Raw genomic sequence first — 144,179 nt, 5'->3', positions numbered from 1 at the left:
TTAAGGGGGTTAAAAGGCATATTATGGGGCAGAGTGGCATATATGGAGGTGTAAGGCATTTCAGAGTGGCATATAGAGGGTTAAAAAGGCATTTCTGGAGGCAGAGTGGCATTAAGGGGGTTAAAAGGCATTCCATAGAACACTCTGCCTCCAGAAATGCCTTATGCCCCACATTTAACACTCCCCCCCCACACACACCTTACCGGTGCCTCTGACTCACCTGTCATGCAGCGTGTAGATGTCTATGCGATTCGCGTCATCTTTGCCCAAAACAGCCTTTCTGTGCCATATCTGCCTCAAACAGCTTACCTGTGTCATCTTTGACCTAACCTGGGTGTGCCTTCTTTGCCCCAAACAGTCTGCCTGTGGCATATTTGCCTCAACAGCCTCTTTGTGTCATCTTTACCCCAACAGCCTGCCTGTGCTAGCTTTGTCCCGAAAAGCATACCTGTGCCATTTTTGCCATAAACAACCTACCGGTGCCATATTTACCCCAAACAGCCTGCCTCTGCTATATTTGCCTCAAACAGCCTACCTGTACTATCATTGCCCCCAAACCAGCCTCCCTGTGCCATCTTTGTCCCCAAACAGCCTGCCTGTGCCATTTTTCCCAACAGCCTACCCGTGCCACGCTTGCCCCAAACAGCCTACCTGTTCCATGCTTGCCCCAAACAGCCCACCTGTTCCATGCTTGCCCCAAACAGTCTGTCTGTTCCATCTTTGCCCCAAACATGCTGAATGTGCCATCCTTGCCCCACTCATTCACAGATACTCATTCACAGATACTCATTTACTTCCCCTCACTCCCTTACCTAAACTGCAGATTTGTCTATGGCGCTCGCACACTTACATTCCTGCTGCTCACCTCTGTGTTGCTCGCTCACTGTGCAAACAACTTCTATTTTACTGCCCAGGGAAAGCAGGAACACAGTAGGGTCATGTGACTTTAGGTTATGTGACTTTGCTGGGTTGCTGCATCCACTGGGTGATACAAAAGACGTTGCTTACCTGAAAGAGTTATCACCCTACAGCCCAACTCGCCCCCTTTGATCTACATACTTTGAGTCTGCACAAAATCAGGCTCCAATACATTCTGCAAGGTGCTCCTACACTCTGGAATTCTCTGCCACATAAAGTCAGGGAGGCCCCATATTTAGAGACTAAAAGAGACCTAAAACTATTTTGTCCCAAGCATTCAGCTTAATCACATCTATTGCTCCACATTAATGCCCCTTTTGCCCCGCGTTAAATACAGCCCTGAGCAAACTGGATAATGACAATGAAAGAACTGCTTTTACTGTTAAAATTCACAGAAATTATCTTATTACAAAGCCCGTTATTCTTTAGCCAGAAATGTGCAGAACATTAATCTCTAGAAAATTGCTCAAGCTATATTTAATCAAGAAAACAGTACCTGTCTCTTGAATCTAGCTATATACATATAATCTTATAGGATCCTGCTGAACTGCTAGGAATAGGCTGCTCCTCTCCTCCACCTGGCTCCTCTCATCCTGCTGGCACCTCTCATCTGCTAGCTGCTGGTTGCTGGCTGTCTCCCTCCAACTAACGTGCTGCATATTTGGGCTCAGCTGCTGGTGATGTCAGATGCAGCATGAGAAGAGAGCGCAAAACTCTTGCTCACACTACATCTAAGCGCCCACGCGTCTATTCATTTGGAGAGCCACTTTCCACAACAAATACAAAGTTGGGGACCCAGGCAGAGATCAAAACTAAAAAAAAAAATCAATGAGTGAGTCTCTGACTCACTGCACGGATTTCATTTCTCACTGCACGAATGTGTCGATAGACACGTTAAAATAGCCCCTGCTGCTGTGTTTCTTTTTCTGCTTGCCCCCAGTGAAATATGCAGTGTGGGAGGGTGTGTGAATGAGTATGTGTGAATGAGTATGTGTTTATGTATAGGTGTGTGATAGCATGGGTGTGTAAGTGGGGCAAAGATGGCGCAGGCTGGCTGTTTTGGGACAAAGATGGCATAGTGAGTCTGTTCTGGGGCGAAGATGGTGCAGGAAGGCTGATGGCACCGGGTGGCTCTTTTGGGCAAATATGGCACAGGGAGGCTGTTTGGGGACAAAGATGACACAGCAAGGCTGTTTCAGGGAATTGACAACCTGTTTGGGGCAAAGATGTCCCAGACTCACTGTTTGGGGACAAATATGACCGAGACATGCTGTTGGGGGATAAATATGGCAGAGGCATGCTATTTGGGGACAAAGATGGCAAGTCCTATGCCTCCAATTAGGGTACTGGCAGGTCCTGTGAATGCAATCTGGGTGTGGGACAAGTCCTGTGTGTGTGGAAAATGGGTATCAAGGCTGGCCTTTGGTGTGTGCTACCTGTGATGTATGTCTGCAATTTATGGTTTTGCATCCATCATTTATTTGATCTATACCTTCAGTGTTGAGTTTGCTTACAATTGTTCAGTTGCTCTATACCTGCAATGCCACGTTTCCATGTGTTATTTATTAATACCTGCAAATACAGGGTTTATATGTTTTATTCAGTTGATCTATGCTTGCAATGCTGTTTTTCCATGTGTTTATTTGATCTATACCTAAACTACATGAGGGAGGAAAAGTGAGGTGTGGTACAGTGAAGGAGGGGACAAAGAAACTCTTGGGTGATGACAGGGAGAGGGGGCACCATGGGGTGGCCCACACAGGGCACCTGGACACCCTAACGCTGGCCCTAATCACGTCTCGTAAGTCCGTTTTGGGTTACTCATGGACCCGCACCATTCATTTGCTATACAATCAGCATAGTATTGTGCTCCTCCCCTGCCCTGTAAGTGTGGTCACGTTAGGGTCATACGGAGTGAAGACCGCACACAATGTTTTGTACTAATGTCAATGAGTGATTTTACACTTTGCATGTAACCTACAATTTTCTTCACAGAGCAGCACTCCACCTCTCCAAGTTACTGTACAAAATGTGATACTGGTCGTTTGTCTTCTGCTTCTTCTTTTTCTTCTATCAGCTCCTAGACCACAAAGGCTTGCATTGTTAATATGTAGGGTAAGGAAGAGAGGACCCAGGGAGTATCTGCAAATATCCATCCCTTTAAAATATATTTAATGGATTGTATTTGTGTTTTTCTTATTCCAGGATAGTGGTTACATAGAAGTTGACATTTATATATAATATTAGGTTGTAGTATTTCAGATTGCAAATGATTGTTAAAGTGTCTTGTAAAATATTAACTAATTTTGCTCAACTCATTTCTTTTTAAAGTACATTAATCAACACTTTTAATTGGTGTAGGCTCTGATGACACACAAGAGGAATGTGGCTCATTTAGCTTACCAGTTTTTTATGTCTCATAAAGACCTCATTGCTTGGTCCTTGGCTTTGTCATCACTTTATTAATCCAGATATGCATGACTGTCCCTAAATAAGGCACACTGCATCTACCAGTGTGAAGGCCTGGCTTGCAATCTCTGTTCCAGTTCATCCCAAAGTTGTTCAATGAAGTTGAGGTCAAGGCTCTGTGCAGGCCAGTCAAGATCTTCCACACTCAAACCCATCCAACCATGCCTTTATGGACCTTGCTTTGTGCACTGGGGCACACACATGCTGGAATAAAATAGAAATGTGTTCCCAAAAAGTTGAAAGCATAGTATTGAATTGTCCAAAATGTCTTAGTGTGTCCCCTTCAGCATACCATGACATTGTCCAAGACATTTTAGACAATGCTATGCTCATTGACATAATGATAGGATTTGACTGGCATGTAATGAGTATAACTGTAGTACGGGCATGACATATATCTTAAATCTAGTTGTAAGTAGAAGCTCTGATCCCTCTGACAGTCAGTGTAGCAAGCGTTGTAAGAAATCCAGTTTTTAGTATAGCACAGGCAGGCAATATTATAAAGTCTGGCAGATCGGTACTGAATATTTTATTATGCTTCGACAATTTTATTAATTTTCCAAATTCAATTATGCAGCAATAGTTACAGTGTGGCAATCTATGACATCTCATATGACATGCTTATCCTACACAGTTTATTTAATGAGATTCCACCTACCTTGCACATATGACATCACACATGGCAGTTGTAGTCATATAAGACTAACCATAACTCACAACCATCACTGAGATCTACCCGGCATCCTCATTTCAGGGAATAAAGTAAAATTAATTGTTTAAATGTTATCTAAGAAAACCAAAAATTATATTAATCCTAAAAAGGTTGTTGTTGTCTGATGTCCCATGCGGTGCAACATATGTATTTGTTCTTTCTCTCCCTGTTCCCTTGGGCCTGCATTCACCCCTAGGCCTCTACAGGAGATTTCCCTTGTTCGGTTTGCATGCTATAACATTCTGTGTACTGAAAAGCTTGTAAAATTTGGTTGCAATTTTGTCCGTCTAATGTATTAATAAAATTTTTCCAAGTGCTAGCGTAAACGTTTAACTGGTATCTCTTTCTGAGTCATTGCATTTATCCAATCCATCTGAAATAAAAAGTGCAACTTGTTTCTGAAGAGCGACAATGTAGGACTCTTTTGTTGCATCTATAACTGTAGAATATTTTTGCTTACTGCTGCTGTTACAATATGTTTATTTCTGCTACCCCCAGTTGTATGACATTGTCACCTTGTTCCCAAAATCGACATCTCAGATGTTAACTGTGCAGCTGCTAGAAATCACTTAATACTCTTCCAGAAGGACTAAACCCCTGAACACAACCACAGTCCATGCATAATGTCCACCCCCCGGTTGCCTACATCTGGGACATTTACTACCACCCTGTAGCCTCTTTTTGTAAAATGTGTCCATTGTAATATAAGCATTGTGTGCAACCTTATGCACCATTTTACCGTATTAGGCCATAGGAAGTATCTACTTTGTTCATAAAAATTCTTTGAAGATGTCATCTTGGGGCATATATGGGGAAACTGGGAAGCCCATTATTTGTGGGCAGGGGAGCAGGCGCATAAAGAAATTGATATAAACTGTTAAGGATTGGATATTTATCGGATTATCTAAAATTTATTAAAGAGGTCTGCCATTACAAGGCTACGTGGGGCAACAAAATGATATGGTACTCAGCTAGGAGTCCATCTGGGCCTGTGGTTTTCCTGTTGGGTTAATGTTTTAATAGGGTCTTGTATTTCCCTGACTGATATTAGTTTATTCAAGATTTATCTTTGTTCATTGGTGAGCCTAGGGCCTTTGTTCATTGTCTGGGTCTTTCGTTGTCCCTGTGCATTTGTGATGTGTTTGATATTATGTTTTCCCAGTCGTGGCCGTGTCATACTCATTAATGATTTGCTTGGCTTGCTGTAATATCGGAAAAAATATTTCTATTATGGTCCAGTGTCTTTTGAGCCTTTTCCTGTATTAATGTTTCTAATAATTGCTTAGTTTGCAGATATATATTATATTATGTATCTGTCTGATGTGTCTTGAAATCTTCAAAAGACTGAGTCAATTGGGTATTTAATGAGTGGAATTTTTTTCTACCACTCTTTTCTATTTTTTGCTTTGTACGAGATAATGTGACCTCAACACAACCTTTGAGGCCTCCCACAATATAAGATGTTGGTCAGTGTGTTGTCGTCTGTATAGTTTGCCATGCTGTCACCAGGCTCTGCCTAAAACTGTCCTTTTGTACTATGGAGTATTCTCTCTGTCAGGAGTTTAATTAATATCCATATCGGGACATGATCAGAGGTGAGCATGGTTTTTAATTTTGGCTTAGTGTACCCTTTCCAATAGATGTGAGGCAACTTGTATCTGGTCTATGCATGAGAGGGAAGAGTGTGCTCTTGAGAAGTGCGTATAATCTTACCTGGGTAAAACATCCCCCAGTGGTCAACTAACTGCAGTTTATGGATCAGTTTATAAAGTAACCTCAAAATACTTAAATTCAAGCGTGTATCGGTCGGTCAGCGGTATTCAATCGATGCACTGGCTGAGGAAGTCATAGACTGACGAAACGCATCCCAGTGAACGTATTGAGCACTTTTTATCACAATTTATCTTATTTATTTTACGTGTTTATTATTTTAAAAAAAATTCTTTAAGTATCAATAAATTGTTTAAAAACTTTAAAATGAATACAAAATTAAGTGATTAAGTGATTATTCTCAGAAAGGGGCTAGGACACCGCCTTAAGAGTGTCCATATGTGTCTTTTATGAGCCTAAATTTTTAATTTGGCTCTTAATATGGTGAGCAGACTGTGTATAGGTTTTAACATTTTCATTTTATACAGTGATGTTTTTTGCACTATGATGTCTCTCTTTGCCTCTTATATTTCATACGATATCTGCACTTGAGAGACATCGATTAAAACCGCTGACCGACCTATGCACGTTTGAATTTAAGTACCGTATTTGCTCGATTATAAGACGAGGTTTTTTCCAGAGCAAATGCTCTGGAAAATACCCCTCGTCTTATAATCGAGGTCGTCTTCTAATCAGACCTCATTCTGCTTCGGCCGTGCTGCTTACCGGGCTTTGATCGCGAACAGCGTCTCTGCTATTAGCAGCAGGAAACAGGAAGCTAGCACAGTCCTCACATAACTCTACCTCCCCCCTCCTTCCTCTGGGGGCGGGGCTAGAGAAGTTGCTCGCACAGCCGGGCCCCTGCAGAAGTCTGCAAGTGGGAGATCTGCAGTTCAGGTAAGGGGGTGGGGTGGGGGGGGTTTGAGCGTGTGTGTGTGTATGTGTGATTAATGGAATGAATGAGTATTTAAATGTTTGTGAATGAGTGTGTGTCATAGCATGGATGTGTAAGGGGGTGGGGGTGGTAGCATGGCATAGGGAGGCTGTAATCACACTTCTAACATCCCCAGGTTCCAGCATGTACTGGCTGCCTTGGCTTGATAGGAGTGTGATTGCTGTTAGCAGTATATATATATATATATATATATATATATCTCCAGAAATGCATTTTAACCCCCTATATGCCACTCAACCCCATGATATACCTTTTAACCCCCTATATGCCAGAGTGGCATATAGGGGTATAAGGCATATCATGGGGCAGAGGGGCATATAGGGGGTTAAAAGGCATATCATGGGGCACAGTGGCATATAGGAGGGTATAAGACATTTCTGGAGGCAGAGTGGCATATAGAGGGTTAAAAGGCACATCATGGGGCAGAGTGGCAAATAGGGGGGTATAAGGCATTTCTGGGGGCAGAGTGGTAAGCCTGGGGGCAGATGTGCATAACTGGGGGGCAGGTTGGCACATAAAAGGAAATAAATATATTTTTCTCAATCATAGCTTTTATTAAATATGAAAATTAGTTTACATGAATTAATATTTACTAGTAAAACTTTTTCCTATAGGGTAGTCTTATATTCAGGCTTTTTGTTTTTTCCCTAAATTAATATTTTGATTTTGGGGGGGTGTCTTATAATCGAGCAAATACGGTATTTTAAGGTTACTTTATAATCTATAGATTTAATATTTTATAAGCGCTTGGTTAGAGAAATACTCTTTTTTATTGTTTTCCATTTGTACTAAGATTTGGATCAAGTGTAGTAAAGTGAATAGAAAAGTCTAGTGCCTTATGCAGTAAAATAGTTACCCCCTTGCCTTTCTGCCACAGGAGGCAGGGATTTAGGAAGTATGTATCCAGTAATCCCTTAATGAGGCATCTGATCCCACTTTTCAGTGGGTTTCCTGCAATAAAACAAGGGTTTCATATTTGTGTTAAATACATTAGGATTTTATTCTGCTTAATGGGTATACTGAGTCCCGCTACATTCCAGGATACAATCTTAAGTTTATTGCCTACTCTTATGAGGGCAGAAGAATCTATTGTTATGTGGGCACACATGTTTTAAACCTGAATTTGTTGCCTACATTGCGACACTTCCTGTTATCATCTGTTACCAGGTGAGGATCCCTGCCCACACGGACATCCACCACTATTGTTGCACTCAAGCCAACTCTGTATTAAACCTCGAAAACAAAATATTATGTCAATGAAATAAAACTCACTGAACTCACTAACTTTACATTTAAGGATCATCCTATTGTGATACATGTATTAGCACGTTCACTCAAGTCCCCACATTCAAAATTGGGGAGGGGCTCTTCTCCGCCATTGAGTGTTGTGGTAGGGGATGTTGGTGGCTGTCAAAGAAGCTTTGTACTTTCTGCAGTTGTTTAAAGCCTCGATGGTTACGTAGACTACACCTATGTCGGACCTCTCCACTGATGATGTTTTTTGGGGAGAAGCAACTTCCCAGGGGAATTCACAGCCGATGGAACTGGAACTGGGATTTTGGTCAAAGACAACAATTTCAGATGGCTATAGAAGGAGTGCTGTTGCAGATATCAACCAATAAGACACAACTGGCGACCTTAGAACATAGTGAACATGATCAGGTAGAGATAAAAAAAATATCTAGCCATGCAAAAAAGTTACAGATCCTCATAGACAAATTGAATGATCTAGAAAACAGGATTAGGAGGAATAACTGGGATAATTGGGATTCCTGAAAAAGTACCTATGCTACAAAAATGGCTACTGGAGGCCCTGCAACTACATTTGGAGGCACCCATCCAGATTGAAAAGCTTTATCACCAGGGACTGGAAAGGTGAAATGACAACGCAGAACCAAGACCAATAATACTGAAACTAGTGGACTATCGAGACATACTGAGGTGGTCTATTAGTCCCCCAGGTTTGCATTGTTGGGGCTACTAGGGTCAAAGTATCCAAGAACATGTAGATTTCCTCATGTGGGGATCTCTGGGTAATGTCAAGTTCAGTCAGCATCTTATAGGATTAATTTCTGTAGGCAAACAGCCGTGTTAATGGTAACAACGAGGTTTGAGGGCAATGTCATTTGTTGTTTCTACCACCTCAATATGACTTGAGATCAATGTTCCATCTAATTTTTCTTAGTTGGCGTGCGCAGAATATTTCTCTTGTGCAAAAATTTTCACAGAGCAAAAACATTGTGCGCACAATATCCGCGCCGCATAAAGTTTCAAAAAAAATTATTATTTTTTTCCTTTTGGGGGAAAAACTGTTGTGCGCACAATTTTTGGACATGTGCGCTCTCTTAAAAAGCTATGTGCGCGGCCCAAGCGCACAGTTTAGAGGGAACACTGCTTGAGATGGCATTGTTTCGTAGTTTGCACCCAGAATCTGGCCACCGTGCCTCACTATCCCAAATATCTGGGGGTTCAGTCCATGTTACAAGTCTCCCCTCACCATGTTTTTTGTTTCTCCATTGATGTGAGTAATTATCAATGATATGTGGGTGGCGTAATGGTGTGCTTCAGTTATAATCAGAATTCATAAGATGTCTTTAGTGTTCTATTAAGTTGTGATGCCACCACTTGTTCAGCACATTGAGAGTGTGTTCATACATGGGCATATGTCTCTCTAAAAATCCAGCCAGATCCAAATTAGCATGGCCGACCTGGTGGGCCCGTGTGAGTCTATTATGATGTGAGTGTAAAGGTCTCTTTCATCTACCCCAGATTGCACAGGCTTCCTGCGTGACATCAACCACCCCGCCATTCTATTGTTTTATCGCAGGCAGTATGATGGATGAAGCTGCCTGAATGGACATTTGTGAATCAATAAATTGACTCATTGCTTGTTGTACCAAGAGAGATTAGTTGTACCTTTATTTTGTAGAGATGATATTGTCACGGACTGGGTCCAAGCAGATGACTGAAAGGACCCAGTGCGCCCGATGTTTGTATGCAGGAGTCACAGTGCAGTAGTGGAGTTTGGACAGGGCCTGGTTGCAGGGTGACCACACTCACCCAGGTGTTGAGCGCCTAGGGTTGTGCAGCCAAACACCAGCGCCCTGATATGGCAGCGGATGTAGTCCAGAACAAAGTGAAATCCTGCAGGCACCCTGGAACAGGCATGAGACATCACACAAGAATCACGTGCAGGATGCTGCAGGCTGGGAGTATGGAAGCTAAGCAAAGGGTATAGCAGAAACATAACAAGCAAGAGACGGGAGACCAGGCACGAAACATAACCAAACAAGACATACATGTTACAGGGCACTACGGTGAACCAGACAAGGAATAAACATTACTAGACAAGATATACACGATACAGGGCACAACAAAGGACAGGGAAGAAGGCAAGGAACACAGGGGAAGGAGTGAGGAGCCGGAATCCTCGGACGCTTCTCCTTTAAGCAAGGATAGGCCATATAAACTAGGACATAGGGAGAGGAGAGAGGAACCAGAATCCTCAGATGATACAAGGAAGAATGGCAAAGGTACATAAGAGACAGACAAACATGAATACAGAAACTAGCCTAAGACTGATTGATAACAATTGGAGATTCCGTCACATGATATGGCCATAGTATGCTTAGCCCACCACTACGCCAAAGTACTCCAATGACGGTGGGTCCTAATGCTAATCCTTGCTGACAGTGGTACGAAACAAAACAAACATGTAAACCAAACACATAGCACTGAGACATACCTTTAGACTGGAGACTGAGACAAACAGAACACATAGGTGGGGCACACCTTATAAAGGAAACAGAGCAGAAGCAAAGAGCTGAAGCAGAAGCAAGGAATGGAAGATCAGAACAGGGCAAAAGGAAATCCAGGAATGGATCAAAGCAAAACAGAAAAACTAAAGCAAGACAGATATGCAGCTCCGCAGCCTGGGCAGAACGTGACAGTATCCCCCTCCGAAAGAGCGGCCTCCAGACGCGAACAGAAACATCAATAGAAGGAAGGCCCGCCCTCTGACGGGAGAACGGAGGAAACAAGTCAACCCAGGAACCAGCATACGGAGTCTGAAAAACGTAGGAGTCCTTCGATGACCAGCACTGCCGCTATAAGACCAATCTCCTCCAAAAACAAGAATCAGAATGTCTGAACAGGAATGAGGAAGTTGTCTCTAGCTGACTTTTAGGTCCAGACGAAGGCAAGGCAGATAAGCCACTTGACAGGGCAGACACGACAGGTAACCCACTTGCTGGGCAGACGACAGGTAACCCACATGCTGGGCAGACGACAGGTAACCCACTTGCTGGGCAGACGACAGGTTGCCCACTTGCAGGGCACACGGCAGGTTGCCCACTTGGAGAACACTCAACCAGGGTAGCCCGGATGCAGGCACTCATGCTGGGAGTCCACAGTGGGGCGCTGGCCGCAACTCAGCAAACCCTCTTTCAGGGTACGCGGCAGGTTGCCCACTTGGAGAATACTCAACCAGGGTAGCCTGGATGCAGGCATTCATACTGGGAGTCCACAGTGGGGCGCTGGCCGCACCTCAGGAACATGGCAGGTTGCCCACTGGAAAGGGCAAGCTTAGCAGGAAGCCCACCGGAAAGGGCAAGCTTGGCAGGAAGCCCTCTGGAAAGGGCACGCTCGGTAGGAAGCCCTACGGAAAGGGCTCACACATCAGGAAGCTCACCGGAAGGGGCAAGCTTGGCAGGAAGCCCGCCGGAAAGGGCAAGCTTAGCAGGAAACCCCTTTTGATGGGGTGCACACGACAGGAAACCCCTTTTGGTGGGGTGCATGATAGGAAACCCCTTTTGATGGGGTGCACGATAGATAGCCCTCTGGCCGGGCTGGAATGCTGCAGGCTCCACTCCGCAAACTCCTGGCCTTTTACCTGCGGCCATTGTCACGGACTGGGTCCAAGCAGATGACTGAAAGGACCCAGCGCGCCCGATGATTGTATGCAGGAGTCACCGTGCAGTAGTGGAGTTTGGACAGGGCCTGGTTGCAGGGTGACCACACTCACCCAGGTGTTGAGCGCCTAGGGTTGTGCAGCCAAACACCAGCGCCCTGATATGGCAGCGGATGTAGTCCAGAACAAAGTGAAATCCTGCAGGCACCCTGGAACAGGCATGAGACATCACACAAGAATCACGTGCAGGATGCTGCAGGCTGGGAGTATGGAAGCTAAGCAAAGGGTATAGCAGAAACATAACAAGCAAGAGACAGGGAGACCAGGCACGAAACATAACCAAACAAGACATACATGTTACAGGGCACTACAGTGAACCAGGCAAGGAATAAACATTACTAGACAAGATATACATGATACAGGGCACAACAAAGGACAGGGAAGAAGGCAAGGAACACAGGGGAAGGAGTGAGGAGCCGGAATCCTCGGACGCTTCTCCTTTAAGCAAGGATAGGCCATATAAACTAGGACATAGGGAGAGGAGAGAGGAACCAGAATCCTCAGATGATACAAGGAAGAAGGGCAAAGGTACATAAGAGACAGACAAACATGAATACAGAAACTAGCCTAAGATTGATTGATAACAATTGGAGATTCCGTCACATGATATGGCCATAGTATGCTTAGCCCACCACTACGCCAAAGTACTCCAATGACGGTGGGTCCTAACGCTAATCCCTGCTGACAGTGGTACGAAACAAAACAAACATGTAAACCAAACACATAGCACTGAGACATACCTTTAGACTGAAGACTGAGACAAACAGAACACATAGGTGGGGCACACCTTATAAAGGAAACAGAGCTGAAGCAAAGAGCTGAAGCAGAAGCAAGGAATGGAAGATCAGAACAGAGCAAAAGGAAATCCAGGAATGGATCAAAGCAAAACAGAAAAACTAAAGCAAGACAGATATGCAGCTCCGCAGCCTGGGCAGAACGTGACAGATATTTCTTTGTTACAGTGAAGAATTTCAAGGATAAGGAGGATGCAACAATTTTGCAATTTAAGAAACCCAAAAACTTTTAAGGGCATGTCATTTAGACTAGTGGTCTCTAACAAATGGTGCCGCATTCTCTTCTTGTTTTTATAAATGTTGAATGATACTCCTTTTGTCATTACTTGTCCTCTTCCCTGAATCATTTGTGCGGCACACACGTCAAATACACATATCATAGGTGAACAGTTGGAAGCATTACGCCCTTAATCTGATCCACTCTTATCTTTCGTCAAGCTACTCAATGAACTTTATGGCAGCTCAAACTGCATGTCTATGCATCTTCCACACATGTAGGATGAGCAACAACCCCACTTCAAAGACATATAGCAAATGCCTATAACTTGGCCCTCCTTTCCAATTCTTTATACTTGGTAGCATTTACACATTAGAGTAAAACTACTCAACCAACTTTTTTTCTGATTTAGGGCCATTTTAACATATTACAAATAATATCCATAAATAGATTTGGAAAGCTAAATCCCAGTGCCTTCAAAATATTAACTTGTTTGCAACATCCTCTTTGGCTGTCTGTTCACTTTTTGCCCCTATCTTTTCTAAAGAAGCTCTAGCTACCATCAAACTATAGTAAGTGTAGCATTCCCATAACGCTCACTGGATATTTACAACCAACACAAAAAATAACATAGTTTACTCTAGTCAAAATGTAGCGTTAAGCCAAGTCTACTAACAGTTTTCCTACAGAACCCTTGTTACATATTCCTGTCAATCCCCTTGCTCAAACTAAATTATTCTACACTGTAACCCTTTTCATTCACAGCACGAGCCCAAATGCCATACTGATATTCTAAGACAAGACTGCACAACTCCAGTCCTTAAGGGCCAATCAGGAATTTTTTCTACCGTTTTCTAAAAAAAAAGTGGTTTTATGAATATGAAGCAGGATAGTTGTATGATATGTATAGTTGCAAACGTCTGTGAACCATTATTAGCCACAGCACCCAAAAGCCTTCTACCTCCAAACAGATGACACAGGCAACACCATTAAGACAATACTTCACTTCTCCGCCAGTTGCACCATCACGTATTGTGGACCCCAAGATGGTGCTGAGCCACTAGCAGCAAGAAAGTAATGGAGAGGGCTTCGCCAGCTCATTGAGTTCATTCCCCACTTCCCTTGCACTCGATTTGCAAATGCTCAGGACTAACGAGGAACCCCTCCTCCCTGCTTGCTCAGATTAAGCAAACAATCTGGAATGAGAAACAAGGCCTTTGTACAAATCTCTGCCTGGGAATTTACATCCCGCCGCTAACTCCCCAAACTAAGTGCTGTTAAATTCCTTGCACTCCTCACTAGGAATTTTTAGTTAGAGAAACGCTGAAATTACGCTTAAATGAAAACTCATTTGGGGGCATGGCCCCCTCTGTTATCTGAGAGGTCCATAAATATGTGACATACAGGCATTTAGTCAAACATGCCACAAGTGGGAAGAGAAAACATGAGGCTGAAATTGCCTCCTAAGTCAGTCAGGTGCACTCGTTGGATACAGTACTTAAAAGCTTTCTCTCTGAAGAGGATTTTACCCTCCTCACTGGCCTTCATGTAAATATTAACAATAACAAGCGCTCAAACTTACCAGTACATACAAAAAAGATGTACCATGTGCTTGGCAACAAATGTGGTAAAGTTTTGGCACAGAATTACCAACTACATCCCCAAAATGACACATAAAAAGGATAGGACGCAAATGAAATTTGATCACATTGCAACACTGGCCTTTACAATATTTTACCTCCAACAGACTCACATAGACAGCTCATGGGAGAGCCTTATTAAGACATATCTGAACACACATTTGCGTAAAACGCTTATCTAAATTTGGATAAAACACTTACAAGCCGAGTCAACTGACAACCCAATCTCTCAAGAGGAGGTCTCCAAGATGATTAAAAACCTCCCTAGCGGAAAGTGCCCGGGGCCTGATGGGCTTGGATTCTTAAATTACAAAACTTTTCAAGACAGCTTGACCCTGTATATGACTGCACCTCTCAGTTTCCTAAGGTAGGCCACAACTTGCCTTCCCAGAGCTGGAAGAAATTATTTTTGTCATCCCGAAGGATCCGTGTACTCGCTACAGACCCATCTCTTTCCTAAACCTTTATTTAAAAATATTCACCAAGATCCTGGCCAACAGACTAAGATGTATTTTTGCCACCCTTTATCCACCCAGGTCAGGTGGGTTTCATCCTTAGCCACGAGGCAAGCAATAATACTACCAAATAATAAACCTGATCCACCTGGAAAACAAACAGAATATTGATCATTCCGCTTTCTTGTTAGTGGTCCACTCTTAAAAGGAAGTGCAGGGCCGTTCTGCTTGTAAGGGTAGTATTAAAATAGCCACCTACAGGGATGATGTTGTTTGTTATCACCAATCCTCATGTGGCCTTTCAAGTCATCTCGAATAGGTTTGCCGAATATGGACACCTGTCAAACTTAAAAATTATTTTCATAAAACCTGAGATTTTAAGCATAAATTCATCAGAGGTCTATAGGGAACTGCTGCAAAACAATTTCGCTTTACGCTGGTGCCCCTCCCACCTAAAATACTTCAACCTTAATTTTCCACCTCTGCTCAAACTCGCCCAACGGTCCCTACCTCATTTCACATGGACAAGATTAATGTAATAGATTAATGTAATAATTAATGTCTTCTCAAGAACTCTATATTCCCTTCAAACATTGGCAATAAAAATTTCGAAAGAGTTCTTCACTACGTTGAAGACTATAATTACGGGGTTATGTGTGAAACCAGTCCCCAGCTAGGTGGAAATACTCCATATTGCAAAGACGCAACATATTGAGATATCGCAAAGCATACCACACTGCCTATAAACAATAGATTAAACTAGAACAGAACGCCTGAGGCTTCTCCCCCGGATCACCCTATGGTTTCATCTACGTTTAAAATATTACCAAAAGCAAATAGCCAAAGCTACGTTATCTTAACAACTACCCTTCTCCACTTATCCCTTTGCTCTTTAATGCAGATTAAACAGGCATAACAACTCTACCCCCAATCATTTATTTACTAGACCACCATGATGCCTCAACTCTCTTTTAACTCAGGAGTAAAAAAGTGGACAGAATTAGAGGCTATAACTCTCCCCTTTTTTTTACAACTTAAACATTTCATTTACTCTCTCAGTCAGACAACTCCTACTTATTATATAGATAATATTCAATTTATTCTGCTGCAGAATAAATATCTGCTGTAGTGGACCCACACCGCTCAGAAAGATACCCTTGCAATATAGGATGTTGAATGAAACTCATGTTGACTCTATACCATTATTTGCAAGGGCTCGGAACAGAGGATTACTTACACCGCTTATAGATGTGCAGCGGTCCAAAATATATAATATAACCTCACATTGTTCCATCAGCAATCAGATTCAGGAGTCAGCATACAAATTAATGACAAGATGGTATTTTACGACAATGATTCTACACATTTTTTTTCCATTTGCTTCTGAGGTATGCTGGAGATGTGGTAAAGAGACTGACTCCTTATTCACATCAGATGGAACTACAAAAAATGAACGTAATTTTGGTGCGGGAATCCTTTACATTACTAAAGAACTGAGGGGCTCTAACCTTTCCTTTATACCTTTGGTACCTTTGGCAAAATTTTAAAAAAAAGTCTAACCATGATTATGCAGAATCTCTCATATGCATTTGCCCCATTCCCTGCTATTGCGTGATACACTCACCCTGAGTCAGCTTCGCGCTGGCTCTTTTAGCGTTCTGAGGCAGGTCTAATAAAATCCTCATGCATATGCACAGAAAGCACTAACAATGATTTCAATGCAGTCAATCAGTGGGGCAAAACATTGGACCATTTGACCATGGAAGAGGCGTTGCAGCCTATTTTATTTATTTATTTTGTATATTTAATGAATGCACATCAAAGTACTTATAACTATGCATTGCTTACTGAGAGTTCCTGCCTAAGATGCTTGAGTGCCCTTTAAGGTGCTTTACTAGAAAATAGAGGGTGTTAAGGAATAGTCACAATAAATAAATAATAATACTCCTTTCTCAGGAAATTATGTTTTTGCTTAATCTCTTTACTGAACATGAAATGAACGCCACAAAATAACAATTGCCCTGCATTCATGTCGACAGGTTGTTATGGGTTCACTCCTTTGTTAATCATGACACACTGTTCAACCTGTTTTTTCCCAGTTGTTCTTGCTAGTGAAGTCAGCCAGGCATTGTGTTGTTAACAGGAAAGGGATTGTACCATTTTTACAATAGACTTCTTACTAATACAGAGTGAGTGTAGACCAGAAGTGTATTTATATCTTAATAGGCCAAAAGCAGCCGGAATGTTCTGATCTGAGGTTGCACATGATAATTTATGACTTCCTAAAGAAAATACCGTATTTGCTCGATTATAAGACGACCCTGATTATAAGACGACCCCCCAAAATCTGAATATTAACTTAGGAAAAAAAGAAAAAGCCTGAATATAAGACGACCCTAAAGGAAAAAAGTTTTACCAGTAAATGTTAATTCATGTAAACTATTTTTTTTAATAAAAGCTATGATTGAGAAAAATATTTTTTTTTTGTTTTTATTTCTTGTATTTTCCAACCTGTCCCCCAGTTACGCACATCTGCCCCCAGGCTTGCCACACCAATATGGCACTGTGGCCCATGATATGCCTTTTAACCCTCTATATGCCACTGTGCCCCATGGTATGCCTTTTGACCCCCTATGTGCCACTCTGCCTCCAGAAATGCCTTATACCCCTATATCCCATTCTGGCATTTAGGGGGTTAAAATGCATATTATGGGGCAGAGTGGCATATAGGGAGGTATAAGGCATTCCAGGAGGCAGAGTGGCATTAAGGGAGTTAAAAGGCATTGTATAGAGCACTCTGCCTCCAGAAATGCCTTATACCCCTATATGCCACTCTGCCATATAGGGGGTTAAAAGGCATATTATGGGGCAGAGTGGCATATAGGGAAGTATAAGGCATTTCAGGAGGCAGAGTGCACTATTAAATGCCCCCTTAACGCCACTCTACCTCCTGAAATGCCTTATACCTTCCTATATGCCACTCTGTCCCATAATATGCCTTTTAACCCCCTAAGTGCCAGAGTGGCATATAGGGGTATAAGGCATTCCAGAAATGCCCTACACACACACACACACACACACACACACACACACTTACTTACCGGTGCTTCCAATTTCCTGCTGTATTGCCGGGGCAGCGGGTTGACGTCTCATTCCGCGGCAGCCGGAAGGAGGTGGAGTTGGCAGCGGGGGTTTGTATGCGTCCGTCGCAAGTACCTTCCCCGGCCGGTGCGGGGAACTCTGATCCCTGACAGTCAGGGAAGGTATTTGCGACGGACGCATACAAACCCCCGCTGCCAACTTCACCTCCGGAAGCACCGGTAAGTGTGTGTGTGGGGGGGGCGTTAAATTGGGGGGGGGCGACGACAGGAGGATCCAGGTCCCCTGCAGCGGTGCGGGGGATCTGGATCTTAGTCTCATAATCAGACCTCTATTTGAGGTCTGATTAGAAGACGACCCCGATTATAAGACGAGGGGTATTTTTCAGAGCATTTGCTCTGAAAAAAACCTCGTCTTATAATCGAGCAAATACGGTAATTTAAACTACCTTAAAAACAAAATCCTTTCTACTGGTTATGGTTATGGATGCATGGAGTTCAGCAGTATACAGTATACAGTGAAGGAAATAGATCAACTAAATAAGATATACAAAACCTGTATTTGCAGAAAAGCACATGCACAGGCCCCTGTGAAGTTTGCCAATGAACGTCTGAATGATTCAGAGGAGAACTGGGTGAAAGTGTTGTGGTCAGATGAGACCAAAATCGAGCTATTTGGCATCAACTCAACTGGCTGTGTTTGGAGGAGGAGAAATGCTGCCTATGACCCCAAGAACGCCATCCCCACCGTCAAACACGGAGGTGGAAACATTATGCTTTGGGGGTATTTTTCTGCTAAGGGGACAGGACAACTTTACCACATCAAAGGGACGATCGATGGGGCCATGTACCATAAAATCTTGGGTGAGAACCTCCTTCCCTCAGCCAGGGCATTGAAAATGGGTGGTAGATGGGTATTCCAGCATGACAATGACCCAAAACACACGGCCAAGGCAACAAAGAAGTTGCTCAATAATAAGCACATTAGGGTCCTGGAGTGGCCTAGCCAGTTTCTAGACCCTAATCCCATAGAAAATCTGTGGAGGGAGCTGAAGGTTCGAGTTGCCAAACGTCAGCCTCGAAACCTCAAATTTATTTGAAATGCGTTATTGTGGATTTTTTGTTGTTATTCTGTCTCTCACTGTTCAAATAAACCTACCATTAAAATTACACACTGATCATGTCTTTGTCAGTGGGCAAATGTACAAAATAAGGAGGGGATCAAATATTTTTTTCCTTCACTGTTCCTTTGGCTAATCCAAAGCATGATGTTTGTTCACTTAATAACACTGTAAATCCCAGGGATATAGTTTGTTTGTGCACAGGTGCTGGAAAAATCATGTGTATGGGTGCCTGGGGTAGAGTAATTGAAGGGTGAGGTGGGTCAGTGTTCCATTCTTCTTCACAGTGAAAGTCCAGATTTTTATCAGGTCTAGGACTTTCATGAAGTGTGCAGCAGTTTCAGAACATGGACATTTGAACTTAATACAGCCTTGCAATCACAGACTGTTGAGTGGAGAAGTTCCCCTGTGCTCCCAGGCAGAGCCAGGCTTAATTGTTCAGGCGTCCTGTGCGGACTACTTCTCTGGCACTCACTTCGACAAAAAAGAAAGGAAAAAATCTTGTAACAAACAACTAGTTTTAATTAGAGATTATTTATGTGCAAGTGCAAACAAGTACAATAATATATACCTGGAAACACTGGTAACAATAATGTACGTTACATACATTAAACATATGAAATAAACTGCTAAGAGTGTAATCTTTGTAACAAAAACATTTTTTTTTCTTTAAATATTGAAAAAATTGGACCCTAGGCAATTATTATTATTTCCTTGGCACCCCTCCACGCTCTCTAGAATGCAATCACTTCCTTCGCTCCCACACCACAAAAAGACTATGAGAGTCAGTGCAGTCTTCCCTTCTTCCGTGATTACTGTGACTTTGAGAGGTCCTCTCCCCCGTACTCTTCCCCAGAGTCCCTTTGTCCCCTCATTCACTACGCCATACCTCTATTTCCCTTCCTCTCTGTAGTTCAGGTATAGATCAAATAAACAACACGTAAACAGCACTTGCGTGTATGGATCACTTGAATAGGACATGCAAACCCTATATTTGCAGGTATATATAAATAATGTTATCAAACATACATAGCAGGTATAGTCCAACAGAATAACACACAAACCCAGCTTTGCAGGTATAGCTCAACTGTGAATCACATGTAAACTCAACACTGAAGGTATAGATCAAATAAACAACACATTGAAACAGCACTGCAGGTATAGATCAACTAAATAAGATATACAACCCCTGTATTTGCAGGTATACACAAATAATGTATGGAAACATAGCATAGCAGATATAGATCAACAAAATAACACACAAACCCGACTTTGCAGGTATAGAGCAACTGGAAATAACATATAAACTCAGCATTAAAGGGATAGATAAAACCCCCTAAATTACAGGCATAGATCACAGGTTGCACACCCCAAAGGCCAGCCCTGGTGTCCACATAGAATTGACCAGCGCACATTACACACAGATTACAGCCCAGTCTGAGCCATCTTTGTCCCCAAACTGCTCAGCGTGAGCTATCCTTGTCCCCAAACAGCCCAGCATAAGACTTCTTCCCTCTAAGACTTCTTAGAGGGAACACTGCTTGAGATGGCATTGTTTCGTAGTTTGCACCCAGAATCTGGCCACAGTGCCTCACTATCCCAAATATCTGGGGGTTCAGTCCATGTTACAAGTCTCCCCTCGCCATGTTTTTTGTTTCTCCATTGATGTGAGTAATTATCAATGATATGTGGGTGGCGTAATGGTGTGCTTCAGTTATAATCAGAATTCATAAGATGTCTTTAGTGTTCTATTAAGTTGTGATGCCACCACTTGTTCAGCGCATTGAGAGTGTGTTCATACATGGGCATATGTCTCTCTAAAAATCCAGCCAGATCCAAATTAGCATGGCCGACCTGGTGGGCCCGTGTGAGTCTATTATGATGTGAGTGTAAAGGTCTCTTTCATCTACCCCAGATTGCACAGGCTTCCTGCGTGACATCAACCACCCCGCCATTCTATTGTTTTATCGCAGGCAGTATGATGGATGAAGCTGCCTGAATGGACATTTGTGAATCAATAAATTGACTCATTGCTTGTTGTACCAAGAGAGATTAGTTGTACCTTTATTTTGTAGAGATGATATTTCTTTGTTACAGTGAAGAATTTCAAGGATAAGGAGGATGCAACAATTTTGCAATTTAAGAAACCCAAAAACTTTTAAGGGCATGTCATTTAGACTAGTGGTTTCTAACAAATGGTGCCGCATTCTCTTCTTGTTTTTATAAATGTTGAATGATACCCCTTTTGTCATTACTTGTCCTCTTCCCTGAATCATTTGTGCGGCACACACGTCAAATACACATATCATAGATGAACAGTTGGAAGCATTACGCCCTTAATCTGATCCACTCTTATCTTTCGTCAAGCTACTCAATGATCTTTATGGCAGCTCAAACTGCATGTCTATGCATCTATCACACATGTAGGATGAGCAACAACCCCACTTCAAAGACATATAGCAAATGCCTATAACTTGGCCCTCCTTTCCAATTCTTTATACTTGGTAGCATTTACAAATTAGAGTAAAACTACTCAACCAACTTTTTTTCTGATTTAGGGCCATTTTAACATATTACAAGTAATATCCATAAATAGATTTGGAAAGCTAAATCCCAGTGCCTTCAAAATATTAACTTGTTTGCAACATCCTCTTTGGCTGTCTGTTCACTTTTTGCCCCTATCTTTTCTAAAGAAGCTCTAGCTACCATCAAACTATAGTAAGTGTAGCATTCCCATAACGCTCACTGGATATTTACAACCAACACAAAAAATAACATAGTTTACTCTAGTCAAAATGTAGCGTTAAGCCAAGTCTACTAACAGTTTTCCTACAGAACCCTTGTTACATATTCCTGTCAATCCCCTTGCTCAAACTAAATTATTCTACACTGTAACCCTTTTCATTCACAGCACGAGCCCAAATGCCATACTGATATTCTAAGACAAGACTGCACAACTCCAGTCCTTAAGGGCCAATCAGGAATTTTTTCAACCGTTTTCTAAAAAAAAAGTGGTTTTATGAATATGAAGCAGGATAGTTGTATGATATGTATAGTTGCAAACGTCTGTGAACCATTATTAGCCACAGCACCCAAAAGCCTTCTACCTCCAAACAGATGACACAGGCAACACCATTAAGACAATACTTCACTTCTCCGCCAGTTGCACCATCACGTATTGTGGACCCCAAGATGGTGCTGAGCCACTAGCAGCAAGAAAGTAATGGAGAGGGCTTCGCCAGCTCATTGAGTTCATTCCCCACTTCCCTTGCACTCGATTTGCAAATGCTCAGGACTAACGAGGAACCCCTCCTCCCTGCTTGCTCAGATTAAGCAAACAATCTGGAATGAGAAACAAGGCCTTTGTACAAATCTCTGCCTGGGAATTTACATCCCGCCGCTAACTCCCCAAACTAAGTGCTGTTAAATTCCTTGCACTTCTCGCTAGGAATTTTTAGTTAGAGAAACGCTGAAATTACGCTTAAATGAAAACTCATTTGGGGACATGGCCCCCTCTGTTATCTGAGAGGTCCATAAATATGTGACATACAGGCATTTAGTCAAACATGCCACAAGTGGGAAGAGAAAACATGAGGCTGAAATTGCCTCCTAAGTCAGTCAGGTGCACTCGTTGGATACAGTACTTAAAAGCTTTCTCTCTGAAGAGGATTTTACCCTCCTCACTGGGCTTCATGTAAATATTAACAATAACAAGCGCTCAAACTTACCAGTACATACAAAAAAGATGTACCATGTGCTTGGCAACAAATGTGGTAAAGTTTTGGCACAGAATTACCAACTACATCCCCAAAATGACACATAAAAAGGATAGGACGCAAATGAAATTTGATCACATTGCAACACTGGCCTTTACAATATTTTACCTCCAACAGACTCACATAGACAGCTCATGGGAGAGCCTTATTAAGACATATCTGAACACACATTTGCGTAAAACGCGTATCTAACTTTGGATAAAACACTTACAAGCCGAGTCAACTGACAACCCAATCTCTCAAGAGGAGGTCTCCAAGATGATTAAAAACCTCCCTAGCGGAAAGTGCCCGGGCCCTGATGGGCTTGGATTCTTAAATTACAAAACTTTTCAAGACAGCTTGACCCTGTATATGACTGCACCTCTCAGTTTCCTAAGGTAGGCCACAACTTGCCTTCCCAGAGCTGGAAGAAATTATTTTTGTCATCCCGAAGGAGGTTAATCCCTCGGATCCGTGTGCTCGCTACAGACCCATCTCTTTCCTAAACCTTTATTTAAAAATATTCACCAAGATCCTGGCCAACAGACTAAGATGTATTTTTGCCACCCTTTATCCACCCAGGTCAGGTGGGTTTCATCCTTAGCCACGAGGCAAGCAATAATACTACCAAATAATAAACCTGATCCACCTGGAAAACAAACAGAATATTGATCATTCCGCTTTCTTGTTAGTGGTCCACTCTCAAAAAGGAAGTGCAGGGCCGTTCTGCTTGTAAGGGTAGTATTAAAATAGCCACCTACAGGGATGATGTTGTTTGTTATCACCAATCCTCATGTGGCCTTTCAAGTCATCTCGAATAGCTTTGCCGAATATGGACACCTGTCAAACTTAAAAATTATTTTCATAAAACCTGAGATTTTAAGCATAAATTCATCAGAGGTCTATAGGGAACTGCTGCAAAACAATTTCGCTTTACGCTGGTGCCCCTCCCACCTAAAATACTTCAATCTTAATTTTCCACCTCTGCTCAAACTCGCCCAACGGTCCCTACCTCATTTCACATGGACAAGATTAATGTAATAAATTAATGTAATAATTAATGTCTTCTCAAGAACTCTATATTCCCTTCAAACATTGGCAATAAAAATTTCGAAAGAGTTCTTCACTACGTTGAAGACTATAATTACGGGGTTATGTGTGAAACCAGTCCCCAGCTAGGTGGAAATACTCCATATTGCAAAGACGCAACATATTGAGACATATCACAAAGCATACCACACTGCCTATAAACAGTAGATTAAACTAGAACAGAACGCCTGAGACTTCTCCCCCGGATCACCCTATGGTTTCATCTACGTTTAAAATATTACCAAAAGCAAATAGCTAAAGCTACGTTATCTTAACAGCTGCCCTTCCCCACTTATCCCTTTGCTCTTTAATGCAGATTAAACAGGCATAACAACACTACCCCCAATCATTTATTTACTAGACCACCATGATGCCTCAACTCTCTTTTAACTCAGGAGTAAAACAGTTTACAACTTAAACATTTCATTTACTCTCTCAGTCAGACAACTCCTACTTATTATATAGATAATATTCAATTTATTCTGCTGCAGAATAAATATCTGCTGTAGTGGACCCACACCGCTCAGAAAGATACCCTTGCTGAATGTTGAATGAAACTCATGTTGACTCTATACCATTATTTGCAAGGGCTCGGAACAGAGGATTACTTACACCGCTTACAGATGTGCAGCGGTCCAAAATATATAACATAACCTCACATTGTTCCATCAGCAATCAGATTCAGGAGTCAGCATACAAATTAATGACAAGATGGTATTTTACGACAATGATTCTACACATTTTTTTCCATTTGCTTCTGAGGTATGCTGGAGATGTGGTAAAGAGACTGACTCCTTATTCACATCAGGTGGAACTACAAAAAATGAACGTAATTTTGGTGCGGGAATCCTTTACATTACTAAAGAACTGAGGGGCTCTAACCTTTCCTTTATACCTTTGGTACCTTTGGCAAAAATTTTAAAAAAAGTCTAATCATGATTATGCAGAATCTCTCATATGCATTTGCCCCATTCCCTGCTATTGCGTGATACACTCACCCTGAGTCAGCTTCGCGCTGGCTCTTTTTTTTTTCCAAAATCAAATTTTATTGAATTTTTGGAAAAACGGTAGAAGGGAGGGGTGACGGGGTACGGGATACAGAAGGAAAGAAGGGAAGGGGGAAGGATGGGGTGGGTAAGTCCATACATGTCCCGAACAGAGTAAGGCACATAACATACAAGAACCCACGCAGGGGTTGTAGCAGAAGAAAGCACCGTCAGCGTTCGAAGAGGACATAGCAGGCATCGTGGCGACGAACGGAAAAAGTATCAAAAGCACAGCGCCAACCATGACCCCAAAGCGAGGAAAATGCATAAGAGAGAAACTTAATTCACAAATCAAATGGAGACACATACGAAAGCCAATGAAACCAAGTGGCTGTGTACCTCTCTCTTTGCTTGACAGAAACTGCGGAAAGATCCTCAATCCTCCTAATGTCCTCAACCCTTGACATCCATTCCCTGACAGGCGGAGCGCATTTTTGCTTCCAGTATAGGGGAATGAGGCCCTTAGCCGCATCCAGTAAATGTCGCACAATCGAGCGCTTATAATGGGAGAGGGAAAGGTGTGTGTGGTGTAAAAGCATAGGCAGTGCTTGAAAAGGGGGAGGGGAATCAGATAGCCCCGAGATCACACGGTGGACCTCTGTCCAGAACTGTCGGATCAGGGGACATTCCCACCATATATGCAGCATCGTGCCCTCAGCCCCGTCGCACCGCCAGCATCTATCGGAGGAGTCTGGGAACATGCGGTGTAGCCTCTGAGGCGTACGGTACCAGTGGGTCAAAATCTTATAGTTCGTTTCCTGTACCTTAGTGGCCCTGGAACTTTTGTGCGTGAGGATAAAAATCTTATCCCAGTCCCCGTCCGCAAGGTCCGCTATGCCGAGTGAGTCCCAGCGGGAACAGAAAGAGGGCCGTTCAGTATGCGCAGAGGACAGAATGAGAAAGTAAAGTAGGGAAACACCCCCCCTCGGAGGACCCGCCCCCGCGCACCAGGACTCAAAACACGTCAGCTCTCTGGTCAAGCACTGGCGATTGGGAAGGGTGTCAAGGTAGTGCGCAACCTGGAGATGCGCGAAGCGGTCAGACCAGGAAAAGTCAGCGTCCGGACGTAAAGTTTCCAGCGTCACAACCACACCCCCCGGCAATAACCCACGGGCACGGACGGGAAGGGGGAGACCCATGTACCCCTCAGGCCCCCAACAACGACTCGGGGCAAAGTCCGGGTTGTCCCAGAGAGGCAACAAAGGCGACGGTGACGTAGAGAGCCCGGCCTTACACCCCACAGCCCTCCACACCGACAGAATCGCCGACACAAAGGGGTGCGACCCCACTCGACGCGCTGGCTCTTTTAACGTTCTGAGGCAGGTCTAATAAAATCCCCATGCAGATGCACAGAAAGCACTCCCAATGATTTCAATCAGTGGGGCAAAACATTGGACCATTTGACCATGGAAGAGGCGTTGCAGCCTATTTTATTTATTTATTTTGTATATTTAATGAATGCACATCAAAGTACTTATAAGTATGCATTGCTTACTGAGAGTTCCTGCCTAAGATGCTTGAGAGCCCTTTAAGGTGCTTTACTAGAAAACAGAGGGTGTTAAGGAATAGTCACAATAAATAAATAATAATACTCCTTTCTCAGGAAATTATGTTTTTGCTTAATCTCTTTACTGAACATGAAATGAACGCCACAAAATAACAATTGCCCTGCATTCATGTCGACAGTTTGTTATGGGTTCACTCCTTTGTTAATCATGACACACTGTTCAACCTGTTTTTTCCCAGTTGTTCTTGCTAGTGAAGTCAGCCAGGCATTGTGTTGTTAACAGGAAAGGGATTGTACCATTTTTACAATAGACTTCTTACTAATACAGAGTGAGTGCAGACCAGAAGTGTATTTATATCTTAATAGGCCAAAAGCAGCCAGAATGTTCTGATCTGAGGAGGAAATAGATCAACTAAATAAGATATACAAAACCTGTATTTGCAGAAAAGCACATGCACAGGCCCCTGTGAAGTTTGCCAATGAACGTCTGAATGATTCAGAGGAGAACTGGGTGAAAGTGTTGTGGTCAGATGAGACCAAAATCGAGCTATTTGGCATCAACTCAACTGGCTGTGTTTGGAGGAGGAGAAATGCTGCCTATGACCCCAAGAACGCCATCCCCACCGTCAAGCACGGAGGTGGAAACATTATGCTTTGGGGGTGTTTTTCTGCTAAGGGGACAGGACAACTTTACCACATCAAAGGGACGATGGATGGGGCCATGTACCATAAAATCTTGGGTGAGAACCTCCTTCCCTCAACCAGGGCATTGAAAATGGGTGGTAGATGGGTATTCCAGCATGACAATGACCCAAAACACACGACCAAGGCAACAAAGAAGTGGCTCAATAATAAGCACATTAGGGTCCTGGAGTGGCCTAGCCAGTTTCTAGACCTTAATCCCATAGAAAATCTGTGGAGGGAGCTGAAGGTTCGAGTTGCCAAACGTCAGCCTCGAAACCTCAAATTTATTTGAAATGCGTTATTCTGGATTTTTTGTTGTTATTCTGTCTCTCACTGTTCAAATAAACCTACCATTAAAATTATACACTGATCGTGTCTTTGTCAGTGGGCAAATGTACAAAATAAGCAGGGGATCAAATATTTTTTTCCTTCACTGTTCCTTTGGCTAATCCAAAGCATGAGGTTTGTTCACTTTATAACACTGTAAATCCCAGGGATATAGTTTGTTTGTGCACAGGTGCTGGAAAAATCATGTGTATGGGTGCCTGGGGTAGAGTAATTGAAGGGTGAGGTGGGTCAGTGTTCCATTCTTCTTCACAGTGAAAGTCCAGATTTGTATCAGGTCTAGGACTTTCATGAAGTGTGCAGCAGTTTCAGAACATGGACATTTGAACTTAATACAGCCTTGCAATCACAGACTGTTGAGTGGAGAAGTTCCCCTGTGCTCCCAGGCAGGGTCAGGCTTAGATGTTCAGGCGTCCTGTGCGGACTACTTCTCTGGCACTCACTTCGACAAAAAAGAAAGGAAAAAATCTTGTAACAAACAACTAGTTTTAATTAGAGATTATTTATGTGCAAGTGCAAACAAGTACAATAATATATACCTGGAAACACTGGTAACAATAATGTACGTTACATACATTAAACATAGGAAATAAACTGCTAAGAGTGTAATCTTTGTAACAAAAACATTTTTTTTTCTTTAAATATTGAAAAAATTGGACCCTAGGCAATTATTATTATTTCCTTGGCACCCCTCCACGCTCTCTAGAATGCAATCACTTCCTTCGCTCCCACACCACAAAAAGACTATGAGAGTCAGTGCAGTCTTCCCTTCTTCCGTGACTACTGTGACTTTGAGAGGTCCTCTCCCCCGTACTCTTCTCCAGAGTCCCTTTGTCCCCTCATTCACTACGCCATACCTCTATTTTCCTTCCTCTCTGTAGTTCAGGTATAGATCAAATAAACAACACGTAAACAGCACTTGCGTGTATGGATCACTTGAATAGGACATGCAAACCCTATATTTGCAGGTATATATAAATAATGTTATCAAACATACATAGCAGGTATAGTCCAACAGAATAACACACAGACCCAGCTTTGCAGGTATAGCTCAACTGTGAATCACATGTAAACTCAACACTGAAGGTATAGATCAAATAAACAACACATTGAAACAGCACTGCAGGTATAGATCAACTAAATAAGATATACAACCCCTGTATTTGCAGGTATACACAAATAATGTATGGAAACATAGCATAGCAGATATAGATCAACAAAATAACACCCGACTTTGCAGGTATAGAGAAACTGGAAATAACATATAAACTCAGCATTAAAGGGATAGATAAAACCCCCTAAATTACAGGCATAGATCACAGGTTGCACACCCCAAAGGCCAGCCCTGGTGTCCACATAGAATTGACCAGCGCACATTACACACAGATTACAGCCCAGCCTGAGCCATCTTTGTCCCCAAACTGCTCAGCGTGAGCCATCCTTGTCCCCAAACAGCCCAGCAGAAGACTTCTTTGTCCCCAAACAGCCCAGCAGAAGACATCTTTATCCCATAAACACCATGCCTGTGCCATTTTGGTTCCCAAATCTCATGCTTGCTTCATCTTTACCTTTCCCCAAATGACTTATACATCTATGATACACACAAAACACTTATACAGTCACTCACTCATTCACTCACACTTTCATTTCCACAATTAATTCACACAATTATTCATTCTCTCTCACTCATTCACACAAATCATGTATCACTTACTTTGATTTACACAATTCATTCACACAATTATTCATTCTCTCTCACGCATTCACACAAATAATTTACACATTAATTCATTAATTCTTTCACTCATTCACACAATTTATCCACACATTAATTCATTATCTCACTCATTCACACAATTCATAAAGGCATTAATTCATTTATTATCTCACTCATTCACACAATTCATTCACACAATTCATTCATTCTTTCACTCATTCACACAATTCATGCACACACCAATTAATTTCATTAATGCATTCTCACAATTCATTCAAGCAACTCATCCACACATTAATTCATTAATTGTCTCCTTCGTTCATGCAATTCATCCCCACATTAATTAATTCTCTCACTCATTCACACAATTTATCCACACATTAATTCATTATCTCACTCATTCACACAATTCATTCACACATTAATTCATTCATTTTCTTACTCATTCCCACAATTCACCCACACATTCATTTATTCATTCTCTCACCCATTCACACGATTCATCCACACATTACTTAATTCATTAGCTTACTCATTCTCACTCTTTATTTATTTCAATATTCTTACTACCCCCCTTTCTCACAATCTTTTCCCCCTTCTCACTATCTATTTTTTCATGTGCGACCACTCTGCACCCCTCACTCTCCTCTGCTCCCTGCTGCTTGGGTTCTGTGTACCTGCCTCAGCGCAGCCCTTGCTATGGTGATGGGATGGCCACATGGCGCCACTGCTGCCAAGGTGCCCTGTGCAGCTGCACAGCTCGCGCACCCCAAGGGCTGGCCCTGCTCCCAGGACAAGATGAAATAAAAATCCCTGAGCCAATGTGTCATCTGAACAGTGGCGGAACTACCGGGGTCGCAGGGGTCGCGACTGTGACCGGGCCCTGGAGTTCTGCCAGTCAGAGGGGGCCCAAGGGCCCAACTCTTGGGCCCCCCTGACTGACAGAAATCCAGGATGCCTCTGCTCCCCGCCGCCGCCGCTGCTGCCGCCGCCGCTGCTGCTGCCGTCGCCGCGCTGCCCAGAGTGCAGTGTTGGGAGCGTGAGGCGTTTGTCTCGGGTGCCGGCGCTTCACGCTGAACGCTGGCATATGATGTCATATGCCGGCGCTCAGCAGTGAAGCGCCGGCACCCGAGACAAACGCCTCACGCTCCCAACACAGGAGTTGACGGTAAGTGACCTACAAAGGGGGGGTAGGGAGGGAGTGGGTAGATCGTGAGAAGGGGGAGGGAGAGGGTAGATCATGGGGGGGTAGGGAGGGAGAGGGTAGATCATGCGAAGGGGGGTAGGGAGGGAGAGGGGAGATCGTGAGAAAGGGATAGATGGGTTGGGGGGGCCCTTAACAGATTCTCGCACCGGGGCCCTGAGGTTTCTAGTTATGCCCCTGCATCTGAACCTGTGTGCACCGTGTTCCCTGAGCTTTTTTGCTCTGGATGACTGTGTTTAAAGTGCTTAAAAGTTACATTTATGGCCCTCAGCTACACACTTTGTCAAATATGTTAGTTACCTAAACTTAGGTATGCTCTACCTTTCTAGCAAACAGCTCTGACTTAGTTGAATTCTGATCAATCACCTTATGTCTCATTCCCCTCAACCCTATAACACATTGTAAACTCTCAAGTGGTAGGGACCTTTTGTATATAGTCAATTTTAATGTTAATTTTCATTCCCCCATATTGTAACACTGCTGCATAATTTGCTGGTGCTCTTTAAATAAATGTAATCTAATGTAAATTACAAAGGTGTCTTGGCTCCAAGCCACAGAAATGTCAGAGGAGTCAGTGGCAACTTTTCCCCAAATTACAGTTCACATAGACTAGGACCTATTTGTTAAACCTAAAAATAAGTCTCAAGTAAAACCTGGGTCCAAATCCTAATGAGGCAGTTCTTACCTGAAGGGCCATGCCGAGGCAGGTGCACAGGGTGTACAGCGCCCAGGCGGCAGGGAGTGTAAGAGAGTGAAGGGCGACGGTCACTGACACAAGCTGCTTGTTCGTGAGAAAGTTTTCAGTGACCACTCGGCAGCCCCTCTCTCTCCTCCGCCTTTGTCTTACTGCTCCGTTGCAGTGCCAGCACTTGAAACTTTGAGCCAGAATACAAAGTCATATCCTGGCACTCACCGGTGAAGTTGTGCGCACTGTGATGGAGTAGTGAGATAAAGGCCTCTTGCTCCTACCACAGGTCTACAGCAAGGTGAGTGAATAAGAAAAAGGGGGTAGATAGCAAGATAGAGGAGAGATCGATAATGAGGGGGCAGATAGCGAGGAAGGGGAGAGATAGACAGAGAGAAAGGAGAGAGATAACCTGGGTGCTGGGCAAGTCATGTGGATGCAATCTGGGTGCTGGGCAAGTCCTATTTGTGAAATCTAGGTTATGGGCAATCTAGGTGCCAGGGCTGGCCTTTGGGGTGTGTGACCTGTGATCTATGCCTGCTATACGGATCAATGAATACTAATGTGCATTTTTCACTTGATCACATAGTGATGTTGATGAGATTTATGTTTTACCTCCCTCAGTGTCAAAATGTAAATAAATCACTGGGTTCAGTGAAATATAAAGAGTTTCTTTGTTATTCATGTATCTACTTTCCTCAATATAATTCTGTAAAAATATAGTGAGGGTACAGTGTTATGTTCTTGTCTCAGGTGCAAAAGGTGCTAGTTATGGCTTTGCCCCTCCTGCTCAGCAGCTCTTTAAAGAGCACCGGATGTCACTGAGACATTAAGTGTAATGCTGTTTGTGTAGCAAAGATGTCACTGACAAACTGGGGAGGAAGGTGGAACTGAGAAAGATGATGGGTGTGATGATGGCACTGTGGGAAGTGAGTGAAATGTTACATAGTTATGTTATGGGGCGCAAAGAGGTGGAGTGGTCGCAGTGGGGTCGCTACAGGGGGGCAATTGCCCCCCTAGTTTCTTCCTTGCCCCCACTGTTGCCCCCCCCCGCCGAATTTGGAACCATCCAGCGGATTGCCCAGGACAGTCCCGCAATGGGACTTTAAGTTCTGGCCAGCCTGAAACGCCTCTACCTCCGCCTCGGTGGCGACGTTTCATACTGAGCGCCGGTATATGACATCATATCCGGCGCTCAGCAGTGAAGCAGCGCGCGCCGCGGCAGAGAAGGAAGACAGAAGCCTCGTTCTCCTGCCGCAGGACTTTAAAGGTGAATGAAATACAAAGGGGGTGAGTAGGGAAAGAGGAGGGAGAGGAGTAGAAAGTGATAAGGGAGGGAGAAGGGGTAGAAAGTGATAAGGGAGGGAGAAGGGGTAGAATGTGATAAGGGAGGGAGAAGGGGTAGAAAGTGACAAGGGAGGGAGAAGGGGTAGAAAGAGATAAGGGAGGCAGAAGGGGTAGAATGTGATAAGGGAGGGAGAAGGGGTAGAATGTGATAAGGGAGGGAGAAGGGGTAGAAAGTGATAAGGGAGGGAGAAGGGGTAAAAAGAGATAAGGAAGGGAGAGGGGGTAAAAAGTGATAAGGGAGGGAGGGGGGTACATGTTAATGCGTGAGTATGAATTATGTGGATGAATTTTCTGAATAAGGGAGAGCATGAGTTAATATGTGGATGAATTGTCTGAATGAGGGAGAGCATGAGTTAATGTGTGGATGCATTGTTTGAATGAGTGAGACTATGCATTAATGTGTGAATGAATTGTCTGAATGAGGGAGAGCATGAGTTAATATGTGGATGAATTTTCTGAATAAGGGAGAGCATGAGTTAATATGCGGATGAATTGTCTGAATGAGGGAGAGCATGAGGTAATATGTGGATGAATTGTCTGAATGAGGGAGAGCATGAGTTAATATGTGAATGAATTGTCTGAATGAGGGAGAGCATGCGTTAATGTGCGGATGAATTGTCTGAATGAGGGAGAGCATGAGTTAATGAGTATGTGTGTATCATAGATGTATAATTGTGGAAGGGCAAAGATGGCACTCACCGGGGAATTCTCTCTGACAGCAGGGGAAGGTCTGTGCAATGGACGCAGACAACCCCCGCTGCTAGCCGCACCTCCATCCGGCTGCAGCGGAAGTCTACATGCTGCCCGGACAACACACCAGGAGTCAGAAGCACGGGTAAGTTTTTTTTTTTGTTGGGGGGGTGTTAAATGGGGGGCATAAGGCATTTCTGTAGGCAGAGTGCTCTATGAAATGCCTTTTAACCCCCTTAACGCCACTCTGCCTCCAGAAATGCCTTTTAACCCTCTATACGCCACTCTTCCTCCTGAAATGCCTAATACCTCCCTATATGCCACTCTGCCCCATAATATGCCTTTTAACCCCCTAAATGCCAGAGTGGCATATAGGGGTATAAGGCATGTCTGGAGGCAAAGTGGCATATAGGGGGTCAAAAGGCATATAATGGGGCACAGTGGCATATAGAGGGTTAAAAGGCATATCATGGGGCCCAGTGGCATTTAGAGGGTTAAAAGGCATATCATGGGGCCCAGTGGCATATAGGGGTTTAAGGCATTTATGGGGCAGAGTGGCAAGACTGGGGACAGATGTGCATAACTGGGGGCAGATTGGAAAAAAAAAGGAATTAAAACCAAAATATTTTTCACAATCATAGCTTTTATTTAAAAAAAATTGTTTACATGAATTAACATTTACTGGTAAAACTTTTTTCCTATTGGGTCGTCTTATATTCAGGCTTTTTCTTTTTTTCCTAAATTAATATTCAGATTTTGGGGGGTCGTCTTATAATCAGGGTCGTCTTATAATCGAGCAAATACGGTAATACCTGCAATGCTGTTTCAATGTATTTATTTGATCTATGCCTGCAATGCTACGTTTTATATATTGTTATTGTATACCTGCAAATACAGGATTTGTATGTCTGATTCTGTTGATTTGATATATATATATACCTTCAGTGCTGAGATTTCAATTGATCTATGCATGCAAAGCTGGGTTTGTGTGTTAATGTGTTGATCTATACCTGCTATCGCCAGCAAGGTCTAATATTTATATACCGTATTGGCTCGGATATAGGCCGCCCCCGTATATAGGCCGCCCCCGTATATAGGCCGCACCCTAAAAGTTTGGTGCTTTTTTAAAGGAAAAGTTTTTTTCTTTAAAAAAGCACCAAAAAAACATGCTGCCACTCTGTCCCCCCCGAGATATGCTGCCACTGTCCTCCCTCCCCGAGATATGCTACCACTGTCCTCCCTCCCCGAGATATGCTACCACTGTCCTCCCTCCCCGAGATATGCTACCACTGTCCCCCCCCGAGGTACGCTACCACTGTCCTCCCCCCCCGAGATATGCTACCACTGTCCTCCTCCCCCCCGAGATATGCTGCCACTGCCCCCCCCCACGAGATATGATGTCCTCTGCCCCCCCTCCGACTTACCAGAGCAGACTCCCGGGTGTCTTGCGGGGCCGGTGGGGGACATCTACGCAATACAACTTCCGGTGGATGTGCCGGCACCGGAAGTTATATACGCGTATTGCGTAGATGTCTCCCGCCGGCCCCGCAAGACACCCGGGAGTCTGCTCCGGTAAGTCCGGGGGGGGGCAGAGGTCCGGGGGTCCGCACGATGCGCTTAGACAACCTCCCGTGCCGACACCCCCCCGTGGGAAGTGCTGGCAGGGGAGACTGTCTGAGCGTATCGGGGAGTAGGATGCAGGTCCCCTGCACCGCTGCGGGGGATCTGTATCCTAACCCCGCTGCCTGCCCGGCGCCCGGGACTGCATGTCCCGGGCGTCGGGCGCTAGACCCCAAATATAGGCCACACCCCCACTTTAAAGACTTAAAGTGGGGGGAAAAAGTGCGGCCTATATTCGAGCCAATACGGTATATTTATATATATATATATATATAGGCAGCAGGGACTAATATTAATATATATCGGCAACTGCCGCTAATATTTATATATATATCAGCAGCAGGATCCAAAATTTTTATATATATATATATATATATATATACCGTATTGGCTCGAATATAGGCCGCACTTTTTTCCCCCACTTTAAGTCTTTAAAGTGGGGGTGCGGCCTATATTTGGGGTCTAGCGCCCGACGCCCAGGACATGCAGTCCCGGGCGCCGGGCAGGCAGCAGGGTTAGGATACAGATCCCCGCAGCGGTGCAGGGGACCTGCATCCTACTCTCGGATGTGCTCAGACAGCCTCCCCTGCCAGCACTTTCCACTGGGGGGGGTGCCGGCACGGGAGGTTGTCTAAGCGCTTTTTACTTCTGCCCCCAAGACTTACCAGAGAAGACTCTCGAGTGTCCTGCGGGTCGGCGGGGGACATCTACGCAATACGCGTATACAACTTCCGGTGCCGGAAAGAGAGGACAGTGGCAGCATATCTCGGGGGGAGGAGGAGGGCAGTGGCAGCATATCTCAGGGTGGGGGGAGGAGGACAGTGGCAGCATATCTCGGGGTGGGGGGAGGAGGACAGTGGCAGCATATCTCGGGGTGGGGGGGAGGAGGACAGTGGCAGCATATGTCGAGGTGGGGGGAGGAGGACAGTGGCAGCATATCTGGGGGGGGGAGACAGAGTGGCGGCATGTTTTTTTGGTGCTTTTTTAAAGAAAAAAACTTTTTCTTTAAAAAAGCACCAAACTTTTAGGGTGCGGCCTATATACTGGGACGGCCTATATCCGAGCCAATATGGTATATATCAGCAGCAGGGTCTAATATTAACGAAACTGCCAGTTCAGCTGTATTTTTAAATCATGTTTCAATCATAGTCTTTACTTCAAAGAGATAAGTACTCATTAGGTAGATAAAAATGCATGTCTAACGCGTATATGTGATGGGGCCATCACGTAAATCAATAATAAAGGGAGGGGCTTGCTGGGGGCATTAATACAAATAGTGGTGGCTGGAGGCGATTATACAAGGGTGTGGGGGCACCACATTAATCTATACTAAAAGGGTGCTGGCTGGGGCATCAATACACAAGGGTCAAAAACACTAAGGGGGTATAAACAACAATGCAGTGTGAAAAATCCATCCTGATGTAGATGTCAGTGATGTCAATTGTGTCCTTCTGTTTGTGTGTTTTTGGTTATCAGTGTACCAGAGCCTGTCCTGGGGTGTGTGTGTATAGGTGTTGGTGTGGCAGAGCCTATCCTGGGGTGTGTGTTTGGGTGTCCATATGGCAGAGCCTGTCCTGTGTGTGTGTTTGGGTGTCGGTGTGGCAGAGCCTGTCCTGTGTGTGTGTTTGGGTGTCGGAGCCTGTCCTGGTGTGTGTTTGGGTATTGGTGTGGCAGAGCCTGTCCTGGTGTGAGCCTCTCCTGGTGTGTGTGTTTGTGTGTCAGTGTGGCAGAGCCTGTCCTGGTGTGTGTCTGGGTGTCGGTGTGACAGAGCCTGTCCTGGTGTGTGTGTCTGGGTGTCGCTGTGACAGAGCCTATGTTGGTGTGTGTGTTTGGTTATCTGTTTCCTGGCACTTAACTTACAGTTGGAATTATTTAATTTATACTTATCCAGAGATAAAATGCCCTCCTGAAGTTGTAGTGACTTCAGGAGACAAAACATTCAAGGCCCTGAAATCATTTAGTAGAAAAGTTAGGGTATTGTGTTATTTATGCTATAATATTTATTTCAAGGATTAGTCGTACTAAATTGTGGCTTCAGGCTTCCCATGTTGAATGATCAAGTATTATGTTAGTCCAATAACAAAAGTATCATTCCATAGCACATTACTTTTGGCAGTATATATATATATTCTCAGTGGTATGATTTAATGGTGGAAATTATGAATGCCCCCCCAGTTTGACTGTGGCATCTTGTGTGCCCCCCCCCCCTATATATTGTTTCTAGAGTCACCACTGAGTGGTTGCCATAAAAAACGGGTGTGGTTAGAGGGGTTATGTTTGCTAAGGGAAGGCGATAGCAATATAGCGACACCCACTTGGGAACATCAGGCATCAGTGACCCTAGGCTTGGTCCTGCTTACCTGTAGGCATTCTGCCAATATCTTATAGTACACTATTTGGGTAATAACATTTCCAGATTAACCTTGTCACCTAAAAATGCCAGAGGAAAAAAAATGCAAAGCTACACTGCCCTGGTATATGGTCCACTGCCAGTGACTTCCTTTATTGCATTTATGTAGTTTCCTTCTGCTTTCTATTTTAGGTTATCATGTGTTTTATCTTTGCCACATCCTCCCAAACATGGCTATAAAGATTGCTTTATTGTATTTGATCAAAGCAATGTTAAAGCAGATCTGTTACTTTTCCCAAATCCTACATTTTACAGTTCTATACACTAAATAACTCCTGTTATACTTCTTACAGAATAAAATATGTGTATGTGTATTAAAAAAAATATACCCGGTAAAAGAAATGGTGTATACTGTGGCAGCAGTGATCTTACTTTCCTGTTCTTGGGATATGTGTAAATATTTCATTCCATAACTTTATCTCTGAATGGTTCAGGTAGCTTTTTCAAAGAGTAGGAGAAAGAAAAGAAGTTCAGGACAGGAAATTGCTGAGATAATCCTGGCTCTGCCACAAACTGCTGCTGAAGTCAGCATCCAAGTTTCTAAAACTGTCCAACATAAAAAAGTTACAGGTAGTCTAAACAAAATGTGGCCGATGTGGCCGCATGACCGCCAGGGCCGTCTTTAATCCGGGGCAAAAGCCTGCAGCAACCCTGATCCCTTCCGCAGAGGCCCTGTTGCTTACCTGTGCGTTGCTCGCAAGCAACATCTCTTGGTCCCCTCAGGGGAAGCAGGAACTCAGCGAAGTCACGTGACTTTATGTCATATCACATGACCCTGCTCAGTTCCTGCTTCCCCTGGGAAAAGAGAAGTTGTGGGCTAGCTGGGGGAAATACACAAGGGTTAGGGTGACCACATCAGCCATGTTTTCCAGGACACACATAAATGTTACATATTGCAGACCAGCCCAGATAAAATGCTACCCTGCAATATGGGGGATGTATAGACTGTAGGAAGAACCAACTAGGCAGATATATTTCTCCCATACTGCAGCATTTTTTCTGAGCTGGCAGCATCAATACACAATACAGTACTAGAGAGGGGCAGGCTGAGGGCATAAATACACATAGTGCAAATGGGGGAGGGGTCAACAACAAAGCAGTGTGGAATATATATTTTTTTTTATTGTTGTAGCTTAGCCAGCCCGGATGTGGGTGTCAGTATGGCAGAGCCTGTCCTGGTGTGTGTGTTTAGGTGTTCGTGTGGCAGAGCCTATCCTGGTGTGTGTGTGTTTGGGTGTTCGTGTGGCAGAGCCTGTCCTGGTGTGTGTGTGTTTGTCGGTGTGACAGAGCCTGTCCTGGTTTGTGTGTGTTTGGGTGTCAGTGTTGCAGAGCCTGTCCTGGTGTGTGTTTGGGTGTCAGTGTGCCAGAGCCTGTTTGTGTATTTGATCTTCTGTTTCCTGGCACTTTACTTACTGTAGAAATAAATTGAACTATTTAATTTCTACTTATCCAAAGATAAAATGCCCTCCTGAATTTGTAGTCACTTTAGAGGACAAATTATTCTAGGGCCAGAAATCAATGAGTGGAAAAGTAAAGGTTTTGTGTTATTTACTCTATTTCTATATGCACCTCTTATTTAAAAGAATTAGTATCAGTAACGTATGATGACTTCTTTTAGTACTTCTTTAGTACTGATGTACATTGCATCAATACGTGTTAGAAAATCAGGAAAAGGCGGGTAGGGATGGTGGGCTGATTTGGTGATGCAATGGGCCACTTGACTTGACTTGACCCCCAGGCCTTAGGCTGCCAGCCCTCCCCTGCTCCAAGGGATAAATATTTTTCTAATTTTGAGGGAAATTCAGTGTCCTGTACAGTGGAGCTGGATACGTGCCACTGTGTACCCACTCCCAGAGTCCTGCTACTAGCATATCACCGTCCTTACTCTGAGATCAATTAATCAAACTGGTCCAATTTTTGGAGTAATTGAGTCTCATATCATGCTACTGGATGTGTGTATCCATTGGTGCAGTGCTGCTGGCGGTCCTGTAATGCAAAGCAGAGTGCGGATCTCTTCCCTTAACCTTGAGATGGTGCTGCTGTAGGTGTCAGGACCAACCCCCTTTGGAACCCCCCCCCCCGAAAGCAATTTCCAAATCAAAAAATACCCCCAAATTTTGAATGAGCCAGACAGCTGAGAAACTAAATTTGTTTCCCAAAAAACGAATGAGGCAAAACCAAAACAAAAATTCCTTCCAAATATATTTTACATGCTGTGTACAAGTCTAATATTGGGACTGACTTGGAGTGCTCTTATCACATGGGTGCAGGGAGCAAATGTGTTCAGCAAGCAAATACAGAAAGGTTTGGCTACAAGAAATGTTTGGAGGTTTTGATTCTTGCCAAAGGTGTTACTAAATGCTTAACGATAGCCAGCCCAAACTTTGCAAGTACTTTTCTGTAATTGTGTTAAATTCAGCAACTAAATAGGAACTATTTGTTCATATTTGCAGAAATACGTCAAGTTTAACTATGTTTAGTGCAGGAGCTGTATTAGCTTTTTCAATTTGTCAACAAAACGTGATTTACGGTCGCAAAAATTGTGCACAATTGTATGTAAACCCTAAATAGTTTAGATGGCATAATAAAATATAAAAACTGGAGCTTGCATGAGAGTTGAGCACTTCACCTTCGGCTGCAATAAGCTGAACTGGCCATGTATAATTCATAATTAAAAAGTTGCACTATACAGGCATAAGGCATAGTAAATCTAGGTTTAATGGATGGATACAAATGGGATCAATGGCAGAAAACAGAATACCATATACTTTATTGTATACACATATTTACATATTATGGCAACTTCTGTTTTATGTTTGGTCAATAAAAAACCCCTTTCGTTACACACTTACGTTGGTTGTGTTAAAATAATCAAGCTAGCAAAAAAAACATGTTAGCGATAGGTCCTCATTGCCTTCTCCCGGTATTATTCACCTGTCTGCATTTAATGCTTTTTTTACTTACTTCCACGAAAATAGGCCATGGGCAAGTAATGTCATATTGTTAAATGTAGCATGTGCGCTAGTATTTTGAGATATTATAGAGCATAGAATTTTTTTTCTTTAACAAACGCATATATAGTAGCATCCCTATGGTAAGTTTTAGTAAAATTTGTTAAAGAAAAAAAAACATGCATTTTAAGGTACTTTATAACCAGCATTATGACTTTGAATTACCAAACATTATTTTGAAAATGGCCCAAACCATTTCAGAACAAAACATATGACTCATTAATTGTCATTAGATATTATGACTTTGCAACAGTTTGAAATTAAGATTTAACCCTACACAAAAAGTTAAGGAAAGAACTCCCATTATGCTCTAAGAGGACGGTAACTAGACTAAATTATTTTTTTTTCTTGTTTCTTTTTGATCCATTCGTTGGCGGGTTGTCCTTGTGGTGCCCACCAAGGCTCTGTCCTGATGTGGTTGTGCTCCAGGAGGCCACGGTAAGGAAGCGCATCACCAAAGAAAGAGGAAGACATGGAGAACACAAAGAAAAAGGCAGAGAAGGTAGGGAGGCATTGTGAGGAAGTGTGATGAAGAACGATTGAGCGCGGAGAACTAAATTCAAATGAAAAATTTTGCTTTTAGCTTTTTTTTGCTTTTTCTCATTTTCAAACAGTTCATTAAAATTTGTTGAAATCCGAATGCACAAGTCTAATGGTAACGTTATTTGTGTGAAGTGTTTTAGCAGGGAGGTTAGTTACACTGAGCATTTCATCATATGCAACCTGATGTGATGCCATATATCACAGTAATCTGTGATATAGGCATTGTATGTTAGAAACATCAGTACTTGTAAGCTCAATAGAGCAGGACCCTCTCTTCTTTCTGCACCAGTAAGTCTTATGTGTGTTAATGTTATCAATATACTGTAGAGAATACTTTACTAGAAGTAAAGCAAGGCATTTACATTTATTTTCTTTCTACCGCTTTATACATTTTTCCAGGAAAGACTTGTGGGTGTCTTCTGTAAAATAACATAAGGGATTTGCAGATGATAATGCTGCATAAGTTATGATTTTTTTTCTTGTATATTGTTCCAGTAGAGCAACATTTAGAATGTCATAGAATGCAGTTGCTTATACTGACTGAAGTCACTGAGAGGCCTCTTGCAGAAATTAACTACATAAGGAGAGATGTGTTGGAGGCTGCAGAGTTCAATGTCTGTGTGATAATCACTCCTCCAGCTTATGCAGAAGAGGGTTCAATCAATAGCCATCTCACTGAACAGGAAGGGGCGTTCCAGGGTCCCCATGCTCCAGATTCCAGAGGCGGTAGAATTCAGTGAAATCCACATAGGGTTCCACACGACCATCTTCATCCGGTTGCAGTGAAGGGGATGGACGGGAGCGGAAAAGACCACCATCTGAGCTGGAGCTGCTGCTCTGCGTATGGGTATTGGTGGACTGGAGAGTAGCACTTGGTGATTGTCTAAAGATAAGAAATTGAAACCCAAAACAAAAAAAAAAAGTCAAAAAACTAAACCTAAAAAATCATATATATAGAAAGATAGAAGAGGTGCTGTTCCTCGTACACAAAACATTAACATCTAGAATGTTAGTAATTAACTAATAGAATCAAGTAAACCTTAGCAGATCTGTCAATCCAATCTTTCATTTGAAGGTTTACTCAAAGAAAAATAACATGAAAAACTTCTCAGAAACATAACAGTATACCTAACTAGGTAAGACAAGATTTTAAAGGATTATAGGAAACAATCAGGTATTCAGTAGTAATAGAAATTGTTTTTTCAGAGTTGTATTCAGTAATAAATGAGTTAAAAACTGCTAAATCATGTATTTCTTATAATCAATTTATTAGGTTAAAAACAAAACAAAAATTAAGAAACAACCACTATCACATCACTTGTAAATGACAAAAGGGAACATGGCTAGGAGTCAAAATTTAGGTATATATGGAAATGGGCTAAATGAATAAGCCTTTCTACAGAAGGAATAAGTGGGCATAAAATATGGGTCAAATAGTTCCTTTCTGCTGTTGTCCTTTCAAACAGTCATACTAGCTAATGTTTGTGCAAACAGACAAGATACTAGTGAAGATATTAAACTACTAAAATATATAATAGCTAGGTCTTTTCTGTCTCCATCAATATTGTAAATTTTGCTTGAAATATTAAATACAATTAATCTTTAAAAACCTGCTGGGGTGATCTATGAAGAATTGTTTCAAAGGAGACCGATGGTAAGTGCATCTGTAGAGAGAATGTACTGTTCCTTTTAGTAAAGAGGTGCCTGGTGTAAGTCCCCTGAATAGAATCCCTATTTCTCAGACTGCAAATAATATGCAATACTTACAGCGTAGGGGTGGTCCCATCCAGAGTTGAACTGCTGTGAGTTCCATTCACCATTGTTCCTTGTGACGGCATCACCAAAGACAGTGTGACACTTGTCTTACTGGTATTCTGAGCACTAGAATACGGCACAGAAACAGGATATATGCGGCCACCTTTTAATACAAATCAAACAAGTTAAATTACTGATGTCCTCATCCACATTCAGTGAACACCAATGGTACTCAGTAACAGGTGCCTACATACCCTGAGTGGGAGTTAGGGTGGGCTGGACCTCCTCCTCCAAAGGGTAGCCAAGGTTACGCACAAGCAGCGTCATATCTTCATGCTTGGAGCAGAACTTTGCACGTTCCCCTCCACTGGCAAACGTGTCATGGTGAATTCGCTTCACCCTCTCCACGACTGCTTGAGCAACATCATCAAGAGACACTTGCTTGGCAAACTCTGTGGCAATCATTGCTGCTATCTCCTAGTGGAGATGGAGATACAATTAGGGAAGGAAAAGAGGGCTCCATCCACTCTAAACAACATGTATGCATTTTATCTTCTACACCAATTAGTGCCTTATAAAGGGTTTTTTGAATTCTCCTGTCACATTTCTTAACCAACGTAACAGTTTTACATAGGGAATATCAGATGTTCTTGCTTAAGAATCTTGCTGGGGGTTCATCATGCATAGTCAAAGTCAAAGAGAAGAAATGTTTCATTCCACTGCAATTTACCTATACCTCTAAAGTAAAATCAGATAAATACAGAGAAATAAAGCTTTATATGAAGAGATATATAAAGGGAAATAGAAAAAAAGGTTTCTGCACCTGGTTCGCCTGTCCTGGTCCATGTGCAGCTTCTAGAGCCTTATAAAGTCCTTCAGACATTAGCACCAGAAAACCTGTTACGCCGTCTAGCGTGTGGCAGCCATGGATCTCTGGTTCTGCGGTAACTGGCTTAGATTTGGCAGTGCTATGAAAGGTAAACAAAACCATTTTTTTTAAAAAGGAACATATCGTGTGATCATAAGGTTAACACTTTGGCTTAAAGTGCTGCAAAAAATAATAAGTGTATTGTACTGTACTTAGCACCAACAAGTTTCATTATTTCATGAACTCATATCATGGACGTGAACAAAAGTAGCAATCCATCTTGCTTGCCCAAATGTTACCATATTATGGCAGTGGAACAACAGTATGAAAAAAGCAATATCCATAGATGTACTCAAATGAAAACCGTTATGCACCCTGTCAGAACACATTAAATAGAGATAAGGCAGGCATGTGAATAAGCAGGCATGGCCAATAAATCTGCATCTAGGGAGTATCACATAAATAGGCTTGGTTAACAGACTTGTCAATAACGCGTTGCCGCCAGCTTTCTTGGTTATATACATATTGAAATTTGTAGTTTCTATTTCACGCGCTTTACATTTTTCAGTTTATTTCAGTTCCATTTGGCTAGTCATTTCTAGATACTGCGTATCTTACTATTTAGCTGATATGTCCTCTGGAGGCCTACTCGCATTAACCACTACCATTTTGCTGCTTTGGTAGCTTCATGCATTTGATATTATGGACAAATGAGACATATATACTTAAGTAAATATTTATTTTTTGTTTTTTAAAGCACTATATCACTTTTTGTTTGTTATATAATAAAATAGTGTATTTGAACGTTTATCAGTATGTCAATGTCTTGTTCAACTGTTGCATCCTGATCATGTATTAAGTAGAAATATTGCTTTCTGATAAAGAAGGATTTTCTGTATAACACGAATGTAACACTTCCCAAAAGAAAACAGCTTTGGTCACCCAATCACCAAGATTTTTTCTCTTTGGAAAGGTACCCTGATACATACAAAGCAAAAATGTCTTGTTTATTTCCCATGTTTGCATTCACAATAGGGATAAGGGCATGTGGATGAAAGAAATGTATCCCAAATCTATGGTAGATATATTTACGAATAAAAATTTAGTTTATTGGCATCACTAGCACGTCAATAAACATAAAATTATGAAGTATTGTGTATTGGATGAAAACACCATCAGAAGAACTAAAAGGTGGGAAAAATAATTAAACATCATTTATACAACTGACTCCCACTCTTACCTCAGCAACTCCATGTCAGTGAAGTTGTACTTGATCTTGTAATCTCCAATGCGTCGTGTGCTGTGCTGGCCTCCAACTATGCCCACCTGTTTAATCTTGGCTGCATCCAACCCTGAAAGAAAGAACAAAATGTATGTCAGTACAAAACTTCACGGAATAAATAACCTACGCTAAATCTATCCCTCCACAACTCAAAAAACAATCTTTATAGGAATGAAAATAGTGTTTTCTTAAAATCCGCAATGCTGTTGGGTGCAGAAGTAGACTCAAAATAAACATTGATAATAAAGCTTCAAAAAGTACATTTACATGTTAAGCATTGTCATATAAACTTCACTGCTATTATGTTTCCAGAAATTAGTTTCTGAGTTAGTTCTCCTTTCAGAATAACATGTTGGTTAAGTTAATTTGTACTTATCTCAAAGTTAATTTCTAACAAAGGAAAGCTGCTGTGGATTCCTAATATAAGCCTCAGCCCAAGGCAGCTGGCTCTTTTGCCCCATGTTAAAGACTGCCCTGAATCAACTTTTTGGGTGTATCTACATTAAAACATAGAAAATGATGGCAGATTCATTTGCCCAATCTAATCAAGAAAGGGTAAGAGCTCTTAAAACTCTTTCTCCTAGAGTGATAAGCCTATTGAACAAGAGTGCACTGCTCATCCCATTCATGTAAGTACAAATGTCGTATTATAAAATGTGATACTAAATATATATATATATATACACACGAGGGGCGTTCAAAAAGTTTCGGCACTTTTATATTTTCAATGGAAAGTGAAGGTGCGAGTAGTAGTAATTGATGGTGTCTTAGCGGGTCATGTGACTAGTTCTGTCTGGCAAGCCGGCTGCCCTTGCAGATTACAATAAGAGCTTTCACTCTGGGGTGAAGATGGCTGCGAAACTCTTTGCACCAAAGAGGAACAGTTTTCTGTGAGCAGAAGGTGTGCCGGGAGCACAAATTCATCTTCGCATGCGTGCTCAGTATGATAAAGTTCTCTCTCGTAGAGTCGTCTATGAGTGGATTGAAAAGTTTGAAAGTGGGCGTACTGGTGTGACGGATACTGGAACTGATTTGTGAAAACAGAAGAATAACAGTTGAAGAGGTTGCAGGAAAGCTGAATGTGAGTGTTGGATCTGCCTATGCCCTCATACATGACAGCATTAAGTCCAGTAAAGTGGGTGCCAGGTGGGTGCCCAAGCAGCTGACCGAGTAGCATAAGCACAAGCACTTAGACGTTTGTTCCCGACCCATGGCCCGTTATCGCGAAGAAGGTGATGATTTTTTGCATCCATCGTCTCTTGTAGCAAAGAAATTCAAGATGCAACCGTACTTGGTACGACATTGGGAAAATTGCATCGCAAAGGAAGGCGACTATATGATGTAATTTGTTTTGAAATAGAGTTAAAATTAAAAGTGCAGAACATTTTCAAACGTCCCTTTATATCATATTGTATGTATGCCTCACATCGTGTGTCTGAATTTTGTGAGTTGCTCTCCTGTCTGTTGTGACTGATTAAACACAACTCTTCAGGAAGAACGTTAACATAAAAAATGTACATGTTGGTATGCAACACAATACCAAACAACTTCTAATTATAGAATTCAAAGAAAACAGACCACTAGAGAAAAATCAAACAACAAACAATGAAAGAGCATCACACCAATCAGGCCCGGACTGGGACAAAAAATAGGCCCGGGCATTTAAGCCTGAGCAGCCCATATTTATTTATTTATTTATTGTTAAAGCCCACTCGTACCATCTTTGCATTAAATCATTCACACAAATCATTAACACATTCATTAATGCAGTCTCACAAATCATTCAAGCAATTCATCCTCACATGAATTCATTGTCATACGCATTCACACAATTCATCCACACATTTATTCATTCATTCTCATACGCATTCACACTAGCCCCTCTCTTCATCTTATCTGCCCCTTCTCACTATGTTCCCCCTTTTCACTATGTAACCTCCTTCCCCACTTCTCAATATGTACCGCCTCTATCTATCCCCTCTCCCCCTTTCTCACTATCTAACCCCCCTCTGCCCCTTCTCACTGCACCCCCCTCCCTCACCCTACTTACCTTGTTGCCGGAGCAAGCAGCAACAGCGACCGCGCCTGTGCCAGGGCAGGATCGACTTAGGGGCTGATGGAGCTGCAGCTCCAGGCCCCCACCTTAAAATAGGTCCAGTCAGGACTGGACTGACTGGTCCTATATGGCCGCATTAACGCAGAGCCCCTTAAGCTTGCCGCAACTACCCCCTCCTAACTATCTACCCTCTCCCTCTTTAAAGTTCACTTACCTTTCAGGAGTCCTGTGGTGGGGGTGCAAGGACTCTGCCTCCCAGCTCTGCCACTGTATGGAACAGTATAGAGTGATGGGAGTTATGATGTACTTTTAGAGCATAATTAGATCATGAAAAAGACATTGGAAATGGTACAGCATAACACCCATCACTCTCACGCACTTACCAATCCACACATATATACCAATCCACACATATATACCAATCCACACGTATACACCAATCCACTAATCCACACACATACCAATCCACACCTATACCAATCCACACATATATACCAATCCACACGTATACCAATCCACACGTATACAAATCCACACACATATACCAATCCTCACACATATACCAATCCACACGTATACCAATCCACACGTATACCAATCCACACATATATACCAATCCACACATATATACACTAATCCACACATATATACACTAATCCACACATATATACTAATCCACACATATATACTAATCCACACATATATACCAAACCACACATATATACCAATCCACACATATATACACCAATCCACACATATATACACCAATCCACTCTCACTGAATGTTTTCCTACCTTTCCTCTTTTCTCCTTACAGCTCCTTTTCCTCCTCTTCGCTCCTCTTCTTCAGTTCTTCTGTCTTCTCTGTCTTCTTCCGGGTCACCGGGTCGGTGGGCGCGGCTTCAGTGTTGTGCGCCGGGATCTGACAGCAAACCCCGGCGCACAACAGCTGTTGTCGCGCAGATCACAAGGGACCGGTATCGGAGGTCTTTAACAGACCTCCGGCTCCCTTGAGTGATTTTAAGCCGGGTTGAACCCGGCTTAAAATCACTCAAGGGAACCGGAGGTCTGTTAAAGACCTCCGATACCGCTCGCTTGCGAGCCTGCTCCTCCAGCGGCGGACATTACTGTCCGTCTCTGGAGGAGTGCCGGGTGCCGCAAGTTGGCACCCCCTGATGAGCGGCACCCGGTGCGGACCGCCCCCCGTCGCGCCCCCTGGAGTGTGGCGCCCTGCTCTAAGAGGCCGGGAAGCCCCCACCAGGGCCGGCCTTAGGGGTCTGCGGCCGCACAGGGTTTAAATTAAAAGATCGGGGGGGTTTTTTCAACTTTATTTAACATCCTCCATGTTAAATAAAGTTAAAAAAAACTTTATTTAACATGGAGGATGTTAAATAAAGTTAAAAAAAAAACCCGATGTTTTAATTTAAACCCTGTGCGGCCGCAGACCCGTAAGGCCGGCCTTGGTGGGGACTTCCCGGCCCCTTAGAGTGGCGGACCCGGTCGCAGTTGCGGCGGGCTTAAGGGGCAGGTGCCCCTTATGCCCTGCGTTACTGCGGCCGTAGGTAGGTTAGGGGCCTGGAGCTGCAGCTCCATCAGCCCCTAAAGTCAATGCGGCCCTGCCGTGGCCCGGCCCACCGGGCAAATGCCCGGTGTGCCCGATGGCCAGTCCGGGCCTGACACCAATGGATTATCCATATAAATGAAAAAGTTCTTAAATTCTACAATGAACAAAAAAACATGATTACAAAATTCAACCTGCTTTGTGACAACAGACCATGCTAATGACACATGCTCGTATGGGAATAATTATTAACATCTCAAGGTTTATTCACAAAAGAGAGAGGGGTATGGTTTCAGCGACCTCATTTCACAATTTATTATGAAGGGCCAACACTGACAGGTTTCTTCACCAAGAAGGGCTGAGCTGGCCCCATATAATGTATAATTCAGTGGGCGAGGAACACATATACAGTGTCAAGAAAAAAGCAAATGAACCCTTCGGAATTACTTGGTTTTCTGCATTTATTGTTCATTAAATGTGATGTCACAATCATAGACAAACACAGTGTGCTTTAGTTAATAATACACAACGATAATGCTTCATGCCTTTATTGAACAAACCCATTAAACAATCACACCGCTGGTGGAAAAAATAAGTCAATCCTTGTTTTAATAACTGTTCCTACCTCTTTTGGCAGTTCTAACCTCAAACAAGCGCTTCCAGTAGCTGCAAATCAGACCTGCGCAACATTTAGGAGGAATTGTAGACCATTCTTGCTTACAGAACTGCTTAAGCTCACCTGTATTTTTAGGATGTCTGGTGTGAATGGCCCTCTTGAGGTCATTCCACAGCATCTCTAACAGGTTAAGGTCTTTGACTGGACCACACCAAAAGACAGATTTATTTTAAGCCATTATGTAGTCGATTTTTCCATATGGGTATGCAATTCCCTTTTCACATAACAACTCAACTTAAGTTTCATCAGTCCACGAGACATTTTCCCAGTAGCGTTGTGGATTATCAAGGTGCTCTTTGGCAAACTTCATGCAAGCAGTAATGTTTTTTACAGAGCAGTAACTCTTTGGTTTCCTGACATGGACCACATGCCTGTACAATGTTTTGCGTACAGTAGACTCAAACAGAGATGGTAATCAGTTTCAATAATTATTTCAAGTTCTTTTTTTCACCTCATTGAGCATTCTGCACTGTGACTTTGGAGTCATTTTGGCTGGGCACCTACTTCTACGGAGAGTAGTCACAGTACTACATTGCCTCCAGTTATAAACACTTTGTCTGTTGTCTCATTAATATGTAAACTCTGAGATCACTTTGTAACCCTCTCTAGCTTTATGAAAATCAACAATTCTTAATTGTAGGCCTTTTGAGAATTATTTTTTGTAAGGCATGATTTATATAAGCAGATGTTTTTTTTGAGAAGAGCAAACTCAAAATTAGTGGGTTTTTTTATGTCAAAGTAGCTTTAAAACACATTTCCAATCCTATCTCATTGATTGGACTTCAGGTTTGCTAACTCATGACTCTTGCTGACGTGATCAGCCTAGGGATTCACATACTTTTCCAACCATGAATGTTTGTTGTATTCAACATTGACAAGAACAATACAATAATTTGTGTGTTATTAGTTAAAACATATTGTGTTTGTTCATTATCATAACCTAGACATAATCATATTTTAAGAAACATTTTTACTTAAATACCGGTAATCCCAAAGGGTTCACTTACTTTTTTGACACTGTACATTTAAAGGGCCAGAACCTGTAGGCAGAACCTCGCTCGGTTTAACTCTTCCCAAATTTTCTCACTCTCATTACAATAATGGTGGTTATACTACTGCAAAATACTAATTAAGATCATTTAAGAACTAAGCGTGTGTGATATATATATATATATATATATATATATATATATATATATATAAAATCCAAAGTACACAATTGCACACCAACCTTAATTACTCTGCCCGGTGCCTGGTAACTGAAGCAGTAATGCATATAGATTCCAAAAATAGTTGCCGGCACTCCTGGGACTTGGTTTCAATAAATCTCTCAAAGCTCTGTATTACAAGTCAACGTTTCAGTCTTTTATTTTCAGACTTTCATCAGGACATAAAAGACTGAACCGTTGACTTGTAATACAGAGCTTTGAGAGATTTATTGAAACCAAGTCCCAGGAGTGCCGGCAACTATTTTTGGAATATATATATATATATACACACACACACACACGGCTGTCTAGTACATCAGGCATTTTTCATAAAGGGATCCATGGATATAGAGACAAAAAAGGTGATCATAGTTAACATTGTTTGCATATGCCTACCCCGAATCCCTTGCAGTGGTGGCAGCAGTACAAGATTTTTGTGGGAAAAGCAAGTCTTCTGTCTGTCCCGTAGACGTAGATAAGTGTTCAATAATGCCTCTGCTATTTTTTAATTCACATTTTTCCCCCAACACTAATATATATATATACACACACACACACACACACACACACACCTACAAACCAGAAGAAATGTGAGAATGTAACAGAAATGTGCAGATGTTTTGCAGACAGAGGATGAAAGGTTACCTATGTAATGATTGCGTCACCACATGATACCTAAGCGTGACTGGGATGTGTAAGGCCTGGTGACAACTATAGCAGGCGAAAGGATCACCTGCAGACTCTGAATGAACATTCAGTGCGATATAGATTTACATATAATGCAGCCCGACAGGTAAATACGGTGTATTGTATTTCTGAATAGCTTATTATATTGGCCACATGAACTATAGCAGATTCCTATCATGGAATGGGAAAAATGGCATAGCAGTCAATGAAAGTGAAACACAGCAGGCACTTACCCAGTTGAGATAAACGGAATATCTCATCTTCATTTTCTGTTGTGTGATCAGCATTAAGTTGAGTGACTTGTAGCCCATCCACAGTTGATTTGCAAAGCAGAGCTCTGTTGGTACCTGAAAACATACATATTTCATAGTAATTATCTTCATAAGTATTTTTATGAAGATTTCACTTACAATATTATGGCTCTTATGATATTCTGGTTAAAGGGGCAGTAATGCCCCTTTTCCTCATCAGGAATCAATAAAGCAGTGTAGGTTTCTCTATTTCTTTATCTTTCAGTTAAGTTAGCCAGTGTTTCACTCCGAGGTATTTATCCTGCAAAGTGGCACACTAGCCAGCTAAACAGGCTACTAGGTCATCAAGCTGAAACCGAAAGGGTCACATAGCAGAAAGTGGCTCAGACACAACAAACACTCTACAGAGTGGAAAAAGTAAATGGGCTGTTGGACCCAAATTTCTAGATTAATGTTATCATATTGGAGCAATAAAAAGAACAAACATTGGTGTTTCTTAATTAAACCATGGGTATGCATGTCAGTTGACTTTTTTCACTATGCATTATGAAGGCAAACCAAGAAGCGCATGAAATGTGTCAACACATGAAGCAGTGCAAACCCAGAACGGTCTTGTAGGGGAAACCTGCACTGAAAAAGTCAGATGGCATCTTCCATGTCAACTCACCTGCAAATCACTAGTCAGTGAATCAACCCCCCAAGGTAATAATAGCTGGACAAGATATGCTCTAAAATCTGTCTTCAGTAAAACTATCTCAAATAAAAGTGATCATGTTATTCACAAATATAATCTAGTTTGAAATAGAAGTTGTGTGGTGCAAATTTTCATAATAATTAGAAAAGGGCATGAGACAGTCTTCTCTTGTCATCTCACCACAACTCATTGATTAGGAAAGAAACCCCAGTGGGGGAGTGTGACATTGCTACAGCTGAACGTGCGCCTGACCAAATAGACTCACATTTTGAATACCTTTGAAAATAAATAGCCATGTTATTGTACGTGCAATTATGTTTCCTTCACTGCTATAAAGTAACAGATCAAACTTGAGTTTTTGCTGGAGGTATTAATGTTAACATGACCTTTTTTTTTTAGGAATAAAAGGAGAATAAAAAATACCCATTAGTCCTTCATTAACATGGTAATTATCCTCTACACTTGATGTACATCTATACTTCAGAATCACACACCAACATTAGCCACGTAAAGTTTGTTGTTCACAATGAGCACTACAATGACCATTGCTCCTCCATATATTTCCTTCTCGAGGGTGTTTAGCCGGTCCACAATTTTCTGATACTGGCTAGGGAGCTGCTGGTGGACTTCACCCTACAAGAAGAAAAGAGTGAAAATGTATAAATGCAACATCAGCATGATCACAGAGCCAAAGTGCCAATCTGTTTTTAAGACATTTTTAATGGGATCATGGGATCAGGGAAATTGTAATTACAGCTAAAACTGTACAATGTACTACAGCTCAGTCCCCAATAGACTTAGCACTTAAAACAAACAAACCATACACAAAATGTCACTATACAAAAGAAAATGAGTACACCACAATTTCCAAAAGGTCAACTTTCTTTTTGCAAAATAAGAATAAAACCATCTTCACAAAAGTCTGGCCTTTTTTATCTTGCACAATGATTCTGGAAATTGTGATTTGCTTAATGTTCTTCATGCTTGTATTACCTGGTTAAGACAGGCACCTAATTTCCATTTAAACTGTGTATAGGATTTCTAACAGTATATGAACATATGTATATATGTATGTGTGTTTATTTGTGTAACCCAGTATATATTTAAATTGATATCCTGAAAAATATGTTTTCTTATGTGTTTATATATATACACATATAAATATTTACATACATGCATACAAACAAACAAATTTAATGTCCTCTGGGAAGTTACCTCTGGGAGTTGAGATAGGAGACTTGCTTTTTCTGCCAAGGAATCATCAATGGATTCCAGGAAACTTCTCTCGACGACATCAAAAGCCTAAAGGGGAAAAGGAAGACATTATAACAGGGGTTTACTTGGGACTGAACATTACACACAGGACACATTACTACCAGAGGTAAATATATTTTAAGAAAGAGGCAATTTATCATATCGTAAAATATAATTATTATGACTACTCCCATATAACAAAAATGTAAACAGGATATATTAGTGAGGGCATATTTTCAGTGCATTAAAGGGTGTATTTTTCTAAATCTGAATGTCAGCTTTAAGAGGTGGGTTGTGAAGTGTGATCTCTGAATTCCCACACCATCACTAGAAATTATGGGGAAGCAGTCAGTGGAGCCAGCCTACAAGGCATTCTTTTAGGTCCTTTAACTACCTGATAAAATATTGAAGAAACAAAGATTTTATTAGTAGAGATGATGCCCTCACTGTTTTAATATGTCTATAGTGATATCGATACACAGGAAACAGTAGTTGAATAACAGTATTTTAAAAAAAAAAAATGTTTATGACCATTAGCCATGCTAGGGTTACCTTTTGATGATATGAGATTTTATTCAATAATAAATTGACCTACTTGTGTCCAAAATGGGTATATATAAGGTATGCAATATTACATTGTTATTACACAACGCTAATTGCTAGAGTCTTCTTCCAAGAAACTGCATTCCCCTTGTTGATTTATTCAAATCCCCAAAACGTAAACGTATATAGTTATTGTCAACCAACAAGCAGAATGTGATCTGTAAGACAGCCAATAACAACCTGATGTCTTCACAAATGAACTGTGCTTTCAGTAACCGTAGCTTCCCCTCACCTGTAACAATACTCTCTGAACCTCTGCATCAGTGACGTCTGAGTGTAACTGCCCCAACAGAAGCTCAGCTGCCAGCCGCTGCCCCACGAAGTTGGTAGCCCTGGTGCCATTATAACCATTGAACACTCCATACAGGTAAATATTGTCCCCCCTGAAAAAATATATACAATGTTTTATCATATAATAAAATATTTACTTACCTTTTAACTAATGTGTAGCACACATTTATATATATTTTACCATTCAACTTTCTTATTCACCCATATACATTTTCAACACAGTTTAGCTTTTTCATGTAATCAAACACAGTTTAGTTTTTTCATATAATCAAACACCCATCAGGCAAGGCAGTATAAATTAAATCTTTACATACGCCACGGAAACAGCTTCTTTATCTGTGTTGCAATACTGATATACATAGACACACACAGGCATAATGTAATGCTTAACCCCTTCACAACAAAGCCCATACATGTACAGGCTCAAAGTGCATTGTCATTAATGGGTTTAAGGACAATCCGTTATCCTTAAGGGGTTAATAGTCACAACAACCACATGCATTCATACAGAGGTATCCCCACATAAAAGCAAAAACACATGCGCACACACCGACCTCGACAAACACAGATTCAAGCTAATGGTTGCCCAGTATCTCTTTTCCTGTAAACACACTTTCGCTGTATAATCTTGAGCAAGATACAATTAGGGGATGAAACTAGGGCTGCAACTAACGATTATTTTAATAATCGATTAATCGGCCGATTATTTTTTCGATTAATCGATTAATCGGATAAAAAAAAACAATATGCAAATTTTTCGTTTATTTAAAAGAATTTAATGAACTGGATGTTAAAAAACAACTTAAAATTTACATTAACATTCTTATTTTGTTATGATGTAATAAAAAACAATATTTTCAAAGTACAAGAACCCAAACACAATATTTATGAAACAAAATAACCCCAAACATTCTGAAAAGAGGTGGACTATTACTGTTCAAGAAACTTTGCCCCAGCACTTTGCACTTTGCACCCAGCACTTTGCACCCAGCACTTTGCACCCAGCACTTTGCACCCAGCCCTGGCACTTTGCACCCAGCACTTTGCACCCAGCACTTTGCCCCAGCCCTGGCACTTTGCATCCAGCACTTTGCACCCAGCATTCAGCACTTTGCACCAGCACTTTGCACTTTGCACCCAGCCCTGGCACTTTGCACCCAGCACTTTGCACCCAGCCCTGGCACTTTGCACCCAGCACTGGCACTTTGCACCCAGCACTTTGCACTGTGCCCCTGCACCCAGTCTCTAACTCTGCCCTGCACCCAGCCCTGCCCCCACATTCTGCCCTGCCCCCACACTCACACTCTGCCCTGCACCCACTCTGCCCTGCACCCACACTCACACCCTGCCCTGCATCCCCACCCCCACTCTGCCCTGCACCCAGTCTCCCACTCTGCTCTGCACCCACACTCACACCCTGCATCCCCACCCCCACTCTGCCCTGCACCCAGTCTCCTGCCCTGCACCCCCCACCCCCACTCTGCCCTGCACCCCCACCCCCACTCTGCCCTGCACCCCCACCCCCACTCTGCCCTGCACCCACACTCACGAACCGCTCTGTGCGAATGGAGCCACTCGCACAGAGCGAACCGCTCTGTGCGAATGGAGCCACTCGCACAGAGCGAACCGCTCTGTGCGAATGGAGCCACTCGCACAGAGCGAACCGCTCTGTGCGAATGGAGCCACTCGCACAGAGCGAACCGCTCTGTGCGAATGGAGCCACTCGCACAGAGCGAACCGCTCTGTGCGAATGGAGCCACTCGCACAGAGCGAACCGCTCTGTGCGAGTGGCTCCATTCGCACAGAGCGATTCGCTCTGTGCGAGTGGCTCTGTGCGATCCGTGCACATAGACATGAAGAATACTTACCTCCGGAACGCGTCACATCCGTCACGTAGCTAAAAGAAGGCGGAGACTGCAGAGCGTGTAGCAGAAGCGGGGAACGCTCGCGGAGGTAAGTAAAAGGAGCCGAGTGCTCCAACAACGAATTGATCACTCGATTAATCGATAACGGAAATCGTTATCGATGATTTCCGTTATCGATTATTATCGATTTTATCGATTCGTTGTTTCAGCTCTAGATGAAACTGTAATGAGGGAAGCAACAGGGTTAAACCTTACCTGAATTTGAGCCAGTTGTCTTCACGTGGATGCTCTTCCTTACCCAGTCCCTCTAAATTGTAGGTTTGATTGGAAGCTGATCCGACCCCAGAAAGATGACAGAGAGGGAGGTCGTCTGTCCAGCTCTGCTGCTCCTGGGGAAATTAATTAATAGGGATGGAAGAACTAATATGGTGGGAACCTTGAATTTAATGATGAGTATAGGTATATAGGCATTGTACGCTACTATAATGTCTACACTCTCTAATTTTACTATGGACCCTATCCATAGGGTCCATTATTGTAAAACTTACGTGCCTGGTTATGCTAATTAACAAAATAATGCCATAAACACTCGCATTGTATGAAAGCAATCAGAACACCACCCAATTCATATTAACATTCTGAAAGCCTAATTTTTTTTTAGTTAGTTTAGTTTAGTTATGGCTGGCAGCTTACAACAGCAAACTTGGAAACATTCTAGTATTTATTTTTAAAACAAATATGGTAAACCTAATTATAATAATACATATGGGCTGTGGACTACATCAAGAGGTAAATGATATCGCAGGATTAGTAATAGAGATGATCAGTACACAAATCTATATAAAATCCCACTTTTGTGTCCTACAGCAGATAAGAATAGAAATAGAAATAGATCATAATACAAAATAACTGTAAAACATGCTTTGTCAAACTTTAAAAAACAGTATAATGTTAGGCACTTTGTTAAAGGCATTAACGATATAGACATATAGACATATGTATCTGTATCTACACAGATCTATATATATATATATATATATATATATATATATATATATATAACAGTACATATCAGCCTTGGAAGACAGGTACATTCTATAATCCATTTAACTTTTTACCGATTAATGCTCATATGTTTATGAGGTTCTTATGTAAATCTATCCTATTCTGCAAGCAGTGTCTTTGCCCATGACCCTCTGCCTTGTCATATATACTTCTATTAACTATTATTTTATATTATTTTATCCTCGCCCTAATCTTTTCCGTAACTCTGACCTATTACTCCTACAACTTTAATTCATTTAGACATTCCTCTTCCTCCACTGATATGATATTTCTTACACTTTGCAGCAGACTCCTCCTCGGCGCCGCCATCTTCAGTCAGCAGTGACGCCACATCGCTGCACGTAAACCACGTGATTGAATATAACGCACTTGTCAAGCCACAGCGACTTCTGCTGGCCATACTAAGGTATTGCAAAATAAAATCCTATTGAGCTCACTAAATTTAAAAAATACACGTTTCATTATGGTAACACACTAAATGAATGAATGAATGACTTTTATTATTTAGTGCACCAAGAATTATTATTTTTTTCAAATACATAAATATATAAAAATATTAATTGGTATGAAAAAATATAGAAATTAATGGGAAAAAATAAAAAAACGTTTACAATTTTTCTATAATAAATTGTAGCTGAATAAAAATACCCCTAAAATACATTCACCCCAACAATATAAAAAACTAACAAAAAAGTGTATGTATATATATATATATATATATATATATATATATATATATAATACCAATTACAAAAGTTATGGTGGGTAAAGGTGATGGAAAACCCTTAAAATTAAGAGGGTAGTAGAAGCATTATCAAACACTCGTCTACAGCAGAAGGCTTTTTTTCCCTCAGAAATCTCATGGTGCTGCCACAACCACAAGGGATTCTGGATAGGCACATGCAAACCAGGTTAACAATGATCACCTTTTGCCTCTATACAGTAGCATACCTAGCGGGGGGCGGTCCGCTCCGGGTGCCGCTCGTCAGGGGAGTGCCACGGGCTAGGTTGACCACATGTCCCGGATCACCGGCAGCCTCGTCAGTTTTTGTTTTTTTTACACGGAGGAGAGAGTGGTTGCTAGGCGCCCCTCAGTCTCCTTCGCGAGGCCTCTAACTCCGTCACGGTGCCGGCATGTCATGCTGAGCACCGATATATGTCGTCATATTTCGGTGCTCAGCAGTGCAGCGGCAAAGCAGGAAGCAGCGGCAAAGCAGGAAGACGGATGCGTTGTGCTCCCACCGCAGGACTTCTGGATGGTAAGTCCAAAACCTTTAACTACAAAGGGGGAGAGGGTAGATAGTGAGAAGGGAGGAAGGGAGAGGGGAAGATAGTGAGAAGGGAGGGGGTAGATAGTGAAAAGGGAGGGAGGGAGGGGGTAGATAGTGAAAAGGGAGGGAGGGGGTAGATAGTTAGAGGTGGGTAGATAGTGTGAAGGGAGGGATGGGGTAGATAGAGGAGAGGGAGAGGGAGTAGATAGTGAGAAGGGAGGGGGAGGGGGTAGATAGTGAGAAGGGAGGGGGAGGGGGTAGATAGTGAGAAGGGAGGGGGATAGATAGTGAGAAGGGAGAGGGTAGATAGTGAGAAGGGAGGGGGGTAGATAGTGAGAAGGGAGGGAGAGGGGGGTAGATAGTGAGAAGGGAGGGACAGGGGGGTAGATAGTGAGAAGGGGTAGAAAAGGGGGAAAGGTAGATAGTGAGAATGAGTGAGAGAATGAATGAATGCGTGGATGAATTGTCTGAATGAGGGAGATAATAATGAGTTTGTGAGAATGCATAAATGAATGTGTAAATTTGTGTGAATGAGAGAGAATAAATGATTGTGTGAATTAATTATGTGAATGAAAGTGTGAATTAGTGAGAGACTGATAAAGTGTTTGTGTGTATGATCATGGGCGTAGGAACCCGGGGGGGGCGGGGGGGATAGATCCCCCCAGTAACTCATGCGGGGGGGACCGTTAATGAAGAAATCCCCCCCAGGGCTGTAGGACCCCCCCAATAGAAACGCAGCAGGAGGAGAGGGGTGCCGATCGGTCGTTTTCAGCAACCGCTCGGCGTCCTTCTGTCTCCTCTGCTCCCTGCCGCCGCTGCCACCCACCTCAACGCTGCCCTGACTGCAGTGGAGGGGGCGTGAGGCATCTGTCTCGGTGTCGGCGCTTCACGCTGAGCGCCGGCATATGACGTCATATGCCGGCACTCAGCAGTGAAGCCGCGCGCATTGCGGCAGAGCAGCAAGGCTGAGGCCTCGCGCTCCCACCACAGGACGGTAAATAATGGTACGTACGGTAAGTAACCTACAGAGGGGGGTAGGGAGAGGGTAGATAGCGAGAAGGGGTTAGGAAGAGGGTAGCTAGCAAGAAGGGGGGCAGGAAGAGGGTAGCTAGTGAGAAGGAGGGCAGGAAGATGGTAGCTAGTGAGAAGGGAGGTAGGGAGAGGGTAGATAGTGTGAGGGGTGTAGGGAGGGGGGTAGATAGTATGAGGAGGGGGTAGATAGTGTGAGAAGGGGGAGTAGATAGTATGAGGAGGGGGTAGATAGTGTGAGAAGGGGGTGAAGTTGGGATAAACGTAACAAAAGGGGGTAGTAAGTATATTGAAATAAAGAGTTAGAATGAATGAATGAATACGTGGATGAATTGTGTGAATGAGTAAGAGAATTAATTAATCCACGTGTGGATGAATTGTGTGAATGAGTGAAATAATGAATTAATGTGTGGATGAATTGCTTTAATTATTTGTGAGCTGGGCTGTTTGGGGACAAAGTTGGCTCACGCTGGGCTGTTTGGGGACAAAGTTGGCTCACTCTGGACTGTAATTTGTTTGTGTAATCTGAGCGCTGGTCAGGTTATATGTGGGGAATGTGGACGCCAAGGCTGGCCTTTGGGGTGTGCAACCTGTGATCTATGCCTGTAATTTAGGGGGTTTCTATCTTTAATGCTGAGTTTATATGTGATTTTCAGTTGATTTATACCTGCAAAGCTGGGTTTATGTGTTGTTCTGTAGATCCATATCTGCTATGCTATGTTTCCATACATTATTTATATATACCTGCAAATACAGGGTTTGTATGTCTTATTCAGTTAATCTATACATGCATGTGGGGATCTGATGGTGGAAAATGCTGTCCCCCCAGATTTTTAGGTGTTCCTACGTCCATGTGAATGATAGATGTATAATTGATTTGTGGAAAGGCAAAGATGACACAAGCAGGATGTTTGAGCCTTGGGGACCAAGATGACACAGGCAGGGTGTTTATGGGACAAAGATGGCACAGGCCAGGCTGTTTGGGGACAAAGTTGACTCATGCTGAGCTTCTTGGGGACAAAGATGGTAAATCCTATGTGTGTAATCTGGGTGCTGGTCAGGTTCTATGTGGGCAGTGTGGACGCCAGAGCTGGCTTTGGGTTGTGCAACCTATCATCTATAGTTTTATCTCTTGCTATGTTTCCATACATTATTATTGTATACCTGCAAATACAGGATTTGTATGTCTGATTCTATGCCTCCAGTGCTCAGTTCACATGTGAACAATAATAATAACAATATTTATATATGCCGTATTGGCTCGAATATAGGCCGCACTTTTTTCCCCCACTTTAAGTCTTTAAAGTGGGGGTGCGGCCTATATTCGGGGTCTAGCGCCCGACGCCCAGGACATGCAGTCCCGAGCGCCGGGCAGGCAGCGGGGTTAGGATACAGATCCCCCGCAGCGGTGCAGGGGACTTGCATCCTACTCCCCGATACGCTTAGACAGCCTCCTCTGCCAGCACTTCCCACGGGGGGGGGTGCCGGCACGGGAGGTTGTCTAAGCCCCCACCTACCCCACGGACTTACCGGAGCAGACTCCCGGGTGTCTTGCGGGACCGGCGGGGGACATCTACACTGGACGTGCCGGCACCGGAAGTTGTATACGTGTATTGCGTAGATGTCCCCCGCCGCCCCGCAAGACACCGGGCAGAGGAGGACAGTGGTAGCATATCTCGGGGAGGGAGGGCAGTGGTAGCATATCTCGGGGAGGGAGGGCAGTGGTAGCATATCTCGGGGAGGGCAGTGGTAGCGTATCTCGGGGAGGGAAGACAGTGGTAGCATATCTCGGGGAGGGAGGGCAGTGGTAGCGTATCTCGGGGAGGGAAGACAGTGGTAGCATATCTCGGGGAGGGAGGACAGTGGTAGCATATCTCGGGGAGGGAGGACAGTGGCAGCATATCTCGGGGGGGGACAGAGTGGCAGCATGTTTTTTTGGGGCTTTTTTAAAGAAAAAAACTTTTTCTTTAAAAAAGCACCAAACTTTTAGGGTGCGGCCTATATACGGGGGCGGCCTATATCCGAGCCAATACGGTATATATGATTGCTAACAGCAATCACACTCCTATCATGCCAAGTCAGCTAGTACATGTGTCATTGCTGTTAACATATATAATATACGAATATTGTTATTGAATGTTTTGTCCTATTTTGCTGTGTTACTTACCTTAAATAAAAGTGTGAGATTTTTTTATGGATTTTCGGTTTCAGTCCAGAATTTTCGTTTCGGTGCATCCCTAAGCCAGACAATGAAGTGGTAGGCCTACACCACATCAATGTTTGGCTTAGTATATAGTAGTAGTAGTGATAGGAGTTATGCTGCACTATTTTCAGTGTCTGGCTCAATGTATAGTGATAGGGATTACGCTGTACCACCGTCAATGTCTGCCTCAGTATATAGTGTTAGGTGTTATGCTGTACCCCCGTCAATGTCGGCCTCAGTATATAGTGATAGGTGTAATGCTGTACCCCCTTCAATGTCTGCCTCAGTATATAGTGATAGGTGTAATGCTGTACCACCGTAAATGTCTGCCTCAGTATATAGTGGTAGGTGTTATGCTGTACCACCATCAATGTCTGCCTCAGTATATAATAACAGTAATGCTGTACCAGCTTCAATGTCTGCACCAGTATATAACGATAGAAGTTATGCAGTTTTAAAGTGTTTGGGGGGGGGGTGCCACATACAGGATCCGCCCCAGGTGCCAAATACTCTAGGTACGCCCCTGCCTCTATATCCACTTTATACATGGATCCCTTGAAAGTAATTGCCTGCTGTACAATTTCTTGTGCTCCCCCAAGCCTCAAGCATTGAGCCAGTATCACAACCTCATGCTGACAACAAACAGCTGTCCATAAATGATGATCTGGCTACTGCACCTCTTACCTGAATTTTGTCTAAAGGCTGTCTTGTACAGTGGGCATTTACTTTCAAGGGATCCATGTATAAAGTGGATATAGAGGCAAAAGGTGATCATTGTTGACCTTTTTTCCATGCGCCTACCCAGAATCCCTTGTGGTTGTGGCAGCCCCATGAGATTTCTGAGGGAAAAAGCAAGCCTTCTGGCTTGTCTGGTGTCTGTAGATGAGTGTTTAATAATGCAGCTACTACCCCCTTAATTTTAAGTGGAAAGGTTTTCCCATCACCTTTACCCACCATAACTTTTGTTATTGGTATTTTGTGTACTTCCCCAAGCCTCAACTATTAAGCCAGTATCACAATCTCATGCTGAGGAGTCCCATTAAGGAAGAAACAGCTGTCCACGAGTGGTTACCCACCTGCTGCACCTCTTACCCGAGTTTTGTCTAAAGGCTGTCCTGTACATCCTTTCTAGTCAACGTTTCAGTCTTTTTATTTATAGACTTTTATTTATAGACTTTCCTGATGCTATAGAAACATTTAAATACTTAAAATGATTTAACAAAATACAAGAAGCAAGAATATTTGAAAGGAGGAGCTATGGTAGAACAAGAAGTCATGGTCTAAAACTAGATGGTCAGAGGATTAGATGTAAAAGTGGTGGAGGTTAATGCAATGAGGTAAATTAAACAGGCATGGTATAGACATAAAGCTTTCCTCATTATAGGACCTGACCAAAGACCGATGGAGGTTTAAACCTCTTACATCAGGAAAAATGGGCAAACTAGATGGGCTGAATGATTCTTACCTGTACAAAGGAAGGCCGCTTTATATAAGGAACGCCTCAATTACCAGTACCAGGTGGTATGGTGGAGGTATCCCTTTAAGAAGTGTGTACAGTGATGTGCACGTGTGTGTGTGTTTGTGTGAGAAGCACAAAAAAAGGTCCACAAAGTTTTAGAATGTGGGTGTCATTTACCAAAAGTATGATTATAAATCCTATTATCTGCAAATAAACTGTGCATACTCGTTCTCCAAGGATGTTTTCCAATGGGGATTATTGAGCAAACAACAATGAGATTGACCCTACATTATAGCGAATGAAATGTTTCAGTGACTTCAAAGTTTAGTGAATTAACCCTAATCGTAATGAATTACACATAAATATATTACAACACAGTCTAGTAGCTCACAAAGGCAGGGTGCATTTTTCTTCCATACCAGTTTGTCTCATGTTCCTTCATGTTATCATTCATTTCATCATATCATTCATTCAGCGCTACGGAATTTGATGGCGCTATATATAACAATAAATAATAAATAAATAATAATATTTTGTATTCTTCCCTCTGTTTAATAGCGCTACACGACCTGCTGCCACGCGATAAATAAAATGGAATAAAGCAATATTGTTTCATCAGTAACCAGTAATATCTTTATTGAGATTACACACCATAAGAGTAACCAGTCTCACATGGTACATTTATGTAAACGCAGTTTATATATGTATTCATAAACAATATTATACATTGTATATATTTATATATGTATAGAAATATTTTATAGGCAGTGACATTGGGAAATTCTGGCTTGTAGCATATGTACGTTTATTAAAGATCAGTGTTAAGAGTTTATTAATTACTCATGGAATAACAGTGTTGGTTGTAATTATGCATGTAGGGAATCTATCATTTTAACTAAATAAATGAAAGTGCAAAGGGCTCCTTCAATCTGTCCAACGATCATTTCCATGGCAAATTAGAAATGCAACAGACTGTCAGAAGGGTGCTGTCATTCAAGGTCCACCACCTATCCTGATGACCACTGTGGAAGATTCCCACCTGCTGACACGCTCATAAGAAGAGTAACCAACAATAAATGATCAGTGAGAAACTACATAAACTTAAAAGGAACATTGTAAGTAACGGTAATAAAATGCAAACTAGGCTCTTTTCTACTATAAAACTGCAAAAAGTAACAGACACACAGAACATTACAAGTGTGATGTCTCATGTTGGGGAAAAAATGGTACCCTTAAACATAAATGTACAATTTTTAGAGATTAACAACATTGTAACATCTATATTCAGAATTAGAATATTTATTCCCGTTTACTGCCTGATGTGGCATTAACACAATTAACGTATTTGGTGAACGGCATTCCAGAGGCTTTAACATCCAAGAACTTTTGAAGAAGAATCTGGTAAACTAAGGACTAGACTTCTGTCTAGGGGCGCTTGTAACCATCGATCTCAAAGTAAGGACTAGCACAACTCTCCATCTGGTGACTGTGTCACAAAATGCAGGCTTGGGCTCCATATAGGGGATGCTTTGAGAAATATGGTTATCTTTCTGTTCTCCATCAGATCAATGAACCGGCCACTCTGTGACTACTCATCTAGAAGTCAGAAATTCAAAGCTAAGCGGCCTATAATAAACTATAGGACAATAACATACTTTTAGACAAGCAACAGATTAGATATTACTACTGCTTCATAAAACAGTCTTGGAGATGGTGCTCTACAAGACAGGCCTGGTGAGTCACTGTGAGATATCCATAAGACATATCATTAATGGTGGCTCAATTAGGGCTGAAACACTATGCAAGACCTGCACTTAATAGAAATCCATGGAATGGACACAACTTTATTTTAAATTTAGAATAAAATAGCATCCACAGCATACTTTTCACAATGACTGTGTATTACATAAACCTGTAGTTTTATTAATGATCTGGTAAGCAAAAGCTTCCTAAAGCAAGTAAGAGTTTAAAGGATATTCCATTCTCACAGAGACATACATTATATATTTGTACTAGTGCTTAAAAGAAAACAGGTGCGTTTTACACACTAACACCTCAAAATATGTATTTTCTCCCCATTAATGACAAAGTAGCATTTAGCGCCCTGTTTGCTGAGAAACAATGTATCCTGCCTGATGGCATTTATTATTCTCTAGGAGTGTTACCTGAGTGATGCCAACAATGTTCTTATGGATTTTTGATCTAATGATTTAATGAATGCCTGAATAAACAAAATAAAAAGTTAGTGAACCAACTAAAGTTGGGGGGTCACAGAAATAGCAAAAACATAACTAAAAGCTGCCCAAGAGATAAAAGCTGCCCAATTTTTACAATCCACAGCTAATCACACATGGCAAAGTGCTTGAATATTAATAAACATGTTGTCCTGATGTCTAAGCTCCACTGGTACTTTACGGCCAGTGGCTGCCAAATGTCATCTGTGCAGGCACCAGCTGGATATGAACACCGTAGGACCTGATTTGCCACTGGAGCAGCATTATGGATAAACATTCAACCCTATCAGCCAACAGTCCACCTGGCCACCAGATGACCAGTCCGGGCCTGGTCCTGCATATAAAGAAATCAGTTTTTTTCCCCCGTATATATATATATATATATATATATATATTCATATTGAAGCAATGTAGATAACCAGATATCGCTGATCACAGGATGCCAGTGGATATTTATTAGTAGCAAAAAAAAAAAAAAGTGTTCTTAATTAGAGAAGAGTGGGAAGGAGAAGGTATCCGATGGCTCTTTGAAACCACTTTCACCCTGACATTATCGCTAATTCCAAATATATTATAGCAAGACAGAAATAACCCACCCCTTTATATTTTAATAGTAAATAAACCAGTTATAAAAGAACTCTAGCCCTACCTTCCTGTTAAATGCATATTGGAGTACTGTCTGCATGTACAACAGTGCATTGTATTGCATGCAAATGAGTGCATGCGTTTTTGTTATTAGAGTTTGTTTGCCTCATTTAAATCCTGCCCAATCGCCTCTATTGAAAACAGGGAGCATAATGCAATATGCTCCTTGACCTTGCTTGGCAAAACTCCCATTCTAGCTTATGGCAGCTAAAATACATGAGAGTAAAAGCAGCCAATCACATGTATGCTAACAAAATATCACCATGCCCCACTTAAGGACCAGGCTGTTTTTTACTTTTTGTACCTTTGGGACCGAGGCTGTTTCAACACTTTTGTGGTGCTCGTGTTTAAACATAATTTTCTCCTCACTCATTTAATATACCCACACAAGTTATATATTATTTTTTTCACACAAGAAGGGCTTCGTCCAGATATCATTTTTGATCATATTATCTAATTTCCTTAAAAAAAAAATATATATATATATATATGATTTTCACTTTTATTTGAAAAATCTTTTACTCGTCCAAAAAAGCTAATGAAAAAACCTGCTAAATATATTCTACTATTTGTCCTGAGTTTAGAATATCCAATGTTCTTATGTTTTTTTGCTTTTTCTGCAAGGTATTGGGCAATAAGTACAAGTAGTGTTTTGCTATTTCAAAACCATTTTTTTTTCCAAATCTGGTCATTCTGCCCCATGTGCTATTTCAGGTATCTTTGAAGCTGGCCAATGCAATTTACACCATCAAACCACACATTTTTCAAAACTAGACACCTCAAGGTATTCCAAATGCTAGTGTGTGCTATTTTTTTTTAATTCAATTTTTTTTTTAATTCAATTTACCCCAAACCATATATTTGAAAACTAGACACCCAATGTATTTCAAATTGTAATATTTTAACCCTTTCCAATGAGACTCCCCATGCATGGGTTTGTCTGGTGGCTAAAAGGCCACATTTGGGAAGTGCGCTCCCCCCCACACACACATTTTGGTCAGTCTGTGCCTATACCTAATCTCTGAGCCCGGCCACTCAAATTTACCCCATCAAACCATTTTAAAAAAAAAAAAAAATTAGACACTCCTTCGGTATTTGAAATGCTTTTACTTTAACGCTGTCCATGTCAAGATTTTGGGGAAGATATACATTTTTTTTATTATTTTTGGACTTTTTTTTTATACATTTTGCTGGAACTGGATGGTTCCTCTGATGCATAATTATTTTCAAATGTTACCACTTTTTTTTTTTTTTAAGCTTTTTCCAAATTTTTTACATTTTTTTTTTCAAGGCATTTCAGCAACACCATTGAAGTTTAGGAGCCTCCTAAACTCTTTTAAAACAGGTGTCTGCCGCCATACAGTGTATGGCGGATGTTGACGCCCTGGGAAGGGGCCAGACATGATGCCGATCTCGGTGTTGCTGAATGCCTCGTCATTGTGGCATTACAGCAACACTGTTTAAGCGAAGTAAGTGATCATAGATCACTTTCTAAGTATGTTTACCGTCAATGGACGTTAAGGGGATACACTGATTGGCTGCTGCTTCAGTGACCACGATATGGATGTTTACATACAAGAAGTTTACATACTAATACTTCCAGCCTGAAGTAAATTTTTCTTACTTCTATACTTTAAGTATGGCTGCTCAAATTTGCATGCTAGAAAACGTATTGGAGCCCTTACTTAATGGACTGTGACATGCATTAACAAATAAAAACATTTTGGTCAGTAGACTTTAAGTGTCAGGCTCCAGTTGAGCTGTTTTACAAGAGAATGTTTTGTTGATTTTTGTTCGGCTTCTCAAGCTAAGAATATGCTATAGCCTGTTCATTGCCTGCTAAATCTTATCCAGCTATCGCTCAGAATCTCTAACCTGTGCCCTTCAGCATTCGATTCTGACAGTACAATAGATTTTCTTCCTGTTGTGGGTTACGGTCGCCAAATTAAGTTTTTGTAGAGCAGACAAATTAGAAATTCTGTAAAATGTAAATCAGGCTTCGCATTTCCTTCGCATTTTAATACAAGTTGTAAACAAGTGTTTTAAGCAAGTATTCACAAATTCAAGGGCTATAAGGAAGAGCGCGAGCTTAAGGATAAACAGCAACTCTTGAGCAACATTCTAAACATCAACAATGACCATGAAAACCTTGTTGATTGCTAACATCTTTACCATTCGGCACAAGCTCCGTAGGCTTCAGTGGGGTTTTTGTACTAAAGTGAGAGTTGAAATGTAGAACTTTCCTGCAAAGTCCTATTTTAGCGAATAAACCAAAAATGCCATTTAAACTTTGTGAGTGCCGCAATTCTCAATTTGGGGTACATGAGATGCAGCCATGTTGATTTGTTCAAGGCCAGATATTTGTATTAGTTGTCTAGTCAATCTCAATGAGTTTTACACCTTGCAAGTATAAAACGTGTGTGTGTGTGTGTGTGTGTGTGTGTGTGTGTGTGTGTGTGTGTGTGTAGAGGTGAAATTGAGTGATATGATTCCACCTTGGGTTAAGTCAAGCAGTTCCTTATACCTATACATTTGACATATAGTACAACACTTTATGGTGCAAACATTTAATAATCCTTTAGTAGAGGAAAAGGTCACTGTTCAAAGAATCCACATACAAATGTTTTACTGTAACTTATTTCTCTATCACCGACACCAATTCTTGCTTGCAGTACAGTTACATTGACATATGACTTAAGTAAAACTCAAGTGTGTACATTATGTGCATGTTTTATTTCTACAGTAAAACAAAATAAATGCAGTACACCGAAGTGGGACTGCTATTTGATGTAGAAATGCATATCATTCAAGTCAGTAGAACAGATCAACAGATTAACAGATTGCACTGGAATTAACAATGGTTTTCCACACCCTCAAAAAGATTACCATGTATGGCCCTTCACGCAATAAGCAATGCAGAATTTAAGGATGTAAGGAAATTTAAATAAAAATGCTGTATTATATTGAGTCAACCCAGCTAACCGCTTTAAAATAAAGAAAAAAGTAGATGGAAAAAAATATTAGTACCAAAGAAAAGTAAAAACATAATGTTCCCTGGAGCCTATGTCATCAAAAATAAGGACTGGCTTCTTATCTCTTTCACAGTCAGAGGGAACTGCAACATCTTAGAAAGCAAGAGGTTACTACTCCCTCAGACAAGAAAGACTCTATACAAAAGCCTTCAGTAATCCTGGGCCTGGTAACCCTGTGATCCAGCCTCATAGGCATCTGTGGAAGGCTGCTGATAGCCCGCAGATGGATCTAGGTCTTCATTGCTGGCGTAAGGTGGATAAGGGGGACCTTGATCTTGGCTTGGGTCCATGTAGTCCTGAGAGAAGAGTGCAGAGTCAGATCCCAGACGATAACGTTGATATCCCAGAAATGCTTGTCCCGCCTTTGTTGATTGGAGAAGGGTGGGTGAGGGAATAAGGTTTATGGTCAGCATGGGGAATGGGAGGCCAGCAGAATGAGAAAAATGAGGGAATGGAAAAGACAAAGAAAGATAGACATCCATCACCATGGTTAGTAGCTGTTAAAGTAGCAGGACAGGGATTCACGGAAAATTACTTATGGCCTTTTAACCTCAAGGTACAATTGGACTAACTTTTTCACAGCCATGACTAAAATAATTTAAAATGTGACCAACTATGGCACTATAATTTCTCATTGGCTTTTGGAACAAAGGCGATCATTTTACACTATACTTTGGTAAAGATTCAGTCTGGTACTAGACTGAAGAGCAAGGTTCCTTTCTAGGTCAAGGGACAATGAACCAGTTTCAGCGAATGCTCAAGTTCAATAAACCACACAGTATAAACAACACAGACAGTGGATTTTAAAGCAAATCAATATATTAAATAGTTTACAAAAAAAGAGTTTACCTAACATCGACCTATCATAGCATTATTTAAAAAAATCATTAGGCTTTTTTCTAACTCTGCCAAAGTGAAAATATACTAGAAACATTTTGAAACGAGGGGAGGAAGTCAGGTGCATTTGGGTACTGTGCCAAGCACAATATGAAAGAAAGAAAAAAAACACACAAAAACACACCACACACACAAAAAAAACTATTCAAATGAGCTTAACTTTCAAAAAAATATTTTGTGGTTTGTTTGTTTTTTCTTCACTGTACTGATTAATTAAATTGTTCTTTCATGTGACAGATATATTCTAAAGATTTGTATTTGGGGGGGTTATTGCAATATTATATCACATGAAAACACTGTTTATATATTATATGTATTGTGCCCAAATCTGCCATAGGAAGCCAGCAATAAACAAAATCAGCAATAAGCACCAAACAATCCTCTGGAGAGATCAAAAATGGCACACAGTGCATAAACTAAAGTACAACTTACTTAACTTAGCTTTAATATTTGGCACTTCAAAATGCAAAAGGCTATAGATTTAGCAACAGCTTACAGATACTGTATGTCTGTTTCCACAGCGCTTTAGACATTAGTAGATGGTTAGAAACCATCTCTTTTTGGTTTAAATACTTTAATAGTAGATTGGCACTTGAAATACTGACACACAAAGCAACTTGAGGACTTTAGGACAATTATGTTAATATGTTAAGGGAAAGATTGATGGTCTGGGGGAAAAAGTCTGCTGTACTCTTCCTGGAAAGTAATTTCCTTCAAGTGTTGGAGCCTCAGTACTGCTAGCAAGCCCTGTGGGAGGGATAAAGTTATAAAATAATGAGATCCTTTTTTCATATCAACAAAACCTTAAGTGTACAGGATCCCAGTGACTAGAGGTTTCTCGGTGAAAGTATGATTAGTCCAAGTGAACCTAAATAATATTTGTGCAGGATCCCATGATTCATCCACTAGATGCTCCATTAGCATCAGACTTTGTGATACCTACTCCTGAAAATGTCTTTTACATTTTTAGATCCCACTTCTGCAGAGATAGTCTAAAAACTGTAGTTACTCACCCACGTGAATATAGAAAAAAATGAGAACGCGATGGCAGCCCGAGCAGCATCTGCACCTTCGTTCAGTGGGTTGTCCTCTGGTTTGGAGACCTGCCACTGATTGGCCAAGAAGCAAAAACCAACAAACCAGAAGAAGGCCCACAAAGCTAGAATGGAAAATAAAAAAAACAAAATGATTTCCTGTGAAGAAGGACCAAAATGCAAGGTGTATGATATATATGAATACGAAAATATGGAATCCGAATGTGAATTAAAATTGCATAGACGTAGAAAGACTTGGGGGAAACCTTTTTAGATGCTCACCAGAAATCGCAATGTCAGAAATGACAGTTTTCTTGCGATCTTTCACACTGCTGATCTGCGGGAAGTGGATATCCAGGGCCAGGTAGAGGACGCAGGTGAGGAATGCCAGCACCCCTACTGACACTCCATAAGAGCAGGCACTTCGGTTTCGATTGAAAATGCAATGCTCCTCTCCCTCATTTGAACGATTGATATATCCCTCATTAACTATACATCCAAAGACCACTATGGAGAATACCTAGAGGGAAGAAAGAAGAGGTACTGTCTTTTACTGTGAAGTCTAAATTGCCCAATATTGGCCTAAACATTCCTGAAGTAAATTTTTGATTTATTATTTGTAATTATGAGACTAAGATAATAAGGGAGCTTTATCTATAAAATACCAGCAAAACAATTTTAGGTACAAAGTAGGGACTTTCGGTTTAAGCTCAGCGCTCTGGCTTTTGCCACTTCAGGTGTGTGCACCCACATGGCAAACACAACAGAACATACATTTTTTTTTCAGGACAGGGTTGTGAGAATTTAGGTAAAAGTTAGACACTAGACCCGCAAACTTTAGGAGCCAGAATTATTATATTTTGTAACCAGAAAGGAATACATCCATCAATGTAAAATGGCATTAACAAAGTTAGTAGCCCAACTCTGAGATTGTCCATTTTAGTGCCAGAACACCCTTGTATAATGCCATTATATTCCACAGTGTGGTACAATGGGTAAACAGGACATAACAAGTAGGGTATAAAATAATTTCTGCTTCCAGAAATAATCCTGTACAGATACACAAAGTATAACATGCACATATTTTATGTACAAAAATAATCTGCGTATATATAGTTATAATACACTGACAACCATAAAGAGTTAAAACAAAAAATACTTCATGCAAATAAAAAAATTCCCCATATGTGATGTCAGGATGAGCATTGAGTTATTCTTGTAAACATCTAGTGTATTTCCAGCCATAGATACCCCACACTTGCTGGTTCAGATGCGTTTAAAGCTGGGAATAGAATTACTTGGCAAATTATTAATTATACAGCGTGGACTGGATACAAGAGTAAGACAAATTGCAACACGCTGTGCATACCTAAAAACAACATAAAAGCAGCGGTTTCTTGGAATCAAAAAGCATGGTATTTTTTTTTTTTATTCATTTATTTTATTATTAAGAACTGAACAACATAGGGTTAAGTAGAAACAAAGCCAATGTAGAGCTAAGGATCTCCTGAGTGTCACAAGGCATCTGTCACGTTGCTCTCTCTAATTGAATTGGAGGAAAACTGCATTAACTTGACATGTGACATGCAGGAAGCCATGATACTCTCACAAACATTTTTATGTTCAGAAAATCAACTAAAAAAAAACACTTGGCTTATGAGACCCGAATAGAGTAGGAAAAAAGCACAATTATATCAACAATTTTCAGAGGGAACATTTTTTTATGGCCGGGAAAAATTAAGGCCACCTGACCATAAACTATAATGAAAACACATCCCGAGTATTTACAATTTAATCTGTTGCTCAAAGAATATTGTGAACACTTTTCTTTATTGCTTAACCCTTTGACCGTTTCTTCAGAAAATACTCAAAAATACTCTCATGGATATCAAACAATTGCAAACACAAACACAATTGCAACAGCACGGGTTTATCCAAAAAATATATGTGTGGCAAAAATATTGTCGCCCCTATGAATTCATACGAGAAAAAATATATTTGAATTATATTCCCATTGATATTTTAGTACACCTGGGTGACTAGGAACAGGAAATTGTTCAACCATGACTTCCTGTTTTTATAGGGGTATAAATATTAGGCCAATTTCCCTTCATTCATTCATTCATCATAATGGGTAAGACCAAGAAATGTAGCTGTGATTTGTGGCAAAGGGTTGTTTAGCTTCATAAAATGTATAAAATAAATAGCAAAATTATTGAAAATGCCCTGGAAGAGGACTCGTATCTATATTGTCTCAAAGAACTATGAAGAGGATGGTTCAAGTGGCTAAAATCTCCACCGATCACAGCTGGAGAATTGTTAGTTGGGTCTTTGGGTGAGAAAGTCCCTAAAATGACAATCTGACGTTACCTCAAGTGGTTTGGAAGGGTTTCAAGAAAAACATACTTAACTGTCTTTAGTTTGCCAGACACTACTGGAACTTAAAATGGGATCGGGTTCCTTGATCAGATGAAACCAAAGTAGAGCTTTCTGGCGATAAACACCAGAGGTGGGTTTGGGGCACACACAGAGAGGTAGCCATGTGTAAAAGTACCTCATTCTCATATTTAAACATGGTGGTGGCTCTTTAACATTTTGAGGTTGTTTTTCTGCCAAAGGACCTGGACATTTTGTTAGGATACATGGCATCTTGGACTCATGATGACAAATATCAACAGATATTAAATGAAGACTTGACTGCTTCTGCAAGACAGCTTAAAATGGACCGTGGATGCATATTCCAAAACATACATCAAAATAAAAAAAAAATAAAAAAAAAATAAAAAAGTTTACGGACAACAAAATCAAGGTTCTACAATGGCCATCCCAGCCTTAATTGCTATGTATTCCCCAATCTCATCAGGCATTATAGGAGTTGTTATCTTGGCAAAACACAATATACTGACTAAAAGTGTGGCAATAATTGTGCTGCACATTTTCACTTTTTATGGGGATAAACCTGTGTTGTGTTTGGGGCAGTCTGGCATTTTAAGGTCAGCAGCCCATTGATAATCTAAGTTTTCATGCTCACATAGTATGGGTTTGAAAATATCCATCCGCTGGAATGACAGGTCGGATGAGTTTATGGCACTGTCAGCCAGCATTTGCCTGGTGTGCCGGATGGTCAGGCTTAATCTTATTATTCACTTATTACCAGCTAAACTTGATTTTCGGTAATACACCAGGTTTGGGTAAAAATGGGATACAGTGCAGACCTAAGCAGTTCAAAAAAGAAAACTTTCTATAAGATCCAAAAGTCGGTCTCTAGAATTATGCTCTAATTATGTGTCAAACATCTCAGTTTTTATGTACATTCCTGATTCACAGTTGTACCTCACTTTTCTCTAGTTCCACTGGATATTTATAATGTAAAAACTGTCAGGAGCTGTTAAATGTAAAAAAGCTATTCCTTAAAAACTGTTCATTAAATCATGTAAAAATAGGATCAGACAGTTTACGGCAATACTAATGAAGTCATTTTCCCCAAACAACTCCATTGGTTGGATGGTTAGTATGTGTAATTAAGATTGAGACATTCCGTTGTTTACCAATAAGCACCTAATTGGGTTTATTCATTAGAGGGAGAGTTGTGATTTTAACATGTTCACTTTACTATTCAGTATAAAAGGGCCAGCAGCAAGTTTCTCCAACATGAAGCATTCAATGTAGAATTCAATATGTAACAACACTGAAAGAAATCTCAAAGATTTCGCTATACATTATACAAGACCAGCGAAGTTCTTCCTGCAGCAGAACACATTTGGGCTAGTTCTTCATAGAGATGCAAAAAGTTTGAAATACAACTCTTCAGTCAACTCTACCTTTAGTAAATAAACTCAGATGTGTTTCTCTAGTAGACTGGGCAAGCATAAAAAGGGAAAATATATTTTATTTGAAAACTTAAAAAAATGTTTTTATTATGATGCTAGTAATAAACAAAAATGAAAATTCCACTTTTAGGAGCACAAAATAAAATCATGTCCCAATATCTGTGTAAAGACGCCCGATGTTTGGCAATGAACAGTTAACGGGATATGAAAATGTTGCGCCCACATCACTGCTTGAACAATGCTTGTTGAAATGGACAGATGGACACCAGTCTCCTCTGCTGTGTTAATCCCTTCTTCTCATTACCCTTTTTCCATAATCTGCAGCCTGTTCTTCATTTGACATCTCTTGTATGCTCTGGCCGCTTTTCTAATATTTTAGCACATCATGAAATCAGTGTACTTGGCATCACAGACACCGATCATTAACATGCCAAATACAAGCATTACAGCGACCATGAATAGAAAGCTAGACATAGATCTTAAACGTTTTCGATAATAAAAAAAAAAAAAAAACTCACCCTCTGAAGCTCTACTGCAGGGTCATGCAATGTTACATGACTACGTCTCCTCCATAAAAATTGATGAATATAAGTAATATTAAAATACTATGGAATGAGTGAAACAGCAGGTTTGTGCAAGAGAAAGAAAAAACATTCACCCCAGTTTAAAAATAAAAAAATGGGGACATTATTAATAAAATAGTTTGTCTAATACCTTGGACATTTGAGGTGACCTTGACTTTCCAAAAGCATGTGCATTGAAGCCAACCGCTGATCTTCTTGACAGCAGTGTGTGGAAAACGAAAAAGCTTAGGTTTTTATTGCTATATATTTATCTAATTCCTTTAATGGATTGAGTGGCTCTGTTTTGGCATATGTCTAATTCGCAAGCTTAAAATAAACATTATAATACCTCTGGAAAATACACAAGAGAAATAACATGGCAACATCGGTGAAGCAGGTTTATGAAAAGGAAAGTGAAAACGTCATAAGGACAAGCTGCTTACAATGAATGATTTATTGGGATCCTCATACGGTACCAATTTATGTTATGGCTACATATACATGTGTGGGGAAAAAAGCGCCACATTATTACTCTATACACAGCCATGTAAAGATATAAGCAGATATAATACTATACTATGAAACACTGTAGAGCAGGCATGTCCAGATAGTAGGACGACAGATTTTTCCCTTCAGTGAGGAATTTGAGTGAGCAGTGCTAAAGGTTCTTTAACATGAGCATCCAGGGTTAAAGGGTTCTATCTGGCCGCTCTACTATTTACTTAAGTACAAAAAAACACCCAAAGTGTACAAATGTTTCAAAATCCAGTTTATAGCAAAATCACCAATACGTAGAATATATTTTTTTAGTTAGAGAGCAGCCATGGTTATCTACTACTGGTCACAGCAGTCCTATTAGAATTCCTTTCCATTAGCATTTGATAGATTGAGACAAACATAGAAGGAAGACTGTAGAAAGGGAAGACTTGGCTTGGGCAGGGATGTAATCAATTATGCAGATCTTGTCAATCAAACCACTAAACCTAACTGCTGAGACAAAATAACCCATGCTATATCCGTGTTTCAGGAAATGCCCTTCATACCATTAAAACTACAAAACCAAAACAAACAAGATAAGTAATATTGATAAAAGCCGATATTAAAAGGGTTGATTGGAATGCAAATGCAAAGCCTAACAAACTATAAGCTTGAAGACAGAGTAAAATGCGCGGCTCAAGAGATTATATTTGCAGACTCTTCTGCATGATTACCACCCTGGGACTCGATACTTAGGATAATCACTTGCCTGTATAACAGACCCAAAAAGTTGACCAATATGTTACACATATTTATATATGTATATTCTGTTTTTCAATTCATTACTGTCACAACAAAACACTGCAGTGTTTCTAACCTACTGAAATTCCATTACCGGCTGAAATAAGAAACTACCAGTAACATCTACAAAGTGATACCTTATCTCACATCTTTACACAACGAAAAGATATTAGATTTATATAAGCAAAAATAAATTATTCTATGTGAAGACAAACAGAAAGGGAAAGAGACAATGAATAGTAGAACACTGTAGTAAAGCTCCAATGTGTGCCCATTCAGGCAAAAGAACATTTGGGAGGACAGGTACTAATGTTGGACAAGGAGGCCTGGTTCACAAACGACATTACAATTCATACAAAAAACAAAAACTGTCTGCGCTTCTTACCCTAATAAAGTTGGCAACAAATATTTAAACATAATATAAATGAGAGGTTTTGGTTATATGAATTGGCCAAAGCATAATTAAGCTCACCCGCCACGTCAAGGCACACTCTCAATAGGGTGAGATCCTACTCTCACCTCCTACATAGTGGGCACACAAAGCAGTTTATACTGCTACCAAAACCTTATTTAATGTGTTGGGGGAGGTGCAATTAAACCTCCTCCCTATTAACCCCTGGACAGCAAGCTGCAACCAGACTGATGAGGAGCCAACAACCTCAAATATGTGCAAACAGGGAAAAGAAAAAATGTCGGTGCGCTAAGCTAGTCTCAGGCTCAAAAAATACAAATGTGTAATATGAGGCCTACCAAACCTCTCATTTATATTATGTTTAAATATTTGTTGCCAACTTTATTAGGGTAAGAAGCGCAGACAGTTTTTGTTTTTTGTATACATTGTACAGCCAATACACTGTTTCTTGCAGCATGCTTACACCTGTTTGGTAGGCCTCATATTACACATTTGTATTTTTTGAGCCTGAGACTAGCTTAGCGCACCGACATTACAATTCAACCCAAAGGTTTTCAATGGGGTTAAAGTCAGGACTTTAAGCACAGGGGCACAGTCAAGCTGGAACAAAAAGGGTCTTCTCCAAACTGGTTCCACAAAATCGCATACAAGTGTTTAAAATGTCTTTGTAAGCTTTAGCATTAGCAATAACCTTCTCTAGAACCGAGGGGTATAGACCAGACCCTGCAGAAAAGTCCCAGAACATTTTCCCTCATGTACCAAACGTTTTTTGTAGGCACTATGTATTCAAGTAGGTAGTGATCTTCTGGCATCCACCAAACCCAGGTTCTTTCATCATACTCCAGAGAAGCAGTTTGGAACTCTGTACAGAGTGAAGAGCGATGCTATAGAGGACAAACGCTTTTTACACAATAAGCATTTCAGCACTCAGGAGCCCCACTCTGCAAGTGTATATGGTCTACCACTTCATAGCTAAGCTGTTACTTGTAGGGGCTTCTATGCCACAATAATAGCACTTAAAGTGGGCTGTAGCAGATCCAAAAAGGCAGAAATGTCATGAACTGACTTGTGGCAAAGGTAGCATCCTATGGTATTGCCATGTTTAAAGTCACTAAGTTCTTCAGTACAACCCAAAGTTTGTCTATGGAGGTGGTATGCCTATGTGCTTGATTTTATCTACTTTTTAACTCAATAACTAAGAGGGATGTCCACATAATCTTGGCTATATAGTGTATTACATTTCTGTATGATACATACACACAAAATTGCACAATATGCTTTAAACCCAAGGCATTGGGAACTACATCACCCATTTGATGTTTTAAACGTTATATAAGAGGATATTCAGATTACACTTCATTAAAACAAAATTGCCCACTACTATTTAAGCTCCAGACCATGGTTGGCTGGATCATATTAAATGAATGATGCACCGCAACATGATCAAAGGAATTCCCCAAATGTATGGGAGCTGCCCTTGCAAGACATGAGAAAAAAGGAGAAAGTGCAAATCTGTTCTGCCAGCATCCAGCAGGATATTAAATGCCTAAAATAACCAACACTGGCTAAATATAGAGAGGCCATCTGCCAAGGTACAGTACTGAAGTTAAGTCATCCATCCATAGGAAACCCAAGTCACAAGCATTTTTCTCAACATCCAGTGTAGAATACACCGAGTAGAATACTTCGGACTAGAAAGCCATATTAAAAACGGTATTGTTTTTTTTTTTACGCCCTAACTAGAATGGCTAAAAAGTGTTTCAAAAGGCCAGCGATAAGTGAGCAGAAAGAGGTCAACCAATGGCAGTCTCTAGTGACTAAATTCACGCCTAACTCCCCTTCTTAAATACACAAGTTTTGGTAGTATATTCTGAAAACAGAAGAGAGGGCCTTCTGGTGGTTAAAATGAGCAAGCGCTAGTCACAAGTCAGAGCAGCCTAACAAAAAAACTCTTCCCACAGTGTCGCTAATAAATGATGCAATGGACATCACACATCTCATTTGTTAGACCCTGAGTCAAGCCTTTGAGGAACCGACATTGGAAATTAGAAACGTCATCTGATCTATTAAAGACTAAAACACTAGCTTCTCCTTGAAGAAATTGCTCTATATTAACTCTACATTACGAGAAGCCAAAGTAACCCATCATAGGTATGTTGACTTTTTATGTGTTTACAGCTATTGCAAGAAAAATGATCAAACATCTAAATGAATGACCATCAGAACTGTGTATTTAGTACCCAATAAAACAATTAATGGTGTGATATTTTAACTAACCCCATTAACGTACATGAAAAGCCGTTTGAAGTTCCTTGGGGGTAACAATGGGTTTTGCGATGCTCATTTGTATGGATCTTGGATACAGATTGCAGCGAACTCATAAGCAGAGCTCAGCGTTGACGTTTTATTTGTAGAATGTTCTGGGTACCAGACAACTGAAAGGTCTTACCATTATAATACTGAAAGGTGGCAGCATTAAGAAGCAATTAGTTTTCAAGTCATGATTACAATTTGTGGCCACCACACAGTCACTTCTTGTCGGTTGACTGTTACTACTACACATGGATGACTTTGCACAACATGAAACACATACAGTAATAGATCTGTAACTGAATCCGTGTACCCAGCAGGTCTTGCCAAACAACAAATAAAGCCATTTGCTTTACCCACCATATGTATAAACATAAACACACGTGAGCCTACACCAGAACAATAAAGCAGCCATTAACCTGAAAGCCTCACTGATTAAACAGCTGTGATTATACATGCAAACACTGCATCCAGCTGGGATGTGGAAGTTTCATTAAAAGCTGTTCTCTCTCCAATTAACGCTATTATTCAGTTAAAACTTCCAAGTACAAATCCATGGGTTTTTCTTTGGGGGGGGGGGTTCTTATTAATGAAGTCCCTGATTTGCATCAGACTTGCAAAATGATCCTGATTAACCCCAATTAGAATACTACACCACTAGTCTTCAGATGAACCTTGAGGGTTAAATGTCATGGTGCAACACTAGAAGAAGGTAAGGTAACCCTCATTACAAATACTAATGTATAGTATAGGCAGACAGGGGGCATCACCATAAGGACACACATGCGACGGTCGGCATACTTACCCATGACACCATCCGAAGGACTGTATGAGGTTGCCTGATGAATGTCTGGGGGTCAAAGGCTCCACCAGCCTTGCCAGCTCCATAAGCACCTCCCTCCATCCTGCAAGCCTTCAGCACCCCCTTTATCTGTACAATCAAATCCTCCGAGCTCTACGGATGCCCTTGCAGTGGTGCTGGATGCGAGAGGAGCAGCGGCAGATCAGATAATGGCTGCACTGCTCAAGGACATGGAATGGCTATATGTGCAACCGTGCAGTGCAGGACCAAAATAAAGATGCAGGGGAGGGGTGGGGGCTATAGGGTTTCTAATGAAAAGAAATTGCAGTGCTGTATATAATGCTATATGGGCTGACTGTAAAGCTCTTAGGAGAGAACGGGGGATGCAACAGCTAAGGGTGTTGCGCTGGAAAAGCGAGGAGGGGAGGCAGCTGAGTGTAAAAATGATGCGGTTGAAGCAGCTGATTTGATAGGAAAATGCGGCCAAACCCCCTGATCAGAGTCAGTGCGGCAGCTCCAAGCTACAGCCGTGTCTGTAGCAGAGCCTCGCGCATGCGCGCTTCAGCCTCTCCTTCCCAGCTGCCGCCTCTATTACAACCACGTGACCACAATAATAACTGCCATCATGGATTCAGAGAGCGGCTTATTTCCATGACAACAGTGGAGGCCAAACGATGGTGGAAAGACAGTGTGGCAAAAAAAGGTTCCAGTTTAATTAGTAAACGTCATAAAAGCACAGAGTCTGACAGGAGATAATTCAGGCCATCCAGTCAGCCCACTGTACCTCCTGTAACCCCCCCCTTATTTAACATAAAGAATGTTTTATAAATTGGTGTGCAAAAAAATGAGTGGTATTTTATTAACTTTGTTGGTACAGAAAAGTCCCTAGCTCTTTCTTGACATATAGCCATAATAACTCTGTTAGAAGCATAACTGTACATGGGAACTTGTGGGCTCCTGCTACCCAGAACCTACCCATGCAGTACGGCCAGGAGTACCCAGAGCCGGCCTTAGGCGTTGTGGCACCCTGTGCGGACTACCCCTCTGGCGCCCCCCCTCACTACCCCCCTCTCTGCCCCTTCAAACTACCCGCCCTCTCTGCCCCTTCAAACTACCCCCCCTCTGCCCCTTCAAACTACCCCCGGAATAGTCCAGCGCTCAACATGAGATGCCGGCACCGCAACGGAGTCACGGAGAGTAAGAGGCGCCGAGCGGTTGCTGAGAACTTCACGAGCAACCGCTCGGCGCCCCTGCCCGGGACTTAGATTAAAGCATCGGGTTTTTTTTAAACTTTATTTAACATGAATGATGTTAAATAAAGTTTAAAAAAACAAACAAACAAAAAAAAAACGATGTTTTAAGTTAAGTCCCCGGGCAGGCGCCCCTGCTACCATGGCGCCCCAAGGCGGTCGCACAGGTCGCACACCCCTAAGGCCGGCCCTGGGAGTGCCCACTGACGTCAGTTGGTGTTCCCGCTGACATTGAGGGAAACACCCCCATTTATAGGGAAAATGGGTGGGGAGTCGGGCGTATCAGAACTCTGCTCCGGTGGATTCCGGTGTTGACACAGAGAATCGGAGAAGCAATGCTTTTCACAGTGTTCTCCAGGCCAAACCCAGAGAGTTCCCAGGTATGAACATAACAGCCAAGTGTCTCTGTTTAGTACAGACAGCCCCCTTTGGGATCCAAATTCATCTACCCCACTTTTCTCCTCCAATGCTCCTTTTAACTAGGAGATCAGAGTATTTGCCACGTATGAGTGCATCACAGTGTTCTCCAGCCCTAAAAGTCAACAAAACCTCCTCCAGACAACACACAAAGGTCCAGGAAGGGATAGTCTTCTTGAGGGCCTCTCCTTGCCCTGGGAGCACAGGGGAACTTCCTCTTCCCATCACAGTCTCTCTGATCGTCAGGCTCCAGGTGTTTTAATGCCCAGGCCCCATTAGAATCCCGGCCGGCATGGATTTTCCACTGGAAGGGGGAATGGAGCATTAGCCCATCCTGCTCTACAATTGCTCTACCCCAGGGACCCATATGCCTTGTATAGCACCTGCACCCAAATGCCAAATAAATCATCTACATGGGGTTTACCGCATCACAATTGTTGTTAATTTGTTAAGCCAGCTTTAATAAGATTGACGTTTGGAGAAGGGAGCAGTGTCATACCTAGCCCATTTGATGCCCAGGACTCATAATTCAGATGGTGTTCGCACTTGAGTGTCGTGATGCAGGGGTTAGTGATGCCTGTGTGCAGTATTTACTTTGCTGCCCCCAGTAATTAACACACACTCACTGTAAAACCATACACTTACACATACATACAATGGGTACCCCAAAACCCCCAGGCTCACCCCCTAACATGCATACACTCATGCACTAACACCATATGCTACATACATTCACACTAAGACCATACACTTACAAACACACATTCTAACATGATACACTTATACTTACACACATTCTCTCTCACTCTCTCTCTTATCGATTAAAAAGTAAAGTAGGTAGGTAGGTTTAATACATGGATTTAATAATGATAAAATATATCAAAGGAAGAGTTTATCTATAAGATAAATATTTCAGAATACTATTCTAATAGTTTAACATTTCTAATAAATGACATATTTTATTTAATGTACTGGATAGTGTTAACTATGTGGTAATCAGTGTGATAAATCAATTACTTGCTAACAGTCATATGACCAGACAGCATTTTGATTATCATGGTAAAAAAAATCATCTTCCTTTGCTTGCAAGTCAGTTTGGGATATATTCTTTAAAGAGATGCCAATTATTTAATTGAGCTATATCCATTTCCGGTTGGTTTGTTAAAATCAATGCTGTTTATAAGATGCGTGTGATTCTTATGTGATGACATCTCCTTTTATACATGGTTATTTATGGATGCTAGTGAATGTTCACATACAGAGGTTTTATAACTTAACTGGTCTCATGACTGAACTCCATAATTTGTGAGCCACAGTCAGTCAGCAGGCTAGCAGGTCATACATCTTGCTAACAGGACTGTAACACAAGTGTACATCTAGAACTGCTCTGCAGACTGGCCATATTATTGTCCCCTATTATTAATAAAGGCTGGGATGCGTATAGTTACCATAGCATACAACTACTCTGGTACTGTGGTTAGTCCTAGCTTTATAATGCCTAACTCTGTTTTATACTTTGAAAATCTTACATATTACATCTTGGTACACTAAATAAACGTAACCTTGTCAAACTTACTTATTTTGTTTTGACTGAATGACAAAAATAATAGAACAGGGTGGAGCATATATAGATTTCAATCCTAGAAGAATAAATTGCAGTGCTTAGGTTTGGATATTAAAATGGTTAAATGGATAATTTAATATTTGAGTGACAGGAGACAGAAGGTTGTTGTTACTATTGGAGTCCCTCATGGCTCAGTATTGGGACTCATACATTTTAATATTTTTATTGGTAATATTACAAAATTACTTAATTGTAAGGTATGTCTTTTTGCATATGATAAAAAGGTCTGCAAAAGAGCAAGCATTTATGGTGGAACATGCCAAATCGCAGATGATTTAAGTACATGAGTTGAGAATGGTTGAAAGAGTGAGAGGTGGTTCTGCCACTTCAGTACTGGGCCCCATGATTTCTGATGGCTGCTCTGTATGTAATGATTGCTCTTTCCCTGTAATGCATTCTCAGGACATAATTTTCCAAGGCTTCTACAAATTGAAATTTATACCAAGGAAACTTTTATGTCAAGGAGGTTAGTGCCAGAAGTGTCAGATGTGATGTCCATGATCATACTTTTTAAAATCGAATAAACATTCACCCAGCTTCGAAAAATTGCAGAAAGTAGCATTTTCCACTTTGTGGAACACCCCCCAGGGAAATGTTGGTGTCACAATGTTTCCTTCCCATCTGTGTCAAGTATTTCTTAACATTTACTGAGATGTTAAGACGACTGCTAGTTTCTGCCTGCATCTGCGTTCCTGAGGGAGTTAGTACCAGGGGAATTCCCACAACCCTTCACCATATTTTAATAAAGCTTGAAGTATGTAAGTAATACAAACTTAATGCATTAACTCAAACCCCTATAATTATTTTATTTTACTAACCTAAATGTTTCATGCCAATAATGATATACCCATGATCCTTTGGCACCCTCTTAGCTTGTCCTCACAACTTGAAAGCCTCCAGGAGCCCGGAACACTGAATTAATTTGTCACATAGAATATAGCACACAAAGTAATTGTGTAAAAATAAATGCTGCAAATGGCACGTGATCTCCCATGTTCAAGCCATGTATTGCTTTATTTTTGCATGTACAGATTCACGTATGACATTGGTGCAGAATAGTACTGGCTCGTTGGGTCTGAAGACCTAGTGGCATCACAGCTACTAAGCGCACATTACTAGCATACCTGAGAGCTTCCCAGGGACAGCTGGCTGGAGCTCCTCCAGGGTAGTGGCTTCATGAGGGGACAGGGCTACTGGTGTACAGGTCAGGGCTTGTCCCAGACAGCCTTAAGTAGGCAGGTAGTAGGATGAGAAGTGGGTAGGGAGCAGGCATAGCCAACCTGCTTGCCTGGAGTAAGAGGAAACTGACCCAGAGACAAATGGAAGTATAGGGCTTCACCCAGACACTCCAGGTGAAATCACCAGAGTTTCCATGTATGAATACTTCTGACCCTACTAACTAAATAACTATGCCATAAATAAAAAAGTAAGTCCCCATTTAAGTCATGGGGTATCATAGAAATGCATTTGCCTATTGAAAACAAATGTGTGCTCCCACTCCAAGATCTGAAGTCACTCCAGAACTGTTGCATAAACTTAGTTTAGCAACAATATCCATCAAAAAGTGACCTCGTATTTTGTGTGAGTCTTATTCTTAAATGTGCCCATGTTGATGTAAGTGTAATTTTTTATGTAGCTTTTGGAGCTGTCACTTTTCACCTACCATAAGAATAAGGAACTGGTAACAATATCCAGAAATATGACAGGGCAAATGTAGCAAAACTGGCCTTGTGTTTTCAAGGTCTACTTCTATTTCAGGCAGTAAGTAGAACGTTTAATCAGTACTTAATAAAAATTACAACTCATCTGGAGCTTACAGTTTGGTATTTATACCCTGGAGACTTACTCTACATCTCAGAGACAGACATTCTGTGTCTATATGCTCCACGTTCAGTAAAATTCTGTGTAATTTGTGTCCATTCGGTTTACATTGAGATACATTTCAATCTGGTGTTCTTCTATAAGGGGGCACACCATTGCTTAGTAAGTGCCCTTTTTGTTTGTAAAAGTAATTCTAGAATATGGAATATATCTATAGAATTAAAATCTTGTTCTGTCTGAATGCATGTATTACCCCGTGCCTGCTTTCTCAATGTGGCACTGCATGCTCTGTTTCCATAGCAGCAAAGCAGAGCTCCAATTGTGGGTCAGTGCTATAACACGCTAGGAGGCATCACCATGCAGGCAGCAAACAGTACAGCATGAGAGGATAAGTCATTCCTTGTTATATCTTGTGAAATCAGCAAATTCTCATGGGTCAATGAACAGTTTCATTTTCAGCGGCTCCTTGAAAAAGATTTAAAAAACACTATGGTAATTATTATTACAACACATAAGACTTCATCCTATTCAACAACTATTACTGTCAGGCGTAATTTTAAATATTTCAAGTTGTACCTAAAGAATGCACCTCTATCCCACTAGTGTTTTTTCGTATTGTGCACATTCGTTTTCTTTTTGTTTCGTCCAATGTCGCATTTGTTTGTTCATTATTTGGACGAATGGCCGAAACGGTAAAATTTGGCACGAAAACGCTTTTGTATGGAAAGGAATGCATACATCTCCTCATTAAATTGTGTATGTAGAGACAGAACTGCCTGCTTGCTTCCACTAGATATCTAAAAACTTTGGATAAGGGTGTAATGACCCATCAACAGACTTGGTGTTTGATTGCTGCTCCACCTGTTGCACTCCTGCAATGCAGGAGACATTTTTCAATCAAATATAACACATTTTACATCTGACCCTTCCAGAACTGTATTTATTTTGTAGGCACTGTGATGACTGTTGCTCTACCTCTCTTCTCCATCTTTGTAATCTGGAGGAGCGAGAGACGTGTATTATGCACTTTGTTTATTATAAACCCCTTTTATTTCTGTTATAAATCTTTTTTATCCCCATTTTAACCCTTCCATGCCCCACGCCCCAATCTAAAATTTTTAGAGTAGTTCTGTGGATGGTTATTGGGAATAGTGTGCTGGGTTTCAGTTTTAAGGAAGGAGAATTTTTTTAAAAAAATCTAGTCTAGATTAGCGTGTTTAGTGTTATGGTCATTTGGTGGGTGGAAAGCAAAGGAAAGCAAATGTTTTCCATTAAAAAACATCAGAAATACAGAGTAGTTAAATGACCATTGTAAATGACCATTGTAGATGGGAACGGCTGATTTTTAATGGAGTATCTTCATAGGTGTACAAAGGCCCTTTATCAAAAACCATCACTGTGATGTGTAAATAAAAAAACTCCAAAAAAAGGTTTTTTTTAAATTCCACTCTAACAGTGTCACAATAGCTGACGTTTAAAATTACATCATGTAGCGCTGATTCCTAGGATCCACCCCATAAAATGAGGCATATGGAACCTGTATCAGTTGAATACCCACGAGAAGGGGGGGGGGGTCCCCAAAATAACCCCATTGACTGAGACTTCAAGCATCAAATGCAATATTGCCAGTGAGCCAATTATTTTTTAAGAAAATCCCTCCAATTGTTTACAATTCACACAAATATTTATGCTTTTGGGCCCTGACCCTAATGATGGGTATTGTCCAAAAAAAACGACCCACCTTTTGGAGCACAGACCATGTTTAGGCAACAACCATTTTCCCCGTATTATAAGCAGGATCAGATATTGGAACCTGCTTGGATACCTTCACTTGATAATGCCCCTATGTCCCCTTAGAGGTGACATACAATTTGACAGACTGTATAATATAAGGCTCATCGTTGTTCTTTTTCACAAAGGTTTTGTGACATTTACACCTCAGATAGGAATGTATGCATTGATGAGTCACTCGTGCTTTTCAAGGGCAGACTTTAGTTTAAATATGCCATCGATGTGATCGAGGTATGGGGTAAAGTTCTACCAACTATGTGAGAGCAGTACTGGATATACAGTGTCCTCTGGAATTAATGAGGGAAAAGGCTGTCACTTACATTATCCTGGCTATGCAGACTTAATTGACACATGTAGAAAGATAGTGTGTGACTTGCCCTTTTTGAATAAAGACTACCACCTATGGGTAGATAGGTATACCACAACACAAACCTCAGCAGCTTAGCCAAGTATATACAGCGATAGCATTTGTGTACTGTCAATAACTAAACAGTACACCTGAAACAGACAGTATCTGTATCATACAGAATACAAAGAAGCAACAGTAATTACATCCTACAGTAAACAAAAAAACCATTTAACAGTTCCAGGGGAGCAGAAATAGTGGCCTCGAGGCAGGAAAAACAGCTGGAGGGGGGTGGTTGAGTGAAAAGGGTTAGGGCAAAAGTCCAAGGGCTGGGTGGGTCAGGAATGCTCCTCCTCTGGAGTGTCAATGATGGAGTATGTTTTACTTTGAACATTTTGGTAGTGATTGTTGGCCAAAAAGCAGCATGATAAGTGTCTAAATGTTCTAGTTTGTGTACGTTACAAAAATATATTCCTTTGTGGGAGTATCTTATGGGCTGTAAGACATGCTGGCCGCTTTAAAATAATTAAGCGGCGGGCGTGTCTGCACCATGCCACCAGGTGCCTCAGTGAGGCTCTTCATCCCGCCCCTTTGAAGATGCAACGTGCCGCTCAAGAGGGGGGGGGGGGCTCACACGAAACAGCTCTTTGTGACAGGGAGAAGAATCTTCATATTTTATTAAAAAATATTAGTGGCACTAAATTGTGGCTTCAGGCGTCCCGTGTATGATGACTTTTTTTTGTGGACTGATGTACTCCCCATCCCATCCCATTACATCAACATGCGTTAGAAAATCAGGAAAAGATGGGCATGGATGGTGGGCTGATTCAGTGGCGCAACGGGCCACTTGACTATACTTGCCCCCAGGCCTTAGGCTGCCAGCCCTCCCCTGTATGGGGGTGCTAAACAGTCCCAAATGAGACATAGGGCCGGCAAAAGAAAATTAGAAAAAGTGAATGTAGATGATGTAGATGAACAAGTTTGGCTGGATTTATCTCCCATAAAGCTTAACCTGTGCTAAATTATCCAGTTCCAACTCTGCATACTAAATGTAAAAAAAACGTGTTTTGAAGCAGTGATGTACACGTTATAATACAGGTATACAGGTAAGCTAAATTATTGATAATAAAGAGTTCCACATTCCACATAGGTTTGATTAATGGACAATCCCAGAAAATATGAAGGAGGGTACCTGGGCCATTAAAACCTCTCCAACATTTAAAAAATGGAGTCATCTTCGTGCAGAAAAGCCTATCCGGGGTCAAATACCATCTGTATATAATCTTAAAATGATTTTCAAAATGTTGTGTAATGCATACCCCTCGTGTCACGGTCAGGACTACTTGCCAAGCCGTGACGGTGTGGAGGGCGTGGGCATGAAGGGGTTAATAGCACCAGGCCTCTGGATTTACTAACTTCACCCCTTAACAAGGCATAAATTATACCAAATTAACCCCCAAATCCTGTCTGTATCCCCCCCAGGTAGTCTGCCACCACTCATGATTTTGATACCGCATTCGTGAGAAATCCGAATTAGAACCTTTATCTATATATATATATATATATATATATATATATATATATATATATATATATATATATATATATATCAACCCACCCCGGGCACACAACATATATATATATAAATATATCCTGTAAAACTTAATAACAATATGGTAACGTGTTATCCTCTCTTAGGGTTTGTGGATATCGATACTAGAGCCCAAAGACAGACTTGGATTATGAATATTTTAATAACAAAAAGACAACACAGTGCCAGAATTACAAAAAACAAGACATACAAAAGAAAAATAAAACAGCAAACAGTTCTTAAAAACAATGGGACTTAAACACAGGACCCTCACTCACGAGTTTCTCCAATAAGTAGGCCTGTGGGAACTCCTTAAGTCCAGATGGTTTCTTACGATGTTGTTCCGATCAGAGTATATCATGGAGTTCTGCTTTGAGGTCGCTGCATTGTCCCTAAATCAGACTTTTGCAAGCAAACGCCCCTCTGACCACATGACTGATTATATGACACCATCCAAAAGAATCGGGTCCCATCTTTCATGTGCCAATAAGTTATGGTGGGGTAAAGGTGATGGAATGGAATTCCTATAACTAAGGATCCTTATCAGTTAGGCCATGAATCACCACAGGGGTCCTTTGGGAAGATGACACCTCTAGCCAGAACAGATACAGAGGGCATTCACAAAGAAACACATTAAATCAACCTCAGATTAACTCATTGAATGCTTAAACAAAGAAACTAACCACCTCTGCTGGGTTACCCTTCCATGCATCCACTACATTATATGAGTTAATCATGACACCTCGGTCCCGAGAACATATCATTCCAGACAGCTAGATCATATGTTTTACCCAATTCTTCTTCCCAGGCCGATTTAAGTTTTTCTGAAACGTTTGGGTAGAGGGAAGAGTAACACAATGAGATAGCACCTTTCAGGTCCGGGGCATTAATATAAACTTTCTCTATATCATTCAAAGCTAAATGAGAATAAACTATATCAAAATCAGATATATTAAATTGTTTTTGAATAATTTGAAAAATCAAGTCATAATCACATTGTCTGGGAAAATAGACATTGAAAATGGAATAATCTATATTATTCACTTTACCCACCCATAACACATATCTACCCTCAGGATCAATAATAGTTATAAAAGTCTGGATAGCTAATGATTTGTTAAAAAAATAGAAGTCCCCCTAGCCTTTGAAGAAAACTTAGAATGAAATTGAATGGGATAATACCTAGCAAAAATGTGGGGATTAAAGTTGTTTTTAAAGTGGGACTCCTGTACGCACAAAATATCTACACGCTTCTCCCTAGCCTCCTTCAACAATAGCCTTCTTTTATGGAAACAGCCCAATCCCTTAATATTAAAGGACATTATTTTCAATACCATTGATTATAAGGAACAGCAAAATTGAACACAAGAATGTAAATGGCAAAAACACAAGATAAAGGGATTGGGCCTAATACATCAAATTTTAAAAACATGGAAGGGCATTGTAAAGGAGGTACAAGCACATACAGCGAGAGAACCAAAAGAAACAAAATAATAACTATCACACAATAGCTTCCATTGATTGTTGAGAAAAATACAAAAGGGCAGGGGAAAAACAACAAAACCAAAAAAAACCCAATCCCCATCCAAATGGGGAACCAATTAATTTTGGAACAAGTAAAATATATACCAAAGATAAAAAAAAATAGGCCCAAAGAGAAGAGTAAAAAGAACTGAAAAATATACTCCTCTCCATTGATGGTAAAAAAAAAGAGGCCTTACTGTTGGGTGGGGGTAGGGAGAGAAACCAACAGTGAGGGGACTGGGATAATGTCATAATTATTAATCTTGCACAAAAACTTATAAAAAAAAAATAAAAGAAATCTATTAAAGACCCACACATAAAAATCAAAAATAAAATTACAATTAAAGAAGAATTCAAAAATGAAACAGAAAATAAATAAAAAAAATAGAAATAAAGAAAAGAAATATAAATCAACAAATAGCCAGTTCTAATGAAGACATTTAAAAAGACCTTGAAAATATATTAATAGTTTTAAAACAGTCTCTGGGTGGTGTCCCTGCAGAAATGTCTCATAACAAAGATATCAATGCTCCTGCAGATGTTTATTTAACAAAGTAGTTCCGGTTGTTTACTCCTGAGAACAATAGAGGAATTGGGAAATTCTAGAGAATTATTCCGTAGTAATGGCTTCTTCATCCAATATAGCTGCAGCTTCTGCAATTTGGGTATGCCTTCTGCGATCAAATCGCTGTCCTTTAGGTACGTGGAGTCTTGGTGAAAATATTTGTAAAAAATCCTTTCCCTCTTTGAGATTTGTATACTCCTCACAAAGCACCCTTTCTCACAGCATTCAGGAACTCATTCAGTTCCACAGCATTCAGGAGCTCGGTTTGACTTCGGCAACCTATGGCATCGGTCAATCGAAATCTCTGGTTCGGCACGATTCTGCAGAACCGAACTGATCATTTTTTTAACATATGCGCCTAGATCTTGTTTTTTGTATGGATTCGGGTATATTTCTGATCCTTATATTATTGCGTCTACTACGATCTTCCAGGTCAGCAATTTTCAGTTTACTTAACTCGAGTTGGTGTTCAAGCTGATCCACACGCTTTTCCAGCTCAAAATGGGCATTATTCTGCAGACCAAGATCCTGTTCGATACGATCCACTCGAATGTCCAGTTCGTTTCTATCCTTCTTAATCGAAATCTCTTTCATCAAATCATCACGAATCCCTTTCCTGAGATCTGTAAGCAGCTTAATTAATCGAGGTTCCGTTATAGCCATACCTGATCTCTCAAACTCCTCTCCCATCTCAGGCGGTTTCTTATGTGAGGATCCAGTTTCTTCAATCACAGGCTTCTCAACAGATTTCGAGGTACCAAAAGTTTTGGCTGAAAATGTTAGTTTTTGCATCGTCCAATCGGTCCAGCCCTGATTCGATTCTGCTACGGGTCCGCAATTGAATGCTGTTTTTTTAATGAAAAAACACCCAAATCCTCACAGAGCTCTCACACTATGCTGCCATCTCAGTCGACGGCCAAGCCACGCCCCCCTTGTGTGTGCTTTTCCAACGAGCACTTGACTTCCACTTCCCATCTTCCTTATTTATTTTACAACTGGTGCAGGAATCAGCATAAAGAAAGTGTCAAATATCTTTTGATAAATGTATTTTAAACTTTTTTTTGACTTGCATAAGGTGCAAGGTGACTTAGATTCAGGAGCCATATGCCTTTCCAATGCATGTATAGATTCCCTTACCAATTCTGCTGAGAGGCAGAATTCTTATTCTAATGTTTCTCCTAATGTGAAATAAAACGTGAACCATGGCAGCTACACTGGACAATAGGACAGTGCTTGAAAATCAGGAATTTGTTATCCGTTTTTTTGCTTTATTGAACATGCTATCCTTGATTTTGGGTCACATCGTTCATTTGGAGGACTGTGTTAAAGTCCTGAATAAATCCCAGACATTAGTTTTAGGATATTGATAAAAGGCGCAAGCTTTGATCTCATAGGAGGGTGGCTTAGCCCTGACTACAACACTTTTTCTTGGATCTGGGTAGTTTAAATACATTTAAGAATTTGAATTAAATGTAATTTGGTTAAATCATTTTTGATTACACAAAATACTATAGATGTATATTAGATTGTAGCTGGGTTGATTTAACCCCTTCAGCTGATAAGAGTACTGATTGCATCACAGCAGTTATCTCACTTTGCTGGTTTAGTATCCTTCCCCATTAATCCCGCATCCAGCTCCCTGGGCATTTTTTAATCTTTCTTTTGTGCCGTTTGATGGTTCTTAACACTTTTTTTGTATCACCTCTCCATAGCTGTGAAAATATTTGTAGAATCTCTCTCTTTGATGCCGAAGTGCTATGACATCATAAGAGTGTTAGACCTGTTTTCCATTCACATATTTTGTGTTATGTTAAGAACAGATTTAAATGAAAACGCACAAGAGTTTACATTAAAAATATATATATTTTTTATTTAAGTTATACCAGTAAACAGCTCATTGGAAATGAAGGGAAAAAAATCCTTGAAGACTCGACAACTACCCTACAGACTGATTACTCCATACCTAGTGATCCAGAGGAAGGTGAAAAAACTTGGGGGACAAAAGGTTGTCTCTGTTTCAAGCAAAAATTCCTTCCTGACCCCTCGAATAGGCAATCGGTTACTTTAACATTACAAAACAAAGTAATGTTGTCCCTGGATCAAAGATGGATCACAGATCCACACAAACATTAATCACAAGCTGATAATGTGTTGTGCTGCCGGAGATGGACGGATCCGCTACCGCTAGAGACATTGATTTTCTAACTAACTCAGAGCTCACAAACTGCAGGGGCAAGCTTTATGATGTACTGCGAGTGTGGTTCTATTATGATACACTGAGCTTTATGAGTTAAAGTGGGCGTGGCTTTAACAAAAAATAGTATGCGAGTGCTATTTTAACCCATTGTTGTCCAGTTAATGACCAATATGGGCGATTCAGTTCTCTATAGCTCTGTATGGCTCTAGGACTCCCTACACAAACCACTGTTTTTATTATTGATCTATAAAGTACCCTCATATTCTGCAGCACTGTACAATGGGATCAAACGAGCTTACAATCTACTTTGTAAAGTTAAAATAAATACATATATACCGTATTTGCTCGATTAAAAGACGAGGTTTTTTCCAGAGCAAATGCTCTGAAAAATAACCCTCGTCTTATAATCAGGGTCGTCTTATAATCAGACCTCAAATAGGTCTGATTATGAGACTAAGATCCAGATCCCCCGCAGCGATGCAGGGGACCTGGATCCTCCTGTGTTAACCCCCCCCAACTTACCGGTGCTTCTGAGTCCCCGGTGCTTAGTCCGGGCTGCGTGTAGAGCTCTACGCGATACAATCGCGTAGAGCTCTACACGCTTCCCGGACTAAGCACTGGGGACCCAGATGCAGGGGACCTGGATCCTCCTGTGTTAACCCCCGACCCAATTTACCGGTGCATCTGAGTCCCCGGTGCTTAGTCCGGGCTGTGTGTAGAGCTCTACGCGATATAATCGCGTAGAGCTCTACACGATACAATCGCGTAGAGCTCTACACGATACAACCGCGTAGAACTCTACACGCTGCCCGGACTAAGCACTGGGGACTCAGATGCACCGGTAAGTTGGAGGGGGGGCATAACACAGGAGGATGCAGGGGACCTGGATTCTCCTGTGTTATGCCCCCCCCTCCAACTTACCGGTGCTTCTGAGTCCCCGGTGCTTAGTCCGGGCAGCGTGTAGAGCTCTACGCGATTCGCGTGGAGCTCTACATGCTGCCCGGACTAAGCACCTGGGGCTCAGATGCAGGGGACCTGGACCCTCCTGTGTTATGCGCCCCCCCCAACTCAAAAGCACCGGTAAGTTTGGAGGAGGGAGTGTTAAATGGGGGGTGTAAGGCATTTCTGGAGGCAGAGTGCTCTGTGAAATGCCTTTTAACCCCTTTAATGCCACTCTGCCTCCTGAAATGCCTTAAACCTCCCTATATACCACTCTTCCCCATAATATGCCTTTTAACCCTCTAAGTGCCAGAGTGGCATATAGGGTTAAAAGGCATATCATGGGGCACAGTGGCATATAGGGTTAAAAGGCGTATCATGGGGCACAGTGGCATTTAGAGGGTTAAAAGGCATATCATGGGGCACAGTGGCATATAGGGGGTATAAGGCACTTCTGGGGCAGATGTGCATAACTGGGGGGCAGGTTGGAAAATAGAAGGAAATAAAACCAAAATATTTTTCTCAAGCATAGCTTTTATTAAAAAAAATGTTTAAATGAATTAACATTTACTGGTAAAACTTTTTTCCTATAGGGTCGTCTTATATTCAGGCTTTTTCTTTTTTTCCTAAATTAATATTAAGATTTGGGGGGTCGTCTTATAATCAGGGTCGTCTTATAATCGAGCAAATACGGTATTCCCTAAGGGACAGTAGGGAGGTGTGTAGTTCAAGGATAGAAGGGTGTAATTGTATTTATCCCTTTGAGAGCCAAATGGTCAATGATATTTCACTTGTGTAATCTAAATAGTTTGACTAGAAACTGCTACCATGGTAATATTAAAATATAAAAAAGCCTAACCGGACCACCCCCACCCCAAAATAACATGTGGCCGGATTTTTTTTAGTGCACTAATTCAAATTACGAGCCCACCCTACACTTTGACTCTATATAGGAATAAACCATATTTTCCAGGATATGTTTCATTGTAACACTGTAACATTGTCGTAGTTAGACAATCGCTATATGCTTTGTTGGACACGAACCACTAAATAAAGAAAAAGTAAAATTGTACACGAGTGATTTCATACGCCATAATGTCTTAAAGCGTACACAATAATTCAGACTGGTTACTGAAACGTTTGCCTTGCTAATAATGGAAATACATGCTCGCAACGATATCTTAATAATGTGTATAGTGCACAGCGTGTACAATAAAGGTTGTTGGGAAAAAAAAGAAGGTGGGCGGTCCGTTTGCTTTGCGTCTATAAATAGACGATGTGCCACGCCATACCTCTCTCTTCCAGTTCGGTTAGGAGACGGGATGGTGAGTTTGTTAGGGGGATCGGGCCTAGTTGCAATCCCATCGTTATCACCGCCATCCGTTTGTCTGTCGATGTTTATAGTTAAGGGTTACATACTATATGTTCATGGCTGCCCAGTGGACAAATACGTTCTCGCTGGCGACGAGCTTGTCCCAATTTAGCGCGATACGGCCTACATGAGGCCTAAAATTATTGCGATTATCCCGACAAGTGTCTGAAGTGTACTGTCTTAGGCAGACTTTACATAAATATTCCGTGTTTCAGGTGATGGCCTGTCGCCCTGTGATAAACTCATCATTTTCATCTGTTATTAAGACGCTAACGTTAGTATTTTTTCTTCTTCCCCTGACAGTCTCACCGAAAGTTCTCCGCCCCCAGGCATGGCTCTCTGGGCTTTCTGCCCCGCAAACGTAGCAAGAGGCATCGTGGGAAGGTGAAGAGCTTTCCCAAGGATGATCCAAGCAAGCCCATCCACCTGACAGCTTTCCTGGGTTACAAGGCTGGCATGACTCACATCGTCAGGGAGGTCGACAGACCTGGCTCCAGTAAGTGTTATAATAGTTATAAGGCAAATCGGACAAATTGCAGAACATATATAACGCAGAGCATGGCATGCTTGAGAAATTAACATAGCAACTTTAACCTCTGTGTAAGCATATATGTATATAGATGCAGAGCTTGTTCATGTTTGTTTGTTAAAAGATGATTTTTAAATATTTCAAAGCCTTCTAAATATAAGCAGAGTAACTAAAAGCTACCAATGATGATACTATCTCGACGGGCGGACTGAAGGATAGCCTATGGCAATCGCTGTTGAATGTCGAGTACTGATAGTGGCTTTTTTTTTTTTCTTTTGAGTTTTATAGCTATATTGTATCTTACCTAGCGTTTACCTATGCTTATTCTGCAGAGATGCCTTAGACTTGGTATATTGCATATTCAGTGTAGGTTCGTATAGTGTAACTATTTAGCACAATTATATAGTTTAAAGCTTCTGGTAGCCTTCTAAATGATGTAAATGTTCTCATAGTGTGTAGTTGCTTAAGTTACGTTCTGCAGGTGTTCTGACTGACACGTTAATGCTTAATCTGCAGAGGTGAATAAGAAAGAAGTGGTGGAGGCAGTGACTGTTGTGGAAACACCTCCCATGGTCATTGTTGGCATTGTGGGTTATGTACAGACCCCACGTGGTCTCCGCAGTTTCAAGACCGTCTTTGCTGAGCACATCAGTGATGAATGCAAGAGACGTTTCTACAAGAACTGGTAAGGCTAAATGCAGTGAAGGAATAGGCTAGATTGTAGCATTAGCTCCCTAGAATTGGATAGCTTTCCCATGGCATTAAAGGGTACACTCATAGAAGTGTAAGTGGGAAGTAGAGGAAATATTTGTAGCCTCTGAGGGTATCCTCAAGATATTTGCAGCTGAGCAGATGTAGGTATATCTAACGGCAAGGTTTAATGACTGCTCTATTAAATTTGTTTGGAATGGACATTGGCAGCTCCTCTCAGTTCTGTCCATATTGGCCAGTGTCTGATGAGCTCCAGGCTCCGCTTGCTGGCTGAAAAGCTCCTTTGATGCCATGCAATGAGCCGAACTCTTGCCCTGGTTCACTCCTTCCGCTCATGTCCCCTTCATGGGGCTTGATGAAGGGTTGTGCCAACTCTCCTGCTCTGCCGTTAAAGGTACAAATCTAAGAAGAAGGCATTCACCAAGTACTGCAAGAAGTGGCAGGATGAAGATGGCAAGAAACAGCTGGAGAAGGACTTCCTTAGCATGAAGAAATACTGCCAGGTCATTAGGGTCATTGCCCACACTCAGGTATGTTTGAGTAAAATGGGAATAATGACGTGCAGCTATTTTGACCAATGTTTTCATAAATCAGTTCTCAACTTGTCATGGCCTTACTATTTTTCCCATTGCTGGGCAGCCTAAATGATGAAACATTATCGACGGGCGGACAGACTTGACTGCTTAAAGCTGTCACTGTTGAATGTCGAGTTCTGATCAACTGCCCTCATTCTTAAAACAAACTTAATTCAGTTTTTTAAGTTGCTTCACACTAAACAAAACTCTATCACTCATAGCACTAAAAAAAACTAAATTGGAAGTTTACATGTATATATATCAGGGCTCATTTACGTCTCATAAAGCAGATAGCTGGCCTAAATTGTACATTGTTGCTCAAAGGCAAACTGAGCAAGTGGAAGGTTCATTTTCTATTTTCATAGTAATGTTTGTTCCTTTTCCAGATGCGCCTGCTTCCCTTGCGTCAGAAAAAATCTCACCTGATGGAAATCCAGGTTAATGGAGGCACAATAGCTGAAAAGTTGGACTGGGCCAGAGAGAAGCTTGAGAAGCAAGTTGTAGTGTCTGGTGTCTTTGGACAGGATGAAATGATTGATGTTATTGGAGTCACTAAGGGAAAAGGCTACAAAGGTGCGAATTGAAGTATTATGTGAAATAGGTGCTTGCTCATTTAAGATCCAAACATCTTTCAGCGTGTATTTCCCCTGTTCAATGATGAGGCTATGGAATATGCATTGGGCACAATGCCTGATCTCTAGTGATGAATAATTCCATGCTGCCTTCCTTCTGAGAATATTGTGTTGTGGTACAACACCTTCCTTAAGTTTATTTTTTTGCCAACCCTATTATTTTTATCTAATCAGGTGTGACCAGCCGTTGGCATACAAAGAAGCTGCCCAGGAAGACTCACAGGGGTCTGCGTAAGGTGGCTTGTATTGGAGCCTGGCATCCTGCCCGTGTAGCTTTCTCCGTGGCTCGTGCTGGACAGAAGGGCTATCACCACCGCACAGAGATTAACAAGAAGGTAAACGTTAATATATGGCTGCTGTTAACAAGGCACATGTTTTCTTGGGGAAAACTTCTTGTCCAACCTCGAAACACAAATGCATCAATGTAAATATACTTATCTGTGTCCTAGATCTACAAGATTGGCCAGGGCTACCACTCGAAGGATGGCAAACTTGTCAAAAACAACGCCTCAACCGATTATGACCTTTCAGACAAGAGCATTAACCCTCTGGTGAGTTATTATGCTGAACTTGTTGCTTATCTGCTTTTGTGGTCCTGTATACAACTGTTTCTAGTTTTTATTAGCGGACAATCATGTTTTAGATGTTGCAGGATCCCACTGTTTTAACAAGAGGCACGAGTCCCTAATCTGAGCTAGCCTTTTTGAAGGTTTTATGTATAGAAGTTAGGCATGACTATCCTAGACTGTCCTATGATGAAGCAATGGAATTTGCACTGGGCACAGTGCCTGATTTTTATGAAGAACTGTTCCATGCTGCCTTCCTTCTGAGGACCTGTCGAGAATTTTGCAGGCACCGTTGAAAGTCTTTGGTTATGATGGTACATTATGCCATACAAAATTATCTAGAACCAGTCAACCGGATATTTGCTTAGTCACCTGAAATAAATCTTGTTGGCTCAAAGCATTCAGTGTTTAGTTATTTGATGCTTGGCCGTTCCATCCTTGCAAATAACTTTTGTTTGTGTAGAACTTTCTCCAGTGTTAGGCAAAAAAATCTCATGTGCTGGTCCTTAAGTAACCTGTGCTTTTTTCCTCAGGGTGGTTTTGTCCATTACGGAGAAGTGAAAAATGACTTCATCATGCTGAAAGGCTGTGTCATTGGGACCAAGAAGAGAGTCCTTACTCTGCGCAAGGTAACTTTCTTACAGTGGTCTGCAAATTAGGTTCTGTAGCTTGAAAATCAAGCTCTTGAGTGGTTCGTGTAGGAACATTTTGTGTTGCGCAGGAAAGACAGTCCTACACAGTACTACCCAACACTTTATTTACACAACTTTCTGCCATTTGGCTTTACTTTTCCTCCAATCATTGATCACTAGTAATTAAACATTTTTATTAGGACACTAAACTTCAGCATGTGCTTGTCTTGTTGTACTGTTGCAACATTCTCAGAGCCTTTTCCCAGTTTAAAGCTTGGCTAAAACAGCCCCATTCACTTGTAGCTTTGAGGCCCACTGTCAACCTTAGCAGTTTGTCAGGGTTTTGGTTCCTCCTAAACATGCGTATTTTGTTTTCTCTGCAGTCACTCCTTGTCCAGACTAGCCGTCGTGCCCAGGAGAAGATTGACCTGAAATTTATTGACACAACTTCAAAATTCGGGCACGGACGTTTCCAGACACCAGAGGAAAAGAAGGCTTTCATGGTAAGTTTGAACTGAAACCCTTTGTGATTTGTGCAGAGTTGTATCAGGTTTTTTGTTTGCTACCAGTATATTAAGTGCCAAATAAACTTTAGTTTGTAACATGGAAGGAGTAATCTGATGGTCTTTGTTTTACAGGGCCCACTCAAGAAAGACCGTCTGGCAAAGGAGGAAACTGCATAAATATGACATATCCTATGTACATCTGGGATGTTATGATTGTGCTCTTAATAAAACTGAAAATGGCAAAATCATTTTTGACTGTTATTGTAAGGTGGTCACCCTTCATTAGGAAATGGTCATTTGGCAGCTGCCTCATGTCATGTGGTTTGCACCACTAGGTTTGATGTTTATTACTAGTTTGTCAGTGCAACTTTGACATGTTGCTTGGAATACAATGCTAACGTTGGGAAAACTTGAGAGCCAAAAAAAAGAAGTCCAAGGTGCTTCCAGGTCAAATGCTGTGAGTTTAGTAACTGCTGCTGATCAGATCACTCCTATTGGCCAGGAGTGATCTGATCATTATGGCAGCCCCTGGATGACCCTGCCCTACAAAAGAGGGGGGTCATCTAGGGTAATTATGAAAAAGCACAAATTAACTGGTCACTTGTCAGTGACATTTAAAGTTACTGATTATTGATCGGTCTCCTTGATCAATGTCAGCAGCCTAAACGTGTTACTTAAAATTAATCTGATAAAAAAAAATATATATATATATATATATAAACTTAAAGTTTAAAATGTGCACTTTCCAGTTTTGACTCCACAATGCCTGAGAAACATGACTTGTATATGAATGTGGGGTATTGCTGTACGCCGGGGTTACTGAACACAAATCAAGACCTATTGTTTTTTCACACATCCACTGCACATAAACATGGTGAAACCGCAAAGTGGATGTGAAAAATGTATCTGTTAGACTAAATTTGGAAGGTGTCAGTGTGGAATCTGTTGCATGGGATGGGCCAAAATGCTCCTATCTAGATTCCCTGAGCTGTCTAGTTTTAGGAAATGGTTTAAGGGGGTTAAAATGAAATATGGGACACCTACAGTCTCAGATGAGACCTGGAGCCAGTAAACTGATCTGTAAAAAATTCCGTGTTTGAAAACTGAAATGCCTATGTGGCAAAATGAGACATGACCTACCTGTGTATATGGGGTATTCTTGTGTTTTTTTTTTTTTTATGTACCCAGGAATAAAATACTGTTTGGATAGAATTGGCTTGTTAAAAATGAAAATTTACTGCAATGTTTAGGACAGACGTGCTAAAATGGTTAGTGTTAAAATGCCCCAAGTAAAATACTCCATCTTTCAAAAAAATATATATACTTCTGAGCAGTTTTTCTTCTGGCCGTGGAACGCCCAGGATACCACATTTAAAAAAACAAAACAAAAAAGAACAGAAAAGACAATGCATGTCATTCATATTTAACCCTGTAAGTTCCAAAATAAATGAAAATACCAGACATGGTGTCCAAAAACAGGACAAATACCTAAATACACTTCTGCATTTTTTCCCCCTTTTGCACTGGTTAAAAAGTTTCTATAGGTGAAACTGAAAATATTTCCTTTTTCCCCTAATTTCCCCCATGTTTTTGGATATTTTTCATACTTCATGATTTATATATGATTTCAGAAGAAAGCCCTACTTGTGCTGAAAAAACTATGATTTGTGGGTGGGTGCACTAATTGGGAAGAGAATTTACTGTTGAAGACCTAGCAAAAACTGCTCTGGTCTTTTAGCGAGAATGTAGTAACAAAAACCTGGTCCTGAAGGGGTTAACATGGGCAAATTGCAGCTTTTAGTGTTCACATGACAAGCCATTCGCCTTTCCTGTGGATGCTGTACCCAATTAAACTTGTGTTTTTATATCCTTTGATAGCTATGATCGGCTGAAAATGTAGGCTGAGTAATTTAGTAAAAACTACAAAAATAGAAAAACACATTCCCCTCTGAATCGCCACAAAATTGGTAAATTGACAGAAAATAGTAAATGTATCAATCTAATCTAGTTTTCAGAAGTACCTTATTTCTATGGAATTTCCATACTTGCCCAGCAATTATAAGGGCACATATTGCAGTGAACATGGTTTCAAAACTGTTGAATTTTTAAACATGGTATGCTGGGTTCTAACAGATTCTGAACCAAAAAAACCCTTAAAAGTAAAGCGGACAACACGGTTTCATCAAGAGCATTTGGACAGCTTTGTTTCCGCCAACACTGTTGCTTATATTTTTTTTTTTGCACGTTTTATGCTATGGCATGGAAATCCGGGCAAAATTCATCTCCAACTGCAGATTGCAGAAATTCCCCACAGGCATTGAGATTTTTATTTCTGGGCGTTACAGTGCACAAATTGGAACATATCTTTAATCATGGTGCTTTGCTAGACCAGTGCTATATGAAACAACTTGGTCCCTCAGGAGAACACCTTTCTATAAAAAAAAATATATTTTTGTAATGCAGACACATCAGTGTACATCACGAGTATTAGCTCAGAAATTTCCGCCACAATTTATTTTACTGGAGTTGATTTGCAACGTGGGGGGCCGGGCTGTGACAGAATGTATGATGCCCTTCGTGACACCTGGGATCAGAAAGTTTTTCCAGTGTGTCAAACAACCTTTTGGCACAATTTCGTTTTGATGCCATAGTAGCAGGCAGCCATAATTGAAGGGATCAGCACAATCATTTACATAAAATACATACATGCTAACAAAAATTGCAAAAGGGCGATTACAATGGCTAAACTAGATAATGAGAAAATGATAGCCAATGATAAACAAACCTGAAAAATGTTTTAAATACTTTAACAACAAAAAGCCAAGGAAGGAAACTGGTGGTCCATTGAAGTCTGCTACAAAGATCTTGCAGCAATCATGTGCTTGGGTTAAAAAGTGCTGAATAAAATTAAAATAGAGAGAGCCCCAGAACAAGATGGTATATATCCCCGGGTACTTAAGGACATTCAGTAAGAAAAAGCAAGACCACTGATTGGGATCTTCAAGAATTCTCTCTCTTGTCTGTTATGTGCAAGGAAACTGGTGTAAAGCAGAAGTGGTACCACATTCAAATAGGGTACAAACGCTAATATTCAGTAATACATTTTGTCCAATAATATAATTTGTAAGATTCAATACACTTTTATAAAGGACAGATCATGTTAGACTAACTGAATTGTATTCTATGAAGAGGTGAACAAAATATAGAGCAGGGTCTTTCAGTAGATACATTTGGATTTTAATAAAGCATTAGATACACTCCTCCATAAAAGTCACTGTACAAATTAAAAGAGATTTTTGCTAAAAACTATATCCTCTCTGAACCACCAGCTTTTGCACATTGTACTTTAGGTATGAACTTATAGCTTCTGGTATATGTCACTGCCAAACAACACCTCAATATGTGTTCGGCAACATCTCCTAAGTACAGTGATTCCACCCGTGCATGCGTCAGGTTGTTTGAGGGCTAAAAGGCCACATTTGGGAGGTGTGCATTTTTTAAATTTAGAATTTTATCATCTGGTCATCTTGCCCCCATATCCTATGTGGGACATCTTTGAACTCAGGCAATTAAATTTACCCCATCAACCATAACTTTTTTTTTTTTTTTTAAACTAGACACTCCATGCAGCTCAATCGGCACCAAATTATGTTACAAATGATTTGGCAGATCTTCATGTGTGGCCACCCAACTCACCCACCTCACAGACCAGGTCTGTTATGCATCATCTTTGTGTTATCTAACAATTCTGTCAGTTTTTCCCTGAGAGGTTGATATACAGAAGAAAAAGAAACATATTAAATATAATACACTGTCAAATATATCATGGCCTTTGCCTTGATCATTTTCTAAGAAAAGATTTTTAAAACAACTAGCTCTTGCATTTTTAAGAGGGTGATGCTGCAGTGTGAAGTTTGGCAAAGGTGGCTGTTCTTTAGCCCTTAAGAACTGTCCTTGTTGAAGACTCATTTTAATTCACCAATGAGATTGGAAGTCTGAAGGCACACTATGTAAGGCCTCTGCATCCAGCTTTATGTTATGCAAAACGTCTGCTGTATTGGGCCATTTGGTGAAGATCTAGTTATAGCAAGTTGAAGAACTTGTGACTGGAGCTTCAAAGAAATGTACTGAAGAACATATAGTGCTGTGAAAACGTATTTGCCCTCTTATCAACTTTTTCTATTTTTGCTTGTTTGTCACATTTAAATGTTTCAGATCATGCAACTAATTTTAATATAAGACAGAGACAACAAGAGTAAACACAAAATACAGATTTTAAATGATTTATTTTATTGAAGGAAAAAGTGTTGATCAACACTTTTATCACCAGGAATTTCCTTGGAGGTGGCTATGGAAGATGGACGCTTTTTACAAGGCATCCCGGTGAGCAATTCTAATATCATCCGCATGGATCACAACCCGAGATAGCTTCTACAAGGGAGCCGACAGCAACAATCTAATGGCCAGGACACCAAGTTCGGCAGCTATTTTCCATCAATATACTTTCTATACCCTGGAGTCCACGATACGTCTCCATTCAAGGGCCTGGCACATGTCCACTGTTAAAGGTCCATCACGTCACTCTCCTGCTTGCTCTGCCAAACAGACAAACAACAACACCCTTTGAAATGCTGCAAGCAACCCTGAAGGGACTTCCAAAAGAGGTTGACAGACTGGTAAAGGTGATTGCATATACTATTGTCTATATGGTAGACGGTCTTTGTTAGCGACATATGGCCGATATTACGCTTTTCATCTAGCAACATTAACCTGGATGCAAACAGCTTGCACCCCATCTTTTCTATCGAGTGACTCCTTCAAATTAGCCATTTACCCTCCCCGGTGTCATGTGACTCGTTAGTTTTACAAGGTCTCCGGTGTGAATTTGGAACATGTGTGTTAAATTTGGTGTTATCCCTCTCACACTCTCTCATACTGGTCACTGGAAATTCAACATTGCACCTCATAGCAAAGAACTCTCTGAGGATCTGAAAAAAGAATTGTTGCTCTACATAAAGTTAGGCTATAAGAAGATTTTGCTTGTGCCTTTTAATGTCTCTGTTTCTTTTTAGGAGAACAGGGAGCATATGGAGGGGATATAACAGTCTTGGGAAGCTAACCATTTTATATAGGTGACACCTCCCAGTGAATCATAATTGGTATTTAGTCCAACTCCTTAAAGTCCTCTTCCAGTTTTGTCAACAGTGGTGAGACATTCACCCTATATAAGTGTGAAACATTTGATAGAATTTGTATCTCCAGGTATTTTAGGACAGGACCAGATGTACATCGATATGGGAATGGAGGGTCCCAACTCCATTTAGCTTGGGGATAAACAAGAAGTGCCTCAGTTTTACTCTGATTTAGACATTTTAGAACAATTGCAGGATCTCCTGCAACATTATTGGTCGTTTGTAGGGACATTTAACTGTTGCAGCAGGGAGACCAGTGGTCTCTCCCGGCCAAGTTACGGCACCAGGACCAACCATTGGTTGATGGCAGACGAGCCCCCTGCTGGCGACCAATAGATTTCTCATATGGACATTTAAACTCCTGGAGCCAGAGCTGCTGCGGTACGCGTTAACCCCGTATAAAAAACTGGAAAAAACTAAGAAAAAACTAACACGAAGAATGTCCACGAATACAGAGAAGACAGGAACGGGCGAATATTCGTGGAATATGAAGATTTTTTTTTTGTGGAAGACGAGCACGAAGACAAACACGAAGACCTCCCTGGTGCCCAAGTCTAATGAAAGCTGTTTATCGTTTGGATTACAGTGTCTGCTGGTGACTACCATGTTATTGTGACCTATTAAAGTTGTGTAGAAGAAACATTGATGTCTGGATAAGGGGGTTGGTGGTGAGATGCTGCTTCTTGAGACCTTTTAGCATACTTCACTTTTCAAGACAGGTTCAGTTTAATTGATGTTTAGATTCAACAGTGCTGGGAGTAATCATGCCTGGGTGTGTCTAGTGAAACTGAACCCAATTATCACTTTAATTTTGTTAACTGGTTGATTTAGTAACTAAGGGGACAGTTAATTTTTCACATAATGCCAGGCAGCGTTCTTCCTTCTATACAGGAAGTCATCATTTAAAAGCTGCCTTTGTGTTTACTCGGTTATCTTTGCCTTATATTAAAATTAGTTTAATGATTTAAAACATTTAAGTGTGACAATTATGCAAAAACAGAAGAAACCAGGAAGGTGCAAATACTTTTTCACAGCACCGTATCAGCAATTAGCTCAGGAGCATTGTGGTGCCAGATCTTCTAAGGCCAAGCCCTATAGCAAGGTTGGCTGTCACATGGCAGGGGGATGTGAGGCAACACGGTGCTCCTAATGCCAGATCTATACAGGTAGGGGCAAGTCTGTGTTTATTTCTGGAAGTCCAGATCAACTTTGGTCCTATGAATTATCAGCCAGGGCTGGCCTTAGGGTATACAATGATTAATGTTTGTTTTGATTTTCATTGCATTGGCCAAGAAGTTGGACAATATCCAGGCTCTTTCCATTTTTAAAATTTATTTTTCAAACATTTGTACGGATCCCCAAAAACGAGGGAGATTCCCGACGAAACCAACCAAAACCAATTGCAACACCAACAAAATTTTGTTAAATTCGTTCATTCGTTTGCCAGCTATAGATGAGCGATTTCTCCTTGTCACACATTTTTGGGGATAGTTGCCAGTAATTACAAAATTTTGCTTCATCTATGGGCAGGCCCGGACTGGCCATCGGGCACACCGGGCATTTGCCCGGTGGGCCGGGCCACGGCAGGGCCGCATTGACTTTAGGGGCTGATGGAGCTGCAGCTCCAGGCCCCTAACCTACCTACGGCCGCAGTAACGCAGGGCATAAGGGGCACCTGCCCCTTAAGCCCGCCGCAACTGCGACCGGGTCCGCCACTCTAAGGGGCCGGGAAGTCCCCACCAAGGCCGGCCTTACGGGTCTGCGGCCGCACAGGGTTTAAATTAAAACATCGGAGGTTTTTTTAACTTTATTTAACATCCTCCATGTTAAATAAAGTTTTTTTTAACTTTATTTAACATGGAGGATGTTAAATAAAATTGAAAAAAAAAACCCCGATGTTTTAATTTAAACCCTGTGCGGCCACAGACCCCTAAGGCCGGCCCTGGTGGGGGCTTCCCGGCCTCTTAGAGCAGGGCGCCACACTCCAGGGGGCGCGACGGGGGGCGGTCCGCACCGGGTGCCGCCAATTTGCGGCACCCGGCACTCCTCCAGAGACGGACAGTAATGTCCGCCGCTGGAGGAGCAGGCTCGCAAGGGAGCGGTATCGGAGGTCTTTAACAGACCGCCGGTTCCCTTGAGTGATTTTAAGCCGGGTTCAACCCGGCTTAAAATCACTCAAGGGAGCCGGAGGTCTGTTAAAGACCTCCGATACCGCTCCCTTGTGATCTGCGCGACAACAGCTGTTGTGCGCCGGGGTTTGCTGTCAGATCCCGGCGCACAACACTGAAGCCGCGCCCACCGACCCGGTGACCCGGAAGAAGACAGAGAAGACAGAAGAACTGAAGAAGAGGAGGAAAAGGAGCTGTAAGGAGAAAAGAGGAAAGGTAGGAAAACATTCAGTGAGAGTGGATTGGTGTATATATGTGTGGATTGGTGTATATATGTGTGGATTGGTATATATGTGTGGTTTGGTATATATGTGTGGATTAGTATATATGTGTTGATTAGTATATATGTGTGGATTGGTATATATGTGTGGATTGGTGTATATGTGTGGATTGGTGTATATGTGTGGATTGGTGTATATGTGTGGATTGGTATATATGTGTGGATTGGTATATATGTGTGGATTGGTATGTGTGTGGATTGGTGTATGTGTGTGGATTGGTATATGTGTGTGGATTGGTATACGTGTGGATTGGTATACGTGTGGATTGGTATACATGTGGATTGGTATGTGTGTGGATTGGTATACGTGTGGATTGGTATATATATGTGGATTGGTATAGGTGTGGATTGGTATGTGTGTGGATTAGTGGATTGGTGTATACGTGTGGATTGGTATATATGTGTGGATTGGTATATATGTGTGGATTGGTATATATGTGTGGATTGGTAAGTGCGTGAGAGTGATGGGTGTTATGCTGTACCATTTCCAATGTCTTTTTCATGATCTAATTATGCTCTAAAAGTACATCATAACTCCCATCACTCTATACTGTTCCATACAGTGGCAGAGCTGGGAGGCAGAGGCCTTGCACCCCCACCACAGGACTCCTGAAAGGTAAGTGAACTTCAAAGAGGGAGATGGTAGATAGTTAGGAGGGGGTAGTTGCGGCAGGCTTAAGGGGCTCTGCGTTAATGCGGCCATATAGGACCAGTCAGTCCAGTCCTGACTGGACCTATTTTAAGGTGGGGGCCTGGAGCTGCAGCTCCATCAGCCCCTAAGTCAATCCTGCCCTGGCACAGGCGCGGTCGCTGTTGCTGCTTCCTCCGGCAACAAGGTAAGTAGGGTGAGGGAGGGGGGTGCAGTGAGAAGGGGCAGAGGGGGGTTAGATAGTGAGAAAGGGGGAGAGGGGATAGATAGAGGCGGTACATATTGAGAAGTGGGGAAGGGGGTTACATAGTGAAAAGGGGGAACATAGTGAGAAGGGGCAGATAAGATGAAGAGAGGGGCTAGTGTGAATGCGTATGAGAATGAATGAATAAATGTGTGGATGAATTGTGTGAATGCGTATGACAATGAATTCATGTGAGGATGAATTGCTTGAATGATTTGTGAGACTGCATTAATGAATGTGTTAATGATTTGTGTGAATGATTTAATGCAAAGATGGTACGGGTGGGCTTTAACAATAAATAAATAAATAAATATGGGCTGCTCAGGCTTAAATGCCCGGGCCTATTTTTTGTCCCAGTCCGGGCCTGTCTATGGGCATACCAGCTTAAACAAGTTATCATTAGCATTTTCATCATTTTTCAGATTGTCATCTCAGACAACTCTAAAATTAAACATTTTATAATAGCTTTTTTTCCTACGAAGACGAACACGGAGACAAACACGAAGAGATGTCTAGTAGGATGTAACTTCCTGATAGCTTTATAGCCCATACCCTAGATTACTTGTGGCATCCTGAATAGAGAGAGCGTATGCTTCTCAAGACCTTAGTGTCAAGCTGCAGAAGTTGAGAAGTTTGCAAACCTTTGATATATTGAATACCTACCCAGTGTATAGGAGCTGAAACACAACTCTCCTGCAAACTCTTTTGTGAACTCCCTCTTTAGTAAATAGACCCTATTTTGTTTGTACATTCACACTTGATATGTATAATACTCACATTTTGTCCCTTTTTTGTGACACTTAGTAGTCGAGTGTATATTATACATAAGAACAAAATAGCAAGACACTCTATATCATTTTCCTTAAAATGTAGTTCTGAGTTAAGTCTTATGTGGTTGACAAACCGGGCTTAGGATGATAACATACATATATGATATGAGGTAGGAATCTCCCCACCTTGCAATTGCTTAAGTCCTAGTTACTATTACAATTAGGTTATTTACTATCATAATTAAGGATATCTGTAGAAATTACTAAAACCTGCAAATATTGCCAAGTTAATTTATTAGCTTAAGAGCAGTGTAATCTTTACCTAATGTATGAGTCTTAAGACTGTCAATTCTAGGTTTGTTATACCCATTCAATGGATGTAATGTAAGAAGTGCAATCTTAATTGATGCTACGATACAAATAAACATGTCAAGTGTTACATATTAACATTGTCCACTAGGTGTCAGAATAAGCTAATATTTGAACTAAAAACATGGGCTGAACAGTAATCACACATGACAAGTATTCATTTAATGTTTCCAAAAATACCAGCAGATTCCATTTTCATATATGTGTGTGTGTGTATGTCATATACAGTATCTCACAAAAGTGATTACACCCCCACATTTTTGTAAACATTTTATTATATCTTTTCATGTGACAACACTGAAGAAATGACACTCTGCTACAATGTAAAGTAGTGAGTGTACAGCCTGTATAACAGTGTAGATTTGCTGTCCCCTCAAAAAAACTCAACACAACACGGCCATTAATGTCTAAACCTTGGCAACAAAAGTAAGTACACCCCTAAGTGGAAATGTCTAAATTGGGCCCAATTAGCCATTTCCCCTCCACGGTGTCATGTGACTCGTTAGTGTTACAAGGTCTCAAGTGTGAATGGGGAGCAGGTGTGTTAAATTTAGTGTTATCGCTCTCACACTATCTCATACTGGTCACTGGACGTTCAACGTGGCACCTCATGAAAAAAAGAATTGCTGCTCTACATAAAGATGGCCTAGGCTATAAGAAGATTCCAAAGATTCTGAAACTGAGCTACAGCATGGTGGGCAAGACCATACAGCGGTTTCACAGGACAGGCTCCACTCAGAACAGGCCCCGCCATGGTCCACCAAATAAGCTGAGTGCACGTGCTCGGCGTCATATCCAGTGGTTGTCTTTGGGAAATAGAGGTACGAGTGCTGCTAGCATTGCTGCAGATGTTGAAGGTGTGGGGGGGGGGGGTCAGCCAGTCAGTGCTCAGACCATATGCCGCAGAAAGAAGCCTCTTCTAAAGGTGATGCACAAGAAAGCCCGCAAACAGTTTGCTAAAGACAAGCAGGATTACTGGAACCATGTCCTGAGACCAAGATAAACTTATTTAGTTGAGATGGTGTCACGCATGTGTGGTGACAACGAGGTGAGGAGTACAAAGACAAGTGTGTCTTGCCTACAGTCAAGCATGGTGGTGGGAGTGTCATGGTCTGGGCCTGCATGAGTGCTGCCGGCACTGGGGAGCTACAGTTCATTGAGGCAACCATGAATGCCAACATGTACTGTGACACACTGAAGCAGAGCATGATCCCCTCCCTTCGGGGACTGAGCCACAGGGCAGTATTCCATCATAACAACCCCAAACACAACTCCAAGATGACCACTGCCTTGCTAAAGAAGCTGAGGGTAGAGGTGATGGGTTAGCCAAGCATTTCTCCAGACCTAAACCCTATTGAGCATCTGTGGGGCATCCTTAAACAGAAGGTGGGGGAGCGCAAGGTCTTCAGTGGCAACCTGTGAAGCTCTGGTGAACTCCATGCCCAAGAGGGTTAAGGCAGTGCTGGAAAATAATGGTGGCCACACAAAATATTGACACTTTGGGCCCAATTTGGACATTTCCACCTTAGGGGTGTACTCACTTTTGCTGCCAAGGTTTAGACATTACTGGCCGTGTGTTGAGTTATTTTTAAGGGAACAGTAAATTTACACTGTTCTACAGGCTAGACACTCACTACTTTACATTGTGGCAGAGTGTCATTTCTTCAGTGTTGTCACGTGAAAAGATATATTAAAATATTTACAAAAATGTGAGGGGTGTACTCACTTTTGTGAGATACTGTATAAGCACACAGGATATACATATATTTACACTTAGTTTCTCTATCGGAGACTTCTCACAGGCACAACTGATGGGTGATGTGTAAGTGGTCACAACACTCCACATTCATGCCCAGCTATTTAGCGCATGCATTCAAGAGTTGGTCAATGCATTTAACTCTAGCAGCTTGGTTTGGGGTTTATAGTAAAGCCTCCTTTATGTAATATATTGGCTTATCTATTAATTCTAGTTTTGTCACACCCCTTGAATAGATGTACTGTAAGATAAAGTAATTAGATAATAGAGATAATAATGATAATAATAATAATAATAGTGTTTACCTAATAGACTAGAAGTGGACCATGCTATGAAAACAATCAAGATCTTAAAGCATCTAGTGGAACTGACTTATTTAACACTAATAACTCTTCAGAGACCTGTAGCCACCTACACCAGTTAATGTGTTTGAAATGTTACGAAGTGTTTTCGGCTATACTTAAATGGATAATAACAGAAGATGGGTGTACAGCAGATCCAACATACTGCATGCAGATCTCTCTCATTCACAGGCAGTTCCAGTTTGCACGCCTATTGAATATAACAGACCGGATATCCCAAATGAAAAATATTTGAACTCATGTATTTTTACTTCACTGACAGGGTGGTAACCTTGGAATAGCCTTCCAACAGAAGTGGTAGAAGTCAATACAATGAAGGGATTTAAAGCTATTCTGAACATAAGACAAGGCCAAATAAGGTTTGAGGTTTCTATAGCAGGAAAACAGTGGGCAGACTAATTATGCTGAATGGTTGCTGTCTGATATATCAGATAAATCCCTACACTCTTGGTATTCATCAATAAAATTATTAAAAAGAATTAGTGACGATGAGAAGGAGAGTATCAAAATCCTCTATTTATACATGTAGTTTGCTTCATAAACTTGTTTGCATGAGGAGGACTCCTGATGAAGATTCGTTAATTTGTTTGCTACGTTTTGCTGCCATCACATCACATCAACGAGCCTATTTTGGCGCTCGTTGAGGTAAAGTGGGAGGGGGCTATGTGTAACAGGGTGCATATAAATGTCTTATAGGTAGAAGTAGCCACAAACATTGGGGAGATGGTCTCATTGATGGTTATGACTTTGATTGATGGGTCCAACAACCTGCAAAGTTTTTTCCTTACTTTTTTCAATCTGACCAATCAGCATTTACAAGGGGAAGGGACAAGCACAGGCATATGGTTGTAGAGCCCCCATAGCCAGCTAGTTCATGGGAGTCTGGTTAGGGCAGACCAGACCGTATTTCCCATTCACCCTGTACCCCCCAATGAGTTCAGGGTTACTTAGACATAAGAGGGGACTGGGCAGGCTGGTATTGGAGTCTCCAGGAATCCACCGTGTCCCCCTCCAAGACTCAAACATACCCTCAGCCTCAATGGGTCGCTGTGACAAGTGTTGTGCAACAAACGTACTGGGGTAGGATAGACTTGACAAGCTGTACAACTAGTAAATTGTATTTATTTACCGGGACTCTAGCGTAATAATTATGTAATAATTTATTTATGTATTTAAAATAAATTTAGGCTCTAATTCTTGAAGTATGTTGTAATTTTCCTATTAAGTTCTGCCTTAGTGTATACAGTTATATTACCAGGAAAACCTTTTTTTTTTGGCAAAACACAAAACTAGAAGCCATTAATATTGTTGACAAATTCAGCAGGTCTTTTAGTTCCCGAAATACTGTTCCTGAACTGGATTTATGACAGTTGGGCATTTTTGCTGTCATCCAAACCTCTTAATTTGGGACAATGCGAATACAAAATTAGAAAATATTTGTAACAGTTTAGAGAGGGCATGAGACTGTTCATGTGCACAGTGTATTGTAGTTCTTGGAATGCTGTTCTTGAATTGGGCTTAATGAACAACTGTAGTGGGGAAAAATATTCCTTTAAATCCTTTAAATACTAATAACATCAGAGCTGCTGTAAAACGTTAATACAAGGATTTAAGAAATACCTCTTTTGTCCAACTACAACACTCTTCATACAGCCTGCTGTGTGCATCCATATTGAGTAATATCTCGGTCGGATCCGTCCAAAAATGCACATCCCTGTCTGTATGCGACATTCTGCTCATGCACGGTGGCCATTTTGGTTATTAGTGATGGCCATTTTGTGCATGGCTGTTAAATATTCATACACAGAGCCTGAGGCCAAATTCATCTACTCAGCTATTCAGATGAAACAAGGTAACTTTGAATTTGTATAACATATGTTTAACAGAAAAAATATTCCTGCACATATTTATAATAGTAAATTATTAAAAACAAGTCCTTTAGGTGTAACATGGGTGCAGTTGCAATTTATGTAGGTGCAAAGTGTGTGCAGTGGCTAGTCATTTCTTTATCATTATGAGTGCAGAGGAAATTTATGTGGGTCCAATGGCAAGTATTTTTTTTCATTATGGGTGCAGTGGAAATGTATGTGGGTGCAAAGTAGCAAGTAATGCTAGTCAGTTACAAGTATTTTTTTTTTCTCTTGACAGGGTGCTGTGGTTGGAAACACAACTGAAGTCCTATGAGGAATGTTGTGGCTGGATGGCACCTTAGACTCTAGTAGAGGACAGGCACCTCAGACAGGGGACAGGCACCTCAGACAGGGGACAGGCACCTCAGACTTGGATCTGTAGCTGGACTGGCAGGGGGACTGGAGTCCTTCAGGCAAGCCAAATCAGATATCTGGCAGAATGGTCACAAACAAGCTGGGTCAGAACCATAAAATGAATAGGAAGTACATGACCAGGATATAGAGCCATAACAGTAGACTGCTTACACTTCAATGCAAAGGCCCATACTGAAGGGCAGAGCAGGTTTATAAGGGCAGTTAACATGGCTCAGCTGATCAGAAAATTAGTAGCAGGGGGGTTGCAGAGAGGAAAGGGTGGCCACTAGTGGCTGCAGGTAGGCATGACGATAGGTAATTATCTGTGTTATCTTCCAGCTACCCATAAATCTTGGGGGGGGGGCATCATATCTAATTTCTGATTCTGGTGTTTTGTCCTCCATACCCCTCATTTGCAAAGGCTGTCATCATGGGAAGGGATAATCATGTAGATCCTGAAAATATGACATTTAGCGTTATTTACTGCACTGAACAGTAACATTTAGGATTTTAGAAAAGTGACAACCCCATTTTAAAGGAACAATGTCTATCCAGCCTCCTCATGCTTTGCAGATTCTGAATGCGTTTGGCCTGTTTATCCTGTTTCTGCCGATAGGCAAGCATTCACTAGAAGCGCCTGAACATGCTTCTCCAATGCCTATGCACCCGTGCAAGTGTAGCTGATAGGCCTGACAGGAGACTGGATTTAGAAATCTACATTGCTTTGAAATCTATGTTGATGTTCTTTGTTTGGGAAGCTTAAAAGTTTTATAAATATTACCATTTTTATCGTGTGATGTTCTGTGTCCTGCATATAACACAGATATAACTTATTTTATTATCTCAAGGAAATGGAAGGATATGGAAACTTTTTTCATCATAAAACTAAAATGTACTATATTTTTAGCTTTTTAGGCACTAAGATCATATTATCCTATCTTAAAATCACCAAAGTAGCCCACTAAGTTCCTGTCCCGAGGCAGGAAGTGACAGTACAAACCCACTGACAAGATATTGTTTTGAACAGCAAGTGTAAACATTTGCAACTGTCATTAACCACATGGCATCAACTCCCCACTAATTCTCTGAAATGCTAACCAGTGTCTTCCATTACTCATGCTGTATGCTCCTTATAGATATCACAATGCAAATGTAACAAAACTATATATCAGAATGGCTTAATGTATGCAAAACAAAGACAAATACACCTTCAAAAGTTAAATAAATAATAATTGTTTAAAAATGTTCAGGACATTTTGATACTTGACAGGGGTGTTCAGACTATCCAGCGCAGGCACACAAGAGGTACAGTAGAACGAGAAATTCAGATAAATGGAGGGGTGGGGCAATAGGAAAATCTATACTTTTGGTCGCATAACCAAACAGGATGAGTGAAGCTACACATAGATAACTAGTTTGAGGGAAACAGTGCAACCAATCTCATACTACATTGGTGGTAAAAATGAAAACATGCTCCATTATTTCCCCATTTATGCCAAACCAAATAGTAAAAATAACAAAAACAAAATCATTTACTTAAAAGCTCTGCCTTATCCTCACACACATGGGTGGGAGTATACACCATCTAGCATGCTAAGCACATTTAAGAGTGGTTGCATTCTATAATTATGCTAACCAATTAATTATGGGAAGAAAATACAGTCGACACCAGGGCAGGGATATACACATGTATAAAATATGGAACCTTCCTGCTCCTGCTGCATCAGACAAGAGACTATTGCAACATGGGGTGAAATTAGTTCAGGTGAATCAGCATTGGCTATTGGGAACACTGTGTGACTACTAAAACTGATGGCACTTGAGGGCAACATCTTCTGGATGAGGATACTGGAAGCTATGGTCCACAAAAGCTCATAGCCCATTTTTCCACTTAAAAACGCAAAACAAAACCTAGTTATTAAAATTTGCATGTCGATGTATTTATTTTTCATTTTGTTTAACTTTTTTTATGGAGGGACATCTGTGACATCACACGTACTAGTCTTTGAAAGTGAACTGGTTTCAGACAATTTTTCCTGCATTCGGCCAACTAGCAAACTATTTTTTGTGACCTCTTGATGAACTGAGGCATTTAAGTAACTGATTATGGGATTAAAAAGAAAAACAATGTATGTAAAGTGATGTTTTTAAACTGAGTTAAACTAATTAACATATTTTCATTTTTTTGCTTGACATTACTGTAACTTTTAAGGCTGAAGACAAAATGAAACAATAAAAATACGTAAAAAAACAGACATTCTAAGCTCTAAGAAAAGAGGAGCCTCAGGGAAGGAAAGAACAATGGAGGGATTCGAGTCCCAAAGATGGACTGTCTCTATTTAAAGAGGAACACTTGGGTTGCATGCATTAAAGAACATCAGTCTCCAAATCCCTCCTTCTTTGCAAAGTGTTTCTATGTGAAGAACTCTGCAGAGTCACTTGGGTCAAGCTTGTTTTTGGGAGGACTCTACATTGTGGTGGTGTTGGAATTCCTGTTCTGTCCCTCCCTACTTATCAGTAATAGGAGACAGGGAGCTAATTCAACTCAACTATGCACATGGAGGCCTTGCTAGTTTATGGTTTATATCCCAGGAGCAATCTGGCACAAGTATAATGATGCTGACAAGTTCTGTCACCTGTCTCACACATACAATCTACAACAGGGCGAGGATATAAACATGTATATAAAATGGAACCTCCCTGCTCCTAATGCATCAGACAAGAGGCCATTGCAACATGGGGTGAAATTAGTTCAGGTGAATCAGCATTGGCAATTGGGAACCTTTTATGAGTACTAAAACTTAGGCCACCTGCTTCCCATAAACAAGCGTTCATTTTAAAAGGTAACCTAGCACTAGTGTATATGCATGTATATGATTTATTTTGCCTAAGCTTCCCCATTAATAGGCCATCTTGCCACTCTATATTTCAGTGCTAAAGAAGACTGTGCTGCCAAGTAAAAGGATATGATAACTTTTCTTATTTTGGTGGTATCACCAGTGGTGGTCTGCCCTAGAGGGTTGTAGCACCGGTGTCACTATACCAGGGGCAGTTAGGAGATCTGACCCATTTGCACTATGGAGGTCTGTGCCTAGCTGACAATAGTATATTCAAAGAAGGGTTAAATAAAGGACCATGAAAAAATCTGGAAGAGGCTGGACCTTCAGGTGAAACTTAACATTTATTCAACATTTTAAAAGCCCAAATCAGACTGAAAGTCACTTCCAAATTGGTCCTCAGACAAGACGTCAATTATCGCCTAATGCGTTTCGCCCACCATCTTGGGGCTCATCATAACCTCATCATCAGGTCTGGTTAGTAGGGGAGATAGTAATATTGTTATTAGAGATTGAGAATGTAGGTACTGTGGTGGAGATGGAGGAATGGAAAATGAGTTTGATTTGTTCTTGTCATTTAGTTGGAAATTATTTGAAATACAAAGTTTTCATGTTACTGATATCATTATGTTTTGTTTATTTATAACATAGCCTTACTTCTTATTTTCAACAGAGTGATGTAAGACTAAGACAACCTAATTCTTTTGTACTGACAACCAGGTAAAGGTTTAAAGCTGGAGAACATTAACACTAACATTAGTGCAGCACTGTTAGAGATTCAAATATGCTCATCAAAACTCATCAGGCTGTGCCATCATTTTGCAAGAATGGGATTTAGAGGGACACTCCAGCCATTTAATGGCTTAAATGCATAAGGTGGCTGAGAGTTCCCTATACATTTTTTGTCCCCTTTGCAAATGCATGGAGGGATTCTGCAGAAACCCCCTATATGTATTTGCCCACCCTAGCTATTTGCTGTTTAGGAGATCTGTTCGTCCAAACACATTGCATGGCATGGCATATACAATCAGCCCCAGGGCTTTAAACAGCCCTTACTTTGGGCTAAATTAATGTATACGAAAGTACTTACAATGTAATTTCATATGCATTAATTGGTGCCCTCCAACACTTTACATTTACAGAAGTTCAAGTATCGAAATGGTGTATTTTCTGCTCGTTTTTGCTCCTGGGATTTAAAAGTTAGGGGGCGCTTCTTGGTTTAATCACATCTATATGTTTTCTGTAAATTGTCATAATTTAAATTGTCTCTGCAAGTTGATTGCCCCAAAGACAGAGATGCCAATCAGAATACAACTTTTATTTCCTGTACTTTTTGTGTATATTTCTCCTCATCCGCTTACTCTGAAACACAGGATATCTTGCTCACATAGGCAAATAAACAAGCTCTGAAGCATTTGTTGAGTTTTCATGGTGCGAATGAGCCTATTGGTCGCCTGCAGGGTCTTCTTCTGGCATCAACCAATTGGTTGATGCCAGAGGAGGTCCCTGCAGGCGACCAATAGGCTCACTCGCACTGCCCTTTAACCCCTACGGATTTCCTCTTCCGTCAGCTCCTGCGATGTCGCGAAGATAAGGTAGGCTAGATGGGGACGGGACCAGGGAGATTAGTAGACGAAGACGATCACGAAGATTCTTTGTGTTGTGTGTCTTCGTCTTCATCTACGTTTTACCGCCGCTATCTTCCTTTCCTCATGTCTTTGGAACGAACACAAAAACATACTCTTCATGTTCGTTTTCATGTTCGCCCGAAGACGAATGCACAAGTCTACTTAAGAGTATATGCAGGTTTCATAAATAACCTTCTTCTTTGCCAAATTCATAGCAAAAGAGAAAATGTGACCATTGAAAGAAAATATTTCCTATGCAAAATTACCCATACATACCCTATATTCTTATACTATGACAGTGTTCATTCTTTAAGCATCTGGTATTTCTCCGTGACTGTCGGGAAACAAAGTACATATCCGGACACCACGCTGAGAAAAGAGGAAGTAACAGTTCCTCCAAAGTTCCCCTTTACACTGGATCAGCTTTGTAGGTTACCTGGGAGCATTGCAATAAGGTAACCATTATATTTTCAGCTACAAGTTTACAAAGATATATTTGAAATGGGTCTTGACATCAGCAAGAGAACAGATTTGCCACTTTGTTGTCAGGTCATAGACAGGAGGGCTGTAGGAACTCTGTGAAATACTTTAGAATCCATTATGTTAACTGTGCATGCCGAAACTCAAATGAGTTTGTCTTTTTTGACATTAAAAAAAGCAAACAAAGGGTTGGACATTTTGATGACTTTCTTCAGAATTGGCTTTATAGAACGATTTTCCTGTTTGCCAAAATCAAGAACTGAAACTCACTGTAATCAGAACAAAGGTTTCATTCCTCTTTTTTGTTACGCTGATGTGAGGTGTTTGAACATGTTAGTTGTTTATACGAAGGTTTCTCAACATTTGGTAGTCGTAGCGATCATCTCTTTCTACATAGGAAATTTCAAACATTACTCGAGAAAAAACAAACTCAAATCTTTCTGTATTCATAGAATCATAGAATCTGACAACAGATAAGGACCATTTGGACCATCTATTCTGCCCATTTTCCTAAAGTAAGATTCCGATCTTAATCAGTCATTGATCTTGACTTAGATTCAGGATATATTTATGCCTACCCCATGCATGTTTAAAGTCACAGTTATATAAGTCACATATTTTTCTGTACTTGTACCGTATATAATACATACCCACTAATATACAATACATCCAATTTTGTACATTTTGATAACACATACCCTCTATACCATCATCTTTAAATTTCACTTTATATGATATGTGTCAAAACTCAAAACGCATTTTAAATGTGAATTTAGCCCTGGATGCTTTTCATTTTGTCTTTAACATATCTACAAAATAACTATGGTTAATTCCTTAATTCTTCAACATGTGGTATAAAATCCCCTTTACTTATGGAAATAACAAAAAAACACTCTTTCACTTTCCCTTGACTGAGATTCCTTGGTACAGAATCGTCTTGCGCTACAGTTGAAACTAGTATTATGAAGAGCAAAAATTAAAACATAGAATTGGACTGCAGATAAGAATCATTCGGCCAACTATTTTCATTATGTAAAGACTCAGACCTAAATCAGTCGTTGGCCTTGTCTTAGATGCAGGAAATCTTCATTGTCTTGTGAACATAAAGATTTGTTGAATAAAAACACCAGATCTACAAAACATTGTTACCATAGAAAATGCATAAGAATACCCATAAAGATAGACAGGAACAAACAGTCAGAAAAAAAGGATCTATTAAGAACCAAGTATCTCAATTTCCATGCAATATATATGTTATACCCACAGAACCACCTTATTGTATGACTTGTTTTGTATATTAAAAAACACTTTGATATTTCTAGCCAGTGATTTTACTTGCCTGCAGGGGTATGGCTAGAAACCACATGGCCCAGGTGTAAAAATTGCCCCAGCCCCTGTCACCTTTGCCCTAAAACAGTTTAATATAACAACCATGGAGCGCATATAAATGGGGAGAGAGCAAAAAACAACAATAATAGTGTAATATGAACACACAAATGAAAAATAAAAAAGGGGTTGAGCTTGCTTTATCCAACGTGTTTGTGAGTGGATCTTACAACCCCTTTTTTATTTTTCATTTGTGTGTTCATATTACACTATTATTGTTGTTTTTTTCTCTCTCCCCATTTATATGCGATCCATGGTTGTTATATTGTGTTGCTAAAACATCTTGAGGAAGAGTGTTATTGGAAGCTGCTTTCTTGGGGAGTATTTATTGATATTATATATTTTTTTACGTTTTTTACATTTTCACACGAGGAATTTGGGTTGTTTTTCTCCTAAAACAGTTTATCAAGCCAATTTTAGCCCCCACACAGCTGGTCTGTGCCATATTTGCCCCCACACAGCTTGCCTGTGCCAACTCTTATTCCCCAAAAGCTTGTCAGTGCCCACAAAGAGCTTGTCTGTGCCATCTTTGCCAAACAGCTTGACATTGCCATCAATGCTAACACATACAAACACCTACACACGTTCACATACACATTCATGTTAACACACATGTATACAAACATTCTCATAATAATTCTCTAAAATACATTTATACATACTCCCTCCCTTAGCCTCCCACTCACTAGCTCGCTCTCTCCCTCTCGCACCCCCTTACCTCACCCACAGCTTTCTCTCTGGTGCTTGCACACTGTGCCCACCGCCTCACTTTTAGTCTGACCAGCCCTTTGTAAATGAGTTTGGGCCAGCACAGGGAGGGAGAAGCACACATTATATGACCCTGCGGTAAAAGTGAGGCTGCTCCCACAGTGTGTGAGTGCCAGAAAGTTAAACTGCGGACCCTTGGTGTGTAGGTAGAGCAGCTTTAAATGGGCATACAAATGGTCACAGGAATCTCCCAGGCCCCCTTGAGTGGCAGGTTCAGTCATAGTGGTTGCTACGCTACTGCTTGACTGCTTTGTTCCACGCTCCATTGCCAGATTTTACATCACCCCTATATGTTTTAAGGCTACATTTGTATTATTTATACCCCTGGATAACACCTCTCTCTCCCTCCTCACCCATTATCTTCCCTTATCTTTTATTCACATATATTCTATTTACTGTCAGTATGAATGCATTGTTGCAGCATGTGTATTCTGTGTCCAGACACCCTTTTGGTGCGTGTCTCATTTTCTGTCTGGCTGTCTCTCTCAATAAGACCATTGTTCTGTTACACAGCTGGCTGCTGTGCTGGAATTACACCCGAGGACTGGAGTGGAGTCTAATAAATACCAACTAAGCATAACCTCGGAAGCAGACACCTCAATGTGCTACAGCAAGTTATTTTCCATGTTCTGACGCATGCATAGTGTCAAACATACAGTTACCATACATGTATGTGTGCTTACTCAAAATGCAATAAGGTATACACAACCAGTTTTAACAAAAAATTATGCATACCCCAGTCGTACACACAGTTGTGCTTGTCAATAGTAATAATAAAAAGAAGCAAAGCCTGGTTCAGCTTATATATCTGTTGATTTTTACATAGTTATGTCTATATACAACAGACTCAGGGTGATTTGACGCAATGTCCAATTCACACTATGAACTCCCTAAAGCCGTGCCTCAAAGGCTTAGCGTATCTACCTCAGGGATTTGTTTATTTTACTCATGGGCACGTTCCTTACTGCTGAGGACAGTGAAATACTCTGGCCTAGGCCAACTAGGGATGATGGTCTCATTGAGCTTTATGGCTGTGATTGATGGGTCTAATAGCTTATGGGGTTTTCCCCCTCACTTTTTGTACTCTGGTCAATCAGCATTTACCAGGGGAAAGGACAAGCAAAGACATATAAACTATATGGACAAAAGTATTGGGACACGCCTCTTAATTATTATTACTCATCGGATCGAGTGGTGTGCCACTGCACTCTGGAGCAGTGACATAATGTTCTGTGGAGTGATGAATCATGCTTCTCTGCTTGACAGTCTGAAGGGCATCACAAATGCTCTACTGGATGCATACCTCCCGACATTTCAAAATGTGAAAGAGGGACACTTTTTTTTCTATCGCTCTCGCAGATACAAATACAATTACACTTTACAATGCCGCGCTTGCATCGCTACTTAAAACACGCTACATTTTTGTCACCACAGTCATGCATATTAAAAATAAAGAACACATTGAATTCCCATGAGGCTCAGCCAGACATACTACTTCCATGATGCTGTTAGCTGTGAATTACAATTCCCATGATGCTCAGCCAGCCAGGTGTCTACATGACATTGTGGAAGTTTACCATATTTGCTTGATTATAAGACGACCCTGATTATAAGACGACCCCCCAAAATCTGATTATTAATTTAGGAAAAAAAGAAAAAGCCTGAATATAAGACGACGCTATAGGAAAAAAGTTTTACCAGTAAATGTTAATTAATGTAAACTATTTTTTTTAATAAAAGCTATGATTGAGAACAATATTTCCAACTGCCCCCCAGTTATGCACATCTGCCCCCAGGCTTGTCACTCTGCCCCATAAATGCCTTAAACCCCCTATATGCCACTGTGCCCCATGATATGCCTTTGAAGCCTCTAAATGCCACTGTGCCCCATGATATGCCTTTTAACCCTCTATATGCCACTGTGCCCCATGATATGCCTTTTGACCCCCTATGTGCCACTCTGCCTCCAGAAATGCCTTATACCCCTATATGCCACTCTGGCATTTAGGGGGTTAAAAGGCATATTATGGGGCAGATTGGCATATAGGGAGGTATAAGGCATTTCAGGAGGCAGAGTGGCATATAGAGGGTTAAACGGTATTTCTGGAGTCAGAAATGCCTTATGCCCCCCATTTAACCCCCCCCAAAAAAAACTTCCCGGTGCTTCTGACTTCCGGTGTGTTGTCCAGGCAGCGTGTATGCACTTCGCTTAGGCAACTTCCGCTGCAGCCGGAAGGAGGTGCGGTTAGCAGCGGGGGTTGTCTGTGTCCATCTCGCAGACCTTCCCCGGCTGTCAGAGAGAATTCCTCGGTGAGGGGAACTCTGATCTCTGACAGCCAGGGAAGGTCTGCGCAATGGATGCAGACAACCCCCGCTGCCAACAGCACCTCCTTCCGGCAGCGGAAGTTGTCTATGCGAGTCGCGTAGACGTCTACACACTGCCCCGGCTACACACCAGGGACTCAGAAGCACCAGTAAGTTGGGGGGGGGGACAGGAGGATCCAGGTCCCCTGCAGCGTTGCGGGGATCTGGATCTTAGTCTCATAGTCAGACCTATTTGAGGTCTGATTATAAGACGACCCCGATTATAAGACGAGGGGTATTTTTCAGAGCATTTATGCTGAAAAAAACCTCGTCTTATAATCGAGCAAATACGGTAATTTCACAACTAACACCTGTCATATCATTCTTCATTATCGTTCTTAACTACAATTCACATGAGGCTCAGCCAGACATACTGCTTCCATGATGCTGACTGATTTTTTTTAATAAAAAAAAAAGGCTAATGTTAGCCTCCCTCCCGGGACCCTTACACACTGCCTTCACACACACTTGCCCATAAACACACATAAAAAATGTCTGCTGTTGACTGCTCTTCCAATGATACTCAGTCAGCATTATGGTGGACACCTGGCTGGCTGAGAATCATAGGAATTGTAGTCACTGTCCTTACACACACACACATGCATATACATACACTGCCTTTACACACACATATATACATACACTGCCCTTATACACACATATACACATACACTGCCCTTACACACACCTGCTCATAAACACACATTTACACATAAACTGCCTTTACACACACATATACACGTGCATTGTGCTTACACACACATGTACACATACACTGCCCTTACACACAGTTTACAAATACCTATACTGCCCTTACACACACACAAGCTTACAAACACATACATTCATATACACTGCCATTACACCCCTTTCTCCCCATCTCTTACCTCTTCCACCATCCTTCTTCCTTCATTCTTCATCCTCCATCCTGTGGTGGGAGCGTGAGGCCTGTCACTTCAGACCTCGCTTTACTGCTCCCTCATCACTACGTGCAGGCTATTGCTGCAGAGCGAAGGAATGACATCATATCCCCGTGCTCAGCATTATTTGCCAGCGCGTAGTGATGAGGGAGCAGTAAAGCAAGGTCTGAAGTGACAGACCTTGCGCTCCCTAATGTTGAGCCGACTAGAGGGAGAGCATGATCTCCCAACTAGTCCTGCAGGCTGCAGCTGCTGAACAGCACTGGGCCTGGGCAAACAGACACTGGCACATCATAGGCACATGCAGCTCTGTAGAGCAGGACTGAACTTAAGAAAATTAACAAAAAATGATCACTCAGACTAGGGAAGGAGACAGAGCAGCAGCAGTAGACCTCACTGGTTTATAGATTGAGTGCTGGGTAGCCTAATTTGGGAAAAAATGTGTTCTCTGGGGGTTAAGTATGTTGCCTGTAACAGATAAAACCCTTTCTGGTGGATAGGTATGAAAGCAACGGCTGGGCCACTAAAGAGTGGACTGGCCAGACAACAACTTTCCGGTCTGAATAATGTAGAGGGTCAGGACCAGGAGGTAGTGGCAGTTCCTTAAGATTAGTCTTCACCATCTGCGCAACACAAACCCACAAAGTCCCCATCTCTAACCACCATGTTTGCTGCCCAACAGTAACCACCATTCCTATTTCTACTGCTATGCCTGCCTATGGTCCAATCCACTGCACCAGCATCTTCCTAAAAACTGCCAAAATGTGAGCTGATGTGTGCTGTTCATTCATAACCTCAGCATGGAGTAGGAATGATCTATAACCCTGCTGCCCTTCTGCTCCTGTTCCGCCCCTCTTTTCACCCCATGTGTTTCTGCCTACACCGGCAACGGTGGTCCTGTTGTTATTTGGGTAGCCAACAGTGCACCGTCAGTGAAAAAAAGAAACTCAATATGTTGGAGGTGAAGTGGATGGTTTGTCCAGCAGCCTTGGACAGCTCGGCCTTCAACAATGACATAGAAAACTCGTGAAGGGAGGGCACTACAGTCCTGCTGAAGGTGGTGTGACAGGGGAGGGGGAAAGAGTCTATAGCATCTGCTTGAAGGGCTACCCCTCAATCATGGAGAAGGAAGCACCTCCAACAGTGAAAGAGTAGACTAAGCAATCGTGTCGCATTATTTGACTGCAGCTTTGACATGCCCCTTGAATGGAGAGCCCCAGAGTGTTCTAGGGTAGAGTGGTGCAGTGGATGTCTGTGCCCTACATCTCTCTGTCTTCTTTCAGAAGGGCAAACTTTGACTTTTTGACTTTTGTCTAAGATCAACTATGGAATGTATAGGCTGGGATGGATTGTTCTCTGGGCTAAACACAGAGGACAAATGGAATACCTTTAAGCACACATTGCAAAATTACACATCCCAATATATACCTATGGGAAATAAATACAAAAGAAGCAAATCAAAACCAATGTGGATTACCAGGAAAGTAAAACAGGAAATAAGAAATAAACGATTGGCGTTTGAGCATCAGTAGTATCATTTATGGCATACAAAGATGCCAACAATGCCTGCAAAAAGGCGATTAAAATGGCTAAATTGGAAAATAAGAAATTAATTGCCAAGGAGAGTAAAACCAATCCCAAGAAATGTTTTAAGTATGTAAATGGGGAGAAGTTAAAGGTAGAGAATGTTGGTCCTTTATTATCTGAAACCGGAAACTTGGTTAGTGAGAGAAAGCCGACATCTTAAATACTTTTTTCTTCTGTTTATAGAAAGGAAGAACCAATGACTGAGCCCCTGCTGGCTAATTTTAAGGAACCATTACAGCAAACATGGGATTGGCTGACACAAGAAAAAGTGCTCAAGCAATTAAATACTGTTAAGGTAGACAATGCCTCTGGACAGGATGGTATACACCCAAGGGTACTTAAGGAGCTAAGCCTAATTCTGGCCCAACCATTATAACTGATCTTTAGGGATTCTTTCAGTTCAGGCATAGTCCCATTAGATTGGCGCAAGGCAGATTTTGTGGCCATATTTAAAAAGGGAAAAAAATCTCAACTGGGCAATTACCATCCAGTAAACTTAACATCGGTAGTGGGGAAATTATTTGAAGGGCTGCTAAAGGTGTATATTCAAGAACATATCTTGATCCATAATTCAATTAGTAGACGTTAGCATGGATTTGTGAAAGACCAGTCTTGTCAAACCAACCTTTTAGCATTCTATGAAGACGTTAATAAAAATATAGATCTGGGTGTGGCTGTAGATGTGACTTATTTGGACTTTGCTAAGGCATTTAATATGGTTCCACATAAAAGACTACTCTACAAACTAACAGAAATAGGTTTAGGGGCAAATTTCTGTATTTGGATTGGAAATTGGCTAAAAGATAGAATGCAGAGAGTTGTTGAGACTGTACGCAGGTATTAAGTGGAGTGCCTCAGGGGTCTGTACTGGGTCCTCTTCTTTTTAATTTATTTATAAATGATCTCCCAAGCTGCATTGAGAGCCATGTCACAGTTTTTGCTGATGACACAAAATTAGGCATGGTAATTCAGACTAATCTGGATGTTTCTTCTTTGCAGGAGGATTCAGACAAAGTCGAGGACTGGGCGTGCAAGTGACAGATGAGGTTCAACATAGATAAATGCAAAGTTATGCATTATGGTAAAAATAATAAAATGCAACTTATACTATAAATGGAATATCCTTGGGGAAAACTACCAATGAGAAGGATTTAGGAATAATGGTAGACAGTAGACTTGACAGCAGTGTGCAATGCCAGCAAGCAGCTGCAAGGGCCACTAAGGTTTTGGCATGCATAAAAAGAGGTATTGATTCACGGGAGGAGGATATCATCTTGCCTCTTTACAGGTCAATGGTAAGACCTCACCTGGAATATGCGGTGTAATTCTGGACACCGGTCCTTAAAAAGGACATTATGGAACTAGAAAAGTGCAAAGGAGGGCTACAAAATTAAAAAGGGAGATACTAGTTATGAAGAGAGACTAAATTTTTTTTTAATTATATACACTGGAAAAACGGCGTCTTAGAGGGGATATGATTTATTATATAAATATATGCAGGGCCAATATAAAGAGCTCTTCAGTGACCTGGTCATTAACAGAAATGTACAAAGAACAAGAGGTCACCCTCTGAGACTGGAAGAGTGGAGATTTCATAGACGACAAAGGAAGGGATACTTTACAGTAAGGACAATAAAGGTATGGACTTCACTGCCTAGGGAGGTGGTGTTATCAAATACATTAGATGCCTTCTAAAGGGGTCTGGATTTTTTTTTTTAGAAAGGTATGACATACAGGGCTATAAATAGAATCAATAATTTAGAGCTTCTTCATCCAAGGAGAAATACGATTGCCTTTTGGAGTCAAGAAGGATTTTTTCCCCTTATGGCAGAATTCAAAGTAGCTTAATCAGGGTTTGTTTGCCTTCTTTTGGATCAAGAGTAGAATGGCTAGGTTGAAGGACTTAGGTCTTTTTTCAACCTTATGTATTATGTACTATGTATATACACATACAATGCCCTTACACACACATGCTCATTAACACGCATATACACTTCCCTTGACTTTACACACACATATGCACATACACACCAGCTTACAAACACACAAATACCTACATTACTCTCACACACCGGCCCATACACACACACAAGCTTACACACACACACACACATATATACACATATACTGCCCTTACACCCCTTTCTCCCCATCTCTTACCTTTCTCATCCTCCATCCTGTCATGGGAGCGCAAGGTCTGTCATTTTGTCTATTGTAGAAGAGCATCAGGGTAAGACATCATATCCCAGCCCTCGGCATAATTTGCCGCTGCATAGTGATTAGGGAGCACGGATGCCGAGGTCTGAACGCTGGGCAGCTTAGAGGGAGATTGTGATCCCCCCAACCAGCCCTGCTCATCGGACACCTCCTACTCAGACCAGCGCTCATGGTGACTGGGTGCGCACTGCCCACAGGGGCACCCGATAAGCAGGGCTGGTTAGGGAGATCACAATCTTGCAGCTGCCTTGGCACTCCCCTGAAGACGGTTCCAGGGGAGGCAGCCTTTCCGCTAGCCCCTCCCCTATAGAATCACTACTGTTTTCTTAGGGCTTTGTGATGAATCACACTGCTGGCCCCTAGAACTGCCCAGTGTGCCCATGCCCATGGGCTGATTAGGGAGATCCAGGGGCATACCTGTATTTGGCACCCCCCCACACACACACCCACACACAAAAAATAAATGTTGGCCAGAATATTTATTTCACAAATTTGTATCTGTATGTCAAGTGGGAAAAAATTGAAATCTGGAAAAATAAATTATTAAATACATTTAAATAAATAACATTTTCTGAACAGATATGGTACAGCATTCCCACTACTATACACTGACCTAGACATTGACGGTAGTGCAGCATAACCCCTATTATACACTAAGCCAGACATTGACGTGGTAGGCCTCTGACCCAAAATAGCCTGCCTTTGTCAACACTCCCCATTTAGCAACCTACCTGTGCCACCGCTGCTCCTGAAGCAGCCGGCCTGTGCCACCTCTTCCCCTGAAACAGCTTGTCCCTGAAAAAAAGCCTGTCTGTGCCAAGTCTGCCTCTGAAACAGCCTGTCTATGCCAATCCTGCCCCCCAAATCAGCCTGCCTGTGCCACTTCTGCCACCCCAATCAGCCTGTCTGTACCACCTCTGCCCCCCTAATCAGCCTGCCTGTGCCATTTGTGCCCCTAAACACTTACTACTAACTTCATTCATTCAATCACCCACTAACTAACATCCACTCACTCACTGATTTATTCTTGCGCACCCACTTACCTCTCTGATTTCCCTGGTCCAGGCCGTGCAGACTTCTATGCAGCCCGACGGCCGCCTAACGCGGGCCTGCAGCTTACTGCTGTGGCACACTGTATGACGAAACTCTTTTTTCCCAGGGGGAGCAGGAAAGTGGGCGGGAATAGAGTTCCCTCATACAGTGCGCGGGCCCATTTACCATGGTAAGGCACGATTTAAGTTACTAATGATAGGTTAGAGTCAATGATGATACCAATGAAGCAAGCTTGAGAGGATGGAGAGATGATCACTCCATTGGCATTAAGGAAAACTGATGAGGGAATGTTAGCACCACTCACATGTCCAATTCCCAATCCCTTGCACCCATGCAGAGCAGCACCACTAGATCTATCAGAACAGCAGCCATTCCTTACTCTAGGGGATCAGTTCTTTTCATTTTTCAAATATTTGGGAAGTCCGGTCCTGTACCAAGTTGCTGGATGTTTCTGCCTGCCAGTGCGTGCCCTGCCTCAGTGGGCCCATCTCCTTTGTTACTTAAGATTTGACCCACCCTATTAAATTGTTGCACATTAGACTTGTGCATTCGGATTTGTACCAACTTTTTTTTTTTTTTAACAGAACTTTTGTGCGTTTGTCCGTTTTGTGCGTTTGCACCAATCTCAGATAACGAGGATGATCCCAGAAAAAATTGGCAAACCCGAACTGCAAAAGTGTGGAAATTACGTTAGGCTTCGTTGCCATGTGTAGCCGTTGTTACAAGCCGTTTTGGCACTCCTTGTTAAGGTAAAGTGGAAATGGATTGTTTGTAGGAGGGTGCATATAAATTATTGATAGATAGATAGAAGTAGCCAAAACAACAAGAGGTGGTGTCATAGATGTTATGGCTGTGACTAATGGGCCCAACAACCTATGGGCCCAAATTTCATTGAAACCGCAAGGCTTGGAAACAAAATTTGTTGATTGAAAACAAATGCAGCAAAAGTTAAACAAAAAATTTGTCTGAATAGATTTTGCTTGACATGCACAAGTCTATTGAACATGCTCCTCACATTGTCCTGGGGTTTTCAGGCAATGAGGGGTCTATGGGAACAGGGAGGAGCCTAGTGATTGTGGCACCTGGGTGCAGTACTTCTTTGGCGCTCCCTCATAACTAACACACATACATACTAACACGCAAACTTGCTCTAACACCCACTCACTGTACATTTACATACACACAATTTTTCTCCTGCTTCCCCTCTCCATCCCCTAGGCTCCACCGATCCTAGGTCTTACACCTGGCACTCCAACACCATATGCTGATACCCACCCACAGACACATCCTAACACCAAATACCAACAGACACACTTATGCTAATGGTATACACTAACATACACCTACACACATACAACATACAGTAGCAAACACACTCATACGAACACCATATGTTCATACCTTACAGTAACGATTATGCCCATGCATGCTAACCATACACTAACACACAGACACTCTAGCACTATATTCTGGCATACACACGCCAGTGTAACGCACACAACATTATATGCTCACACATCCTAACACCACACTGTTAAAAAGAAGCATACACTATCCAAAAACATACACCAACACACATACTGACTTTACACTATACATGTTCACATACTGACTAACACTATACATGGCCGCGCCCGGTACACCAGTTATGGGCATACCTTTTTATGGCATCTCTTTTCCTCATTGGCTGCAAAAGTGGGACAGTGAGGCTGCTTGGTAGGACAGTGGGACAGCATCTTAAAATCGGGTGGAAAGAATTGGACACTTGGGGTGTATGCATATGTATCCATGTAACCCAAAGATACATACTAACATTTTCAGTTAGTGCATTTAGTATACTGTACAGACATTACTGTAATTGTGACACACCCGGGCATGCACACACAATGACAGGTTAGTTAACACCCTCCAGGGCGAGGTACTCTCCTATTCTGAGACCAAGCTCCCTGCCAAATCTGATCTGTTTCTGTAGCTCTTACATTTCAATAGCACTGAGTGCCCTTTCCCCTAACAAACAATGGATAGTCCTGGTATATTGTCTAACTAAGCAGGAAAAGCTAAATATAACATCTTAAGGCTAGCCTTCCTTTCACCGCCCCCCCTCACCAGTACATACATCTATTCTTTTAAAATAATAAAAAATATATATACACACTGGTAGTTGCCCAGGCATTGATTTGACCTGTATATCTCACAGGTGAGGTTGCATGCAGAGGCAAAGAGCAGACATTCATAATATTAGAACTGCAGAGAGTTAAACAAACTAAACTAAAAAATAATAGTAAAACAAATTTCCCCAAACCCAGTGATTTATTCACATTTTGACACTAAGTGTGGTACAGCATAACTCCCATCAATATATACTGAGCCTGACGGTGGTACAGTATAACTCTCATCAGTATATATCTATATATATATACTGAGTCTGAGAGTGGTATACCACAACTTCCATCACCACAACCACAACAGTATAACTCCTATCATTTTTTAGGGATCTAGATACTTATCATTATAGCAAAATAGACACAGACGATGATACGGCATATCTCCCATCACTATATACTGTGCCATATATTTACAGTGATACACCCTACCTCCCATTACTATATATTGAGCCAGATACTGTGGTACAGCATAACTCCCCATATCACATCAATATATTAATATCACTTTTTAACTATATGTTCAAGCTTTCCTAGTTTTTCCGCCAAGTAGCTGTAGGTAGATAAAAGCTAGAAGAAACTATGAAAGGTTGGCCCATCAGAATGCACAATTAAGAATATGAAGATCGAGTCAGCACAGATCGATAAATTACATTTATATGGTGTTAACAAACAAAAAAACTGCCAAAGTAGTTCATTGACCCACATAGCAGGCATAGATCACAGGTCATACCCCAAAGGCCAGCATTGGCACCCAGATTGCACTAATAGGACTTGCCCAGCACCCAAGTTACACACATAGGAGATGCCCAAACTCCCAGACAGCACACGTCGGACTTGCTTAGCACTCAGATGGCATCCATGGGACTTACCCCAGCGCCCAGATTCCTTCCACGGGACCTGCTCAGCACCCAGATTGTGCTCAAAGGACTTGCCCCTGCTTCCAGGTTGTGTTCAGAGGACTTACTCCAGCACCCAAATTGCGCTCAGAGGACTTGACCCAGCATCCAGGTTGCGCTCAGAGGACTTGCCCCAGCACCCAGGTTATGCTCAGATGATTTGCCCCAGCACCCAGGTTACACTCAGAGGACTTGCCCCATCACCCAGGTTGCCCTCACAGGACTTGCCCCATCACCCAGGTTGCCCTCACAGGACTTGCCCCAGCACCTAGGTTGCACTCAGAGCACCGCTCTCCTTTTCTCACCATCTACCTCTGCCTCCCTTCTCACTATTTACCTCTCCTCTCCCTTTCTCACTATCTACCTCTCCCCTCCCACTTGTCTAATTCACTTACCTTGATGAAGTCCTGTGGTGGAAGCGCAAGGCCTTTGTCTCGCTGTTCCATCGTGGTACATGCAGCTTCACTGCTGAGCGGAGGGATATGACATTATTTTCTGGCGCTCCACATGAAGCTTTGGCACGAGACGGAGGCCTCGTGCTCCCAGGGGGAGCAGAGGAGATAGAGGAGCACTGAGCAGTTGCTGAAAAGCTTTTTATGTGCGACCATTTGGCAACCACCTGCTCTGATCCCTGCACCCTCCTTGACATGGCCCTGTGAGGAGGCATATTGTTTTGGATTATGTAATAAATAGTTGAGTTTTTATTGGAAATGCACAGTGAATAACACATAGGGGTAAGTAAGCCCGAGAGAGTCTGGCACAAGGCAACTTTGTAGATACTGTATTAGACTACATGCATTTGCCTGAATATATTTTGTCAGATGTAATTATTGCCATAATTACAAAAGAGTCAGCTCAGGAATGTTACTGTATTTGTATATTATGAATATGCCAAGATGTTTTGTTTCCTTTTGCTCAACTTTTTGAAACAGCTGACTGTCTCCCCCTGCTACATCTCAAAAGGTTATGTTTAGTTGATTTATAAGGGTGTCCAATCACAATTTTCTTGGCAAGATTTAAGGTCATGCACACAATATTCCAAATTACCTTAGTTATATTATTGTATGTAAAACTGAAGGCAACTGAAGCTGTTGCCAATGGCTCAGGTTCTAACAGTCTGAACTGCAATTGACTACTTTTATTTTGGAGATTTTTTTTCTTTCGGGATAGTTAATATTGAGCTAACAGACACAAAACAAGACTGGAACAGAAATAAGAATATTCTAAAGACAAAAAAAAAATGGTCTGATAAATACACACAACAAGCTTACGTCAATGATTTAGTGTTCTTACTAATGACTAGGTTGTCCTTCATCAATGCACTACATTAAGTCAGGAAACAAAGGAAAAATCCAGTTATTTATAGCTAAAAGTATGACAAGTACATAATCTAAAAATAGATCATCTTACATGTTATCATTAACCGGGTAACTAGAAATTCATCTCCCGATGTGTCTTGTGTTTCTAGGTTAACCTAAGAAGTTTTAATCATAATGGTTTGTAATAATATAATAACATTGTACCAATTGTATTTGTATTCAAGGTTTACCAATTGCCCTGTAAATGTGGGTTCAGTTAAGCTGGCAAAATAGACAGAGCTAGGTACAACTAAGTTTATTAAACTTTCTAAAAAACAATAAAAACTGTTGTTTTTCCTTATCATGATTATTTCATATGGACTACCGATATTCTTGTGTTGTTATACCATTTGGTCAAATGGGTATAACTATCTGCTGGTGGTAATATGAAAGTAGATAATCTAGAAATGTGAAAACATTGTACCAGAATTCCTATAGCCCCAATATCCCCTTTTAGATGATAGTATGATGTTATATTATAATGAAAGCTGTTCTACAGCTCCCACACACAGCTAATTGTGTCCTCACAGCATGCATTGCTATCAAGTTGCTAAAATACAAACTGTGGAACTGTGGATAAATATTATGTATATAACTACAGCAGTCAATTTGGTACTGTGCTTTTAGGAGTGGTAGAAAGAAATGATATCTGCGGAGAAGCTATAAAAACCTTCAGTGATGTCTAATATCTGCTGATAATATGTGACCAGATTTTGAATATGAAATAATAAAATGAAATGGTAAAAAACTGAAGATTTTGGTGGGCCTTTTTATGGAAATAAATAAAATAGACAGAATCTCCTCTGCATCCATATATATAGGATAGAATCGTATGTGATGGGATTGGGAGTAAAAAAAAGTCATCATACATGGGACGCCCGAAGTCACAATTTAGTGACACTAATCCTTTTTAATAAAATATGCAGACTGCAATAGAGTAAATAACACAAAACCTTTACTTTTCCTCTCACTGATTTCTGGGCCTAGAATGTTTTGTCCTCTGAAGTGACTACAAATTCAGGTGGATGATTTATCTCTGGATAAGTAAAAATTAAATCATTTATTTCTACAGTAAGAAAAGTGCCAGGAAGCAAACACACACCAGCACAGGCTCTGCCACACCGACACCCAAACACACAGAGCAGGACACGTTCTGCCACACTGACACCCAAACACACACACCAAGACAGGCTCTGCCACACCAACACCCAGGGGCACACCAGGACAGACTCTGCCACACTGACACCCAGACACAAACACCAGGACAGACTCTGCCACACCGACACCCAGACACACACACCAGGACAGGCTCTACCACACCAACACCCAAACTGCGTTGCGTTGAGGAAACCTGCCAGCGGCTACAGACTTCAGTAGAACGGCGGTTCGGGCGGGGGGAAGGTAAGTACCCCATAGTTACAGCTCTGCCACGTGGGCTAAGCTACAACAATAAAAAAATTGTATTTTCCACACTGCTTTATTATTACCCCCCATTGTGTTTTTGCCCCCTTGTGTATTGCCCCCAGCCAGCGCTATGTGTATTTATGCCCCCAGGATGCCCCTCCCTCTAGTATTGATTTATTTAATGGCCCCAGCTGCCCCCTTGTGCATTATAGGGGGTTGTATATCTCACTAATGGGTTCCCTTCCATGAGTCTATACATCCCCCATACTGCAGGGCAGCATTTTATCTGGGGTGGTCAGCAATATGTAAAAGTTATATGTGTCCTGGAAAACATGCCCCCCCCTGGTTATTGATTAATGTGATGCCCCCAGCCTGCACCCCCTTGTGAATTAATCCCCCACACCCTTGCATATTGCCCTCCCCTTTAGTATCATGTCAGCCCTGGCACTTAGATTGCATCCACGGGACCTGCCCAACACCCAGCTTGGAAGCATCTTGTCATACCCATTGAATATATGTATTGTAAGAAGTGCTGCGTAATTTGTTGGCACAATATAAATAAAAGATAATAATAATAATAAGAATTCACAGATGCTCATTCATTTACATATATTCATTCCTTCATTCACAGATATTCATTCACGCATACTTCACGCATTCATACACCCTCCCCCACCCCTTTACCTGAACTGCAGATCTCTCTGTGCCTCTCCAAACGTCTGCAGGGGCCGATGCTCTGTGTAAGCTACTTCTCTTGTACCACTCAGGGGAAGCAAGAGTGGAGCAGGGTCATGTGACATGATGTAAAATGACGTGACTCTGCTGGGTTCCTGCTTTCCATGAGCAACACACACACAGGTAAACAGCAAGGCCCCTGCGGAAGTGATCGTGAGAATCGCCTGGGCCCCATAGAGTTGCAGGCCCAGTTGCAGTTGTGACCCCTGAGATCGCAGTTGCTGCAGGCTTTTGCCCTGCATTAAAGACAGCCCTGTTTGTCGTGCAGCCGCATCGGCCACCTCAGTGTGCGGCCGGCCCACCGGGAAATTTCCCTGTCGGCCAGCCCAGCCCTAACTGGGCCTATTTTTAGGTAGGGGCCTGGACCTGCAACTCCATCAGTCCTTACATTAATACGGCCCTGCATCCAGGGACATGTCCAGGGACACAAAAAAACTGCATATAATGTGAATCTGTACAATATGTGTAGCAAATACTGTATATATACACTCACTGGCCATTTTATTAGGTACACCTTGCTAGTACCGGGTTGGACCCCCGTTTTGCCTTCAGAACTGCCTTAATTCTTCATGACATACTTTCTACAAGTTGTTGGAAACATTTCTCAGGGGTTTTGGTCCATATGGACATGATGGCGTCACGCAGTTGCTGCACATCCATGATGCGAATCTCACATTCCACCACATCCCAAAGGTGCTCTATTGGATTGAGATCTGGTGACTGTGGAGGCCATTGAAGTACAGTGAACTCATTGTCAAGTTCAAGAAACTAGTTTGAGATGATGTGAGCTTTGTGGCATGGTGCATTATCCTGCTGGAAGTAGCCGTCAGAAGATGGATACACTGTGGTCATAAAGGGATGGTTGCGTTTAAACAATGCTCAATTGGTACTAGGGGGCCCAAAATGTGCCAAGAAAATGTCCCCCACACTATTACACCACCGGCCTGAACCATTGATACAAGGCAGGATGGATCCATGCTCTCATGTTGACCCTGCCATCTGAATGTCGCAGCTGGAATGGAGACTCATCAGACCAGGCAACCTTCTTCCAGTCTTCCAATGTCTAATTTTGGTGAACTTGTGCGAATTGTAGCCTCAGTTTCCTGTTCTTAGCTGGCAGGAGTGGCACCCGCTGTGGTCTTCTGCTGCTGTAGCCCATCTGCTTCAAGGTTCAACGTGTTGTGCGTTCAGAGATTCTGCATTCCTTGGTTTTAACGAGTAGTTATGAGTCACTGTTGTCTTTCTGTCATCTCGAACCAGTCTGCCCATTCTCTGACCTCTGACATCAATAAGGCATTTTCGTCCACACAACTGCCGCTCACTGGATCTTTCTGTGTAAACCCTAGAGATGGTTGTGCGTGAAAATCCCAGTAGATCAGTACTCAGACAGCCCTTCTGGCACCAATAACCATGCCACATTCAAAGTCACTTAAATCCCCTTTCTTCCCCATTCTGATGCTCAGTTTGAACTTCAGCAAGTTGTCTTCACTACATCGACATGCCTAAATGCATGGAGTTGCTGCCATGTGATTGGCTGATTAGCTGTTTGTGTTAAAAAGCAATTGAACAGGTGTACCTAATAAAGTGGCCAATGAGTGTATACTCACTACCAGAAGGAGGCATTTTATATGTCAATTTATTCCGTGATTCTGTAAACTGATAAAAGAGACCAATGGCACAATATAGTATAAAAGTATAAATTGGCGCAATCTATAATATGAACTCACTAGATTTAGTGGCACATATGTAAGAAATGCGCAAATAACACTCACAAAATATTAGTTCAAGTTCCCCCTGATGAGTCCTTATTCGACTTTTCACAGTTGCTGCGATGCGTTTCACCAGTCCAGCCAGCTTTTTCTGGAGGGAAAATCATTTGTAAAAAAACACAGAAATATATATTTAAACGGTCCTCAGTGTGATCCTCATTGCAGCTATCTTTGTGGTATATATGAAGTGTTTGCGTTACATATGTCTAGGACTGCCTTTCTACACAGTAATGTCATAAAATAAACACACTTACTTATGACATATGACATATGACATGCATCTCCCTTAAGAAGAGCAACATTATTTGAAGCATGCGACCATGGGTATCCAGCCTGCAGTGAAGAAGTGCACAATCTGGCACCGGGCATTTGCTTGGTTTGCTGATTGGTCAGTCCATTTTAGAGTCAGCCTGAGTAAAGAGTCAGAAAATGCGCAGCAGGCCATCAAGCCTGTGGAACTAATTGGCCACCTTTACAATCAAAAAAAGGAGAAGATTGTTTAAATCAGTATCTAAGTATATACATACATCACAAATCCAAAATGTTTGTTTTTTAAAGGACTTTACAGGTGCCCTAAAAATCACAACCAGGGCACTGCCATCTTGTTGCTCCCACCCAACCAACACCAGACACACAGGCTACTATAGAGATAAAAAGCAGACACAATGATGTAACATACAACTGTAGCTATAACGAGGTACTGTTCAATATAGAAACCAATCTTAAAAGATAAATGAGCACCATACTTCAGATTGGCTACCCAGGAGATATGACTCACTGCTTCTTGATTGGCTGTCAGTCTTGCTGATTTACCTAAGTCTGTCACATGGTTGGTCTATGTTGTGCTGTTTGGTAACAAAATATGGAGCAGGTGAATTGATATAGGTCACCAATGCTTGATTATCCACAATAGAAAATAGTCATGATGCGGCTTGGCATCATGGAGCAACACACCAATCACAATCAACGTAGAGAAGAAAGTCATGTCATGGTTGCTGAGCAACAATGTGAAACATGAAAATGCCACCAAATCCAGGTTTTGAAGCCCCACACAAAAGAAAATATGCAAGGAAATGCCAGGTATTTCAGGAAACTGCCCTGAGGCAGCTGTTTTTTCTGTGTCGAGATCATTTGGTTACTGGCTGCTGCTCGTGTGAGATTCTCAAGTACTGAGTTCTCAATTAGCCTGTAAAATAACATCCAGTATCTGCTGTATATGAATGTATATTTAGTATGCCATATGTCTGACAAATATAAGAAAAAGTACAAATTATATCAAAGAGGCTTCTGAATGAGGATCTGATGTTAAACAGTTTATGTAATGGTTAAATGGCACTATAAAAAGGCTTCCAGGATAGAAGACCAATCTCGTATTGGCCATCATCTCCACGTGGCTGTGGTCCCTGTTGAGGAAGTGCCCAAGCTAATTAAAGCTATCAAGTAAGCTATGCAGACTTAACCTGTTTCCTATACATCCTGTGTTTAAAGAATTGTGACCCAAGAGTTGAAATCTCCTGAAATCTCTCAAATATCTAATAGATTTATGGCAATGTTTCCAATGGAGTAGGAGGAGCAATAACTGGATTTCCCACCTAAGGTGGATGTGGATTTAGTCCGATTGGCAAAATATGCTCCTATCCTTCTAGAGGACCCAGCAGGTCTTAAAGATCATATGGATAAAAAAAGATGAGGGCCCTATGAGAAGAGCATACTTAGCCTCAGGTGCAACTTCCAAAAGAGTTCCAAACTTCCAAAAGTACAATGATTGCACATGTTGTCCAACATCAAAATGCCAACTGATGGTTTGTGTGATCTTTTGTCAGGGTCCACCCTGCCTGCCAGGACTAGGCAACAATTATTTACAGTCATGTCTACCTGCAGCCACTAGTGGCCACCCTTCCCTCTCTGGAGCACCCATAACAGCTGAGCCACACTAAAATACACCTATGGTCAGGGGCAAAGCTCCATTCCAGGATTAGGTGTTTCTGACTCCAGTGGTATACTGGAAAACATGTGCACCTCAAGTGAAGTTAATCCCTCCTCAAAGTGGTGGGAGCTTGATCAAGTTCTGTATGGACAATGCCCATGACAGATGCTTACTTAATTTAGCCCAAAAAAGACATAGGGATCAGATTATGTCTTCAAACTACAGAGAATATAAGGCAGTTTGGTTGGTACACCTATTGTTTACTCATTGTCAGTACTTACAGTACGCAAAGTCCCACAACACAATGCAGATACTTCATTTAACCATGCAAGTCAATGGAGCCCAGCTTACTAATCACAATGTGATTAGTAAAATAAAAAAAATAATTTAAAACAATTGAAAAAAAATAACGTAAAAATAATCCCCCCACTGTCACCCAAAAAAGTGCAAATATATATATATATATATATATATATACATATACAAAAAAGTTTATTATGAGCCTACAAGCCCTACAATTGCATGGAAAGAGTTAAAATATTGGCATATTTCTGTAAGGAAACAGACTGACTAGATGGCCAAATGACAAAAAATGCACACCTCACAAAGGTAGCCTTTTACCTCCCAAATAACCCAACAAACCCATGCATGGGGGTATCTCCGGAGATGTTACCGAGCGCATATTGAGCTGTTGTTTGACAGGGACATATACCAGGAGTGGTACATTCATACCTGAACTAAAATGTGTGTGGAAAAAAACACACAAGAAAATACTACGGCAAACTGTAACAAAGGCTGGTGGTAAAAATGTGTGCATGGAAAAAGTTAAAATACCAGCATTTGAAATTCCCAGGGGTATATATTTTTCAAACATATTTGATTTGATGGGCTAAATTAAATTGACCGGGTGCAAAGATATCCCAAATATGAAAAATGCACACCTCCCAAATGTGGCCTTTTAGTCCACGAACAACCCAACAAACCCATGCATGTGGGGTATCACTGTGCTCAGGAGATGTTGTTGAACACATATCAGGGTGTTGTGTGACATTGACATGTACCAGAAGTGGTAAATTTATACCTGAAGTACAATGTGTGTACAAAACAAAATGACAACAATAAAGTTTAACAAAGCTGATGGTAGAATTAGTGCATTGGACAGGGTTAAAACACCAGCATTTGAAATACCATGGGGTGTCTAGTTTTCAAAAATACATGGTTTTATAGGGTAAATTGCATTGGCCGGCTTCAAAGATGTTCCAAATACCACATGAGGCAGAATGACCAGATTTGGGGATACAATTGTTTTGAAATAGTAAAACGCTACTTGTAATTATTGCCCAATAACTTGCAGAAAAAAGCAAAAACTTAAAAAAATGGGTATTTCTAAACTCAGGACAAATAGCAGAATCTGTTTAGCAGGTTTTTTCATTAGTTTGTGCAGATAAGTAAAAGAATTTTCAAATAAAAGTAAGAAAAAGTTTTTTTTTAAAAAAACAAAACAAATATTTTATCATTTGTTTAATAGTAAATTAGATGATATGATAAAAATAATGGTGTCTAAAGAAAGCCCTGCTTGTACTGAAAAAAAAACCCAATATATAATGTGTGTGGGTGCACAAAATGAGAAAGAAGAAAATTGGAAATTATTCTAGTCTTGATGCCCGAATAATTATAATTTTAAGGCAAGACAGGAGGCTTCCTATTTTGCAGTTTTAATGCCTGATACCAGAGCAACTGCCGCTGAAGACACGGGACGAAAAGGTAGATGCCCGAGACCAATCTGCCGCACGCAGAATGTCCCCTAAAGCACCCCCAGCCCGGAGGGCGCCGGAAGCTGCAGCCCCTCTAACCGAATGGGCCCCAAAGGAGGGCTCAACCCCAGCCAAGGAAAGAAGCCAGCGAACCCATCTGGCCAACGTGGAAGAAGAAACTGCTCGAAACAGTTTCACATAGGAAATAAGAAGCTGGGAAACCGAAGGTGGGCAAACAGACGCAGTGCTGGAGAGGTAAGTGCGGACACACCTGGCCACACAAAGTTGAGGATCCTCCAAGAGGTAAGGGTAAGAAACAGAGGAGGATAAAGACTTAGTCCTCCGATGGACCCGAAAGAAGATACCCTCGGGAGAGAATGAAACGTGATAGGCGTCAAACGCCCGCACATCAGACACCCTGCGAAACGATAAGAGACACAAAAGGGTGGTGAGTTTAGCAGACAACTGCCAAAGAGAAAGGGAATCATTATCCGGCCAGTTCCGGAAAAAATCCAGAACCACCGCCACGTCCCATAAAGAGTCATAGCGAGGGACCGGAGGCCGGGATAGACGAATACCACGTAAAAGGCGGCACACCAGGGGAGCCCTACCTACCGGCTCACCTGAGAAACCAATATGACAGAACGAGATGGCCGAAAGACATTGATTGTGCGGTACGATTTACCCGCTGCGAATAATTCAGCCAAAAAGTTTAGAACGCAATCTAGAGAGGCCGAATGGGGATCCACACGCCGTCCCAGGCACCAAGAAGCCCAGCCTCGCCAAGCCGACCCGTAAGACTTTCGGGTACCTGGAGCCCAAGATTCGTGGAGCAAGGACTGAGCCGTCTCCGATAGACCCGAGCCTGAGCAGGGTCCCCCGAGATCGTCCAAGCTACGAGTAGCAGACGACCCTCCAGAACAAGAGGGTGAAATTGACCCCAACCGGTTGATGTACCGGACCACTGAGACATTGTCCATGCTGAGAAGGAGGCAATCGGAACGGACAAGTAAGCGTCCGTGAGGTCCAGCCTGGCCCTCTGCCATGAGATCCCACAGGAGATGGATACCCTCCATTTTGAAGTGATGGTAGACCACGAAAGCGTTGAGGGCCCAAAGATTGATTACCGGGCGAAACTCTCCGGATCGCTTGCGAACCAGAAAGATCGAGCTGAGGAAACCAATGGGTCCCTGTGCCCGTTGGATAGCCCCCTTGTCGCGCAAGGCACGAAGCTCCTTTTCCACCAGGGCCTCATCGGCCGCGGACCTGCGGCACGGAGCCGGTCTGCGGGACTGCACGGGGGGACAAACAAAGTCGATCTGAAAACCTGGACCGTCTGGAGAATCCACGGGTCTGAGGAAATCCACACCCAATTGTGGAAAAAAAGAGATATCCTGCCCCCAACCCGAGGAGGGGAAGAAGGGTGAAAGGAAATTTGACTTACCGATCCCAGAGCGTCCTCTGGAATAGCCGGAAGCGCCTCTGCCTCTAGGACCACCGTGTTGGACGAAGGGTCTCTGCTGGAAAGGGTTCCTGTAGGACGAGTGGCCCTGGAAAAATGAATGGGAGCCTTGGAGCGAAGAACGGCTGGCGACCCGGCGGTCGTCCAGCCCTGCCGGAAAAACGAGGTCCAGCTTGAAAAACCTTCCGCATGGACAACTTGGCCTTGTTCCAAGAAGTCAAGAGGGACACATGCCGGTTCAACTCCTTAACAAAGGCGTCCCCGAAGAGCAAGCCGTTAGCGGCCGCGCCTAAATCCTTGGTGCCGAGCTCAGCTAGGCGGGGGTCCATACGTAGCAAGGCTGCTTTGTGCCTTTCCGTCGCGATGGCGACATTGGCATTGCCTAAGAGATACACCACGCGAAGTGCCCAGTCTCTAATGGTCTTAGGGTCCAGGGGAGTGGCCTGGAGAAAACCCCTATCCGCCAAAGATAGGATCTGTGTAACTGGGCCGACCAGATCCAAAAGTTTGTCTTGGGACGATTTTAAGCCCTGTTCCAGGCCCTTCCTAGGGTCTCTCTTATTTGCAGCCAGTAGGGCGACCACGTTGGGGTCGAAGTCGGGGGTAACCGCAACCTTGTCCAGGGGAGTGCAAGGGCGGGGGCATTCGGCCCTGAGTTTGTTGCGAACTTCCCTAGGAAGGGGTTTACGCAACCATTTATGGATATATAGGGAAATATGCTCTGGCTTAGCCCATTCGGTGGCCCTGGGATGGTGCATGGTGGTGGGTCAAAAAGGGAGGATCTGGTAGGATCCAGGACCGGCAGGTCCGTGGACGTGGATGCCATGTGTTGCGAGACGGTGTGCTGGAGGTCGGTCAGGTGGGGCTCATCCACCAAGTACTCATGGATGAAACGTGAGTCTAAATCTCTGGACGATGCCAGATTCAGTGAGGCATCAGATTCATTGGAAGAATCAGCCCGCCACTCATCCACAATAGATAACGGCTCCTGCAGCGAACTGTCCTCGCCAGCCAGCCGGCGGCGGGAAGTATGGAGAGCATCAGATAATTTTGGGCGCTTGGCGGGGGCCTTGCCTTTACCAGCGGACACGCTGCTGCCCTTCCACAGGAGTTTAACATTGGCATTCTCCTCGTCTGATTTATCGTCAGATTCTGAGGGAACGGTAACAAACTTAGGGGGCGCAGGTGTTGGCCCTTGAGTTAAATTGGCTGCCATTTTTTACATAAATGAATCCATGGAACTAGAGAATTTTGTCTCCAACCAGGCCATAAAGGCATCCTGAGAAGGAAGGTTATCCTGAGACATTGTATGGCACAAAATATTAAATCCGACCAGCAAACAGGGGGCTCACCCAGGAAATGCCTATATACTTCACAGGGCTCTCAGCCTGGAGATGGCAGTAATATATACTTCACAGAGGCTCAGCCTGGAGATGGCAGTAATATATATAAATATAAATGCACATAGATAATTTCCAAAATCGTAACATACGCCAGCAGGGCTCACACTGACTCCTCTGAGGTAATGCAGAAGGCAAAATAGTAAATCTGAAAAGACTGCACAGATCCGAGATGAACTAAGCACTGCACGCTGACAACAACACGGAACAAAATGAGGCTGATACAGGGAAAACAAGATGGCGTCGAACGGTTAACAAAGAAAAACGCGAGATCCGAGCGCCAAACCCAAGATGGCCGCCGCCATCTACACAGGCAAAATGGAGAAACCAAAGATGGCCGACGAACAGGAAAAATCCAAGATGGCGGCGAGGTCTTGCCGGAGGCAAACAAGGACGCCGACCTCCCGCGAAACGCGGGAGAACCGGTGAGACGGCAGCCGGCAAAGATGAGAAACGGCGTTGCCATGACAGGTAGGGGTATAGAAACAAGTAACCCCCGAAGGGGAGGAGGAACGGACACCGGACACGCACGGGGCAAGGGTCAGTCCTCTAAGCAAGAGGATAAGAACAACACGATAGACAGGAATAATAAAAAGAAAAAGAACCAATAATGATAATAACAATAAGACCCAAAGAGTAAATAAAAGGACAATACGGAAAAT

General features: G+C 41.6%; 3 protein-coding genes and 2 non-coding genes across 6 annotated transcripts; 3 read left to right on the top strand and 2 right to left on the bottom strand.

The window, feature by feature from the left end:
• Positions 1-39,843: 39,843 nt before the first annotated feature.
• Positions 39,844-57,101, bottom strand: TAB1 (TGF-beta activated kinase 1 (MAP3K7) binding protein 1). The gene is made up of 11 exons (XM_053469961.1): positions 57,043-57,101; positions 55,957-56,090; positions 53,778-53,928; positions 52,904-52,990; positions 52,183-52,321; positions 50,977-51,090; positions 44,515-44,626; positions 43,230-43,374; positions 42,661-42,883; positions 42,419-42,569; positions 39,844-41,534 (listed from the first exon to the last, which is right to left on the bottom strand). The coding sequence occupies exons 1-11, from the start codon at positions 57,073-57,075 to the stop codon at positions 41,324-41,326; spliced, it is 1,500 nt and encodes a 499-aa protein (XP_053325936.1). The 5' UTR covers positions 57,076-57,101; the 3' UTR covers positions 39,844-41,323.
• An 11,057-nt stretch (positions 57,102-68,158) lies between these two features.
• On the bottom strand, positions 68,159-79,904 carry SYNGR1 (synaptogyrin 1). Of its 2 annotated transcripts, none has more exons than XM_053469970.1 (4): positions 79,769-79,904; positions 70,853-71,090; positions 70,550-70,695; positions 68,159-69,001 (listed from the first exon to the last, which is right to left on the bottom strand). In XM_053469970.1, exons 1-4 carry the CDS (start codon positions 79,865-79,867, stop codon positions 68,789-68,791), a joined length of 696 nt encoding a protein of 231 aa, XP_053325945.1. In that variant the 5' UTR covers positions 79,868-79,904; the 3' UTR covers positions 68,159-68,788. The 2 variants fall into 2 exon arrangements, with proteins under 2 accessions (XP_053325945.1, XP_053325946.1); XM_053469971.1 differs by lacking the exon at positions 68,159-69,001 and adding an exon at positions 69,954-70,283.
• Positions 79,905-95,005: 15,101 nt separating this feature from the next.
• On the top strand, positions 95,006-99,598 carry RPL3 (ribosomal protein L3). Its single transcript, XM_053469964.1, has 10 exons — positions 95,006-95,155; positions 95,506-95,698; positions 96,248-96,416; positions 96,837-96,972; positions 97,404-97,590; positions 97,824-97,984; positions 98,099-98,200; positions 98,749-98,844; positions 99,231-99,350; positions 99,486-99,598. Exons 1-10 carry the CDS (start codon positions 95,018-95,020, stop codon positions 99,528-99,530), a joined length of 1,347 nt encoding a protein of 448 aa, XP_053325939.1. The 5' UTR covers positions 95,006-95,017; the 3' UTR covers positions 99,531-99,598.
• LOC128501026 (small nucleolar RNA U83B) lies at positions 97,664-97,757 on the top strand. Its single transcript, XR_008354973.1, has one exon. It is a non-coding gene; the product is annotated as a small nucleolar RNA U83B (small nucleolar RNA).
• On the top strand, positions 98,394-98,487 carry LOC128501028 (small nucleolar RNA U83B). Its single transcript, XR_008354974.1, has one exon. It is a non-coding gene; the product is annotated as a small nucleolar RNA U83B (small nucleolar RNA).
• Positions 99,599-144,179: the final 44,581 nt, after the last annotated feature.

The sequence above is a fragment of the Spea bombifrons genome, chromosome 6 (assembly GCF_027358695.1).
Source record: "Spea bombifrons isolate aSpeBom1 chromosome 6, aSpeBom1.2.pri, whole genome shotgun sequence".
Lineage (NCBI taxonomy): Eukaryota > Metazoa > Chordata > Amphibia > Anura > Pelobatidae > Spea > Spea bombifrons.
The sequence above is the reverse complement of the archived record's forward strand: the minus strand, read 5'-3'. Positions and strand labels throughout refer to the sequence as shown.

Coding starts and splice junctions, on each gene's coding strand:
- TAB1 (XM_053469961.1), bottom strand. CDS start 57,075: ATGGCGGCGCCGAGGAGGAGTCTGCTGCAAAGT. Junction 44,627..50,976: donor ATTCCGTTTATCTCAACTGG/GTAAGTGCCTGC, acceptor TCTTTCTTTCAG/GGTTGGATGCAGCCAAGATT. Junction 42,570..42,660: donor CACCCTAACTCCCACTCAGG/GTATGTAGGCAC, acceptor TTGTATTAAAAG/GTGGCCGCATATATCCTGTT.
- RPL3 (XM_053469964.1), top strand. CDS start 95,018: ATGTGTATAGTGCACAGCGTGTACAATAAAGGTTGTTGGGAAAAAAAA. Junction 95,699..96,247: donor GGTCGACAGACCTGGCTCCA/GTAAGTGTTATA, acceptor CTTAATCTGCAG/AGGTGAATAAGAAAGAAGTG. Junction 98,201..98,748: donor ACAAGAGCATTAACCCTCTG/GTGAGTTATTAT, acceptor TTTTTTCCTCAG/GGTGGTTTTGTCCATTACGG.
- SYNGR1 (XM_053469970.1), bottom strand. CDS start 79,867: ATGGAGGGAGGTGCTTATGGAGCTGGCAAGGCTGGTGGAGCCTTTGAC. Junction 71,091..79,768: donor TCCTTCGGATGGTGTCATGG/GTAAGTATGCCG, acceptor TCTTCCCTCTAG/GTATTCTCCATAGTGGTCTT. Junction 70,696..70,852: donor TTCTGACATTGCGATTTCTG/GTGAGCATCTAA, acceptor TTTCCATTCTAG/CTTTGTGGGCCTTCTTCTGG.